This window comes from Lupinus angustifolius, chromosome LG06 (assembly GCF_001865875.1).
Source record: "Lupinus angustifolius cultivar Tanjil chromosome LG06, LupAngTanjil_v1.0, whole genome shotgun sequence".
NCBI classification, from domain to species: domain Eukaryota; kingdom Viridiplantae; phylum Streptophyta; class Magnoliopsida; order Fabales; family Fabaceae; genus Lupinus; species Lupinus angustifolius.
Genome location: NC_032014.1, coordinates 14204794 through 14312546, shown reverse-complemented (window position 1 = coordinate 14312546; position 107753 = coordinate 14204794). Strand labels below are relative to the sequence as shown.

Genomic DNA, 107753 nt, shown 5'->3' with positions numbered 1-107753 from the left:
TGTCTAAGTGTTGTAATTGGATGATGTGCTTGTAATAACATTGATTCAATTATAGTGAAGAAAATCTCCCAAATCAGCCGGGAGGCTTGGATGTAGTTTGCGGTGGACAAGCAAACGAACCAGGATAAAAATCGTGTTGCAGGATTTTTCTTCCTCTTTCTCTCTTTATTGCATTTAATCGGTTAATTTGTAAAGTAGAATTAATTGCTATATTCTGTATATTTGCTATACTGTTAATACTGTGATAATATTGTAAGCTCTGTGTATTCATTTCATTATCGGTTAATTGTTGTGCAAGTAATCGAATCTGCCTAAGCTTACTGTTTCTGTTTTAATCGATTAAATCAAGTTCGTTAATCGATTATCCACATTCTTTTAATCGATCAAATAAGGGTGATTCAGCATTAAGTGTTGAGTTCTGAAAAGTGGATATTCTAACCGCTACACCTATTCAACCCCCCCCCCTTCTAGGTGTATTGTAACCACTGATACCTAACAAATTCTACACAATTAAGCACACAACCGAGAATAACCTGAATACATATAGAAATTGAACAAAACAACAAACTGAATGCATACAGAAGTATCAAATCACAACTATATGAACACAACTGAATTTCAACTGAATTTATATATGGAACACTAATTACATTGTAATGTTACATAAACATATATCACATACACCAAATCATATACATTACATTGAACATTAATTGAATTCCATAAGCTACAATATATGCAAAAATCTACTATACCTATGATTTGCCAAGAAAACTAAGTACAAACTTTGGCCAATGTTCTCTAACCTGGTTGACTTGGTCATCTGTATATGATTTGGCAACAAACTTGATTTCATTAGTTCGCTATTGCTGAATGACCTCCTTCATGAATTTCAGAACGTAATAGTCGCAATCTACCTCATTTGTTTGGCAAGAGGTCTACATTTAAAATGAAGTAAACATATAAGTATATCCTTAGTTTAAATATGAATACACTACACATATAATTGTTTTAGATGATTTGTGCCAATACCTTTATATGAGTCCACTTGATTTTGTGTTGTGGTATCGTTTTTTCTAGAACGATTACAGCCTCTGTAAACTCTCATCGCACTAAACAATTGAAAATGTACTTAATTACGAAATAACTAGGAAATTGAAAGTGTAACTAACAGTTTAAATGACTAGTCCACTTACTTAGAAAACAGTTCTTTCATAGCAGGGTACTTGTCCGGATCACCATGTCCCAACTAGCCCAAGTAGTATATTTCTTTATTGACCCGATTGATGGCAACCAAAAGTCAATATTACCTAACAAAACATATGTACATGGTTAGGAAATGTTAAGCACAACAAACATACTAAAGACATGAATATAAAAGACAATTAAAAAATGGTCACCCGGTATTAAAAGGTGCAAGAAATAAATCTGCAACTTCTTTACGAATGAGGAGAGTATCTGCAATTCATTTTGTCTGTTTCCCAATCTTATTTTTGTCACTCGACACCAAAGCGGTAATGTATGGGGATATGAACATCACATTTTTCTTATTTATAAAAAAAAATCATACAAGTACCTAATATATATAACACAAATATTAGTTAATTATAACACACCACCATATGTTGAAAGAGTTTTCTTGCTTGGTGAAGCAAGTTTCTGATTGATTTATTTAATGACAGGTTGATTCTTTGCTCTTCATCTCGGCTTTGTTGGAATATATTCCAATGCCGGTATAATGGTTTCAAGAATGTTCCTTTAATCAAAAACTTGGCTTTATTGAATTATTAACAATTTCATACCATCTCGGCTTTTTTGGAATAAATTTTAACGCCAGTATAATGGTATGAATTTAGAAAATTAACACAAGTGATAATCAATGATATTTATTTTCGTTTTTGTTTATTAACCGAACTACTTCCTTATGGAAGGTTGGTAAAGAATAAATAAATAAAGCAATAAATAAATGTTAGTTGGGGAAATGTAAAGGACAGAAAATAAATGTTAGTTACAGAAAGTAAATGATAGAAAGTAAAAGTTAGTAGTTAGATCACTCATTATAACTGTGTATTTTTCCTTTTCACAAAGATACAATTTATGAATTAAATTGCACTTTGATTCAGGGTTTCTTTCTTTGTCAAAAAATCAAATTTATAAGTTAACACGTTACTATTTTACATTTGCATCTCTTTCAAGATTCAATTGTAGTATAGTATAGGGTTATGTCGAACCACAAGGAATTGCCTAATAGAAATGTACTCATACTTTGTATATTTTATCAAGAGTAAGAAAGTAACACTTAAAGTTGTTTTTTGTGATTTTTATGAACTAAGAAACATGAAAAAGTACAGAACTAACTATTTACAAATTCAAGAAGAGAAGATTGGTTTGAAATATGGAATTATTTCGAAACTCAAATTATTTTTGAAAAACATTAACAAGTTATATGTTATACTTTCGGTTAATTCCAAACATCAGTTCATAAAATTTCCCCCAGTCCCCCGACGTCAAAAAGTGATTTTCAAACCTTGCACAATTCATTAATCAATAGAAAACTACCACTCGACGAAATAAGTTGTCACACCTTATTTCAGGCTCTGTAAACATTGATTAGTCTTGATCACATGTTGCTTAAAATGGATGCTTTGATTTGGCAAATGAACTAAGGTGAATTCCTACTTTTTAGTTCATTTGTAAAGACTTTAAGAAGAAGCATTTTGGATCTTGAAATCAAGTTTTAGGTGATCAAGCTAAAACTGCATTAAGAACTTCTTAAAGAATTGAAACTTAACCAAAAGTAATAGCTTGAATGTATTGAAACTAAAATATGATACAAGTGAAGAAAAGAAATAACCTTACACCATAATCCAAATCAATATGTAGGAGCATGAGCCATCTATCCAAGGATGAGATGCTTTTGATTCCAAATGAGGTTACAAACTCGTGTTTTTGCACTTCATTTGTCAACTCCATTCTCCTCTTGAATTCTAAGAACAAAACTCCTAAAAAAGCCTAAGAACACTCTCAAGTGAGAGAGGACGGAAAATGAAAGAAAAAGAAGAAAATACAAAGAATTTACAATGCATGTACAATGTGTTAAAGTGAGGAGATGGGTGTGCCTTTTATAGGCAAAGTAATGGGAGTTAGCTGCCCTGTTTGGCCGCCCAGCGCCTGACCAGGCTCACCCAAGCTGGTGAATCAGCAGCTTGTCCCATCTTGGGCAGCTAGCTTGGATAGCCTATTGTGGGCTAGGCTAAATGCATGGTGACACCTCCTACTTGCTTGTTCAGAATATATGTCATGCATGAGGTCATGTGTTTGGCCTTCAAGTAAATAATAGGCAAGTTGCTTGATGAGTTAGACAAGCTTTCTTCATGGCTAGGTTTCTGACCTATTTAGCCACCCAACTCAAGTCTGGCCCATGCCCAGCTGCTTGGTTCCTTCATGGTGAAGGAACCAACCTTTCTTCATGGTTGGGTTTGGTCCTGGCCGCCCAGCTCAAGCTTGGTCCACGCCTGGCTGGTTGGTTTCTTCACGGTGAAGGAACCAACCTTTCTTCATGCCGAAGCAACCTTTGTTCCATTATTTCTTGAGTTGGTTTTAGTTGGTTACTTGGCAATTTTTGGCACGATTTCTTCAAGTTTAAGTAAGTTTTTGAGTTTATGCTTTGCTTTGCTTTGCTTTGCATACCTAGCTTGGGTTTCTTCATGGTGAAGAAAGGTACATTTATTCAAGCCTAAGTCATATTTTTGGTGACTAGCTTAAGCACACAAAGATGGCTTTCATCTCACATAACAATTAAATGGATTCGAGCTCACATCTCCGAGAATATATATATATATAATATGAGTGAGCATAAGGTGAAAAATGATAGCTTAGATGGAATTATTTGTACAAGGTCTACTGGCCAAGCCACAAAAGTGCATATAGCCCTTCCAATTGTGAAGATATCCTTATCGATAGGAATTGTCAGCAACGTTTCATCATCGATTGCACATCAATCGAGACCTTCATATAATGGCGTGGGATACGTGCATTATGCAACATAGTATCGGCCGACTTGTGCACATTCCCAACACCCACCACTAGACTAGATGGGGTATCCAGGAAAAGTTTGCAAGAACTGATTCCCTATACGTTAGTTAAAACATATAATTAGTTTACGACTATAAACTAAATGAAAAATAAATTAAAATAAGTTAACCAAATTACTTCCAGAATGGGAATCAGAATGAGAATGTTGGAAGGAGCAGGTGTGCAACTCTCATTGATGGTTGAAGGAACAATGCCAACAGTACTAGCTAGTTATTACCACTCAGATTCATTCACCTTCATTGATTGCTAAAATTCGTTGAACCATTGCATGAGGTCATCCAATTGATTTTGAACCTGACTCATTTGGGCTTTGGTTGCAAGCTTCGGATGGGGTACAAATATTCATTAGCTAACCCCAAATCCTGCACTCTGGATATGGTCAGGGTAGATATGCAATCTTAGTGCCTTGTCAAGTATTATGCGACTATCCGACTATGCCTCCTTTTCTTTTAAGGCAACCTGAAAAATCAAGATAAAACATAATGTTAATTAATCACATTTTGATAAATAAAGTATGGAAATTAAGTATAATTAAAAAATGAGCACTTACAACACATTTTGCCACTTCTTGAACTTGCTCATTGTCAATGACACCATCCTTGTTCCTACGAGCATCAACCCATAGAACATCGAGTTCTACTCTATGTGGAGTCAAATGTGTATTACCTTTTTTGTTCAGTTGACAAAACATAACCAATAATAATGTAATTAGATATATATGCATACAAATCATAACCAATAATGTACTTACAAATTAACAATACTTACAATTTTTTCTTCGATTCCTCTATTCACCGCTTGAGAAGCTCGGTATGGATACAAAGGATTAGATGCCCTCTTGCGGTTTTCATTACTTACTTTCTGCAAAAACAAACAACATTAACATCAAATCATATATATGTATATACAAAAACATATATAAGAATAAAGTCAATACAAAGAATATGATTTTACCAAGAAAGACTTGTTTTGTGTGTGTAGGGTGACAAAAATCTTCCAATCCTCTTCTTCAACGACATTTGCATCTTTATTTGGAGGTTTTAGGTTGACATTGTCATCAGCATTTCTGATACGTTTTTCGGCATCGGTTCTGAATTATCAGAGAGCCTTACTAGCCGATTTAAGGATATAATCCTTATGCTCCTCACCAACATAAAAAATTGACTGAAATTAAAACACATATACATTATATTGCATGCAAACACATACATATCATACATTGCGTGCAAACACATATACGTACATTACATGAAAACACAAAAACACACACACTGAAAAATAAACTTATTGTTATTTCATTCCAAATACGCTCATTCACGGCATTCAATCTAACATCAGTCCATTTGCTGATTGTTAGTGGCACATTTTGCCTAACCACGACCTCAATGTAGCTTACAATGAGTTGCCATCTTTCGAGTTTACTGGTTGCCCTTTTGAGTTCAATTAAACTTCTATCTTCACATCATTACTTCTTGCCCAAATGACATTCTTCATGGAAGTCATTCCATGTGGAGTTCATTTTTGAGCAATGATTTTCTTGTCTTGTGGATTCGGTGTACCTTCGTCACCACTGTGAGAACCATATCACCACTTTGAGAAGCCATTGATAAAGTTTTTTGAGGGTTTATGAGAGTATGAGAGTTTTCTGAGAGTATGAGGTTTCTTTTCGATTAAGTTTGAGTGTGTAGGAAACTGATTTATCTTTTAGATATTTAAATTGTAGTAACAATTCAACAGCGCTTTCTGTAGATAGCATTGTTGATAAGACATCTTCAATAGCGTATATTAACGGTAGCGTTATTATATTGACATCTTCAACAGCGCTTTTTAAGGGTTGTGTTGTTGTTATGTATCCAGTTGTTTACTACTCATTTTCATGAACACATCAACATTGTTTCCTGGATGATGCGCTGTTGAATAGAATCTAATTGACAACACTATATTAACTTTATGTTGTTGAATAAAATCTAATTGACAGCGCAATCTTAATTATGCACTGTTAAATTGAACTCATTTTCCAAATTAACAGCGTATTCCTAATTATGCGCTGTTAAATTAACATACAGGTCAAAATACAACATGAATATAAGTTAATTTACATGAAGTTGCCATGAAGTAAATTACCATATTATTGTGTACATTAAACTTTGTTTATTGTGTTTATTAAGTTTTGTTATTTTTCTTATTGTGTTTATTAATATGGAACTGGAAAAATATTAAACATTAATAATCATTCAAATAAATAACAAAAAAATAGAAATTAACATCTAAAATAATTGTTCATTCTTTATTCAAATAAAGTGCAAAAATAAATTATAATGAACTAAATGATTTGGTAGATGACAATATAATGAACTAAATGATTTGGTAGATTAAAGTGAATGAAATTAATGAACTGAATGATTTGGTAGATGAATGAATTCAATGATTTGCAGATTAATTCTTCATCTCACACAAATCTTGTATAACACTCACTTTCCTTTTAAAATCTAGGTCATTTTGCTAAATCAAAAGTTGTTAAAGACATCCTTGACATGATTCTAATATAGGATTCCAGAGAGTACAACTTTAACACTTTTAATACTTTAAGGTGTTGAGATCTATTGTCTGCCATTTTTCTATTCATTTTAACAAAATTTCCCTTTTTATTTTTGCCTTTGTTATGACATGATTTGTTGAGACCTCCTTGACCTCCTTGACATGATTCTTTTTGAATTGCTCTTTTTTTGGTTACTTTGTGTTTTCTTCCTCCTATCTTCATCTCTTTGGGTCCCATGAAAAATTATAAATGGAGACAATATGAAGGAGACAAAAGAAAATATACAAAGCAGAACATGAATATACTCCTATAGAAATACATACTCTTACTGATGAAATAGAACATGGAGTGAACCACAATATTTATAGATGGACAACCATTAATATTTCAAGAGATAAAGAGACGCATAATCATTCAACCATTAATATTTCAAGAGACGAAGAGACACATAACCACTCAACCATTAATATCTCTGATACTTAAAAAGTCGTATACAATTAATAGCGCATAATTAAGATAGCATTGTTACTATGTCATCTTTAACAACGCTTATTCAAAGTTGCGTGTCGAATTGATGAACATTAACAACGCTTCCTATCACATATGTTGTTAAATATAACTCATTCAAGTCAGCGTTAACGTTACTGATGTTCAACGGTGTTGTTTCAAGAATGCGTTGTTGATGTTACCCACATTGACAGCGCTTGCTTTAGTATGCGCTGTTAATGTTCTTCCGCCTCATTTTCAACAGTGTCGTTCAAAATTGCGTTGTTGAATGACCATTGTTAATTACGATATCTGGCGTAGTGCAACTTTGAGCAAATGTGTTCAACAAATTAAAATGAATAGATTTAGACGACGATGTTTTTATAGGAATGTAATATTTATATATTGTTATTATAAAGATTTATACACAGTCATTATATCATCTATTATTCATTTATATTACTATTGTTGGATAGTCGATGATAATTAAATATAAATGATGGAGTATAAAACGTTTACACTTTTAATGCATGCATTTTATTTTTCTCTTTTTATAAACTATCTAACTAGGTGTAGAAAAATCATGATCAAATATAATGAGAAAGGTTCTTATTAATCATGTTATCATTATTTAATAGAGAACATCATTAAAAATTGTCTACTAGAGTAGTACTAATGGTGTTCATAGGTTAGCAATGATGATGAATAAGCCAATTGGGTTAGTTAATAAGAACTGAGTGGTTAGAAAAGTTCAATGCTAAGAGTGGCTATGTTGATTCCCTCAACAAATTTCAATGCTTATGAGTACTACAGGAAAACCAAGTTAACAACAGCACAGGTTGCCAGACAGAGATTCTCATTCATGTCTCGGTCTAATAAAAATATGACACTTAATTAAAAAGAAATTAAAAAAAAAACAAATTAATATTTTTATATTACATAGAGAATGTGGACTAGATAGAGATATGAGAACATAGTAATTTTAGGACTGAGGATCTCATTCCTAAGTTACCATCACTATACTTTCTAACTCATTGACATATCATCAAAAAGACAACAACTGAACATCAACCTTGGTGAACAACAATAGCACCAGCAAGGTCATTTTCTCCTGGAACATTAAACAATTGTCTCAGGAACTATAGCAAAACAAAAGGGAGAGGGAGATAGTGAAGGATAATATTTTATTTGTATGTTCAGTGAAAATGACTTGAAATTTTATATATATATATACTTATCTATATTTCTTATCTTTAAATGTGGGTTTCCTAAAATACGTTTAAAAAAACATTGGGCACTTATAAATTTTGGTGTAACAATATTATTTTCCATTGTCTAATATATACTTCGCATAATCTTGGCTAGTTTTTTAAGGTAATCTCAATCGTTAAAAAAATTTATGTGTCATGTGTGTTGAGAAATTCAGAATCAATTTCTATTCTCTGTGTGATGTAAAATAGGCACTTGCAGAGGCGGCAAGTGAATAAAGAAATTAGAGAATAGTAGAAGAATAACACCAACAATTTTTAACGTGGAAAAACCTCCTCAGTATGAGAAGGAAACAACCACGAAACCTAGCCCAGAAAATATTTCAACTATAGAAAGTAGGATTACAATATTTGACTTTGTCTTACTAAAAGAATAACACCTAATATCATCCATAAGGATGGAAATACAAACTCTCTAGTATCTCACTATGAATATAAGTCTCACACTAAGTGGACATAAGATCTCTCACTTTCTCATTATGTTGCTTTCTCACTTGCTTGTTCATCTCTTCCTCACAAGTCTCCTTTATATAGTAAATGGGATGAAGGCTTCATCATAAATACATAGTGGAGAATTAAATTGTTGTCATACTTTCAAGACACCTTGAAAAGTGCTACTCCAACTTTTTAAGTTAGACTTCAAAGTTTTCAAGAGTCAAGGAATAATTCCAAGACCTTGGAATATCCATCTTTGAATGTACTCAATGGTTCATCTACCAAGATTCATTGGTCTTGCTTCCATATCAATTAGGACGAATTTCCCACAAATCTCCCCCTTCCTGAATTAATTGATGGGCATCACTAGTCCTGCACCTCTGCAACAATCTTTAGCTTCTTGAGTGAAACTGTCTTGGTCATCATGCCGGACCAGTTGTCATCTATATGAATTTTATCTATATGCAACTCACCATCCTCCAAAGAATTTCATATCCAATGTTAACAATAATCAATGTGTTTTGTCCCAGAATGAAATGTAGGATTCTTAGCTAGGTGAATTGCACTTTGGTTATCACAATGCAAAACATATCTATCTTGAACATGATCCAACTCATGCAAGATATTTTTCATATATTTTATCTCCTAGCCAACTTCGGATGTTGTAATAAACTATGCTTCAGTTGTTGATAATGCAACACATCTTTGTAACCTAGATTATCAAGATACAGCTCCCCCTACAAAGGTAGTTAGATAATTTGATGTAGATTTTATGGAATCTATATCTCTAGTCATATCAGCATCTGTGTATCCTACTAACATAGGATTTTCGTTACCAAAACATAAACATATTTTGGTAGTTCTACTCAGATATCTTAATATCCATTTTACTGCATTTCAATGCTCTTTATTGGGATTGGACAAGAATCTACTCACAAATCCAACTGCATGGGCAATATCTGGTCTTGTACAAATCATAGCATATATCAGGCTTCCTACCATATAGGAATAAGACATTCTGCTCATTTCTTTCCTTTCTTCATCACTAGTTGGACATTTCATTGTTGTTAACTTGAAATGTCCAGCAAGTGGAACACTAAGAGGCTTTGTCTTATCCATGTTAAATCTCTTGAGAACTTTCTCAATATACTTCTCTTGTGATAGCCATAACAACTTCTTGGAATGATCTCTGATTATCCTTATTCCAAGGATCTGTTTTGCAGGACTCAAGTCTTTCATAGCAAAAGACTTGCTTAAAGCATTCTTCAAACTACAAATTTGGTCTTGTCATGCCCAATGATTAACATATCATCAACATATAATAGCATGATAATAAAGTTTCCATATTCATACCTTTTGATGAATACACAATGATAACTATTTGTCTTCTTGAAACTGTATTTGGTCATGAAGGATTCAAACTAATTGTACCACGATCTAGGGGCTTGCTTCAGACCATATAAACTCTTATTCATATGACACACTAAGTGTTCCTTGCATGGTTCTGCATAAACTTATGGTTTCTCCATATAGATTTCTTATTTGATGTCTCCATGTAAGAAAGTTGTTTTAACATCAAGTTGTTCAACTTCTAAGTCTAGGCTAGCTGCTAGACCCAATATTACTATTGTGGAGAAATACTTCACCACTTGTGAGAATATCTCATCAAAATCAATTCCTTTCTTCTGATTGTATCCTCTCACAACAATCCGAGTTTTGTACCATGGTCTTGAGCTTCCTTCTTCAACTTTAAGCCTATAAACGCATTTGTTTTTCAAGGCTTTTATTCCTTTGGGCAACTCCTCTAGATCATAAGTGTGGTTCTCATGTACCGAGTTCATCTCATCTTCCATGGCTTTAATCCACTCTTCTTTATCAATTGTTTGCATAGCTTCTAAGAAGTCATGAGGTTCGCCATTATTTGTCAATGTCATATAATCTTCTTCAGGGTACTTTGAAGAAGGTATCCTGCCTCTTCCAGAGCACCTCAATTTAACTTGCATCTGATGCTCTACTGGCTCGGGTTCTTGATGCATTTATGTGTCTACCACCACTTCATCATGATCTGACTCTTTATTAATCTGGTCAAATTTTGTGTGACCAGGCTCTACATGTTGGTCTATCTATTCTAGATCTATCTGATGATCAGGATCTATCTGTTGAGGAATCTCTAACCGTGAATCAATGTGAACTTTGGACTTGCACTGGTTTTTCTTCAAAACATCTTTGATCGTCTGATCCTCAAAGAACACAACATCTCTACTTCTCACTAATTTCTTGCTTATCGGATCCTATAGTTTGTACCCAAATTCATCCTTTTGGGACCCAAGGTAAATGCAATTTTGGTCTTAGCATCCAGCTTCTATATCTCATCTTTTGGAATGTGATTGAAGGCTCTGCATCTGAATACTCTCAAGTGGTTGAAGGATGACTTCTTCTTATACCATAATTCCTTAGGAATTTCCCCATTCAGGAGTCTTGAAGGTGTCTGATTTATAAGATCCACTGTAGTCTTCATTGCTTCACCCTAGAAAGACTTGCAGAGATTATCATCTGGTAACATGCATCTAATCTTCTCTTCAATTGTGTGGTTCATCCCTCAACTACTCCATTTAACTAAGGAGTCTTTGGTGGTGTCTTCTCTAGTCTGATACCATAAACCTTGCAATAGGCTTCAAATGGACCATGATACTCTCCACCATTATCTGCTATTAGACATGTCAACTTCTTCCCAGTCTCACATTCTACTAGTGCATAGAACTCTTTGAATGCTGATAGTACTTGATCTTTGCTTTTCAACAAGTACACCCATACTTTCCTCTATTGATCATATATGAATGTGACAAAGTAGTAGGTTCCTCCAAGAGATCTTTCAAATGGTTCACAAACATCTGAATGCACCAATTCAAGTACTTCATCTCTTCGTGAGGGATTGTCTATTCTCTGAAAATTGACTCTATCTTGTATACCATAAAGACAATCAATACATGAATCTAAAATTTGACTTTTTATACCTAGAAGATGGCCTTTGGCGAGCATTTGAAGTGCCTTCTCACTCATGTGCCCCAATTGCCTATGCCAAAGATATTTGGAGTCGATAGCAACATTTGCTTCTCTAGAACAAATTTCTCATTGCATAATGTACAAATATCTTTCTCTTGAGCCTATAGCAATAACTAGGTTGGCTTTTGCTAGTTTCCACTTTACATTGTGAATAAGATCTTGCTCCTTACCTTGGCACGGTTTTAATGAAGACAACAACATTACATAAAGAGGAAATGGAATAATACTTATGAAGGTAATGAAGATAAAGCTTCAAGGAATTAGAATCTAAGTCTATAGGCACTTTTATCCTTATACTCTATAATATACAAATAGTAGTAATGCTCAAAAGTATTTTAAAAAGAAAATTGAAAACCACAAGTATAAATGTAAACGATTTTCCAAATATTATGTAACAAGTTACTGGATCTAAGTAATACGTTAACGTGACTAAGTAATAGGTTACCAAAAAAAGTAACAGGTTACATGAGTGAGAAACAAATTTACCCAACAAAAACTGAACAAAATAATCGATTACATCATTTTGAGTAACCGATTACACAATGTGATAATCAGTTATTCAATTGGATAATCGATTACATCCCTTGTGTAACCGATTACACGGTATCGTAATTGTTGAAAGAGTTTTCTTGTGCTTGTTAGACAAGTTTCCGATTGATTTATTTAGTTACAAGTTTATTCTTTGCTCGCCATCTCGGTTTTGTAGGGAATAATTCCTAACGCTGGCATAATGATTTCAAGAATTTTCCATTTGATCAAAAACTTAGCTTTATTGAATTATTAACAACTTCATATCATCTCAGTTTTGTGGAATAAATTTCAACACCGGTTTACTGGTATGAAATTAGAAAATTAACACAAGTGATAATGAGTTCTATTTATTTTCATTTCCGTTTATTAACCGAACTACTTCCTTATGGAAGGTTGGTAAAGAATAAATGAATAAAGCAATAAATTGTTAGTTGCAGAATTCAAATGACAGAAAGTAAATGTTAGTTGCAGAAATTTAAATGACAGAAAGTAAATGTTCGTTGCGGAAATGTAAAGACTGAAAATAAAAGTTAGTAGTTAGATCACTCATTATGACTGTGTATTTTTCCTTTTCACAAAGATACAATTTATGAATTAAATTACACATTGATTCAATGTTTCTTTATTTGTCAACAACTAAAATTTATTTGATAATACTTTACTATTTTACATTTGTATCTCTTTCAAAATTCAATTGTAGTATAGTATAGGGTTATGTCGAACCACAAGGAATAGTCTAATAGAACATTATTATAAACATGTTATATTACTAATAAAGATTAAACATATTTTTGGTTTGGTTCTGTTTATGAAATTTTAACATTTAACAAGTAAACATAAACAACTAATATGCAAAAATTCTTGAGCAGAAAAATTATTTCTTAACATGTTTCTATGAAAAATGTTTATAAAAGTTATGTGTTATACTTAGGTTATTCCGAAACATCACTTCATAAAATTTCCCCCAATCCTCCAGCAAGAAAAAGTAATTTTCAAACCTTGCAAAATATACTAATCAATAGAAAACTACCACTCGACGAAATAAGTTGTCACGCCTTATTTCAGGCTCCATAAACATTGATAAGCCTTGATTACAAGTTGCTTAAAATGAATGCTTTGATTTGGAAAATGAACTAAGGTGTATTCCTACTTTTTAGTTCATTTGTCAAGACTTTAAAAAGAAACATTTTGGATCTTGAAATCAGTTCTAGGTGATCAAGCTAAAACTGCATTAAGCACTTTCTAAAGAATTGAAATTGCAAAAGTAATAACTTAAACATAATGAAACATAATGAAACAAGAAATTACAATAAATATTAGTGAGCCAAAATTCAACTAAGATTTAGGAGCATTATCCATATTAATCCAAGGATTTAAGACACTTTATCATGAACAAATGAGATTGCAAAATGAATTTTGGCATCTCATTTGATTACTCCTTCTCCTCTTGAATTAAAGAGAACTTACAAATAAAAATTACCTAAGTTGCTTTGGAGTAGAAATTCTCCAAGAAATTACAAAGAAGAAAATGTAGAAGAAGAGAGAAATTTTGATGTGGACGAGTGATTGTGTGAAGTTGATGAAGTGATAAATGAATTTTAGCCTTAAAGTGCCTCTTATTTATAGGATTTCCAGGACACCGCTAAGCTGCTCCCATCCACCGCTAAGCTTCTGACCAAACCCTTCAGCATAGGCTTGGTCACTTGGCCAAGCAGCTTAGTCACCTGCTTGGGGCTGAGTCATCCAAGCTATGGTGAGATACTTGGCCCAGCTATTGTGAGCTACTTCTGAAAAGCCTAAGGAGGCTACTTAGGGTGAGGTCATGCACGAGGTAAGTAAGCTTGGGTGCTAATTTAACTTTGGCCAACTTGGTGAGTGCAAACCGCCAAGCGGCTATGTGGCACCGCTTAGCTACCTGCTTGAGCAGCTTGACCGTGCTTAATGTTGATGTGGCTTGGTGATTGGTTCCACGTTGGGTGTTCCAAGTGCCACGCTAAGCTGCTCAATGAGCACTTAGCGCGTGGTGGCTCGTGTTAGACTTGTGTTCTGACCGTGCCAAGTTGGTGTCCAGGTCACGCTGAGCATGCACTTGGTCCAAGCTAAGCTGCTTAGTGAGCAGCTTCATGTTGACTTCATGCTTTCCACATATACCAAGTTTTGGTGATTCATGCTTAAGGCTAAGCACACAGCTTGTCACGCTAAGATTAAGCATGTCATGCATGGATCATTTTGGCCTATTTTGAGCACTTTGCTTGCACTTGAATATTCCATCTCTTTTCTACCTAAATCCTAAAGAATAAAGTAGAAAATAAATACACAAAGCATATATACAAGATTGTGATATTTTGTCCAAAAAGTGTTGAATTATGTTGGTTTTCTCAATTTTTCCAAGGATAAGTGTCATAAAAAGTATATGAAATTTAGGCATTTTTGGCACTTATCAGTAATCAAAATACTCAGTTGGACATAATGTTTCGGTAATCGATTATATCCTTTGAGTATTCGATTACACAATGTGATAATCAATTACTCAGTAGAACAGAATGTTTCGGTAATCGATTACGTCAATACTGTAATCGATTACTAAGAGTTGTTTACCCAGTTTTCATATTCAAACTACACAGCTTTCACCATAAACGAAATGGTTTTATTTCAATCGAATCCTACCTTTTTATAGAGGTGTTATGGCTGATTAGAAAGCCTATTTAAAGGCATTGAAACTCACAACTCATAAGAACAACTCACATACACAATCAAAAGTTTTCTAAAATACCTGTTCTGCACTTTCTGTGACTTGTTCTTAATTTTCATATTAAATTCTCTGAAGTTTCCTTAATTTTTGTTTCAAATATATTCAAAACTTCTGAGCATTATTACTCAGTGTATAAAGAGTTATCGGATTGCAAGAGTTCATAGTTTCAAATTTTGTAAACGCAATCCTTGCCATAGTTAAAGTTTTCTTTATTCAAGTTGTTGTATTACGTTCTTTCACAATGGTGTGATAAGAAAGGGGATAGATTAACTTGGAAAGAGTGTTTCAAAAGAGTGAAATAGGTATTAGAGAGTGAGTAAGGTACAAGGATGTCTTGGGGTGAGAATTTGTAACTACTACTCTTAATATCTAGTGAAGAAATCTTTTGTGTTGCAAGAGTACTCGATTTAACCTTCGATGGACAAGAAGGTGAACCAGTATAAAAATCTTTGAGTACTCTCTTCTCCCTTATCTCCTTAAATTTATTGGATATTTTTCTGCATAACATTTCTGCAGCTATTAACTCTGAAATTTGCAGAAAAATCTATCACCGATTTAACACAACTAATTCACCCCCTAGTTGCCATCTCAGTCTTACAATTGGTATCAGAGCTTTTTTTGAATAATTTTTTCTTAAAACTGATCTTGTATCTAAGATGGCCGCAAGATCATTTCTGGGAGAAGGTTCCAACATCAATCGCCCACCAAGTTTTGTTGGAGAATGCTATGACTTCTGGAAAATCAGAATGAGAATCTTTATAGAATCTCAAGATCTACATATATGGAATGTGATTGAGGAAGGACCTTATGAACCTTTCACTGTTGTCAATAGTGTAAGGAAAGTAAATCCAAAATCTTCATGGAATGATGAAGACAAAAAGAAGGTACAATACGATCTCAAAACAAATAACATCCTCACTTCAGCACTTGGCATTGACGAATTATTTAAAGTCTCAAATTGCAAATCTGCTAAAGAAATATGGGATACGCTAGAGACTACACACGAAGGAACTGAGGAAGTCAAAAGTGCGAGACTCAACACGCTCTCCAAGGAATACAAAATGTTACGTATGAAGCCTGGAGAGAAAATACTAGATCTCCAAAAGAGATTTAATCACCTTAACAATCATCTTATGGCACTTGGAAAAATATTATCAAATAGTAACTTGAACTTAAAAGTTCTGAGATCACTTACCAAAACATGGCAACCAAAGGATACAGCCATTTCTGAAAAGAAATTTTTTTATCAAAAATGTATTTGGCTGCTTTATTTGGTAAATTGCAAGAATACAAATTCGAACTCAGTCAACTTGACCAACATGAAGAGCAAGAAAAGAAGAAGAAAAATATCTCTCTCAAAGCAAAGGAAGATAGATATGACTCATCAAGAGATGAATCAGAAAAGGAAGAGATGGAAGACATTAGTCTTTTTGTAAAGAAGTTTAGCAAGTTCCTTAAAGGGAACAAAGGCGCTAAAACTGGACAAATGAAGAAATTCACCAAGAATAATAACGCCTCCACTTCAAACCAAAACTTCACATATTTTGAATGTGGTAAGTCTGGTCACATGAAGATGGATTGTCCAAACCTGAAAAAGAATTCCTTCAAAGGGAAAAATGAAATGAGGAATGGATGAAGAGACTATATAACTTGAGAAGACAATGATACCAGTTCTGCCTCTGAACCAGAAAATGATGAACAAGCACATATCTCACTAATGGCATCTCATTATTCTAATAATGAAGAGTTAAATGAAACTACACTATTTTCTTCTTCTGAATGGCAACTTGCATTTAATGACTTGCATGATGAATATGTCTAACTCACTAAATTGTTTTTAAAACAAAAAACTGAGTTAGAATTACTTAGAAATCAATCATTATCTTCTTCATGTCAAAACTGCATTACTCTTGAAAAGAAAGTTTCAACATTAAGTCTTGCACTTGATAAATTAAACAAGAGAAGCAAAAATCTGGACATAATAATTAAGGATCAGAGACATTCTACAGATCGGAGAGGTCTTGGCTATTCTAACAGCCAAGTTTCCAAGAAACAAAATGTCTCAACAAAAATAAATTTTCATAAACAAAGTATTCATGCATTTAATTATAATAACAATAAATCTAGGATACATAAGCATCATCCCATATGTACTTATTGTAAGAACAATGGGCATACACGAAATACTTGCATAATAAGAAAATATAGTGTGCGCTTAGGTCACTATAGATGGGTTGAGAAAGGTGCTAACCATGTACAACCCAAAGAAAATTGGGTACCTAATCCTACTTAACCTGTTTTGCAGGATAATTTGAGAGTCGCCTGCAACCTATGGTACTTGGACAGCTGCTGCTCAAAGCACATGACATGTGACAAAGATAAGTTCTATGTCCTTATTCCAAGGGATAAAGGCTATGTCACATATGGTGACAACAACAAAGGAAAAATACTTGGAGTTGGTAGAATCGGAAAGCCACCTTCAACAACTATAGATGGAGTATTGTATGTTGAGGAACTCAAGCACAACTTGTTGAGCATAAGTCAACTATGTGACAAGGGATTCAATTGACATTCTATCCTGATAAGTGCATCATCGAAAGTAAGGATTCTAAAAACTCTAAACTAATTGGTAAGAAGATAAATAATATATATATATAATTAACATAGATTCTTATTTACCAATAAAATGTTTAGTTGCTAATAATAATAATAATAATAATTATGCATAGCTTTGGCATATGAGAATTGCTCATATTCATATGATTCATTTGAATAAACTAATTAAGAAAGATTTAGTTGTTGGTTTACCCAAAATGAAGTTTGTTAAAGATAAACTATGTAGTGTTTGCCAAATGGGTAAACAAACAAAACTCTCTTTCAAACCTAAGCATATGGTTTCTTCAGATAGACCATTGCAGTTACTATACATGGACTTATTTGGTCCCTCATGGACCAAAAGTTATGGTGGTAACTTCTATGCTCTTGTTATAGTATACGATTATTCAAGATATACTTATACTCTATTCTTAGTTCATAAGAAATAGGCATTTAATGCCTTTAGAAAATATGGTAAAAGAGTTCAAAATAAAAAATCACTACTATGAGAAGTGATCATGGGGGAGAATTTCAAAATGCTTCTTATGAAGAATTTTGTGATGATCTTGGTATCAATCACAATTTTTCTGCTCCTAGAACACCGCAACAAAATTGTGTTATAGAGAGAAAGAATTGGTCCTTAGAAGAACTTGCTCGTACAATGTTGAATAAAACTAATCTCTAAAAATACTTTTGGGCTAATGCAGTTAGTACAACATGTTATGTTTCAAACAGAGTTCTTATAAGACTAATTCTCAAGAAACCCCCCCCCTATGAACTCTTTAAAGGTAGAAAACCAAACATTTCTCATTTGCATGTATTTGGTTGAAAATGTTTTGATTTAAATAATGGTAAAGACAACTTAGGCAAGTTTGATACAAAAGTCGATGAATGACTCTTCCTAGGCTACTCTCTTATGAGCAAAGCTTACAGAATTTTCAATAAAAGAACTGTAGCCATGGAAGAATCTATTCATGTATCTTTTGATCAAACCAATCCTATAATAAAGGATGACTTAACTCTTGATGAATAGGACTTGCCAAGTTCCTCTTTGACAGAATAGTCTTTTACCAATGCAACAATCAATACTGAGCATTTGAAAATAAATGATACTCTATCTTCTCAAGAAGAGCATATTTAGTCTGATTTACCCAAAGAATGGAGAACTCATCGAGATCATCCTATTGACAATATTATTGGCGACATAAGTAAGGGTGTCACTACCCGTTTAAAGCTGAATGATGCTTGTTTAAACATGGCCTTCAATTCTCAAATAGAACCTTCCAAGATTGATGATGCAATCGAGGATGAACACCATATTCTTTCTATGCAATAAGAGTTAAACCAGTTTCAGAGAAATGAAGTTTGAGAACTTGTTCCTAGACCGAATAATAGGTATGTTATATGAACTCGTTGAGTATTCCACAATAAATCAGATGAAAATGGAATTATTGTTAGAAATAAAGCTAGATTGGTAGCACAAGGATACAATCAGGAAGAATTAATAGATTTTGATGAAACCTTCGCTCATGTTGCTAAACTTGAAGCTATTCGGTTATTACTTGCATATGCTTGCTCTCTAAATTTTCAGTTATATCAAATGGACGTAAAGAGTACATTTATTAATGGTTATATACAAGAAGTGTTTGTAGAACAACCTCCAGGTTTTGAAGACTACAAACATCCTTCTCATGTATATAAACTAAATAAAGCTCTTTATGGCTTAAAGCAAGCTCCTTGTGCTTGGTACGATCGTCTAACAAACTTTCCACTTGAAAAAGGCTTTACCAAAGGAAAGGTCGACACTACACTTTTTATTAAGAAAATAAATCATCATACTCTTCTTGTTCAAATATATGTAGATGATATTACTTTTAGTTCTACTAATGAGATTTTGTATAGTGATTTTAGCAAAATGATGCAAGGGGAGCTTGAAATGTCCATGATGGGGAAGTTAAATTACTTTCTTGGCTTACAAATCAAACAACTCGAGGATGGTATTTTTTAAGTCAATCCAAATATTGCATAGATTTGTTGAAAAGATTTGAAATGGATGACTGCAAGCCAATAGTCACTCTTATTGGTTCTGGTACATACATCGATATAGATGAACCTGGAAAATGCATTGACATATCAAAGTATCAAGGTATGATTGGTTCCCTACTTTATTTAACTGGCAGTAGACCTAATATAATGTTTTGTATCTGTTTGTGTGCACGTTATCAATCAAAACCAAAAGAATCACATTTAGTTGTTATCAAAAGAATCATGAAATATCTAAAAGGCACAACTAACGTTGGACTATGGTATCCAAAAGGAAGTATATGTGATTTGGTAGGATATTCAGATTCAAATTTTGTAGGATGCAAAACTGAGAGAAAAAGTACAATTGGTACTTGTCATATATTAGGAAATGCACTGGTCTCATGGTCATGCAAGAAACAAGCTTGTGTTGTCTTAAGTAATGCTGAAGCAGAATACATAGCGGCAGGTAGTTGTTGTTCCCAAGTGTTGTGGTTTAAACAACAATTATGAGATTATGGCTTAGACTTAGGCTGCATTCCCCTAAAATGTGACAATACTAGTGCTATAAATCTCACAAAGAACCCAGTAATGCATTCTAGAACCAATCACATAGATATAAGACATCACTTCCTTAGGGACCATGTCCAAAAGAAGGATGTGTCTGTAGAATTTGTTGATACTCATGACCAACTAGCATATATTTTTACTAAACCTTTGGCAAAATAACCTTCCTATAAAATTAGACGAGAATTAGACATACTTTATGAAGCTTACTTGTCTTAAAATGCTCATACATGATTATATGTTTGCTTCATTATGTTAATCGTATGCCTACTTGTACTTAAAATTGCTTAGTTTTATTTAAAATTTTCAAGTTTTTGGGTATGTAATCGATTACATATGGTCAGTAACCGATTACCAAGCATTAATATGCCTAAAAATTCGAAATTCTGGGGGTCAGTAACCGATTACTCTCGAGAGTAACCGATTACTACATTTGGCAGAAACTTTCACTAACCGATTACCCATCTGTGTAATCGATTACCTAAGGCTGTTGTTTGAAATCTGAGAATTTTTTATGTTGAGTAATCGATTACTCACTATAAGTAACAGATTACTCAAACCAATATTTAAATTTCCCTCCTCATTTTTCAGACACTTCTTCTTCTTCTTCCTCAAACCCCTCTTTTCGTGTCTACCCTAGCTTTCCTCTAAAAGCTTCAGTTTCGATCCGATTTGTGTGATTTTTGAGTCATTTCATATCACATTTTCAATTCTAAACATTTCCATCCCATAAATTTCATGTTTAGTGGCCTAAATCAAAAATCCTCAAATCTCTCAAACCTCAAAACCTAATTTTTCAAAAACTTCAATCCATGGCTTCATCATCAAGGGCTAAGAAGCAATGTACCAGTGTGTCTCAAAAGAAGCAATGTACTTCATCTTTTGAAGCTAACCCTCTGGATTTGGCACGTCTTCTCGCCAATGATGAACAATGTAAAGTCTTCTTAGAGCATTTTCTTGGATGCTTAATCTTTGATCCTAAGTATGGTAATATCAGTAACTTTGAGTTTGAAGATTTCCATTTCCCTATTCTACTTAGGCAATAAGATATTTTTTATTTCTGTGAGGAATCAAATGCCTACTATCCTAAACTTGTTAAAGTATTTTAATGCAATTTGAACTTTAGGAAAAATCGTTTAACATCCTCTGTGAAAGGAAAAGAAATTGTTTTAGATGTTAAAACCTTCAGTTCAATATGTTGTAATATACACTCTCAAGGTAGCATAAAAGATTTCGGTCTTGCTTGTGAATGGGATAATTATGATAGAAAATAGTTCTACTACTCTATGTGTAGATTCTCTAAACGGGAAATCGGAATGCATAAGCAACTGGCTTTAGGTGAAACTGTAAAGAGTAGAGATATCATTGTTGTAGGAAATCTCAATCTCGAAGATCGTTTGCTTCATTACTTTCTGAGCTATGTCATTCTTCCAAAATTTTCAAATCATTCTCAAATTAATGACATAGAACTACAATTGATGTATTCTCTTAAGGATAACCTTCAAATCAATTGGGCTTTGACAGTAATGAAACAAATGTGGTTTGTACGAGAGACTCACAACCTTTTGCCTTATGCAATCTTTATAACCAACATACTTGAGCATTTTGGTGTATCCACTACTGGTGAATCCAAAGTCACACTTGATGCATATGATTGTAAGATCAATGTGGATGTGATCCACAAAATGGGTTTCTTTCAAGATCCCATTGATAGAATCTATAAGCATCAAAGTGATAGACAAGCTACACCTACTGATCCAAATGCAAATGTCTTTGTTAACCCTCTTGAACATCAACCTTCTGACTTTCATGTTGAGTCTTCTTCATCTGCTGTCATGCCTACCAATCAGATGATTATGGATGAGTTATTCTCTCTTTGAGGCTACATCTCTAATCGGATGAATGCTCTTTATGCTCAAAATCAATAAGTCTAATTCGAACTTCAACGTCTTTCCTATAAGATCAATAGCATAGACCTTGATGACGATAGCACTGAGCGTGAGTCTTAGAATATTTATTGTCTAGAATTTCTATTTGTAAAGTTGTGTGATTGTGGACAATATTTTTTTGTTTTTCTGGTTGTTTTTTAATAATGTATGACATCATTTTAAGTTTTATATTATGCTATGTTACCTTTGTATTTTCCATATACATATTGTATATGTGATGGAATCTTGGCTTTTCTTCTTTTTGATGATGTCAAAAGGGGGAGAAAAGTTGGGAAAATGTATCTTCTGTTCAAAATTCTTTCAGGCACATAACTCCAAATCAAAAGGGGAGCGTACAAATAAGGGGAGCATATTCAAGTCAAGTCAAAATATCACAAAGTATGCTACTCTCAGAAAACTACATTGTCAAGAAGATATTAGTTTGTCATCATAAAAAAGGGGGAGATTGTGAATAAGATCTTGCTCCTGACCTTGGCACGGTTTTGATGAATACACCACATAACATAAAGAAGAAAAGAAAGAATACTTATGAAGACAATGAATATAAAGCTTCAAGGAATTAGAATCTAAGTCTATAGGCACCTCAAGGAATTAGAATCTAAGTCTATAGGCACTTCAATCCTTATATTATATGATATACAAATAGTAGTAATGATCAAAAGTATTTTAAAAAGAAAATTAAACACTACAAGTATAAATGAAAACAGGTTATTGTGACTAAGTAACAGGTTACCAGAACTAAGTAATAGGTTACACGAGTGAGAAACAAGTTACCCAACAAAAGTTGAACAGGGAATCGATTACATCAATTTGAGTAACTGATTATACAATATGATAATCAATTATTCAATTGGACATAATACTTGGATAATCGATTACATCCCTTGCATAACTGATTACACCGTATGGTAATCAAAATACTCAGTTGAACAGAATGTTTGGGTAATCGATTATATCCTTTGAGTAATCGATTACACAGTTTGACAGAAATTTGGGTAATCGATTATGTTAATACTATAATCGATTACTAAGAGTTGTTGCACCAGTTTTCAGATTCAAACTGCACATCTTTCACCCCAAACGAAATGGTTTCATTCCAATCGAATCTGACCTTTTCATAGAGGTGTTATGGCTGATTGGAAAGCCTATTTAAAGGCATTGAAACTCACAACTCATAAGAACAACTCACATACACAATCAAAACTTTTCTAAAATACTTGTTATGCACTTTCAGCAACTTGTTCTTAACTTTCAGATTAAATTCTATGAAGTTGCCTTAAGTGTTGTTTCAAATATATTCAAACATTCTAAGCATTATTACTAAGTGTATAAAGAGCTATCGGATTTCAAGAGTTCAAAGTTTTAAATCTTGTAAAGGTAATCATTGCCATAGTTAAAGTGTTCTTCGTTCAATTTTTTGAATTACTTTCTTTCACAAGGGTGTGATAAGAAATGGGATAGAGTCAATTGGAAAGAGTGTTTCCAAAGAGTGACATAGGTATTAGAGAGTGAGTAAGGTACAAATAAGTCTCGGAGTGAGAATTTGTAATTACTACTCTTAATATTTAGTGAAGATCTTTTGTGTTGCAAGAGTACTGGATGTAACCTTTGGTAGACAAGAAGGTGGATCAATATAAAAATCTCTAAGTGCTTTTTTCTCCCTTATCTCCTTAAATTTAATTGATATTTTTATGAATAACATTTCCGTTGCTATTAACTCTGAAATTTGCAAAAAACTTTGTCACTGATTTAAGACAACTAATTCCCCCCCCCCCTCTTATTTTCCATCTTAGTCTTACATCTAGCACCAAAGTGGCATACAAAATTAGCATCATCCAATTTCCCCATTGAGATAATGTTGAGACGCATATCTGGGACATGTCTCACCTCCTTCAGTACAAGTTTTCCTATGTGTCTATTAGCAGCACAATATCACCAATTCCCATAATCTTACTAGTAACATGGTTTCCCATTTTCACAGTACCATAACCACATTTCTTGTAGTTTGAGAAGAAACCTTCATGTGGACTTACATGGAAAGAAGCACTAGAATCAACGATCCAAGCTCAATCACCACATGCAATGTTTAGGTAATTATCTTCTCCAATGAGGAGAACATCATCGTCTACGGTGACGGTTGTAGTAGACTTATGACTATTTTTCCTTGGATCAACTAAATCTTCATGAACATTTCCAACGTTCTAGTCTCTCTTCAGGAACCTGCATTTAGATCTCTTGTGCCCTTCTTTACTACAATAATAGCATGTTACTGACCTCATGCGAGATTGAGAATGACCTTTAAATTTGTTTTTGCTTCTTCCACGAGATTCATTTCTCCCATGATTTTCACTTCTTCCATGTCTCTCCACAAAATTTGCTTCAGAATGGAAGGATGTACTCTGTTCTTTCCTTATGGATACTTCATTCCATAGACTGTCTGAAACAATGTCCATTGAGACCTTCCCATCAGGGACTGAGTTGCTGAGTGTGACCACCTATGTATCCCAGCTTTCAGTCAACAAACTCAGTAGTAGAAGTCTTGAAACTCATCATCTATCTTCATATCTATCTTTTTCAATTGGTTGACAAGACCCTTGAATGAATTCAAGTGTTCGATCATGCTCTGGCCATCTTTATAGTCAAGTTTCACCAGTCTTTTGACAAGAGATGCTTTATTTTTGGGAGTTTTCTTTTGAATCATATATTAAAGTTTCAATCACAACTCATAAGCATTTGTGTATGTGGACACATGCTCAAATAAACTTCTATCAATATATTTCTGAGTCATTGCAATAACTTTTTAATTCGAAAGCTCCCAATCATTATCACCCTTATCTTCTAGCTTGTCTTTGCAAGAAATAGGCTCATGCATATCCTTACAATATAAATGATCATCCACCATGGGCTTCCAATAGGAATAGTTGTCAAGTGTCAACTTGAACATGTCTTCATCAAATGAGATGTTAGCGGCTCCTTCCATCTTGGACTACACAGGCTAAGCCCCCAGAATGAACTTGGGAGCTCTGATACCATTGTTGGGAAATTCATAATCAATTTCTCTCCTCTGTGTGATGCAAAATGAGCAATTGTAGAAGCAATAAGTGGATAAAGAAATTAGAGAATAGTAGAAGAATAATACAAGAATTTTTAACGTGGAAAAACCTCCTCAATGTGAGAAGGAAACAACCACGGGACCTAGTCCAAAAAATATCTCTACTATAGAAAGTAGGATTATAATATTTGACTCTCTCTTACTAAGAGAATAATACTCAATCTCACCCAAAAGGATGGAAGTACAAACTCTCTCTAGTATCTCACTAAGAATGCAAGTCTTATACTAAGTGAATATAAATTCTCTCACTTTCTCTCTATGTTGATTTGTCATTTGTTTGTTCATCTCTTCCTCACAAGTCTTCTTTATATAGTAAAGGGGGAATAGTTCATCATAAAGACATAATGGAGAATTAAATTGTTGTCATACCTTCAAGACACCTTGAAAAGTGCTACTTCAACTTTCTAAGTTAGACTTCAAAGTTCTCAAAAGTCAAGGAATAATTCTAAGACCTTGGAATAGTCATCATTGAATGTACTCAATGGTTCATCTATCAAGATTCATCGGTCTTGCTTCTACATCAATTAAGAAGGATTCCCAACAACATGTAATCATCTGCACCCAGTAATGGACTCTTTAATACTAGAGAAGATCTCTATTCTGACTCTTTGTAATTTATGCCTTCTTCATCAAAGGATACAACTTCAATACAATCAATCAAATTAAATGAACAAGAATCTAGGATATATGAAAGCTTAACTAAAAATATCAAGTGATGTCATTTTGTTGTTCAAGTGTCGGATGTGGTTTACAAATATTATAATATTGCTCTCTTCGTCTCTCATTTGAACTTATCATCACTATCACAATTGTTAGTCATTGTTGTTCTGACAATACTAAAAAACTCTCACATGGTGCACCCAACCCCGCATTCATATGTGGATTTCTTTATGTTTGCACCTTTCGTTATTGGGATCTGTATTAATTTGATTTGGTTGTTATAACACTGTATTTTTATATGTGCTCTAGAGCCATGGTTTCTAATGCAAGAAAATTTGTCCTTCTTAGGGTCTAAAATGTTTGTAGTATGCTTGATTTCTGAGTTTGCAAGAACAGTACTTATATGTCTAGAATTTGGTGAATATAGGAATGTTTCAAAGAACAAAAAAATCTCACTTTTCTCAAACAATTACATTTACCTATAGTAAGATTTGGCATGCATTATTATTAAATATTAACAATGGTGGAATTTTTTTGGGTAATAAACAAGTATTTATGATTTTCTACTGTCGCCTACATAATTTTACAAATATTTTTTTTTCTTTTCACTTTTTACACAACCAAACAATAAGAGATAAAAAATATAACTTTATTTCCTTCATTTTTTTTTAAAGTAAACAATGTAACTAATTTTTCATCTAAATTTCTACTTCTTTTCATTCTTGAACTTTTTCCATTCTTTTCTTCTCTCCTTATAATCCTAGTAATCTAGTATATTATAAATTTGTTTAATATGGGTAATGTATGCTAATTTAATAACCAAAACAAATGTATGTCAATTTAATTATTTGTTATAAATAGAAATGGATAATAGCTATTGCGCGGCAGACACCAATGTTTATGTCTTATTTTCTTGAAATTCAAATTTTCTATACCAAAGATTTTATATGCATCTATAACAACCCAATGATATCTTACCAAATATCTAAATTGTTAGTATGACAATTAATAAGAAATTAAATAAATTATATTGATTAACAAGAAATTAAATGAGGTGTATTGATTAACAAGAATTAGCTACTAAGTATATGTATAGATAAATTACAAATATATAAAGGGTTTGTTTTTGTCCTAAGGCCAATTTCCCCCCTCCAAAATGAGGATTGTTTTAGTAACTTTATTCTATTACTAATATTCAAATTTTATTTTTATATAAGTTAGTTTATTTGATAACTACATTTATAAAAAATGTATAAGGACCTTTTTTTATTCCTATTTTAAGAAACTTCTCTTCATCTTTTTATATATTTTGATTAATAAGCGAAAGATGGATCTCTCACACAATAGGAACATATGTTGGAAGCCCTTGTAATACTTTTTTCTTTTATTTTTTCATAAATATAACTCTATAATTGAATCTAATACTACATGTTTTCAGACTTGAGCCTCTTTGACTTGGACAAACACACACTAGCTTGTGTGACGTGGTCTTATTGATTGTGTTAATACATTGTAGTCCTAATTACCACTTGTTTTATGGATTTAGTTATCTTAATCTCAAACTTTGAAAATACGAACCAAATATGCTTTATTGAAAATTATGTATTTAATAAATTAAACATTTATTCACTCAGTTTTTAAAAAAAGAAATATCATCTTCTAGTTCTAAAATGAATTAGATCCCAAATCCCAAGTTAATTTTTATTAGATTCAATGAGTGGACATGTCAGTTCAAATACAACCCAACATGAGCCTAACGTGTCTTAATATCCTAAGCACTTCCACTACATCTAAATCTTAAACTGAATCATGATAAATCCTAACAAAATAACTCAAGATTGAGATAAAAATTTATCTTAGCCACCAAAGATTCTTGGTTGTACTAGAATACCTCAACAACAAAAATATCAATGTTCATGTGCACTTTTCTAACACTAACCTCACATATGGAAATACATTATTCCTAATTGTTGTTGGATGGCTAGAGTTTTGTTCAATTTTCTTTGTGTTTCACCACAGTTCAGACTTCACACCATATAGAAAGTGTGAGATATCACATATTATTGTATTATATTTTATTTTTTGCTATAGAACTACTCGTAATAACAAACTTGAAAATTGAGTTTGTTTATTATAAAGGAATTAATTGTTCCTTACTCTACTTTATATTAATTGTCATTTGGACAAGTAAAAATGTGTCTTAGTTTGATTGAGAATATAATTTTTTTCAAATAGGTAGAGATAGGAATTTATGGAACGAACAAAACTCCTCATATATGTTAAAAGTCCATTAATGAGAAAGGTTGAGAAAGCTTAAACTCAATTCCTATAGTAATGAATATAAGTAAAACTAAAATTCCCAATAAAATCGTACATTTGTCTATTGATAAGTGTTTTGGTCAAGACATTATTCCCTAACCCACATAAACGGTTTCTATAATATAAGAGTTTCTATATCTTCAATTTTAAGGGATGAGGATTAAAAATATTTTAAACACATAGATGATGTAATCGTGACGTGATAATCATGTCATATCATTAATAGTGAAATGTGTTTATTTACATTTAAGAGTGAGGTAAACCTAGTCAATTAATGTTATCTAAATTGGAAATTACTTGAGTCATATACCATACAAATTCACTCAATCTCATTGTAAAAACTTCGTTAGTTGGTAATATATAAGTACTTTTGTAAGCATTCTCTGAGTTGTGATCATATACCTACTAAACCACCAAGATTTAATTTACCAAAAAATTATTTTATGAAAATTGATATAATCTTATACTCATCAAAGATTTAAAATAATCATAAAAATTAATAAAAACAAAATACATGTCTAAATATTACTGTCTTTTCTAATTTTTGGTATTTTATTTTTATTTTCAATTTCGATATAATTGGAACCAGTTCAAAAATCACAAATTCTATCTTTGAGTTGTTTAAAGAATTGAAGCATGTAATTATAATTCAAAATCTAATTTGCTAAAGTTTGTGACGCTTGTGATAGTGGAGATGATGTCAACGGAGGCTATAGGATAATGGGCAACGAACATGGTTGTAGTGGTGGAACAATATGGGGTGTTGGTTGTGCTAGATGTGTTCAGGTGGTAATAATGGTAATAGTGAAGGCGGTGACAATGTTGGCATGGTGTTGGTAGAAATTCTGATGACAAGTAGCGGTGGAGGGACGGTCGCGGCTGATACGGCCAATGATAATGGTGGCGTCTAATATGGCCAATAATAATAGTGATGGTGATAATGGTAAAGAGTACAATTATGAGGTGGTGGTTTGGTTATGAGATTGATGGGGATCACTTGTCTCATTTGATGTGGCTTGGTATATTGGGACAAGATTTTCTTAGGACAGAGGATCCTTATCCGAGATTGATGGGAATGGTTATTCTATTTATTTATGATATATCATGATGCACATTAAACATTATTAGTTGTTGAGGCTATAAATTGAAAATGATTTATGTTATGCATATTGTAACTTAATGGAATTTCAAAGAAAATGGCACAACTTCTTAAAGTAAATAAAAGAAAAGTAAAAGAAAATACCATAAAACCACAAGAACACTTTAATATGAAATAATACTTGGTGTTCCTTTTATTAATAGATTGAATGCTTGATTACAAGAGAGGAATCAAGGCCATATATAATCAAGGAAATACACCATATGGCAAAACCATAAAACAAACCTAAACTAACTAACAAACTTAACTAATTAATTATCATGACTAACACATTTAACACATGTATAAATTGCCTAAACTATCACAAAATCTGAGTTGCTTGCACTACACGTAACAGATTTGTTGTTGTTCTTGGGCTTAGCCAACTTGAGTTAAGGCGGAGGGAACCCGAATGCTTGGAACAGATTGGGCTCATAAGTTTGTAATGGAGACTGCATTTGTTTGGGCCAGTGAGGTTGCAATTGTCTGGAATATACTTGCTGAAGTTGGCATTCTTGTGAGCATGCTTGTTGTTCTGGTCCAAGGTACTTGAATTGTGAATATCCTTCCTCTGATCCAGGCTGCATATCCTGCTCTTGATCATTACCTGCATACAAGCACGATCAAAGTGAGATATATTAATATTATGGTCATGCCTTGGCCTAGCCTGATCACCATCATCATTTGGTGGTGCTGCTTTGTCTAGCATAGAACTAGCTTGCTTGGGTAGCAAGCTAGTTTGTTCAGGCATATAAGTTCTGTGGTATTTTGATAGAATTTGCCCTTACAATGATTTCATTTTCAAATGAACTTTCGTGATTATTAAAATTTTAAACCATGATTTCTATTCCAAGTTCAACTTTCATTCCCAATTTCACGCACCAACCAAAAAACTAAAAGGGGCATGTCTTATGTTGTAGAGAAAAGAAATATTTGCCATTCTTTTGATCAAAAATCATGTTAAGCTTCTTGAAAGACAATTTTATCTTTTAAACATATTAAGCTGAATGAGACAACGAAAGAAGCTATTTTTTTATATAATAAGATTCATTATGAAAACTAATCATTTCCCTCACCAACTCAACAATCTTTTACTATTTTTACTTCAACATTTTCCTTTTACTTTTCATTCTCTCTTTTTCTTCACAAAGGAAACAAGCCAGGGAAACCATTCCATATGGAGGAATTGCGCAAGTTTAATATGTTTCTACATATTATTAAGTATTAACCCATATTAATGTGTTTCTCCATATTAAAATCTAAACCCATTGCCTTAATTCAACATTAAATTATAGTTTAAGCTCCAATTAATGACTATTTCTTTCAGTTTTTTTGCATTGTGAAGGTATGTCTCACCCTATAATAAAGAACAAATCTCTTTTAAGTATGTGTGGATATCTCTCCCAATAAGTATCTTTTCTATGAATCGAACTTTTAACTTTTGATCATCATATGGATATAGTAGAACCTTATACCATTAGACCAACATTTTATTAGTCTATTCCTTTCAATTTGCAACAATATATAGTTTTTTTATATAAATAAATAGAGAATGAAATCATAATTTTTATAAATAGTCATCATAAACACAAACTCATCTAAGAAAAAACTTGAAATAGTGCCCACGTTTTCTTTTGAATGAACAATGCCCGCTGTATAATACTATGATATAATTTTTCAAGTAAACCTAAAATCACATTTAGACTTTACAATTCAATTAGAGACAGTTAAAGAATTAAAGTAAATATTAAAGAATCGAGTCAACCACTTAAATTAATAACAGTAATATGTACACACATTTTAGTTCTGTATGAATCCAATTTGATCTGCTTCTACCTAAACTTCTCTTTATCACCAAGAATCCAATCCTATATTCAATATTTCACAACCTTCCCCACCAAAGTGCAATAACCTCTTCTATATTCCCAATATCTCCTTAATGCAAATCTTTCTCTCCTTCACGCAAAGCATTTAAAATTTGTGGAGTGGGTCCAATCCCACCAGCTATATAATATACTGATATGTTTTCACCAACCAAATCCAATGCAACAACAACTACTTTCAACAAATTCCACCTTTACTTTTTATGTACACAAAGCCCAAACCATAAGCAAAGAATATTGCCCTATAAAACGGATTACATATCTTATGTCATAAAAAATATATCACTTTTGACCAATCGCAAGTGATAACATATGAAGTGACACACTTTATCGGACCTAAAATATCATTGCATAAAAAGGTGGACATTTCTCTACCCATCTTTTTCTGCTTTTAAGAACAAGATTTGATTAATCCCAAATTGTATAAATTCCTTCTCACTAAGCTACCAAGAGACAATAGCACTGCCCCACCAACACCAACTGATTGATCTTCTCTATCTGATTTTTCATGACATACCAATGGCAACTCTTTTACTTTTAAATTATTTAAACCAATTTTGTGCCTAACGTATTCTATAATTTTTGGATCAACTGGGTACCCAATAGCATCAGTTACATAGAAAATATTTGCAGCCATGTCCTCTATAGTTGATATCTCAGCCCTTGTTACATTCAACCCATTTTCTCTAAATGTTCTCATCACCTCTGCTAGAAGACCCTGCTTGTTTTCTGTGTATAATTCTAGCCTAACACCCTGTATTCAAAGAATTAGCAATTCATTAATAAATAGTTACATATTAGTAACATGAGTATAATATCTATGTACTGTCACTCGGTGTATATATCATCTAACATTCATTTATATTTTTTTTTAAATCAATAATGATTAAATATGAATGGTGTATAATACAGTAATAATGTACAAAACTCATAAATTGTCATGCATATATTTTTTTCTGTAGTAACAAAATGTCATGAAATAAATTAAGAAATAAATGTGACAAGGGATGTTATACCTCAGATGCCCTTCTTTCAACTGCAGCTTGCAAGCATTGAATTACTCGTTGGCGCTCCGGTTCAGAACTAATTGGTGTGCCATCCTTGTGTCTTATATAAAACTCCTGGTGTAACAATGTAAATAGTAAATACTGCTATTAGTTATGTGCATAAACCAAGCTGTATAACCAAAGAACAACATATTTGATGTAGAATAATAATTACCAAATATGCTTGATCACTTGTTGTGTTAATAGTTGCGTGAAACACGACATATTCCATGTGTGTCAAATTGCATACAACATCAAACAAAAGCTTAGTTCGATCCTTGCACTGAACATTCACGACCGAATAACCCCTTTCTGCCCAATTTTGCACTGTAACTAATGGGGTATCAGAAGTGAATTTAAAGATGGGATTCCTCTGGAAATCACGGTCGGCAAACATCATTTGGTGGAGCCTTCTTTCAGGGTGCATAACAGCCATGGAGATGGAAGCTTTTGCACTCCTAATGTCATCGTCTCCCTTCAAAACATTTCTTAAACGTGCCTCAAGCCTCTCAATTTTCTTAGAGTCCTCAATAGCAGACCCTGAAATAGAGTCTTTTACATAAATTAGAGAGGCAATGAGGCCATTGTGAGTCCAAAATTTAGACTCAACAACATCACATTGCAGCTCAGCCATTACAGCAAACACCTCAGAAAGAAGACCAATCCGGTCGGTTCCGGATAATTCTAGGACAGTTAGACCATTTGAGCCATTTGTTCCCCCATAGTGAATGCTGCCAAGTGACTGTTATATAAAAACATACAAGAATTGAGTTTGCCATTAATTTTCATATGATAATAAAAACGCCAAACATATATGGATCAATCTAGTAACAACAAACAATTAATACCTGTTCGATGTATTTTAAAACGCTATCATCTGTTAGTTTGTTTCCATTTTGATCTGTAACATGGAAAACTGCATTGAATTGTCAAATATTAGTTCAATCAGGATCAAAATTATTATCAATTGAAAAATAAATGAAAAAGGGAAATGGGAAAATTATTTTACCATCCATGAACCATCTTCCATCAGAGGAAATGTAAGCTTTTTTTATTGAAAGGTTCAGATCAGTAAGAACCTGCACTGCATCCAAAAGAATCCCATGCTTTCTTGCACTATCAACCTGTGAATTTCATCAAATCAGAAGAAGCATTGGTTTAATTATCCATGTTATTATGATTCAATTTACATGAAATTTAGAAAAAGTAAACCTTTTTGAAACAAAATGAAACATTTTTGTACCTTGACTATAGTTGCTGTGGAGCAAACAGCATTGTCTATAACAACCCTGTTACACAATAAAAGATTAAAATCAGTGAAATTGCAAAACAAATGACTATAGACTTTTGATACAATTCCAGAATATTAAGAAATTGAATTGATATATAAAAACTTATGATAAAAAAACACTAACACATAAAAATAATAAAACTTTATGATAGATTTCAAGTTAAGAGATTTAGAACATTCAGAAAGAGAAAACAGAGACACAAACCTAGGAGTACTCATCCGAATCACAAGCTTCTCATATTCATCCGTACAACCTGACCACTCCATATTTTTCTCAGAATGTTTTTTTCCAACAAAAGAGGAAACTTTTGTTCAGAGAATGAGAGAATAACTAAGCTACCCGGTTATAACAAAACAACCGGTGCTTGAAACGTTTGTTTGAGATTTTGAAATGGTGGTTATGAGTTATGAGATAGATTTTAGTGTTCACCCAAACATATATAGTGGGAGAATAATAAAGATGAATTTAATATACCAAACGGTGGCTTTTATTGCAAAAGCTTTTGACACAATCACCATATAACCACTTTTACCAAACTCTCACCTTCTTCATCCCCTTTATGAGAGTCTGAGTTACTAATCTCTTATTCTTTTCATTTGCTCTCTTTTATCTTAATTGCCTCTTCTTTGTACAGCAAATACCTATTTATATTTATTTATTTATCAAATAATTTTTGTCAACATTCATTTTTTGTTCGTTCCAAAAAAAAATCCAACTTTTTTTTAAATAAATAATTCCTACAAAAATAAGTACACAAGTTTCAAAAAAAAAGTTATTAAATAAATAACAGCAAAACAATTTTCTCCAAAATAAGCAAAAAATAATTGATTATGTGATTTTTATTTTTTAAAATTATATTGTAAAATAAATAAAAGGTAATTAAAATTATTATCTTTAATTTATAATTGAATTCGAAATTATAAAATAAATAATAAGATTGGAAAATTTACAGATGTGGTGCACCTTGACCGAAAATTTACGGTTTTGGTGCACCTTTTAGAAAAATTGTAACTTTATTTCTGTATTTTTTTTCTCTATCGGCACTGGGAGGGAGTTTTATTACAATATAATTTTTTTTTTAAACTCCCCCTAAATCGTCAATGGGGGAGTTTAATACTTTTTATTTTTTTTTATTTTTTTTCTATTCCCTAAATCGGCAACCAGAGAGTTTTTTATTTTTTTTAACTTGTGGGAGTTATATTATTAGTTTTAGAGTTTAATTTTTCAAACACAAATCCTAACAACACACATAATATTTTATAAAACACACAAATCCTAACGACCCTAACCCTAATAATAGAACACAATAATGAAAAACACACATAATATTTTATAAAATATTATGTGAATATTTCGTGTGTTTTTCATTATTATGTTCTGTTATTAGGGTTAGGGTTGACAAAATTTATTATGTTGTGTGTTGTTAGGATTTGTGTTTAAAAAATTAAACCCTAAAACTAATAATATAACTCCCACAAGTTTAAAAAAATCAAAATCTCTCTGGTTGCCGATTGAGGGGATAGAAAAAAATAAAAAAAAAATAAAAAGCATAAAACTCCCCCATTGACGATTTAGGGGGGAGTTTAAAAAAAATTATATTGTAATAAAACTCCCTCCCCAATGCCGAATTTGGGGAGGAGAGAGAAAAAAATACAGAAATCGGCAATTTAAAGTTACACTAGTTTTGTAATTTTTCTAAAAGGTGCACCAAAACCGTAAATTTTCGGTCAAGGTGCACCACATCTGTAAATTTTCCTAATAAGATTCCATAAAATATTATTTGGATTGTGCCTTTTATTTATTCGTGTTCAGAAAATAAAAAATAAAAAAGGGGGAATCAAATCTAATTTGAATCCCTAAAATAAGGTAATTTGGTTTATCCAAAATTGATTTTCACCTAGCTTGATTTTTTAGGGATTTGGGTTGAGGCTTATTGCATAAATAGAAGAGTTTAGGTTTAATGGAGAAAAATGGTGCAGAAAAATTCTCAAGAAGTTGTGTAACCCAAAGAGAGACAAATAGCATAAGATTCAATTGGAGAGGTCGGTTTCAACATTGAAACCATGTGATCATCGGTAGGCCACTCACAGCGCTCTATGTGGTGCTATAGTAAGTTTTTCCACAATCAACTAATCAAGTGAGTCACACCGTGACATGTAAGTGTAAACCTCCATGCGTAGACGTGTCTCCACTGAATCAGAGTTTTCCCAGTTTGAAATCCCTCTAGTTATGGTTATCATAAGCATTGTGCTCCAACTAACGCAACCAACCAGGGCGTGCCACCAAGGCGGGGGTAACCTCCATCGTGTAGACGTGTCCGCAACAGATAAGCATCTCCTTCCCATCACTCTATCTTGTGCAGTCAGGTACATGGTAAGCCCAATATACAGCCAACCGGGAATGCCATGTGGCATCTTCCCTGCTGTGGTTTATTCCAGCCAGTGTTTGGACGAAACATATTTTCCACCGTTACTCCCGTTCGTGCGCAATTAAAGCCCATTCAGGTATAAATTCTATTATTTATTCCTTTTTCTAATGCAATTTATTTTTGTTGAAATAATAGTAATCATATTTTACAACAACAAAATTATTTTTTGGGACAGTACGCAGAAAAGTATTTAACTAAGTTTTTTGGAAATAAATTTTATTAATAAATAAATAACAAATAATAAAGTGATAAGAAAATCTCTTTAATATAGCTAAAATTCACAAAATTTTCTATGATTTTTAGCAATTAATTATTTTCTCTTTTTGTAATTAAATAAAACAATTGTTATTAACAAAAAGTAAGAATCTTTTTCTAAAAATAAAATAAAATCACTATAGATAAAAATTATTTGATTCAAAATGCTTTCACACAATGTTACTATCCATGTTTATGAAAAATCTATAACCTTTTTTGGATTAATCAAATGATAAAGGCAGGTCTTGATAACACTTTTTTCTCATATCATCTTTGAACGTTCGTGTTACGATACTTCTTTTTACTCGATTAATTCCTAAATTAATAATAAAAAATCCAAAAAAAATATTATAATTATTTTAAAATATCTCCTTAAGATAGTATGCGATGTGTACATTAGCTTCTGTAGCTTCAACGTTCTTGAAGTTGATAAGAATTTATTAATATCTTCAAAAATTCTTTAAGATGAGATGTGGCGCGAACATTAGTTTCTGCTTATTCACTCATCTTAGGAGAAGTAAATATAATCAATCAACATCACTTTCTAAAAACCTCGAACTACGTAGTTTTGATTCCCTAAAGCATTTAGGGATACGTATGAGCAATATTAATATTTCATCTTGTCAGACACAAAAAAAAAGAGAATAAATATTTTGTTTTAAAATTTTTATTTTGAAAAATCAATGATATTTAATTCATGCAATTAGCTAGGTACCATTTTATTATAGGTGGACGGGATGCTAATATCTTTTCCAATCCACAATCGAATCTCGAACCCGTAACTCTAATTCGAAAGACCATTTATCCTAATTTGAGTTAAATTGAGTTCCCAACATTTTAACTGCAAAAGATGTAATGACGACTCCAAAAGAGATCACGTAGTCAAAAATTAGGTCGCGACAATCTTCTAACTATTATACTATTAGTATTGTTGATAGGAGAAAGGTCCATAAATACCTTAATAATTTATCTATGTTTTAGTAATAGTAATATAATTAAGTGAGTGTAATATTTATCTCTACATGTGTATAGATTTATACATATTCATTATATCATACACAATTCATGAGCATTAATTTTTTTGAAGAGTCGATAATAATTAAATAAGAATGATAGATCATGTAATGATGGTATATAAAACTCATAACTGATATAATTAAAAGTTATGTACTAACTGTACAAGAGTTTTATGTATTGTCACTTCATCATTCACTATTAATTTTTAATCATCATTGATTTTTCAAATAAGAATGCTTTTGACAATAGAAAAGCGGATTGACAGATACGATTATTAAGAAAAAGTCATACACCACTATATTTACTATTTAAGAGATACGGGCATAATAAAACACATGAATCTAGATTATCCCATAATAAAATACTACTTATAAAGCAAAAACATAAAATAATTAATTGTTCATGGTGTAATTTATAGTTCCTTATTTTACCATCACTATTTTCTATTTTCTACCAAAAAACTATATACACAATTTTCCCTTCATTCACATTATTAATTAGTTTTCAAAAACTATCATCTTTATTACTTTTTAACCATATTTTTTTAGAACTGTTTAAAATCTCTCATTTGAATTAATTTAAAAAAAAACTGCACGTTAGTTACTTTTGTCAAAAACTACCATATTCAAAGAAATTGTTGCCTAAATTATATAATTTGAAAGTATAACATATCTTTAGTTATTGTTCTTTCCACTATATTATTTTAGGATGATATTTCTAAAAAAGACAAAGCAATGTGCAAAAATATAATGTTACCCACTACTATCATTTCCCATTTTCATTCTTCATTATCTTCCTCTTCCAATTTTCAGGTATTTCTTTTTTCTTTCCAAGAAGAGACTTAATAATAACTACATTTCATGATAATACATATTCCATGAATGAATACAATAAATAAATGTTCGTCGTTCTCTTTTATTCTGTACTTTATGTTAATGAAGTTGTGTTGTTACATTGGTTAATTGTTAAAATGTGTTGTTCATCCAGGAAGTGGAGTTGTTGGAATAATACTCTTTGAATCAAAAGAGAAGGATATTTCAATCAACACGGATGATGCATTGGCATTCCACTTTGGTGTTGTAATTGGTGGTAAAACAAAGAAAATATTGAATTAGTTTTTGTTGTTGTTGGGGGCCACTTCAAAAGCTCACAAGTCCTATGAGTCAACTGACTTTTTTATAATTTTTTTCCAATGAAATCTTTACTGGCCCACATTGTTGCTAATTAGAACTTTGCAATCTTTACTAACTTAATTGCTAATTAATTTATCTGTGGTAAATTTTATAATTTCATCTTATCGAATCATATTTATTATTTTAGTTTTTAATATAACTCTTACGTGTTTAGTATTTATCTTTGCTTCTTCAATGCAAAGTAAATAACATATGTGATTTGGAAAGATAATTGGTAATTTAACTTATTTGGAATAATTTTTGGGTACATAACTTATTTGGAATATGAGTTATCACCAAAAGATCATGTTATAAAAAATGTGATAAAAGTATACAAATCACTTCTAATTTACTCGATAATGTTTTTATAGATGGTTGTTTCCACATAAAACCATCCCATAATTTTGGGTAGAAGGTGTGGTCTTATTTATTCATATGTTCTACTACATTTTATGGATGTAAAAAATATACATAATCAATTGAAAGATAAATACCATCATGAAGTATATATAATTCTATATAGTAAGTTATAAAGTCAAAATATGTATATATTTGTTGGTATGGAAACAACCATTATTTGTAAGAGAAATAATATGAGCTCATTTTAAATCTCATGTTTTCATTACTAATTTATGTTCCAATGAAAATTAAATTATAAATAATTGTTAATTATTATATATATATATATATATATATATATGGGTGGAAAACTAAAAGACTATGAGTTACTATTATATGCTATCAACTCTTTCTTTTTATATGTACCATTGATATGGGGTAAAGAAGAAATTGATTAAATATTTCATCAATGAGTGAGGATCAGTTAGATCCACTAATTTTGTTTTATATAATAACTTTTCTAAGTGAAATGAGATTGAAACTTTTAATTTGTTTTTATGTTTATTTTTAATTGATATATTTTAATTTATCTACACAATACTTAATTGATTAGGACCACAAAAAACATATAATTCTATACTAAATTATAAAACAGATTCAATAAGATCATTTTTTTAATAGAGATTAATACTTCTATTAAACACATTCAATAAACCACATATCCGGTATAACCACTCAGGTACAAATATAAATATATAATTCCACTACTGTTTAATAGAGATTATTGCATTGATTGAATATAGATATTTAAGGTACATGTATAATTTCATAAAGGAAAATGACCTATAAATATAATTGTAAGTTATTCAATTATTTGAATGTTCAATTTTTAAATAATGGAATTGAATAATTACCTCAATCAAACATGTTCAACTCCAAATTATAATATCTAACATAAATTATTATATTTGATATTTATAGCATAATTGTATGTAGTTTATTAAAAATTATAATGTATTGATTGAATATAGATATCTAAGGTACATGTATAATTTCATAAAGGAAAATGACCTATAAAGATAATTGTAAGTGATTCAATTATTTGAATGTTCAATTTAAAAAAAATAAGAATTGAATAATTAACTTAATCAAACATGTTCAATTCCAAATTATAATATCTAACATAAATTATTATATTTGACAATAGCATAATTGTATGTAGTTTATTAAAAATTTCAATTCTTAATGAAATCAAATTATTTATGTTTTCATCAAATTATTTAATTAAATATAGATCTTTTAGTAATAAATTCATTTATTGTGTATATAACTTTAAAATGATAAACAAATGTAAAAAATAATTAGTAAAATTATACAAATTGTTCATTCTTTTTTTACACCTATCCAAAAAATTAGTAAATTTATACAAATTAGCTCTTTTTTTTAAAGCAACAACTGGTTGGTTCAGTGACAACTTAGCTGGTTCACCAGTTTTGAGGAATACTAGCTGATACGGTACGGTTTTATCAATACTGGATTATATATTAGCTAAGATAAATTGATCATTTGTAAACTTGCATATAGAATTTGATTATGAAATTACTCTCCTCTTTTATGTATTTAAGCAATATCTCCTTAAAATTATTGATGATTTTATAATAAACTAATGTGAGGATTTTACAATTTATTATGTTTTTGCTTCCATTTGTGTTGTGTGTCACTCATTATCTAGAGAATGATGGTTAGATAAGTTAATACATATTACGTTGTTAAGTATGACAATAATAATTTCTTAAAACTTAATAGAGAAACTGAAATCCAACTTTCCTTGGACCAAACAATAAGTTCTCTTTCCCCTTACTATTATTCCCTTAAACATTTTCAAAACATACTAATTTTACCACATAACAAATATTTGAATTATAAGATAATTTAAAATATTTTTTTTGTTTCTTACTAGTGACATTTTAATATAAAAATGATATTATTACAATATTATCATTTTTCTATATAAAAATGATTTTTTTATTTGATCTCCAGTTGTGTATCATATCTTTAGTCATTTCCAATATGTCTTAAAATAATGATAATAAAATGATTATCCATACACTATTATTTCATTTAAATCATTTCTTAGTTCTAGCCTTATATTGATAACACCAACCAATTTAAGTATTTGAGATAAAAAAATATATTGAGATTTTGACTTTGGGTTTTAGTTTGTCCATAATTATGAACCATAATTTATTTTTCAAATAAATATATGTTATTGACAATGACTATAGAGGAGAAATGATATAACTTTATTTAATCTCATACAAGATTTCCATAATATATGGTATAATGTGGAACCAATTCAAAATAGTAGAAGAATTAATGTATATTTATTATTTTTGGTTCGTTACGAAATGATTCAATAATTCTAAGTATATGTTGTTTAAAGACAAAGAAGATAAGAGTTTATTCATAATTAAATTCTATGTAAATTTAAAAATATTCAATCTACCTTATGGGTAAAAAACAGATTTATTTCAGGATTTGTAGTTATCTCTCAATAAATGTTGTTTTTATGAATCAATTTTTTTTATATTTTTATCATCATGTGAATCTAGCATACTTTGTATTAGTGGACCATAGATAATATTTTTCTTTCTTGGTTTGAGTAGTTTGAACTCAACAACTATGAGTGGTGAATAATCGAGTTATCTTAGTAATTAAGGTGTGATATGCCGACACCAATTATTATCTTTTACGTAGCAGCAACAACACGTGACAGCACCGCTCGTTTCGGCTTTTTCAACGTCCCTTGTTTTACCTTGGTTTTCTTGTAATTTTATTCAGATATAAATGAAAAATATAATAAAATGAATAGTAGATAGTATATTCACAGTAATAGATCTTTATATTATGTAATAGTTTATGTATGTATGTTCTAATTTCAATATTGCCTTTGCTTATATATAGGTGTAACTCATTCTTTGTTTTCATCCATATACTTTGCTACATGTCATATTTCGTTAATTGTGGATAATTTTTATGGAATTAGTTAAACAACAATAGATTAGGAATAATTGAATATGCTTCGAATGTAAGATTAATAACTGCTCGTTACATCAAGTTTGTCCCTATATGTAGGCACTCTTGTCTACTAATTACTACTTGAGTGATCACACGTACTGTGAGTGAAATAGATGCCGCTAGAAGATGAAGATCATTTATTTTTAATGGTGTTTTATTTTTTGTTTTAGGTCAATGTTATTTTGTGTTTATAAATAATTTCTTTTATTCATATGATGATATGTAATTAACTTAAGATATGAAATGATACATCGTTAAGATATGTGATATCCACTAGATGGTATAAACCATAAAAACATTTGTAGACATTGACAACAAATAGGATATCAAGTTATCAACCACTAATTATATATTGAGGATATTTCTACATATAAATTTCCTTATTTAGCTTGTGTCACTTATTTGACAATTGAGATTTTCGTTAGGTATGATTATACCATAATAATTAATTTAGACGGTCCGTATTGAAAATGCATAATTTGATTGGTTGGGAGCAAATAATACATACACGCACGCATGACTCGTAAGGTTAGTCATGCCTACCTCTAACATCGTTTTGAACCATTATTCTTCCAAAACATGTGTTGAACAAAGGAGTGTGGAGGAGGATGACCTCCAACTCCATAACATGTCCATAAAATTTGTAAATATGTAAGTATGGTCAATATAAAAATTTGTATACAGTTAGTATATAATTTATTATTCATTTATATTACTTTTAAATATGTAAGTAAATGATACAATAATAATATATAAAACTATTACGTTGTTGATGTATACATTTGACTTTAAAATGCAACCATAAAAATATATGACTTATAGATTTATGAGAGATTGATTTGTGTTCCTTTTGTGTATGGTTAAAAGCGAGTTGAACCAAAATTCAACTCGGTTTAGTTCAATATGAATTATTTTTTAGTTCAAGTTTGACTTGGTTAAAATTTACGAACTGTTCAGCTCAGTTTGAATTGGTTCATTAACTCAAATAATTAATTCTTAATACAGAAATATTGTTTATATATAATGGGCATGATAATAATCATAAAAATTAGTTTATATATATATCGAGCCAATTTATGAATTTAACGAGTCGAACTGTATCCAAGTCAAGTTCAACCGTTTATTTAACGAACTAAATTTCTAGCTCAAATTTGACTCATTTGGTTCATGAACCAAGTTTCTTGAGCTAAATAACGAATCGAGTTTCAAACGAATATCGAGTTGGTTCGATTCATTGTTAGCCCTACTTTTGTGTAATATTTTACAAATTTCTAAAATATTAATTGGTTTTGTTCATTTTGTATAATCTTTAGAAAGTTCAAAAATATTAACTGATATTTGTATCAAAACACTCTTAATTATTAAGATATAACTGAAAGTCAAAAATAGTAAAATATAATAATGAAATATAATTTTATGAAAATTCTGAACCTATATATTAATTTACCTAGTTTCGCAAAAGTACTTCAAAGTTTGTGTAAAGTTTAAGATTATATATACCATTTAAGAAGTTGATAAATAAGGAAAAACTTCATTATAATTTGATTAAAATATCATATTAATTTTTTTTATATATTTTCACAATTAATCTCACACTATAGATTTTATCCAGATTCCAATAAGTGAAAGAATTTTTTAGAATATAAATTATTAAGTGAACAAATACTAGGAGATAGTATTACATTGAAGAGTGGGGAGAAAGTACTTCCTTTTCAAATCAGCACATGCATTTAAAAAAAATCTAAGAGAATATTGCATCCTAAAAGTGGAGAAAATTTGGAATAGAATTAAGGTTTTTTTGGTTGACATGAGAAGAGAGATATAGACGAGAAAGAAAAAAGTGAGAAAGAGAAAGAGGATATATTCCTAACCAAAAAATATTTATGATTTTTTTCTTATTATGATTGATAAATATGCATTTGTTATTTCTTTTGATATTGAACATTATGCACATGTTTTAAAATCATAAAATGGTATAAAATTTGATACAATTAAATAAAATAATCTCATTTAATATATATTAAAAACTAAACTAAAAATAAATAAATAAGAATGAATAAGAAATAGTTGTATTATTTAGAAATTGAATATAAATGTATATTTAGTGTAGGAGTAAAAGTATTTATGTGTGTCACATGCAACGGAAGCATGTCATAAACACAGGTCCTCTTTGTTTGTCCAAAGTAGCACACTCCGCCCTTAAGGCTGCAGGCTTAGACGGCTCGAAGAGACAAACGACCGTTAGTTTTGAAGATGTGGCGGGAAGAAACGGAGTTAGCGCCAAATGAGGCGGTGGTGGGGCCTGTTTTTATCCACATAGATGTTGTGGGGCCAGAAAGATACTTGGAGGCCTAGTTGATTTGAAGAGAGATTGAGAATTAGAGAAAATCAAATGAATGATTCCAATAGAAGTGTAGGAACATCGTGAGGCACGTCTTTTGGTACAGCGCAAGGGCAATGTGCGTGAGAACATTGAGTGGTGCCACCTTGTCTCCAACTCGATAATGGTTGTTTGATGAATTACTGTGTGGTCTTATATTCTTTATGAGTGGAGTCATAAGGTGATAAAGTGGAAGATTTTAAAGAAGAGAGTGAATGGGGTTATTGTTTTAGTTTCACGCCTAACAAATTTAAAAAAAAAAAAAGTTATAAGGTGATTTAATGGTTAAATACGAAGTGAATGAAATTATGAATTTGAGTCTCGCCTACAATAAATAAAAACATACGAAGTTACAAATGTTTGCTGATAAAAAATATTCATATGAGTATAATATTTATACTATTATGAAAAAGATTTATGCAGAGTCAATATAATATTTATCATTTATTTATATTATTTTTTGAATACCCAATAATGATAAAAATAAATAATAGATGATATAGTATATAAAAGTTGAGAAATATATGTAAACTTAATGGAATGATATATCTATACTATTAATCTATACTATTAATAAAGGGAAAACACAAAATAACCACCCATCATGGTGTAATTTGTGTTTTCCTATTTTGCATTCAATATCTTTTTATTTATACCAAAAAAACCATATAATATTATTTTCTTATTTTATCTTTATTATCTTCTTATTTTATAAGTTTATTTAAAAAATTGAATATTAGACTAATTTAATAAAATCAACCGTAAATTTAGCGCAAAAAATTATATTTGAATTTATAATATACAAACTATACATTATAAACAATAGGAAAACGGATTGACAGGCACAACAATGCATGTCAACACGTTAGTAATTAATAATGTGAATGGGTCTATAGAATATTAGTATTGGAGTACACACTAATTTTTATTGTTAGGGCCAATTTTTCTTTTGTTGTCGCATCTTTCAATTTGGATTTTGTATATTTCTTGTAAGTCCCGCCATTATCTTGGGTGCTTTTTGACCGTTAAGACTGTCTATGGCGCTAAATTCGAAAACGGGATTCAAAAGAATGAAAACTGTGGGCTGAGAATGTTTTGATAGAACGGTGCCGTGCTTTTCGGTGGGACAATATAGATGCATGTTTTGTTGGATGGTCAATGTGCATGAGTGGAACATATTTTGATTAATTTGATTTGGATGAATTTTGGTTTCGTTTTTCTCAACTGTTACATTCCCTAATTCGACCGCCAGTGTTAAAATATTCCTCACCGATTTCTCGTGTCTCCGAGCAAGTATCATTGTGCTTGATTAAAAGGTCTCATTTTTCTGGCTGCATTTTTTTACTATAAAATTTCCTTACATTTAAAAAAGCACCGAGTAAAAAATGGGTGGACATCTGCTGTCCCAAAATAGTGTACCACTCTAAGTGCCACGACTTGTGATTGGTCAGAAAAATAATTAATTATTAAAATTTTAATTTAAATATATTTTTTCAACCAATCATAAGCCGTGGCACAGGGAGTGGCACACTTTGTGGTACAACAGATGTGCTCCCGTAAAAAATATATAAATGTACTATTGTTGTATAAATTTAAGAACATTGGGAACTTTCTCTAATCATGACGAATGTGAAGAAATGACTTTTTAGAAAAAAATTATAATAATCCGATGTAGGAAGAATAACTTTAAATCCTACTACCTTATTCTCCTAACTATTATACAGTGAAAGTTTGAAATGTTTTTCACATTTTCAAGATATTTCAAAATATTTGAAGATATTAGTATATACTTCTTCATTTTTATACATGTATTTACGTTTCATCACAATATTTTTAATGAGTAAATTATATTTAAACTTGTGAGAATTAATGAAATGATCATTCATCCATTTTTTATATAATAAATCAACCCTAATTTATATATATACATCACATTAACTACATATGTATAAGAGGTAGATGTAATCTTTTAAACAAGGGGAATAATTAAGTTAAATTTCACGAAGCGTCAATGTAATTTAATCTAATAAAAAATAATGAATAGACATTAACTCTTACGCTATTGGTACTTAACTCCATATTAAATCATATTTGTGGAAATCATATGTGATATTCAATAAAGTTGTATCATTTCTTCTCTATGATTATTGTCTTTAGCAAATATATTTATTCTTAAAATAAATGATTGTTTATCACTACTAAGAAACTCAAATTCAAAATCTATCTCAATATACTTGGTTTTATCTCTAACATTTAAGTTTGGCGTTGCTAGCAATATAAGGTCGAGGACCAAGAAATAACTTACAAAAAATAATGCATGAATTGTTGTTGCTAACAGTATAAGGTCGGGGACCAAGAAATAACTTAAACAAAAAGTAATACATGAATTATCATTTTGTTATAATTATTTTAAGACTTATTAAAGATTCATATATAGAGTAGACATTTTGAGATGAAATAAAAACAATATTTTATATAAAGACAAATGATAACATTGAAAATAATGCAGAGTGATATGCTTTTTACATTATAATGTCATTAATACTAAGAAACAATGAAATATGTAAGCATATCTTATTACTAAAATATTTTTTTTGTTTTGTAGGATTAGTACTGAAATAACAATTCATTTTTCCCTATTTTTTTTGTAGGATATGATCGAGTGAGTTCATCTAAGTAATAATAGCGGGAGAGAGAAATTATTGATTAGTCCAATGAAAATTGGATTTAAATTTTATCATTAAGTTGTTAGAAATAATCATTAACATACTTAACAATGTAGTACATGTTAAAATTTATCTCATCAACACTCATTAATAATGAGTGACACAAGGTATAAAGAGAAGAAAAAATATATTAAATTGTAAAAAAATTATTTTGGTTCGTTACAAAATGCACAATAATTCTAAGAAAACATTGTTTAAATACAAAAAAGGAAAGAGTGAATTCATAGTCAAATTCTATATGCCAATATACAAATTATAAATTTATACTAGTTAGTATATAACCATGAACAATTAATGTAATATATAAAACCATATTAACATACATTGGGATCTATAACACCAAGGTGCAATCGCTATGCCAAATAAGTACATACGGCACCTCCTATTTATTTTTATCCTCAATAGACTATTTATTACAAAGTCAAAATATAATTTGCAAGACACCCTAAAATATTAATTCAAACGCATCATTTGTAATAAATAATCATGTAAATAAGCTACATATATTGTAAATTTAGGGTAAAGTAATCATCAATGCAATTTCATTTAGTCACAACTTGCACATTAACAAGACCAAATTACTTGAGAATTCTTTAGTAGTGAACAAAATTAAGAAATTATTTCTGAATACTATAAGCCACAAGTGTATAACTATTTCCAATGATAACTCTATAGTGTAAATTATTTGTATCGACGAATGCAAATCACGTTTCCCCTTTGTTATCTTATATAATTGTTACTTTGTATACCTCTAACCTTGTTGTTAAGGACGACATTCAACATTTCTCGCATCTCTTGAATATGTACTGAAAGAAATTTTAATAGTGTTCATAACAAGCAGAATAAACATGGATCTATTTGTGTCTAAAATTATATATAACTAACAAAAATGAAAATGAAGAAGGAAAGAACTCAAGCTACAATGAGCTTGATGCAGAAAAATATAGAAAGAAGATATAATGCCTCTTATTATTGATAAAGCATAAAATGGCTTTTCTTGATTATCAATGAAAGGAATTAGATCCTATTTATACTAAACTAACAAAGCTTGATTAAGGCTAAAAGGAATTGGTAACAGAATATAACTAACTTAACAAGAAAAACAGAATAGATAAGGCTTGTTCTGATGGTTAGATTAAGTGACTTGTTCTTCAAGTAACATGGCCTTTGGTGTATGTTGAGTAATTCCTGCTGAACTTGTGTGAGTAATGTTGGTGTATTTTTGGCTTGGTGAAGTGGTTGGATGATTTACTGGTGCAAGGGAAGCTTGGTGGTTGGAATCGAGGTGTTTGGCTAATACCCCCCACAAGCTGGGGCACATATGTTGATGAGGCCTAGCTTGAGATAAATGATAGAAAAGTCCTTAGTGCCTAGAGGTTTGGTGAGGGCATCTGCAAGTTGGAGATGAGAGGAGATAGGAAGAAGTTTAATAAGTCCTCTGGAATGTTGTTCCCTAATAGTGTGGCAATCCAATTCGATATGCTTGGTCCTTTCGTGAAAAATTGGATTATATGCAATGTGTATGGCGGATTGGTTGTCACAGTAGAGAGTTACAGGGCTTGTAGGTTGAATGTGTAAGTCTTGAAGAATGTAGGAAATCCATTTGAGTTCACATGTTGTGAGGGCCATTGCCCTGTATTCAGCTTCGCAAGAACTTCTGGAAACTGTTTTCTGCTTTTTGGATTTCCAAGAGATGAGAGAATTGCTAAGAAAGATGTAATATGCAGAAACTGATCTTCTTGTATCAGGGCATGATGCCCAATCACTATCACTGTAGGCCTTTATGTGAATAGAAGAATGAGAAGAGAAGAAGAGGCATATGGATGTAGTGCCTTTGAGGTACTTCAGAACTCTGAGAGCAGCAAGGTGATGAGAGGTGGTTGGTTTAGCCATGAATTGAGCCAATTGATGGACCACGAAGGCAATGTCTAGTCTGGTATTGGTGAGGTAGATTAATCTGCCTATCAATCTTCTGTAAGCATGAACATCATGAAATGGTGCGCTTGAGTCCTGAAATAGATGAGTACCATGAATCATAGGAGTTGGGGCAAGTTTGCATCCTAGAAGACCTGCATCAGAAACAATCTCAAGGGCATACTTCCTTTGATTCATGGAAATACTTTTGTTAGTTCTAGCAATTTCTAAACCAAGAAAATATCTAAGATTTCCTAGGTCTTTAATTTAAAAAGTGTGATGAAAAAGGTTCTGTATGTGTAGTAATTCTGTTGAGTTATTACCAGTTAATATGATATCATCAACATAAACTAAAACAATTGCCAAAGTATGATCATGAAGATGTTTAATGAATAAAGAATGATCACTATTGGATTGTAGATAACCATCATTAATAAGAACAGAAGAGAGTTTTGAAAACCATTGCTTACTGGCTTGTTTAAGCCCATATAAAGACTTTTGTAATTTGCATACTTTGTTTGGGGAAGGGGATGATAAGCCAGGGGGTAAGTTCATATAGACATTTTCATGTAAATCTCCATGTAAGAAAGCATTGTTTACATCTTTCCAATTATAAATAGAAGCTAGGGAAAGAAGCAATCTTACAGTGGTTATTTTCACAACAGGTGAAAAGGTATCGAGGTAGTCTATACCTTCTTGTTGAGTGTATCCCTTTGCAACCAAACGTGCTTTAAATCGTTCTATGGAGCCATCAACTGTGTATTTGGTTTTAAAAACCCATTTGCAGCCTATTGGTATGGTGTCATCTGGTAAATCAGTGATGATCCAAGTTTGGTTGTCCTCTAAGGCAGAAGTTCCTTGTTGATGGCTTCTTGCCAATGAGGATGTTGGATAGCTTCTTTATAAGTTTTTGGTTCAGAGGAGGAAGAGATAGATAGGAGGTGATGTTTGTAAGAGGAGGATAAGTTGGTATAAGAAATGTATGAGGATAAATGGTATGGGGTAGAGGAAGGGGGAATTGTGTCATGAAGGAGGGCACAGTGATAATCTTGTAGGTATCTAGGAGGATTGGACACTCTACTGCTTTTCCTAGTTTGTGTTGGTAAGGGTGTAATAAGACAAGGAGGTAAGGGGCTAGTGTGGGTTGAGGGGGTAGCAGTGCTAGGGGGTTGGTGGCTACCTAAGGTGGGAAGGTTGAGGTTTTGGTGGGGAAAAATGTCTTCATATAGGAGAGGAATAGGTATGGAATTTGTGGGCAGGGGAGGTTGGTAGATGGTAGAGGTGTCTATGGTTGTTTTGTAAGGGAAAATGTGTTCATGAAAGATCACGTTTCTGCTAATTTCTATGGATCGTGATTTAAGGTTAAGGACAACAAAGCCCTTAGTGCCTTCCTTGTAGCCTAAGAAGGCGCATTTAGTGGCTCTAGGATCAAGTTTGGTCCTAGTGTGAGTGAGGGTGCTTGTAAAGCAGAGCGATCCAAAAACTTTTAGATTATCTATGTTAGACTGCTTTGGTGCACTAATTCATAAGGGGATGCATACTTCAGAATAGGGGTGGGTAAAATGTTTATGACATAGGCAGCATGAGTTATGGCATAAGGCCAATAAAGTTTTGGAACTTGACTCTGAATTAGGAGAGCCCTAGCCACATTCAACATGTGTTGATGTTTTCTTTCTACCACACTATTCTGTTGTGGAGTATATCTACAAGAGGTTTGATGTGTCATCCCTCTACTAGAATAGAAGTCTGTCATGGAGAATTCTCTGCCATTATCAGATCTAATGGTCTTGACTTTGATGGAAAATTGAGTATCTATCATTATGACGAAATTTTGGAGAAGTTTTGAAGCTTCTCCTTTTGATTTTAAGGGAAAAACCCAAGTATATCTAGAGTAATCATCAACTATGGTCAAGAAATATCTATCATTATGAATAGAAAAGGTGGAGATAGGTCCACATATATCTACATGTAGGAAGTCAAAAATGTGCAAAAAATGGATTTCACTTGTAGGAAAGCTAAGTTTCTTTTGTTTAGCAAAGTGGCATACATCACAAGTTTCATTCTTATTGTAAGTAACATAGGGAAACAGATTCTTAATTGTTTGCATACATGAATTTGAGGCATGAGCCAACCTAAAATGCCAAAGTCTAGCAGGGTCAATTTGCACAGTATTAATAACATGTAAAGAATTCCTATGTTCTGGTATCCTAGTCTTAAAGACATATAGGCCATGATTCATGCTAGCTATACCAATCATCTTCAAAGTTTTCTTCTCCTGGATCTTGCAAAGAGATTCATTAAAAGTTAAGATGCAGGATAATTGAGATGTTAGTTTTGGTATAGAGAGTAAATTGTAGGAAGAAGTAGGTAGGTATATGACATCATGTAAGAACATGTTATGATAGAGATGCACAGATCCTGAAATATGTGTGATAACTTGAGATCCATTAGGTAATTTGACCCTAATGGGTTTGATGCTTTTAAAAGAGGAGAAAAAAGATAGAGATGAACTGATGTGATCAGTTGCACCACTATATATGATCCATGAAACAAATTGAATTTCAGGAGTACCTTTATCAGTATCAGTGTGCAATCTTGCATTGTCTGTCCTGGCAGATAGTGCACTTGACTCATCTTTGGTAGGAATGGTTCCAGATTGTTGCAGCATATGAACTAAGCCTTTGAATTGTTCCTGACTCAATCCAAAGACTGCTCCATCATCACGCTCTTTGCCTTGTTCAATGTTGGTCACATATACACAGTTGGCTTGCTCATTCCTTGGAGAAGGAAAATTCACAGGGAAGCTATAGATCTTGTAACATGTATCAGTGGTGTGTCCATTCTTTCTGCAGTGTGTGCAGAATTTGCTTGAGTTGGTTCCTCTGCCCCATGTACCTCTGCCATTGGAACCATAATTGTTTCTTCCATAGTTGTTTGAGTTAGGTGTGCCTCTCCCTGGATTAAAATTGTTTGAGTTAGGTGTTCCTCTACCTATATTTGTTGGTCTTCCAGGCAAGTTGGTTTTTTCTCGAATTTGTTCCTACTGTCATTGCCTTTGATTCAGATTCCTGCTCTTGCATCTGACTCTCTTGTTGAGTAACTAGGGATAGGACTTTGGTCATGTTGGGGAGAGGCTCAAGCAACATAATTTGTAATCTAACAGAGCTATAGTTCTCATTAATTCCCTTTAGAAACCTAATGATCCTATCCTCTGTCCCATAGTTTCTTAAATTTCCTAAAGAATTACAATTACACTGTCTCTCACATGGGCAACTAGGGAATGGTCTAAAGTTGTCTAATTCATCCCATAGAGTCTTTATATCAGTAAAGAAATCTGATACATTTTTCTCACCTTGCTTGATGTTTATGATTGATTCTTGTATTTGAGCTATGTGAAACAGGTTCCCTTGGGATAATCTTTCCCTTAATTCTTCCCATATGTCATTTGCTTTATCAATCCAGAGGATGCTCTGGCTAATTGATGGTGAAACTGATCAGATTATCCAAGAAACCACCAAATTATTGGATCTCTCCCATGCTCTATATAGGTGATCTGTCTTTGGTGGCATTTGTACTGTTCCATCGACGAATCCTAGCTTTTGCTTTGAGATTAAACTCATCTTCATAGACCTACACCATTGATGATAGTTTTCTCCATTTAGAGGGGGTGTAACCAATGCTACTGCAGGACTTTCAGAAGGATGAATGTAAAAGGATGATTCTTGATCTTGAGGATTCTCCATGCGAATTGCGGTGCTTGATGGATTATTGGGTGATTGTGAGGCACTCATGGTTGAATGCAGCAGAGCTCTCTCTAAGAGAGCTCTAATACCATAACATAAGTGAAAATGAAGAAGGAAAGAACTCAAGCTACAATGAGCTTGATGCAGAAAAATACAGAGAGAAGATATAATGCCTCTTATTATTGATAAAGCATAAAATGGCTTTTCTTGATTATCAATGAAAGGAATTAGATCCTATTTATACTAAACTAACAAAGCTTGACTAAGGCTAAAAGGAATTGGTAACAGAATATAACTAACTTAACAAGAACAACAGAATAGGTAAGGCTTGTTCTCATGGTTAGATTAAGTGTGGTGTAGGTTGAGTAATTCATGCTGAACTTGTGTGAGTAATGTTGGTTTATTTTTGGCTTGGTGAAGTGGTTGGATGCTTTACTGGTGCAAGAGAAGCTTGGTGGTTGGAATCGAGGTGTTTGGCTAATAATAACTAAAAACTGCATATAAAATGCATATCCGGTTGTAGTTCCTGAATTTTTAAAGTTGTTCTTCATAAATTATGAAGACTCTACGCATGTATCCACACCAAGACCAACCTTTACTATCAACTCTTTGAATCAATGGAGCAGAAAAACATAACACTCTAAAACTAAGAATATCTTATGCACAAAACTTTTGTATAAGTGTAGCAAATAAAGAAGAGAAAAGATTGCATAAAAGTACATCACAAATTTTCTTTTGTTATTGCCCAATACAGTGAAAGAAAACCTATTTTCTCTCTTTGTTACGTTGCTGTATCGTTCACTAAGCCACCCCACAAAACAAACATATACATAAAATAATATTCCATAAAATTATTTATTTGATCAAATTAAATTCTCCAATTTAATTATCAAATAACATAATTATTTAGCAAAGATTAGAACGCTCGTTAGTGCGTGACCCCGTAGGCTCAATACTAAGCTGGTAGTAAATTAACTAAATTAATTTACTAATCAAGGTTGGCGTCTAGAAACATTCCTTAACGACCAGATAACATGAAGTAATATATTTTACTTTCAAGAAAGAAGATTAATTAAATTACTTCCTTCCATCTTTACAGCTCTGTGCTAACTTTAAAGTATGATACAATTGTCAAACTTTAGTAAATTGCCATAATGACTCAAAGAAACTCATTTCTTTATTCATTATAATACCTTGGCCAAGGTCATTTTATTATAGAGCTCAAACTCAGTACCAAGAGTTGATGAATTCCTTCTTGAATAATCATTAATTCTACAAGCATTTAATCACACACAATATTCATTCAAATAACGTCCTGAGACATTATGTGTCCGGAATCGAAGTATGATAAATAACATGTTAATTACTATGTTATTCTTAGGTTAAAGGAAACTATTTCATTTCTTCTTGAGAATTTCCTATTAACAATTTAAGGTAATCTTAACCATTAGAATTCTCGATTGAGTCAGTTCAATGATCATATCCACATATACATCATCTATGTGTGCAATTTAATAAATGAGATCTATTAATATTTATCCAATAAATAATATCACACATATATTGGTCTACCGAAGTCATTGATGTCCTATTCTCAATGATTCTACGACCAAGAACAATTTAGAATAAAAATTATAATGGACATCTTTCTCATTATTATAATCTCTATTATAATAATAAGTCTATAATTTTTAATCAAAAACCTTATCATATAATCTATTTAATTAAATGATCAATATTGATAAAAATGAATATATACAATTACTATAATTATATTTAATGACAAATTAGGTCTTGGGCATAAATATAACATGTAATACATCAACCCTAAGATAACTAGGATAGTCAAGAAGATTTATTGTCTTACCAAGTATCTCATGCCTATCATGGTCTTCTATTTCCATTTCCGATACAGACTTATGCTTCAGTGCCATCTTTAACACATTATGAAGAATCACACTAACAAATCCCAATATATCTTACACAATGGGTTGTCACTTGAACATTTGCATTATCAAACATATTCACTTTGTTCTTACGTACATCCACTCACAAATTACCTATATCTATTGATGTAACATTTGAAGGCATCTCACCCAGATTCAGCGACAATAAAATTAATAACAAAACTAATTAAAAATCATACTTCTCATACATGTCATATTGGATGATAAAATAAAGAGGAGATCTACTTACTTCAGGAGTAAGTGGAAAAAACCTACTTCATATCTTAACCACATATTCTATAAAAATTTAATAGTTCAGATCTACTAATTAATTTAAATCATGTAAATCATTAGATTTTTATAGAATAAATAACTAAGTTGTTGATTAGTTTTCTCCACCTTACTCCTAGAGTAAGTGGATCCCCTCTAAAATAAATAACCAATCTAATTCAGTTTTACGATAAAAAACAAAATTACAATTTCTTTCCTCAACTCCTCTATACTTCATCCATGATATTTTATATGGATAGAAATAGATGATGATCTTTTGTTGTTTTCTTCACTTACTTTTTGCAAAAATAATCAATAATTACAACACAGAAAACATGCAAACCATAATGGTGATGTGGATGTAAAAACAGAAAATGCTAAAAATATATATTATTTTCGTAGTGTTTCAACCTCGTCGAATATGTATTGCCTTACTTTATGTAAATTTCCTTTTTGTTGCCACTAGCCGAAAAATCATTAATTGTATTTATAATAAAATACAATTTAAATGATTTCTTTATGTTTTATAAAACACTTTTGTATTTTCTGCAAAACATTTATTTCTCATATTTGCCCTTATTGAAAGCTTTAATTTTTTAATATTGGTTCTTTTTATTAGCAAATGTTAGTATGGTAATATTTTTTGTGGGCGAGATTCAAACTGCTCTACTCATAATCAACAAACCACCTTATAACTTTTTTTAATTTGCTACGAGTGTAATTCGAATTCACAACTTCATTCCTTAAATCTCTCCACTTTAACCATCACTCCAAGTTATGACCAGTAGTAAATAGTCTCAATTGACTTAAAGGTTTATTGTCTTTAATACTCTATTAAGAAGTACTCCAATATTAAATGAGGATAAAACTTTAATGTTTTAATAGTATTTAGAAAATCAAGAATGTTAACTACTAAATTTAACTACTTTTATTAATATTTATAATTCAATTAAATATGTTTTAGGGACTATATATTATGACGGATAATCCTATTGATATTGTAAATTGGTTACCCATAGTGTTTAATAACCCATCATTGTTTTAGATTTTTAAAAGTACTATTGGTTACCCCTAGAGTGATTGTCTTTAGAATGTGGTCAAATATTTTACGGTGTCCGTATCACAACGACCTCCATCAAAACAATCTTTATTACTTGTATTATTTCTATTTTGAATGCTGGATTCATCATTTTTTGAAGAGATTTTATTCCATCTTCACGACCCGGAGTTGGAGATACGCAATTAAAGGAAAAAAACTACATTTCTCATTGAGTCATAAGAAATGGAAAGAATCATTTAATGCTACAAGAAATTTATTACATGTATTAAAGATATCACGCAATTATGGGTATCACCCAAACCTCACATTTTTCTTTCTTATGTACTCTCTAAGTTTGGTTGTATCCGTTTTTTTATTAGTGATTTTTAGGCTTTTTTATACAACTCAATAAGATCTTATATTCTTTTTAGTTTTTAACAAAATTGTTATTGTTTTCTCTATTATACACTCCTTAATTTATCTCATCAATTTATTTTATTATTATTGCCTTTGGTCCCTATTATAAGACTCTTTCAACTAAATTGTACATCCCAATGAGAATTGTTAATTTTCTTTATTTTTTACAATGCTATAAATTTACAATATTATCCTTATTTAATATTTTTCATTAATTTATAGTCAAAGTAACAACAACAAAAGGTAGATATAGCAAAACCTTTTGATATGGACAAAATGGATAAAAAAAGAAATAAAAAAATATAAAGTGCCTAGTAAAAAGGAGAGTGGATAACTTAGAGAATTGTCTTATAATAAGGAGGAGAGTGGATATTTTTTCTGCTCTACAATAACAAGGTAAGAGTATAATTGGTAAAGAAATAATTAATATTATGTTTATGATAAACTTTTTTTTGTTGAAAAACAACACCTATAAAAGAAGTGGGAGAGTATCATGTCTCTTATAGCCAACTCACATAAATTTTCTTGTTGTTTTAGATATTTATGTATGAGCGGAGATCCACTTACTCCCAGAGTAAATTTTGTAAACTTATTTCACATTATAGTCACTAATTCTAAGGACATATAATGATTTAGACCTACTCACTAATTCAAACTATTGGATTTCCCCATAGAATTGATGACTAAGATGATGTAAGTTTAAAAAAAACTTATTCTTGGAGTAAGTGAATCTCAATTAACCATCATTAATATTACTTTACTAACTATTTCCAGAGTATTAATATTACTTTACTAACTATTTCTCTCATTTATCGTAAGTGTAAAATGAAAATTAAGCTATTAATAATATTCATTACCCTTCAAATGGACATCTAATAGAGAAGGAAATTAAAGAAACTAGCTTAAAAATAAAGTTATGGAAGAAGGTATACTAGCTACTTTGATGTCATAGAGGATGGGATGGGAAGCAAAAAATAAACAACACGTTGATATTAATGGAGCTATCCCATTAAATTCAATGTCCTACTTAGCTTTCACGTCTATAACAAATTTGGTACGATGGATTGATCATCGTGTTTTTAGTGTTTTTGGAAAGTGAACTTGGATCCAGGTTGGATAATTGATTTCTCTTCTTCATCTACAATTGGTTATATAGTATTTATACGGGTCTTCATCTACAATTGGTTATATAGTATTTATACAGGTTAGGATTCTCTCCAAACAAATAGATAGATAAGTATCTAAAAAAACATGAAAAAAATAGAATAATAAAATACTTTTATCCTTTAAATAATTGTATGACACTTTTACCTTTAGATGTAAATGCAAACAAAAAATTTGTCTATCTGTTGGTGAATATGTTTCTTTTCCTATTGATAAGAATGGGACTCCAGACGAAGGCATGAATACTTAAACATTTTCACCTCAAGAAATAGTCACTTTTTGGAACTTGTTTACGAACTGATTTTTTAGAAAGAAAGAAAAAATAAGTTAAGGACTTGAAAATCAATATGTTACTCTCGGTCCCCGGAAGTTAAAGAAACAAAAGTTAATATGTAAATATATGTTATATTAGTAAAAAAAAAATACTTAATCAGTTAATGCAACATATATTTCTGGATTCCTCAATCTCAACCATCAAACAATAAGGAGTTATAATATAAAGTGACAAATACCAATAAGTGCTTAAACAATGGAGTTTTTTAAAAATTGTGAAATGTGTGATATTGTGCTTGAACCTATGTATCTTTTCCACTCTTCACATTCTTATACCATGAAAATTCATAGAAGGATTCATGTCCATTTCGTTCACATGAGCTGAGTTTTTATTGGAAGATCAGAATTTGTATATGATTTATTAAGTAATTATTTGGCTTCTAGCTTCAGCAGGCCTTGGTTTTTTGTGTGTTAATTTGGTTGTAGCGTGTAAACTTAATGAGCTCTTGTGTCATTCCCTCAATGGAAAATATCATGCACCCACCCATTCCTTAAATTACATAAATTCAAACTAACTCGTCTTTCTAAATTTACTGCTGCAGAGTGCAAATTGTGGCCAATAATGAAAAGCATTCTTTAAATGATGATAACATTAATATCCAGCTGTATGGGTTATATTAAGTGCTGTAGGATTTTGCCACGTGAAGTTAAATGAATTAGTGTAAGTAGGTAAAGTTTAGGCTTTGAGATCTATGATAATATCATAGCTTTATGGTAATTAAAAAGTTCAAAATCAACCGAAATTGAGTAAAATAAAAAGTAATGATATATTCTCATAATAAATCCTTCTACCTACAATAAAGTGATAGGAAAGGACATACATGAAGCATATCACTAGAGAACTATGTGGATTAACCACTTTTCATTAAAAATAAATCATAGTATGTTATAACTCAGAAAATGAAGAATAGTAGAAAGGTACAAAACTTGCATACTTTGTATTCATTAGCTGGAGCTCTATATATAGTCTTATTTAAACCAGAAAACAAGACATAACCGTCCGTAATTTCAATGTCAATAAAGTGGCCACTAATCGGTTTTATTCACCATAAACACTAAAACAAAACGGCTATTAACAATCCCTACCTTAAACTAATACATCTGTGTTTTAGGCTCGCTTGAGCAAGCATGATGACTGCTTAAGCGAGACACACACAAAGATTTGGCTCCTAGATCTGCAAATTGTTGCTTGAGCGACCCTCTCTCGCTCAGGCGAGAGTCACACAACGATTTTGGTTTCTGAAACTGTAAATTGTCGCTTGAGTGACACCCTCTCGCCCAGGCGAGAGACACGTAGAGACTTTGGCTTCTACACATGTGAATTGTTGCTTGAGCGACAACCTCTCGCTCGGGCGACAACCTCTCGCTTAGGCGACAATAAAACTTGACACTTCCTTATTCTCTTTAGCAACTTCAACCATTAAGCATGCTACGAAGTTTCTCAAACTACTCCAACTTTATTGGTTTTGACATGATATCTGCAATTTCATCATGAGAGTTGTAGTAGCTCGGCTCAACAACTTCATCATTCACCAAGTCTCTTAAGAAATGGAACCTTACATCAATATGCTTGCTTTTCCCATGAAACATTGAATTTTTTGATAATTAGCGGAGCTGTTATCACACATAATTGTAGTTCCTGCCTTTTCTTCAACACTCTTCTGAGCCAGACGCACGGACATGCACACAATGATGCTGCTATATACTCTGTTTCCGTAGTGGAAAGAGCAACCACTGATTGTTTCTTTGAGGACCAATAAACAACAGTAGACCCCTCATAAATGCAAATCCAGAAGTACTTTTTCGATCGTCTAAGTCGTTGGCATAGTCACTGTCTGTAAAGGCTATGAATCTCAAGTTGTTTTCTCCTTTCTTATAAAGAATCCCAAGATCAGTTGTACCTTTTAGGTACCTTAACACCATACATCAAGTTAGTCATAGTGATAGTTAAGTACATAAGACTTCCAACTACCTGCTTAAATAGAGTTTCATCAATTCTAACTCCACCTACATCCTTGAACAACCTCGTACCTGGAGCTATCGGTTTTTTTACTGCATTGCAACCTCCCATGTCAAACCTTGCTAATACTTCTCATGCATACCTTCTTTGGCATATGAAAATTCCATCTAATCCCTGTTTAACTTCTATTCCAAGAAAATGTCTCATCCTTCCTAAGTCAGACATATCAAATTCTAGCATCATTGAATTTTTAAATTCATCACCTATGGCTCTATCATTCATAGTAAAGATCAAATTATCAACATAAAGACTTAGTATTAGTATTTACCTCCTTGCGACTTTATGAACAATGTGTGTTCATTGAGACACTTCTCAAAATCTTATCGCACAAAGTAAGCTTGAATTCTGCTATACCAAGCTCGAGGCGTTTGTTTAAGACCATACAATGATTTTCTCAGCCTATAGACTTTCTCTTCTTCTCCTTTCTTTATGCATCCATCGGGTTGCTGCACGAAGACTTCCTACTTGAGCTCCCCGTGAAGAAAAGCAATCTTCGCATCAAGTTGAAAAACCTCCCAACTGAATTGTGCAGCAATTGTGAGTATCACGTGGATGGTGTCAAGTCTTGCCACTGGAGCAAATACTTCAGTGTAATCTACTTTTGCCACCTGTCTTGCTTTGAGCTTATCTACATCCCCATATTCGTTAAGCTTAGTTTTGAATACCCATTTAACTCCAATAGGTTTGACTCCTTTAGGCAGTACAATAAGTTCCCAAGTCTTATTCCTTTCTATGGCTTCAATTTATGTTGACATTGTTTCTCTCCAATTTTTACTCTTCATTGCTTCTTCAAACGAAACCAGATCATCCTTAATAATCATCATCATCATTACATTCAGATTTTCTTCTTCAAATAATCCTTCTCCTGTTTCATAATCTACCATCCAACCTGATGGTCTTCTTCCTCGTTCACCCCTCCCTTCAGCCAATTCTCCATATGTATTTGGCCCATTGTTTGAACCTGTTTCACCATTTTCCTCTTCATCCAGGTCGTTCTCTCCATCATTTTCATCCTCATCTTCCCATTCTAATAAATCTTGCTTGATTTCTTCTTTTATTCTGCCCCAGTCCCAACATTTCTCTTCTTCAAAAGTAACCTCTTTACTGACAAAGATCTTCTTTGAAATTGGATCATATAACCTCTAAGCCTTGGATTCATCACTGACTCTTAGGAAGACACATTTTATGCTCTTGTCATCTAACTTACTCTCCTTTAGTCTGGTATATGAACATGTGCTACACATCCAAAAATTCGAAAATACTCTACCACTAGTGTCTCACCACTTCATGCCTCTGTTGGTGTTTTGTTTTCAATTGTTACTGTTGAATATCGATTTTGAATGTGTACACACCATCTCACAGCCTCGGGCTAGAACGCTTTAGGAACTTGTTTTTCGGTTAGCATAGAACGAACAACATTCATAAACGTCCCGTTTTTTCTTTTGGCAACTCCATTTTGATAAGGAGTATAAGTTGTTGTCAACTGTCTACTAATGTACTGTGATTGGCAAAATTCTCCAAACTTATTTGAGGTGAACTCACCACCTCTACCTGTCCTCAAACAAGTTATGTATGCACCTATCTCCTTTTCAAAACGAGCCTTATATTTTTTGAATGTTACAAAGGCTTCTGACCTCTCATGTAGAAAATAGACTCAAGTTTTACGAGAAAAATCATCGATAAAACTTAAGATGTACCTCTTGTCATTGTTTGAAGTAGGTTTGATAGGACCACATATATCTGAGTATACTAGCTGAAGTTGCTTTGATGCTCTCCACAAACTCTTCTTTGCCACATGATTTCTATGCTGCTTGCCGGTTAAGCATGTGGTGCATATTTCCTTCGGAGTTTTTAGAGGGGGTAAGCCAATCACCATTTTCTTGTACGTAAGTGTTCTTAGTCCCTTTTGATTCAAATGCCCAAAGTGACAATATCACACGTGAGCCTCTTTATCTGATTCAACTTCAGCTTGCAAACACAAGGAATTTTTCGTTTGCATGAAGCATTCTATTCCCACTCATGTTAGTTTGCATAATCAACAACCTCATAGGATGAAATACTTTACAAGTCCCGTCCTGAATTAGAATGGTTAACCCCTTTCTCTTGAAGTTGTCCTATGCTTAATAAATTGTTTTTAAGCTCAAGAACATAGTAGACATCAGATATTACTTGAGTTATGCCTTTTAATTTCATCATTATACTTCCTTTTGCTGCCACTACCATTCTCATATCATTTCTAAGTTTTAATGTCCCGTTGAAGTCTGCTTCTAAATTCAAAAACCATTATTTGTTCCCTGTCATATGATTATTACTGCCCGAGTTAAGATACCATATATCTTATTTATTTGTTTGCTGAGGTTCTTCATAAGACATCAACAAAATCTCTTCTTCTTCTTCTAACTTAGCATAATTTGCCTTCTTTTCCCAGCTAGGACACTCATATTGGAAATTCCCCAACCTATGACGTTTGAAATACTCAATAATTGCTCTGTTTAGAGGTTGTCTCCCTCTACCTCTGCCACGTCCTCCTCTAAACACACCTCGACTCCTTCCTCTACTTGATCTATCTTCTTGAGCCACTTCCAACACATGTTCTTTCTCTTGGTATCCCTACATTCTTTGTTCATGAACCAACAGACTACCATGCAACTCATCAATGCTCAAAGTACTTAGATAAGTTGACTCCTCTATTGAGCAAACAACATAATTGAACTTAGCCATCAATGATCTAAGTATCTTACTAACCACTATACTTTGCTCCATTCTCTCACCATTTGACTTCATCTTGTTCACCAAAGTCAAGGTTCGTCCCAAAAGTTGTCTATCTTCTCTCATCTTTCATGACCAACAACTCAAACTCCTTCTCAAGGCTTGAAGTTGTGCCCTTTTCACCTTGTGGACCCTTGATACTTCAGTTTCATTGAATTCCAAATCGCCTTCGACGTCTGTTAGTCAACAATTGTTTCCAAGATTTCTCTATCAATTACCTGAAATAAGAAATTCTTGACCTTCAGATCTTTGAGTTTGGCCTCCTCCACGGCCTTCCTTTATGTTTCACTTGTTGGTGCTGTCCCAATTGCCGTAGCAGGGATCCCTCCATCCACCAGGCTCCACATCTGCTTGGTCCTGATGAAATTCTCCATCATCATTGACCAATAATCATAATGACCATCAAATCTCAGAATGGATGGTTGCACAAACTTATCTTATATTGACATCTTACCTTTCTCTGTGTGTTTAGCTCACACTTCTTACACACACTTTATTACACACACTCTATCACTCTATATAAGACCCCTTGCGTAGTTGTACCAATTGTTATAACTCATAAAATGAAAAATAGTAGAAAGGTAGAAAACTTGCATACTTTGTATTCATCAGATAAGGCTTCATATATAACCTTATTCAAACCAGAAAACAAGACATAACCGACCATAATTTCAATGTCAATAAAATGACCATTAATCAGTTTTATTCACCGTAAACACTAAAACAAAACGGTTATCTAACATAGTATTGTGGGAATATAACCTTTTCTTTACATGGTTCTAAATTTTCAGACAAATTTTCATTTAATTTCCGTATCATAATTTGTGATTTGTAAAAAAAATATTGTTATTAAATAGTGAAATTATTTGATTGTTTTATTTTGTGTGTAACTCATGGAGTACTTACAAACTATGGTTCATGGAATGCTATTCCCTTCCATCACATGGTTACATGCAAGCTTCATATGAAAAGATCTATTTTTCTAATTATGTGCAAGAAATGTTACTTTATAGCACCTTAATCACTAGAGATTTAGGATAGCAAAAAACTATCCCATGGATATTTGCTAAAATATCCACAAAGGATATTGATAAAAATAGCTTATTGATAATAATAAATATTATAATAACCGCATTGTAGGTATTTATGTATTTATAAATTTCCTTTTTAATTAAATGTTTTATTAATATTTAGATAAAATTTATTATTTATATAATAATTATTTTATATATATTAATTATTAAATATATATACATATATTTTTAAACTTAAAAACCTGTTGGTATTCATGTATATCGGATATAAGTACTTACAAATATTACAATTATGAGTACTGGAAAATATTAGCCACATCCATTTGATCCTGTCGCCATCCCTATGAGAGACTCACATTTACTTCTTAATTAATTATCATACATCAAACAACACTAAGATCTTTTTATTTTTCCTCGTGGGAAAATAGAGGTGTTCCTTAAGCTTTAATAAGTGTACACATCTTGACATTATTCTATCACCAAACGACCAAACTAATAGAGAATTACTCCTTCTGATTATATTATTGTGTTTGAAAATTTGTTGTCTTTTTTTTTGTGTAAGATTTTTATTCAAATTGTCTATTAAGTATATTTTGTATAAAAAAGAGCACAATTTAAATGAAATCTTATAAAATACATCAGTTTTAAATACACTAGAAATTAGTCTATGTATAGCTCAAAAGTGTTTTACAATCACACTGGATGATTATTCAAGTATTAATTATCACCAACTCTTAAATAAAAATAAAGATACTAATGATAAATTGTATACTAATAATGTACAAAAATATATTGATAATAATATATATTAAAATATACTTATGCACATATATTTTATAAACCCATCAATGGCTAATATAAACTTAATTTTTTTGGGAAATTAAAATGTGTCATTGGACACATTAAAACAGAATTTAATATCTATATGTCATACTTTTACTGACTAGAGAAGATAAGTTATCTTCTAAGGAGATTATTTATTCTCTTAATATTTAATTATTTATATCCCCTTCTTCTCTTATTAACACCCCTTACTTAAATCCTTTCTGTGAATTGATTAGTTAATATATCTGGTTACTTTTCTTTTAAGTTTGGGTATTAATTTGCTTATTTCATAGTTTGATTTGTAATTAATTTTGTTATCGCTCCCATAAAAAATAAGTTCAGTTATTGCTCAATTTAAAATAAATACTACTTTATAATTGTTGTTCAGTTAACATTTTTCTCTTTTTTATAATTATGCCCCAAGGCAAATTTTATTAATTTATTTTTATAACAATAAAAACAAGGATGTCTGTGGCTATGTTTTAGAATTGTACAAGTTCACTAAAATATAGGTGAAAAGTGGCAACAAAAATAAAAGCACGTTTGGTTTATGTCTTAGGCCCAATTAAATAAACCACAATTACTTCGGAGACATACGGAAAGCCACAACAAAAATAAGGTGAACCGACATTTAAAGTCTCTTAGGCCCAATTGGTTTATCAGGCCCAATGGACATAAAGTTGCTACGTATTTGAGGCGTGTCTAATTCTTACTCACCTAATGTTGGAGACAATATGAATTTGAAGCCATACATATTTTTTCTTTTGGAATTAGGTGATTGAGATATCATAACAAACTTTTTGTGCCGTAAATTCTAAAATGTTGGTCCTACTAGATATGCGGAGTGTAATATACATTTACTTATAGTATTAATGTAAAGTTTTGAGTATATCTTCACAATTCATTTGCATTAATTTTTTTTGGTAAGAGCTAAATGATGATTAAATATAAATGATAGATGACATAATAATAATATATAAAACTCTTACACTATCAATATATATTTTTTCTATAAAAAATAGTATCATTTTTATACACCGTCAAGATTTATACACAGTATAATTCATAAGAAAACTCGTAGGCAAACACTAGGAAGGTACATCATATTTTAGGAACATATATGTCAATAAGAGTGTTGTGTACAAACCGTGGTACTCCCCTAAAGTGCGAGTACTCAATCATTTTGATAACCATTATAATATTAATTTACGTTACAATTGAATCATGAACCTCTCTTGTAGAGACTAGTGTTTGAGCCACAACAGTCTCTTCCACCCAATAAGACTCATTCTAAGTTTGAATGCAAAAACTACACTTAATGGTAGACCCAGAAAATAGTATCCACTAAGATTAGTATACGTTCTAAACTATGGCCTAACTGTCTCTCTCAAAATGCCTCCACAAACTACCACAGGAAAATCAAATACTTCAACAAGAGAAAACACCAACATTCCCTTCTTCACTCCCTTTATAATTCCCTTATCATGGCTAAACAGGTTCCCAAAATTTTCTAGCAGCCACCATTAATACGCTCTCGATGCAATCCAAGATGATAACCACTCCTAGTGACACACATGTTGATATGTAAGCATGTCTAGCTCGATTTGCACCAAGCTCGTTCGAGACACGTGTCGAAACACAAGTGGATAGAGACTAAAACACTGAAAAAAGCAAATAGTCAAAGTTTAACAAAATAACTAGAACTTCCACTACTTGTTTAGAATTTGCCAAATGACCACCAAGCAAGACTACAATCTCATCGCACCACCGCTCAAGGCAAGTATTGAGGCAACATAAACAAGAAAGCTTGACCAACCTAATCCAATTTACAATGGTATGTTCCCACCATCCACCTTCTTTCCACTTACTCTCATTTCTATTTTCAATAATTCACATAACTAACCAAAAGAATAACAAATATTAGATCAGTTATCCAAACAATCATTGAGACTCCTTTGAGGCCCATGACCTTGGAGAGTAGTATGTTAACTGGTATGTGCGATGCTAGTGTTACAATAGAACTAAACATGGTAGGAAGGGTTATGCATTGAGTGCTGAAGTAGGCTTTTAAGGATCATAGTTGTGAGATAGAAAGCATAGGTCTTGGCCACAATTGAAATATCCTCTTGTTGGCTAAAGAGAATCAAAATTTTATCAACATTCAGCCACAAGAAACACATGGGAAGTGTTACTTGTTGAAAATAGAGAAACAAGACGAAATATAAGTAATCATATCAAAATATGCAAAATATGATTTTTTATATGATAATCACTAATACTTCACTATCCTTTACCTATTTGTATCTGATACCGATAGTCTCTCATAATTTACCAATACATATCCATAGAGTATGAAAATTAGTTTTTGGAAAATAAATAAATTATAAATTCGATACTTTCCAAATACTCTTTGATACTCCTAAAATATTTTACTGATTCCTCTTAGACACCGAAACTATCATGGAAAAGTATTTCAAGTGAGAGAAAGCATAACAACAAATCAATTAAGTAGAATAGAGAAACATAACATTCAATCTAATATATTTGTGGTAAGATAAAAATGACAAAGTATTTGTATTGAATGGAGAAAGGGAGAACGGAATATAAGATATATAAGTTGTGGTTCTATTAAGTCATGTAAGATATTTGTTGTTTTCTTCTCAACCAAGCACGGTAATGGATTCAACTATTTCTCCATGCCTGTTATATTCAGTGATTTGTATTTGTCTAATATGTCTTTGTTTTCTCCTTTTATAATTAGTCATGGCACGTAGAGTGAATTTCATCAAAGATATAAATGCCTCTAAGGATACCTGGAAGCTGAAAATAAGAATTACAAGTCTTTGGCGGGTTGAAATATGTTGTTACTGTAGCTCACAACAATTCTGAATGACACATAATAATCATTACTGGTTAAGTCACGATCATATCGCTCTTTTTAAGACGATTCGTGGTACTGCTAAAATTGTGCAAACGCACTATCAACCACGTCGTCCCCAGGATAAAACAACTCAGTTTTCTGTTATACGATTTCTTACTATACTATAAGAATCGCTCTCGAATACACCCACAATATAGCTACCAGTGCCAATTCTTGAATTCCCATAGTATGGCTACCCATGCCAATTCTTTTTCCACAATACTGACTACTAGTGTCAGTTCTCAAAATTTCCACTTTGGCTGCATGTGCCAATTCTAAACGGTTACGAAAAGAAAGAGGGAGAAGGTTGCTGAAAATGCATTGGCGGAATATAAGGGGGAAGAGAAGTTGAGAAGTAAACGCCTTCAACTGTGAATTATAATGAGGGAATGAGACCTTTATTTATAGCCTCAGTCCGCCAATGACTCTTTAACAACTCTATTACCAGTAGCTTTATCGTAATGGCCGAGATCTCCTACAATGACCCTCTAATAGATCTTTCCTTGTTGCATGTGTGTGTTGACTTGGTCAACACATGGTCTAAGCCCAAAAGGCCCAAAAAAATTAAGTAAATAAATAAATAAATATTTTATTAAAAAGAATGTTGGGCCGCAACTTGAGGCTTATAAAGCCTTTCAACTTCTCTCCTCCAAGCAAAGTGGGACTAGTGAATTTTTTATTTCACTTCAAAACATCATTCTTTCAACAAATTCCAACAATCCCCCACTTCAAATTAAAAAACGATTTCCGGGAATTTCTGTGGTCTCAATAAGATTGTGCATAAACAAAGGTGTCATACGACTTGAACCTTTGCATAGTGAATAAGATCCAGATTTTACTAGAGTGACTCGTAGTCTTGAACTCTATCTCCAACATCAAACCACATACAACCTTTTCAAATGTGTATTTTGTAAAGCCCGTGCATTTAAGACCATGCACGTCTATCCTAGTATAGTGAACGCTCTAGAAACTCATGGCCCAAAATTTCATAGGAAGCGGCCCTCACTTCCACATTCACATAGGTGAGTCTATCAAGAGTACTCATGTAGCCTAGGTACTGCATTCCAATTAGAGTATAGATCTCATTAAGAGTTTAACGCATCCTTACATGTGCTGCAGGAATCATGCTTCTCATAATTTTATAGCATGTTCATTCTCATATCACTTCACGACTTGTTATTACCCGTTGAACCTCTTTCTTGGGATCTCTAGTCAGCTAGGTCGGGTTACCATCATGAGTGATCCTCGTTCTAAGGGCAATAGTCTCATAATATGAGAAATATTATGGACTTTCTCTCTAGCTAGTCCTTTCATCAAAGGACCTGCTAAGTTATTCTCAGTGCGTACATGATCCACTCTAACAACTCTTGTAGAGAGTAAGTCTCTAATAGTGTTGTGCTTACGACGAATTTCTTATCGTTATATAAGCGGTTCTCAATGTTTGCAATAGGCGTAATACTATCACAGTGGACTAACACAACTGGAATCGGTTTTTCCCATAGGGAAATCTCTGCAAGCAAGCTTCTCAACCAACTTGCTTCTTCACTAGCTGTTGCTAGTGCTATCATCTCAGCTTCCATAGTGGATTGAGCCAAATTAGTCTGTTTCTTTGACTTCCAAGAAACAGCCCAACCAGCTATGCTAAATATATAACCACTAGTGCTTTGGAATCATGTGAAAGAGTGTTGCAATCAACATCACTGAATCCTTCTAGGACAACTGGAAACCTTTGGTAATATAATCGAAGGTTCCTTGTTTTCTTAAGGTATCCCATTACCCTTTCTATAGTAGGTCAATGCTCTATGGTAGGTCTGTTGGTAAACCTGCATAATAATCCCACAACATAGGCAATATCAGGTCTTGTTCAATCAGTGGCATACCGAAGGCTACCAATGATGCTAACATACTCAGCTTGCCTTACACCTTCACTAGTGTTCTTAATTTTTTTACACTTGGATCATATGGTGAGCTAGCATGTATACAATCAAAGTATTTATATTTCTTTAAGATCTTTTCCACATAGTGAGATTGATCCAAATAAATTTCTTCTTTTGACCTAGTAATTTTTATACCAAGGATTACACTTGCCTCTCCAAGGTCTTTCATATCAAAGTTATTACACAACAATGATTTCACATTATTCACAACATAAATGTTGGAACAAAATATGAGTAGGTTGTCTACATAGAGACATATGGTAGTGCAAATGTCCTTTTATGATTTGTAATGAATGCATTTATCACTTTCATTCACCTTAAACTCATTCGAGATCATGAAGTCATTAAACTTTTCATGCCATTGTTTAGGTCCTTGCTTAAGACCATACAACAACTTATCTAACTTGCAAACCTTATTTTATTGCCCATGTATTACAAAATCTTCAGGTTGTTCCATATAGATTTCTTCTTCCAAATCACCATTTACGAAAGCAGTCTTAACATCCATTTGATGTACTAATAAATTATGTATCACAACGAGCGAAATTAGTGTTCTAATGAATGTTATTATAGTAACAGGTGAAAAAGTGTCAAAGAAATCTACATTCTCCCTTTGCTTGAAATCCTTAGCTACAAGGCAAGCCTTGTATTTATCCACTGTGCCATTAGGTTTCAGTTTCTTTTTCAATATCCATTTACAACCAATAGGTTTGCAACCAAGAGGCAAGTTAGCTAAATGCCAGGTCTTGTTAAAAACTCTAGAGAATCCATCTCATCATTTATGGCCTCTTTCCACAAATTAACATCCAAAGAGGTCAAAGCCTCTTGGAGGATTAATGGATCCTCTTCCAATGTATAGACTATATAATCAGGTCCATACTCTTTAGCAGTCCTTGTTTTCTTACTCCTTATAGGTTCTATTTCTAACCCATCGTTATTATCATTATTGTTAATCACATGTATGTTACTAGTTGTTGTGCCCCACGATTCCTCAATTTAAAAGAGAATTTCATTTCATTGAAGTCTGCATCGTTAGACTCAATGATACTTTCGTGTTATGGTCATAAAACCTATACACCTTGTTGTTTATAGCATACCCAATGAATACGCATTCATAGGCTCTACTTGTGAGTTTAACTCCCTTGGGGTCTGATATCCGAAATAGGCCAAACAACCCCAAGTTCTCAAATAAGACAAGTTTAGTTGTTTATTGTTAATAATTTCATATGGGGAAATTTTACTTTTAGTCTTGGGGACTCTATTTAGCACATAGCATACAGTTAATAAAATTTCACCCCACCAAGAGGGTGCTGCACCAAAACTTAATATAATAGCTACAACTAATTTAGTTAAAGTTCATTCTTTCTTTCAGGTTTACCATTCATTTCAGGTGAATATGGTGCAATTGTTTCATGAATAGTGCATCTATCGCTTCTGAGTTTCTTTATTTTTTTGTTGAGTTGATTTTCAATTTCAGTTACATATAACTTAAACATGTCAAGTGGTTCACTTTTATTTTATATAAGATATACATAAGTAAAATCAGAACAGTCATCAATAAAAGTGATAAAATAATGTTTACCATTTCTAGTTAACGTTCTATCTAATTCACATATATCTAAATGTATTAAATCTAAAGGTTCAGATTCTCGCATTTCTGATTTATGAGGTTTTTTTGAAATTTTCGCTTGACTGCATGATTCACAAATTTCAAAATCATTTTTAGATAGCTTTGGAATTAAACATAAGCTACTCAAATTTGAAATTGCATGTTTATTAATATGAGAAAGTCTAGAATGCCAAATATTAAATTCACACACCATATAAACAAAATCTAAAGTTTTATTAATAGAAACATCAACATTTAATTTAAACATGTCATCAATGACGTCCACTTTCCCAAAAAATACCCTATTCCTAGTAAGAGTATATTAGTCTGCTCATCTGATGTGGGTAAAACCAACCTTATTAAGAATATAACCAGAAACTAGATTCTTCCTCATATCTGGAGTGTGCATTACATTTTTGAGAATCAGAGTCTTCCTAGATATAAACTTCAAATCCATATCACCAGTTCCAGCAACAACAGTGGTGTGAGAGTCAGCCAACATCACCTTTTTGTCATTACCATCCGTGTATGTTTTGAACATAGCACAATCACAGTAGACATGGTGGGATGCGCCAATATCTATCCACCATGCATCAATTCCTCCAACCATAGTGACCTAAGATAATACAACCACAAACGGCTCATCGACCATGTTGGCCTGTGGAGGACGATCCATTGGTTTATTTCTACACTGCGTGCCATATGACCTGGTTCCCCACACTTGAAGCAGGTGAACAGGTTTCGAGAGTCATTCTTAGTAGGTGGCTTAGCATATTGGACCTTCGGAGGGTTCCAATTCTTGTTGCGACTGATGTTCTTAGCCTTATTCCCATTGCGGTTTTGATTCTTGAAATTAGTGCCAAAAGGCTTCAGAATCGCACTAGAGAATTTCTTCTTAGTGCTATTGTTGGATACAATTAACACTTCTTCTTAGCTGATGGATCCGCATTAGCACGGTATGATGTAGAACTTTTTGTAGATACGAGAGCCTCTATACCAAATTTAAGTGAAGCGTCAAGAACATTTGCTCCAAGCTCCAGAAAAGAAAGATACAGAAACATGCAGAAATTTAATTGTAAGTATAATATCTTTATTTGACACTTCTTCATTTAATTGGGTTCTATATATCCAATAATCCAAATTTTCAGTCAAGCCAACTAGGTCAATATATTTTTAATGGTCGTTCTTAGAATTTTAATACGTCTTCAATTACCCCTTCATATCACTTTTTAATAATCGCATCTGGATTTTTTAGTATACTCTAATGTTAGTTTTCTTTCAATATTTATTTTTCACTGATTATTGTTTCACTGCTGGTTACTTACAACAACAAAAAAGGTGGATGGGGTTCCTAAACTGAAGGTAAGTTCTTGTCATTAGTCACTATTTTTGTTTGCCTTGGTCTTTGCATTCATAATGATGCTACCTTACTTAAAACTCCAGGTGAAACTCTCGCCGACTCCTGAAGACAAACTATAAATGACAATCAACTGGAGAAGCTGGCTAAGGAATCTTCTACCTTTGTCGTAAGGAAGGTTGTCTTAATTGTAGTAAAATCAATTGATGTCTTAAGGAATGTTACCTCCAAGATAAATGCCACAAAAACTTCCTCAATTAGTGGAGGTTAAAAACCTCCATCAATAAACAACTGCAAATTTATCGGTTCCAGAGGTTTTCTAAAACCTCCACAGGACGCTTCTAGCGGTCATAACTATTGCAGTTCTTTACACATCTCCTAGTTATATTGTGGAGGTTAAAAACTTCCGCTAATTACATAAAAAACATCCACTAAATATAAAATATTTTGTAGTATACTCTCCAAGGCCATGGGCCTCAAAGGAGTATAAATAGTTATTTGGATAACTGATTTAATATTTGTTATTCTTCTGGCTAGTTATATTGCAATTATTGAAAGTAAAATTGAGAGTAAGTGTAAAGAGGTGAATGGTGGGAACAAACTATTATAAATTGGATTAGGTTGATTAAACTTTCTTGTTTGTGTTGCCTCAATACTTGCCTTGAGTGATGGTGGTACGTGATTCTAGTCTTGCTTGGTAGTCATTTGTCAAATGCTAAACAAGTAGTAGAAGTAACCTGAGATAGTAGCCAAGCCTAGAGACACACATGTTGATCTGTAAGCATGCCCAACTCAATTTACATTGAGCTCGTTCGAGACACAAAAGGATAGAGACTGAAACACTGAAAAAAGCAAATAGTCAAAGTTTAACAAAAAATCTAGAACTTCCACTACTTGTTTAGCATTTGCCAAATGACCATTAAGTAAGGCTAGAATCTCATAGCACCATCACTCAAGGCAAGTATTGAGGCAGCATAAACAAGAAAGCTTGATCAACCTAATCCAATCTATAATGGTTTATTCTCACCATCCACCTTCTTTCCACTTACTCTCATTTCTACTTTCAATAATTGCAACATAAATGGCCAAAAGAATAACAAATACTAGATCAGATATCCAACTAGTCATTGAAACTTCTTTGAGGCCCATGGCCTTGGAGAGTATAATCAGAAGGATTAATTCTCTATTCCTTTGGTGATATGTTATATATATATATATGTAACAGAGAACGTATTATATATATATGTATATATATATATATATGTATGTATGTAACAGAGAACGTATTATATATATATATGTAACAGTGGAAATAGCATAAATAGCATTAAGGAACATCCCACTGCAGCGAGGAAGCAATTCACTATGATTTGAATCCAGTATAATTCACAATTTAAAATTATAAAAAAAAAAATCAAACATTGCAGCGAGGAAGCAATTCACTGAATTGAAAACATGGTATGAATTCACTGAATTGAAAACATCATACCATTATCATCACTAACCTTTGTTATAATATTGACAAATAAAAGAAACAAAAAAAAAACTTTGTTCACATTTATCACAATATTTCAAGACAATTCATATATACGAATTCCCAATCTTTATCAATTCATATATTTCAAAACAATTATGCAATAATCAGATTGCATAAATTCCCAAATTAAACCCTAAATTCCCAATCTTTATAACATAATAGCGGAAACGTAATTTAATAATCCCCAAATTTTCATACAAGATTGGGGAAAACACCCTTAATGAATAATCATAAAATTCAGAACCTACGCTTTGATACCACTTGTTGGAAATTCCTTATGATCGGTGAAATATCAATCCTAGGATCTTGAATTTAATGATTCTCACACACATTTATGAATCAAAGGATGCAGTGTCATACCTGAATCCATGTTCCTGGATGTGCTCCTTTGATCCACGTTTCTGAAAGAGATGTGGTATGATGGCCTTCTTCAACCAAATCCTTGATTCCTCTTGGGACTTGCGTTTTCACTCTGACGGGGAGATGAGAAAATTAAATTTGATTTGGTGTGTTGGGGACCATAACCTAACCTTCCTGATGTGTTAACTAATAGGGTTCCCATTATCCCCTATGGGTTAACCTAGCTGATGGGTATCCACCCATTAAGCCCATATCCGTTATAACCTTTTAAAAATCTAAGGGAGTCAGTAATTAGATCACTTATAATGTAACCCCGAAAATAAATAGAAATCTAAGGGATGTGCTCCTTAGAAATAGAAATTTATAATTTCTAACACAAGAATCTGTAAACACGGTCGGCTTTCCTTGTTGGCAAGGAGTATTGACTGCATAAGCTGAAGTGTAATAGTTCAACCCTATAAAATTAAAGGACCCTTTCACCATAAAAAATTGCCTTCTTGTAAACTTAGGCAAACGCTCCCCGACTTTTGTTAACCATTACAGCAGGATATGTACCAGAGTATAGTGGTTCCATGAACCAGTCATACATAAAAGCAAGACTCCGAGATGCTGCGTCTTTGTCTTCTTTTGATTGAGATATTGGGACAACCCATGCAGAATTCAGTGTTACCCCAATTTGACCCTTCTGAGTAATCTATTAGATATACATGTAAATAAGTGAGGATATAGGAAATATAAGCTACTTGCGTCCACCCTAGTGCTTGTCATCCTGATTTGTGGTTAAATGCAATTAATTTATAGCGGCAGATGATTAATTTGGATTATATTTCATGAAAAGGTAGAGTTCTATTAATGCAGAGATAAATACTTCAAAAAATTCAATGACATATTTATCATTTTAATTATAATGAAAACTTTTGTCATTAAAAACATAGTGAAAAAATACTTGTCTCTTCATTTATAAAGAGAATACTTTATGGATGCCTAATAATTTTTTTCTAAACCCTAAATATTATTTATTTTATTTTTTACAAGGTAAGAATATTACATTTCAAATCCCAACAACGAAGAACTAACCACTCATCCTTGCCATTACAACACTCTGATCATGAGAAATACAAAGAATCATGTGAAATAAAATCGTTTCCACGATTTCTATCATATTCTCTCTATATTTCGTGCCAAAATTTTCTTCAGAAGTGTGTTGATGACCACCTCATTTTCCAGAACTGTCTATTTCAGGCCTAACTGCTACAATCTCGCTCAAGCTAGGGATTCTCGCTTGAGCGAGAGAAGATGACTTTCCATGCCTGACCACCTCGCCCGGGCGAGAGAAGATAATATTTTCCTGCTTGATATCCTCGCCTGAGCGAGGCTCTCTCGCTTGGGCGAGGCTCCCTCGCTTGGGCGAGAGAGAAACAGTGAGTTTAGCTGTTTTTGGTCTTGAATAGCGCCCGAGCGACACTACCTCGCTTGGGCGAGGGATGTCAGTGTTTTCTGCTGATTTTCCTCGGAATTGTCGTTTGAGCGATAAATCCCTCGCTTGGGCGAGGCTTATGCTGTTCAAAACCTTAATCTTATCTTTTTTTTGTCTCCTTTATTCATCATATCTTAACCTATAGTTAGGGAGACCCAACCAATTCCTAGAGCAATCATAACTTATGAAGTTTGGAAAGGAGTTCCACCAAGTGAAGCACTTGGAGGAGGTTCCAAATTTAGCTAGCTTATCGGCACAAGCATTGCCTTCCCTATAGATGTGAGAGATCTTGAAGATCATTTTGGACAATAATTTCTTACAAAGAAACCATCTGGCATCCAAATTCCACGGCACCACGACTTTACCTTAAAAAATGTCCACTGCTAATGAAGAGTCACATTCCAACCAAAGCACATGCCAACCTTTCGAATAAGCTAGATCCATAGCCAGTATAACAGAGCTTAATTCAACAAAAAGAGAATCCTTTATCCCATAATAAGCAGCAAAGCAAGCAATGCAATCCCCCGAAGCAGACCTGAAGATTCCACCACCCCCTGCATGACCAAGAGAGCCAAAAGCTGCACCATCAGTATTCACTTTTGTCCAACCCAGCCTTGGGGCTTGCCATATGACCTCCACCATTTTAGGACCTCTTCTATGATTGATTTTGGATATCCAGACTTCTGAGGATTGAGAAGTCCATGTAGAGGAGTTGGAACATGAATGGTAAAGCTTACCATATAAGGCAATGTCCAATCTGAGATTTGTGATAACTCTACTAAAAGTTACATTGTTGTCCTCAAATCTTATTTTGTTTCTTGTGTTCCAAATTTGGCTAATTGCTATAATGATACAAGATAAAAGAGTGTCTTTGAGTTGAGGATTCCAACCAAGGTTGCAATTGCCAAGAAGAGCTTGCAAGGATGACGTATTGAGGCTGCAATGGAATATGCTACCAAGCCAATTCCATACGTTAATGGCCAACTTACATGAAAGGAAGATGTGGTTGGAGGATTCCATATTACAAGTACAGATGCTACACCTGGATACTATTTGGCAGCCACGTTTATTAAGGTTTTCATCAGTTGGCACGTTGTTATGCAACCATCTCCAAGTAATAAAAGTTTTAGAAGGAGGAATGACCCTTGACCAAATGCTCTTGAACCAGTTATGTTGGAGAGCAGTAGGAATGCAATGCAAGTAAGCTTGTTTGAATGAAAGGACCCCATCTCCAGAGTTTTGCCAAATGACTCTATCATTATTTGTTGTAATTGTCGTTTGAGTAATTTGATTACAAACCTAAGGAAATGCGTGCATAAGGCTGCTTGGAATAATCCATTTATTACTCTGGATGAAATCCACCGCCTTAGCATTTAGTGAAGGATGGCAAGACTCAGATATGTTAAGGATGTCCACCAATGGATTCCCTAACCAGTTATCCTTCCAGAAATTAGTACTCTTGCCATCACCAATCAGGCATAAAGAATTGTTCTAAACCATTGACCAATTTTGCTTGATTCCATGCCAAATAGAGGACTTGAAGTATCTAAGTGAGAGTTTGAAATGAGAACCAAATCTTTCTCTATAAAAGCAGGCCGAATCCTGCTGTGAGGATAACATTAACCAAGTTAATTTTAGCAAACCAGCTTTGTTCATCATTTTGATAGATCTCAGCCCCAGACCTCCCTCCTTTGTTGATGTGCATATGCTTATCCACTTAACTGTGCAAATTTTCCTAACCTCAGTGTCTCCAGCCCAGATAAAATTTCTAATCTTCCTGTATTGATCCTTGATTAATTGGATTGGCCAGGCATAGAAGTGGAAGCTGTATGACAACATACTATGAATCACTGATCTTACCAGCTCGACCCTGCCCATGATGGATCAACAAGATTCTTTCCAATTTGCTAGCTTATGAACAATTTTATCAGCTGTGGGTTGAAGGTGCAACTTCTTGGGCTTTCCTTTGAACAAAGGAGTACCTAAATACATGAAGGGTATGGAACCAAGAGAATAGCCTAACAAATCAGTTAGCAAAGCAATTTTCCTAGCAGTAGAATTGGTAGTGTAGAACTTACACTTTGCAACATTTATAATTTGGCCAGAGTTCTGAGCATAGTCAAGAATTAACTGGTTTAAAGAGAGGATTTCCCTTTTTATACCCCTGCAAAAATTAGAATGTCATCCGCATATAAAACATGGCTTGGAGTTTTCAGATTGGCAGGACCAGAGATTATGCTGAGTCTTTCTTCATTCACCAATTTGGATATCCCCATACTAAAGACATCTTCAGCCAAACAAAACAACAAAGGTGAAAGAGGGTCACCTTGTCTAACTCCCCTCTTGCAACTGAAGTATCCCACATTTTGACCATTGATGTTGACAGAGAGCTTAGCAGAGATGAGAATTACCCTGACCTAAGCAATGAATTTTTGAGAGAAACCAAAAGCTGCATAATTTTAAGAAGAAACTCCCAATCCATTGTGTCAAAAGCTTTTCTAATATCCAACTTTAGGATCATATTATCACCAAAAGTTTTATAGTCCAAAAGGTTTGTTGCTTCAGAGGCAAGGCAAATGCAGTCAAAGATGTGCCTATCTTTCAAAAAGCCTCTTTGTTGTGGAGACATAATTTTGGTTGCAATTATGGCCAACCTATCAACAAGCACCTTTGTGATAATCTTGAATTGAAAGTTAGCCAAAGCAATAGGTCTAAAATCCTCCACTTTATTAGCCCCTGAGAATTTTGGTATGAGAACTATGTTGTTTGCATTCATGTTTGGGAGAATCCATCCCCGAGAGAAGAATTGCCAAAAAGAATTGCAAACCTCCTGGTCAACAATGTCCCAATAATTCTGATAGAAGTAGCCCCCAAAACCATCAGGGCCAGGGGCTCCATCACCTTTCATAGCAAACACAACATTTTTTATTTCCTTCGCATATGGTTTTTGGTCAGCATATCATTGTCTGCTTCTTCAACCAAAGAAGGAATGACAGACTAAATTAAAGGCGAATTGATTGTGACATTTTCAGCAGCAAATATGTCCGATAATAGCTCAAAACATGATTACCAATATCCTCAGCATCAGTGAGAATTCTTTTCCCATCATTCAACAAGAACATAGACTTTGTATTTTTCCTTATCTTTGTCACTTTATGAAAAAAAGCTATATTTCTATCCCCATTAGCATGCCAATCACATCTAGCTTTCTCTTTCCAGAAAATCTCTTCCATGTTGAGATTCCACGAACCGGTAGAACAAATCAATCTCATATCTTCAAGAGAGGAGAAAGAAAACTCATAGAATCCATTGCCTAAAGATAATATACTCCATCTTCCTACCATGTTCCACATAGTTGTCAGCTTTGCTTTTAGGTCCGTAAACTTCATGGGCGTGTCCCCCTTATATAGGATAATCTTGCCATGAAGGTGTGACTTGCATCGTTGCAAACCCGCTTGGTACTCAGATTCTGGAATTTTTATAGCCACTACATCACCCTTTATGCAAGGTTGAGGCATTTGAGAAAAGGAGATGTCACAAGTATGCCCAAGCACTTGTGCAAAAGTTTTTTTCGGTGGTGCATTTTCAGCTTGCTTTTCAACATCAGCTGGATTTGGTTCTTCAAGAAAGCTCCAAGGAATACACATAGTTGCCATTTAAAACGAAGATCCCAGAAACTTGTAAAGGAATCTCCAAGAGAGTTGGAACCCTAACAGAGCTTATTTACAGCATTCATTCAAACTTCCCAAATTTATAAGTTATGATCTAAATATTAATAATCGGATGCCTAATAATGAATCGAGTGTGCACTATTTATTGGAATTTTCATGCTCTCCCATCTTTCATATTTAAATTAGCATTTTTTATCTTACTTTGTAAGTGTGTCACAAAATTTTCAATACTCTAGTCAAAATTTTAATTTAAAGACTTAATTAAATCCCCATAAGTTTGATGATGATATTTATGATTAAGGACTCTGAAAATCTCATAATGCACTACAACATTTTTGATCTATGGCAATGACTAGAAACCGTGGTCAAAAGTCAAAAAAATGTTCCCTTTGTCAAAGACAACGATTTTCTAACTGTAGTAGTCTGAAGCGTTGCCTTTTGTTTAAGCCATGATTTTGATTTTTGACAACACTTTTTTAAAACCGTTGTCTAATATTTTACATAGGCAACGGTTTTTTTCATCATTAACACCAATGGTTAAAAACCATTGCCTATAGGAAAACATAAAAACCGTTGCCATTGATCACTAAGAACGGCTTAAAAACCGTTGCCTTTTCTCATTTCAAACAGACAACATTTTTTCTCAATCATAAACACCAACTGTTGTAAACCGTTGCACATAATGCCCATTTAAAACAATTTTTATATAAAAACAATTTTGTCATTATATCACATAGAATTCTTTTATTATATATTTTTTATGTCGAACAACACATTTAATATATAGCGAATATGACAAAAATACTTAATATATATAAATGAATGAGTCATATGATTAAGTATGTGTTTGTCAAAAGATACTACAAAACACTTTGTTTCAAATACTGTTTAGCAAACATAATTACAATCTAACACAGGAAATCTTGATGTCTCAATTTTCAAGACCAATATAATTCGTCACTATCTTCCATATGTAGCAAGTTGTCTTCCAAATAATTTTGCTTTAAAGTACATCCCTTAGCTTGAGTGTTGGAAGTTGAAGTGTCTTGTTTCTTCATAGGGTTATTATTTTTCACTTGAGTTTCATACATCTTTGTTAATTCAACATTGGACCAACTTGAAATTTAAGCTCAAAAAAGCTCCTTCACAACATAAAGTAAAATACTAAACTATGGTCCAATCCTAAAGATATAAAAAATTCTAAAATAGAAACATATTTTATGAAATGGATTTTATAAAAAATTCTAAGAATATAAATAATTCTAAATTTACTTCCTGCCAATTTATCATATACTACAACAACAACAATTACATAAGGTGTAAATCCAATACATTAACACACATGTTGGAAAATGCATTACATTGTGTATATGTATATATAATATAAAAAAATCAATAATATAAAGTTGTATAGTAATCGTAGAATCCACTCAGTTGTATAGTAATGAATTAGAAATGAAAATGAAAGTTATACACATTTGTTTTGTGTTCCAACTACAAGTCTTCTTTCTTCCTAGTTCCTTTGTTTGAATTTATCAACCTTTAGATATCAACCTTATTATCTTAGTGGCATTGTTATTTGAAATCACACACACATACAAGTTAACAAGAATTTCAACCAAAAACTAGACCAACATATCATTTTGCAAAAGCAATCCTAAAAAGGAACCATATTATCTCAATGGCATTGTTATTCCACATCCTGCAATACTGATGATAGCAGCAGCAGTTATGCATTAAGCATAAACAAGTCACAAGGTCTCTTCATGAAAGGAATGTAACTGTGTAACTAAATAATTGAAGAATAAGTCAGGACAAAGAGCATATACCTCTTCAAAATTTTGGCATTCCACCAATCTTCGTAGAACTCACGATCACCAAATGGAAGAAGATCTGCAAGTATATTTAACCTACATTGCAACAATGGCTCTAAGAATAAATTGCCTCAAATATAACTAAAAAATAAAAAAATGATAATTCAATGTTTACTATTAATACATATAGATCAACAAGTGAAATGTAAGCACTTATGTATGCACAAAAGAACTAACTATCTAAATTGTTTTCATAAAGGAAGAATTTTATCAAAGAGAAGAATAGGATATGAGTAAAGAAGGAGATATATCTACATAAATTGTAGCTCTCGTATTCACCCCAATGGTTCTGCAAACATAAACAAAAAAGGGTTATGTGATTCATAATAACAAAAAACTAGACTATCATATCTAAAGAAACCAACTATAAATCATCATAATGTCTACTATACCAGAAAAGGACCTTTGGTGGAATAAAAAAAGAGTATTACATATTCCATTTAAAATGCAAACAATTCCAACACTAATTTCAATTAACAATTACATATTAAGAATATTAAAGTGACAAGGAAGCCAAATGATGGAACCCCTCATCAAATATAACCTCAAATCAAATAGAACCCTAAATCTCACTCAAATTCAAACACAACCCCCAAATCAAACCCTAAATAGAGTTCCTATAATATATTATAATGGAGCTAACATAATGAAGTGTAATATCAAACTCACCATGGAAAGTGAAACTGAAAGAGAGTGTGAGCGTGAGTGGCTGGAGAATGAACGGGATAAGGAAATGAGAGGGAACCCGTTAGCGTGAGTGGTGATTGGACAGTGAATGAAAGTTTGCGATAAGAAAGTGAACAAGTTAATGAAAGAGTAAGTTTGGGAGAAGAGGAAGGGGCGGTGAATGGGACAAGGGGAAGTATGAGTTCTGTTTTTCTAGGAAAGTAAAAGAGAATAGTTTTATAAAATAATAAATTAATTATTGGATGTAATAGAGAACGTTTTTTGTAATATTGATAAGACAATGCTTACAAAACCGTGGTCAATACAGTAAGTGTAATAGGCCAATGTTTTGAGAACTACTATAGTAACAATATCAAAAATCATGGTCTATACAATGAATAGGTAATCGTTTTAAAACCATTGTCTAATTTACGAATTATAGTTTTAAAACTGTTGAAAGTAAAAACGTTGTCACAGGCTAAAAATGTAGTAGCGATGATATATTTTTAGGAGTCCATATCATGAATTTTGAGTAGATATAAATCTTCTATCAGACTCAACAATAGATAAGATCTAGGAATTCCTCTAGATGGATTGGTTGAAGGTAAAATGTGACATTTATGCTTTGATGATATCTTTTGTAAGTAGTACCATAAATTGAAAATGACGAGTTTGTTTCCAAACTTTTATATAGACAAGAGGGATAACCTAGACGAGGATTTAATACAAGAGATTATATATAATTATCAATTCCAAGGAATTGAGTTAGCTTGATTTGGAATTCTCACGGACAATAGGCTTAATATGGGACCTTAAGCTTTGATGCACAAAAAGTAGATTTAATAGGCTTTCCCTAACGGGAATCATTGGAAAAGAGTTAATGAAATTTTATCTATGATCATTTTAATCATGCATGTTATCCTTGTAAACACAACAACCCAATGACGAAAACATAGGGTATGATATGATGTAAACATGAAAATTCTATAAAACTTGCACATAATAAAAACTGTCCACTAATCTCATACAAAATTGGTTTGAATGGAAAAACTTATCTAGGCTAAGATTTATGCCTTGGTCATTGACTGATGTTTAGTACTGATCACAACTTCATGGCAGAAAATACTATTTAACGGCTCAATGAAAGAAAGTGATCTTCATCAATTTAGAAAGCTAACTAAAGAACAACTTTTGCAATGAGGGATTTTAGATTTAGTGCTAGAGAATATATACATTTTTGAATGCATCTTAATTTACATATGCGATAAAAATGGAATTGAGAGGTCTTTATTTAGAAATATTATTTTATAAGGAATATACTTTCAATTTCTAAGATTATGAATAAAAAACACATTTTCTCCCTTTATTTGTAACTTCTTACATCTTCACTACTTGACCAAGGTGCAACATGTTTTGCTCGAAAATGAAAAAACCATAATGTAAAATGGGGAGTTTCCATCAGAGACATTTAGGAAAGAGTATTAATGTTACTGTTAAAAATAAAAGTGCATATATAAAATATAATTTTACTAGTCCCATATTGGACAGTTTAAACACTTCCAATTTTTTTTTTCCAAGTTACTCGTGCATCAGCACAATACTTCTTTGATGCAAGATTAATAACACATATTACATATACATTTATATGGTTAAGAAACACATGTCACTCGTGCATTCGTATTGTTAAGAACACACGTGACCCGTACATTCGCATGGTTAAAAACACATATATTATCTGTACATTCGCATTACTAAGAAAACACATGTTACTCATGCATTCGCATAGTTAAAACACACATATTACTCATACATTTACATTATTAAGAATACACGTCTTACCTGTATATTTGCATGTTCAAACACATAAAGAAAATAAATGACAATTTTTAATTTGAATTTTCTAATGGAAATAGCAAACTGAAAGTCTGAAACACGATATCCTATTACTTTTATTAAAATAAATATTTTAAAATTTATAGAAAATGAAATGATTTTTTCAATATTAAATACGATTTTTTAATGAAAAAATGGAAATCAAATCGTTATACTATATGAGTTTTTTTATTATGAATATATTTAAAAGTTATAAAAAACTTCAATTTGGAATTTGATTTTTGTTAATTATACTAAAGAAAAATTAAAATTCAAAGAATCTGAAATATTAAAATTCAGTGGGAAAAGTGTCACAAAACTTTGATGAGGTGAAAAATACAATTATTCTTAGATTAATGGTAAATATTAAATAATATACATAGATTAATGTAAAGCAATAGTTTGGATGTGAAAAATAATTTCAATCTCATCTAATGTTCAGTGTCTATTGCATTTTAACATAACAAAAACCAAATATTAATTAGTATTAAATTATTAACATATAAAATATATAAAAAGTAAGGATAATGTGGGAAGGTGCATAGTAATAACATAGAATATTTTAGGAGAGAAGGGGAAAATGTGAGGAGGAAGTGACATGTGACATGAATGAGTTTTGTTTTATTTTTTAATTAATAACATAGAACATTTTAGGTGGGGAAAATGTGAGGAATATGTGACATGTGGCATGAAGGGAAAAAATGTGAGGAGAATGTGACATGTGACATGAATGAGTTTTTTATATTATATTACTCATACATTTACATTATTAAGAATACACATCTTACCTGTATATTTGCATGTTCGAGCACATAAAGAAAATAAATGACAATTTTTAATTTGAATTTTCTAATGGAAATAGCAAACTGAAAGTCTGAAACACGATACCCTATTACTTTTATTAAAATAAATATTTTAAAATTTATAGAAAATGAAATGATTTTTTCAATATTAAATACGATTTTTTAATGAAAAAATGGAAATCAAATCGTTATACTATATGAGTTTTTTTATTATGAATATATTTAAAAGTTATAAAAAACTTCAATTTGGAATTTGATTTTTGTTAATTATACTAAAGAAAAATTAAAATTCAAAGAATCTGAAATATTAAAATTCAGTGGGAAAAGTGTCACAAAACTTTGATGAGGTGAAAAATACAATTATTCTTAGATTAATGGTAAATATTAAATAATATACATAGATTAATGTAAAGCAATAGTTTGGATGTGAAAAATAATTTCAATCTCATCTAATGTTCAGTGTCTATTGCATTTTAACATAACAAAAACCAAATATTAATTAGTATTAAATTATTAACATATAAAATATATAAAAAGTAAGGATAATGTGGGAAGGTGCATAGTAATAACATAGAATATTTTAGGAGAGAAAGAATGTGAGAAAAGAGGAAGTGACATGTGACATGAATGAGTTTTTTTTTATTTTTTAATTAATAACATAGAATTTTAGGAGGGGAAAATGTGAGGAGGATGTGACATGTGGCATGAAGGAAAAAAATGTGAGGAGAATGTGACATGTGGCATGAATGAGTTTTTTTATTATATTATTAATAGATAGATAGATAGAAGTGTTCACCACTTTAGCTTATAACATTAGAATGGGCCTAAGTTGCTTTGTTATATTTTATTTATTTATTTATTTATTCTATTTTTTTTGTTGTTCTTATAGGCAGGTTTATGAGGAGTGAATGGACAAAATATAATTTTGTCTGTATAGATAAAATTTAATTTCTTTATGCTTTGTTCTATTCCTATGATATAGTATGTCTAATAATTTCATAGATTTGAATCTACTGAAAAAGGTTTGAAACATGTACGATGTTGTTATGTAGATGTGTGTTTTATACTTTTTTTCATATCAGTAGCACATAGCACATAGTATAATTCAAGCTTTCCCTATTATGTTTTTTCCATTGAAATTAACTTATTTTTAAGGTAATTGAATTTAACTTTATGATAGTTTCTTAGTCACTTATTATAGCTTATTTATTCATTCTTTCAATTTGTGGTTTAGTCACTACTTGGGAGCTATGAAATACACTTGTGAGATGAGTCTCAAGCCTTCCATTTCCATTCCTTCCCCTCCAAAATTCAACTCCCAAACTAACCCTAAGTAATCTTTAAAGTAGATAGTATACATAGTGGAGAATGCCTTAAGATCTTGTTTGATGTTACATAAGCAAATTCATCATAACATAATTAATAAAGGTACATTATTGGAGAGCTAATGTAAGACTCAAAAACATATAATTGTAGTAACTAAATTCTACCCAAATAAGGGACATCACGATTTTAATGTGGAAAATATTTATAATGAGAGAAGTAAAAATTAGAGGTACATGCCATTCAATCAAGCTCCACTATATTCAAAGTATGATTAAGTATCTCAAATCACAACACAAAAAAGTAAGTCATCGCCCTTGTGCTTTTGTGGATCTACTAACAATTAATATTTTTCACTATGATGTCTCACACACGCCATTACGATATTCTCTTTCTCATCTCCAATGAGAACATTCTCTCAACATCTAGAGAGATATTGTCAGCATCTAACTCAACACATCTGTCTCTATCTCCACCTTGATCCTAATCCAGTACATGAACTTTTAGGATTCTGGATCAACACATACATTGCCCCACCATAATTTCACCTTGTTTTCTTCTCATTCAACTCATCTTTTATCCTTGCACAATACATTTGATGCACCTTGTCTAGTCATCACGTTTTCACCCTCTCTAGCCATTATCTAGCATCTGGGTTAAGAGCCATCTACCAATTGGCCCTGATACCAATTGTTGGTGCAGGGGAAGCGATCGTTGTGCAACATTGGCCACAAGCAATCAAATAAAGTGCATAGAATAAATAGAAGAGAAGAAACAAGAGAATTTGTTAATGGGGTTTGACCAATCGTGCCTACGTCGCCTAGAGCGCTGAGCGGCTACCAATATATTATTAGAGAATAATGATTACAAACCCTAGCGCACCCATGGGTCCACCTACCCATGATGTGTTTTCTATTTGCTGCTTATATCTGGTGCACATTATAACAAGGGACTTGAGTATGATATATAACATTGATAACTCTACTCTTTTCCAATACTAGACAATGTGTGACTAACACAATAACATATTTCAAACATCCCAATGCTAACAAATTGCCAATAGATAAAAACTAAGTAACAATTAACAGATGAAGAGCATCAACAATTCCAAAAACCTTATACTGGTAAAGTTTTAAATATGGGAGAAGAGAAATTATATAGCGGTTAAGTTTCAACTTAGTTACTCACATTTTATAACTCACAACTCTAATAACTGAGTTACCACTTTAAAAGAGGAATTCCAAATATCTTCTTTGGGTCACTCGAAGCTCCTTAGTTAGCTAAAAAATTTGGTTATGCCATTAACTACCCTTCTTTGATGATTAAAGCGAACCTCCTTAATAATGGATTCTCACTCATAAATGTATAAAATAATATAAATTATGCATAACACTTCCATCAATAATATATGGAAGTATTAATTTATACTGGAAAGTGGGGTTGTTGACTAGAGCTCGATGTACAAGTCTTCATGTGTTTAATTAAGCAATCTCGTGAGATAAGAATATAATATACCTTCATTATTTATGTCACTTGAATTTGCTTTTGGAGCATACTAGACAAGATCTTAAGGCATTCTCCACTATATGTTTTGTTTATAGTTCACATATAGTGTTTAGTTAGATCTTTGTTTATTCTTCGGAGTTACAATGTAAACTCAACATGATTCCAAAATGAAATGACTTCAATTTTACAAAACCGATGATAATTTCACCAATTTATGAGAATCTATGAGCAATAATAATAAAAATGATTGCACCAACTAAAAATCACACAAACAAGGTACATTAAGATTTTAATGTTGATGACTTTCTCAATATAAGAAGTAAAAACCACAACATAAAGTAAGGGTCCATTAGCTCCTCAAATCACAGCACAATTGTTCAGAATGAAGGAATAATTGTTGTGAACTCGCAATCCAAGTAGCTCCCAATTCCAACGATGAACGAAGACACATTCACAAATCAACCACAATTGCCTTGAGTTCCAACGAGACTGGTTTCTCTTCTCTCTCACTTTTCTCTTATCATTTGCCAAACTGAACACCTTCAAACCTACTAATCTGATTCCTCTTGACTAGTTGAAGTGAGATAAGTGGACTTGCACAAAATGTGTATTTATCAACATAGGACAGAAGTTCAAACTGAATAAATCTCCCCCTCAGTCATCTCCATATAATTGTGAGGGAGAAAATTGTCGAGCTTTGAGCTTCCTTCATAGGTTGATAAATTGTCAATTTGTAAAAGTTCACTTATCTCACTTAAAGTAGTAGAGAGGGTCAAATTTTTATCAACTTAGGAAGAAAACTCAAAATCAATAAAATCTCACCCTTAGTCATCTCCACATAATTGTAAGAGGGGTGATTTGTTCAGTCTTGAGCTTCCTTCATATGTTGATAAATGGCCATTTTGTGGGGTAAGGATGTTCAACTTGGTAAGAGGTGCAAGAGAAAATAGAGAGAAAACAATCCCACTGGAATTCAGACAATTGTGCTAAATTTGCCAATTAGTTTGAGTAGTGACTTTGTTATGAGGGCAATGAATAAATTGTATTGTGCTGTTGGTTCTGTTCCATTTAATTTCTTGGGAATTCCGATTGGTGCAAATCCTAAAAGGCTCTCTATTTGATCTCATATCATTGATTCTATCGAAAGGAAACTCTCTATTTGGAAGCACAAGGTCATCTCCTTTGGTGGTAGAGTAACTTCGCTAAAATCTGTATTATGTTCCTTACCTATCTACTTGTTTTCTTTCTATAAATCCCCAATTTCTATTATAATGTGATTTCTAAAATTCAAAGGCGTTTTCTTCGGGGAAAGGGGAAAGAAATAAAAGGGATTCATTGGGTAAGGTGGGTGAAAGTGTGTAGGCCTAAAGAGGAAGGTGGTTTGGGGATTAAAAATCTTTTCATGTTCAACTTAGCTTTGTTAGGTAAATGGAGATGAAGATTGTTAAGTGAATGAGATTCTTTGTGGGTTAAAGTCTTAAAATCAAGGTATGGAGATGAGTTTTTGAGGTGTGGAGGGGATATTGACTTAGAGTGTTTTAGGAGGGGTTCTTCTTGATGGAGAGAACTAGGTAGTCTTAGTCACTCTAGGGAAGGTATAGGTTATGGGTGGTTCAATGGTGGTATACGTAGGTCTCTAGGGAGTGGCTCTTTTTTCTTTTCATGAATATGCCTTAAGGTTGGATAACAAGAATCACAATTGGTGGGTGGCTCTTTGGTTTGTCACTATTTGGATCATTTGGCACATTAGGAATAAAGTTATTTTTGATAGTATGAGGTTCACCCTAGATGATGTGATGAAGCGTATCTTTCTAAATTCTTGGAGTCTTCTCAATGCTCGACTTCCTTGTTTCTCTTATTCTTTTGTTGACTGGGTGAGACATCCTTCAAATTGTCTTTCTCTTTGTTAATTTAGAGATTATGTGGATATGAGTACCACTTGTTCTCCTAATTTTGTTTTCTCTTCATTAATAAAGTTGTTCATTGCTGATAAAAAAATATTACATCGAGGAAAATTTGAACAACAGGTTCACAACAACTAGTCATTTATTCTAAACAGTTGGAACAATGATAAGTAATTAGGGATGGGAAAATTTGGGTCATGACAACAACGTATTTTTTTTTGCTTTTCTAATATTCTTAATTCTCTATTTTAACTTTGTTCCTCTATTATTTGCCTAAATGTTAAACACAATTTGTAATGTGATTTAAGATATTCATGTACCTTTATTTTGATTATAATGAAACTTGATTGACTAGCTTGTGCCAATAATGTTTTATTCTCACTTTGATAAGATTTTCCACATTAAAATTCCAAAATATTTTGTTTGTATGATGTTTAGTTTCTACACTTATTTATTATTGCTCCTCACACCAACAGTCCAATAATGTACCTTCATTAATTATGTTTCACGAATTTGCTTTTATAGCATACCAAACACAATCTTAAACCATTCTCCACAATACGACTAGTATCTAGTCCCATATATATAGTTTACTTAGATGTTTAGTATATTGTTCAAAATGTAAACTCAACATAATGCCCAAATGATATGGCTTCATTATATGTGTTTAGGAAAATCTTGATGAAAAATTCAACACAATAATAATGTCAACTAAAACGGAATAATATAAAATGGATAATAATTTTTCCAACTTACGAGAATTTGTTAGGAGTAGTAATAAGTAATTGCAACTAGTGAAGATCACACGAATAAGGGACACAAAGATTTTCACATAGAAAATCTTCTCAATGTGATAAGTGAAAATCATACGCATAAGTCAGTCAATCAAACTCTATCATAATCAAAATAAGGGTGCATGCGTGTCTGCAATAACATCACAAGTCATGCTTTAACAATTAGGCAAATAACATAACAACGAGCTTAAAATAGAGAAATAAAAATATTAGAAAAAACCAAAAATATATGTTGTCATGACACGATTTCTCCCACCTTAGATAACTTCCTGCTAATATAGATATTCAGAATAAAGAACCACTTATTGTGAACTTATTATCAAAGTTTCTCCTCAACCCAATAGTGAACATATACGTAATGATGAACCCACCACAAATGCCTTGAGTTCCATTGTGATTGGTTTCTCTTCTCTCTATATTTTTTTATTATCTCTTGCCAAATTGATCTTCACCCTTTCTAATCTGACCTATCTTTACCAAATTGAAGTGAGATAAATGGGTTTGAAAAAAGTATTTATTCATATAGGAATGCAGCTTAAAACCGAACAAATCTCCTACTCAATCACCGCCATATAATTGTAAGGAGAAGAATTGTTGGGTTTTAAGCTCCTTTCCTATGTGGATAAAAGTCAATTTTGTGGAAGTCCATTTATCTCACTGAAGTGAGTAAAGTTGAATAAGATTAGGAGTAGTGAGGGTATTCAATTTTCAAGAGAAAAGTAAGGGAAGATAAAAAAATCAATTATGTTGGAACTCAGGGCAACTATGGTACATTCGTCATTACATCTTCGTCAATGTTGTGTTAAGGTAAAAATTGGAAAGCAAGCTCATAGAAATCAGCCATTCATTATGAATGATGGTATAAATGATAAGTAATCTGAGGTGGGAGAATCGATCACGACAAAAGCAAATTGTTTCGGGTTTTGAATTTTTTTCATCGGCTTATTCATGTGTTAATTATTATTGAATCTTAAATAAAAATATAATACATATAAATGATTTATTAACCATGTAAAAACTTTAAATAGATATAGATATTAAACTCTAATTTTTATTAATTATTTTGTATATTAATTTTCTCAACGAATATTTGAAGAGAATGTTGAGATATATACATGATAAGATATTCTTTCTAGAGAGTGGCAGATCTTGGACATGAGCTGAAGAGGTGCAGATTTCAAAAATGAAGTGTTATTAAATTTGATTGGATAAGCTAATCTAACATGCCGATGTGGTGTTTTCTATTTGCTGCTTATATCTGGCGCACATTATAATAAGAGACTTGAGTCCAATATATAACATTGGTAACTCTACTCTATTCCAATACTAGACAATGTGGGACTAACACAATAACATATTTCAAGCATCCCAACAATCACCACCTTGATTGAAATAGATGAATATATCGTTCCTTAGGAAATCTACACAAGAATCTCCACCTTAGCGAATATATGACTCCACCTTGTTCAATGTCTAATTCTCTTTAACTGCTTCCCTACAACATAGACCATTTGAGTATCCTTGACGATGTTACCAAGAGCCTAGCTCTCCAAATTTGCAGTGCAGCTTCCCATACCACCATCAAATGGAACACACCGCTTAGCCACCTATTGCTAGGAAGTCTTTCGATATATTGGAACCTCTACACAAAAGTTCACCAACAATCACCCTCTTCAATACTCAGTCAAACTACACTTTACATTACAATTCTCTAATTTAGAATTTGGTATTCTCTTCTCCATTATGAGTGAGTAATTCCCTTTGTGTCTAGGATTGGGGTTATGCCCCTTTACATTCAATAAACTCTTGTTCTTACTTCTATTTCATTGAGTGTTGAGATTTGAATCATTAAACTGAGTTTTATTCGTATGAGTTGTTTGACCAATAAATTACACCTCTTAGACATATTGGGGAAGGACCGAGAGGTGAACCCAACTATCTGATCATTCTGTTATTCAAACTAGAATCCTAATTCATGAGAGTAGTCTTAGAATTCTTGGGGGTTTCTAGAATTCACCTTGGGTTGCTACGAAGCGATTGAGTACACATGTCAGAGCTCGAGAGAGGATGACACATATCAAAGAGAAATTGACCCTCGCAACTTAAAGTTCATGAAAAGGAGCAAAACAAAGATTTGCGAGTGTAAAGGTGATAACCCTTATCCTGGGAACTCTCCCTAAATTAGATTTCTATCTTTTTTAATACTTTCATAATTATTCTTGTTAATTTCTCAATCGTTCTAAATTCAATTTTATTTCCTTATTTGAGTTAAGTATAAATTAATTGCTATAATTAAAGGAATTTTTCAGTCCTCGTGGGATCAATGTTTTATTACTTGACGATATAATCGTACACTTGCGATTTGCCCTATCAAGTTTTTGGCGCCGCTGTCGGGGACTGTGTCAAAATTTCTTTAATTCTCAATTAATTCATTACTTTACTCTAGTGTATTACACATTTTTATTTTTCTTGGTACCTCTACAGGTTGCCCATTTGGTTTATGCAAAATTCAAATTACTACCCAGAGTTAGAAAGGACTTTTCGTAGAAGAAGAAGACAACAAAGAGAAAGAGCAAGAGAAAGACGTGTGCATGTACAAACAATGACTGAACAAAATGAAAAATCACTTCGCGACTACACAACCCCTAATGCTTGTAGTTCACGTCTTGGAATAATCCGTCCAACTATTGAGGCATAAAACTTTTCTTTGCCATCTGTTTTGATCTAATGGTGATGCATAACCAATTTGGAGGATGAGCCCATGAAGATCCAAATGCTCATATTGATAAGTTCTTGGAATTATGTGAGATAGTAAGGATTCATGAGGCTTCTGAAGATGTCATTCGTCTCCACATGTTTCCATACTCCCTTAGAGACAGAGCTAAGACATGGCTAAGAAATCAAAATTCTTGAATTCAAGCAACATGGCGAACATTGGAGGAGACTTTTCTCAACAAATACTTTCCTCCTTCCAAAACTGTGCACTATAGGCACCTCATCTAAAACTTCAGCGAAAAGGATGGGGAGTCAATTGCTGAGGCCTAAGAAAGATTAATGAGCTAACTGAAGCTTGTCCTCATCATGGTATTCCACCTTGGATGCTGGTTCAGAACTTCTATAGTGGGCTAGACTTTCTATCACAACAACTATTGGACTCTTCAGCAGGTGGTTCCTTTATGTGCAAAGGAATTGATGTTGCTTCAAAGATCATAGAGAATGTAGTTTCCAATCATCATAAATGGGTGAATGAGAGGAGACACCATCTAAGAAGAGACTCTAGTGCACAATATTCAGGCAATCAGATGGAGAAGGTAATTTCCATGCTGGAGAACCTTTCTCAAAGGTTTGGAAAGCTGAAAAAGTACCATGCTAATGCTATTGGGTCTACTGCAACAAGTGAGGGGCATGGAACAAAAGGGCATGGGTGGTAAATGCAAACAATTCACTGAACCTATACATGGAGCTTGGACCAATGAACAACCTGAATCATGCAATTACTATGACAACAAGGAAAGGAGTGGACAACAATTCAACCCACCATACAGGTAGAGCAATCCCAACCTTTCATGGAGAAGCAACAACACTTTAAATCTTCAACATCAGGATGAGCAAGGTAATAGGAAACCTACAACACGGTTTCACAGGTACAATCTTCTCCTATTGATCCCGCTCTTATAACAATAATGGAAGGTTAGGAAAAATTTCTTGCTAACCTTAATAAATTTCAAGAGAACCAAATCATGATTAATAAAAATGTTTCAAATATTAAATGATTTGAATTCTAAGATAGAAAACCTAACCATCAATGGAAAAATGTTAGAAACACAAATTGCGCAACAAGCTAGCAACTTTAATAGGCAAATAGAGATGTTTTCAAGATAATCAGAGAAAAATCCAAATAATGAACATTGTAAGGCTATCCAATTAAGGATTAGGAAGGAACTCAATATGTTCCACGAAGAGGAACAAAATTCTGAAAATGTGTCTAAGTATGTAGCTCCACCACCATATGTATAGGAATCTTGGAGGATGTTCCTATCAAAGTTGAGAAATTTTACATTCCAACAGATTTTGTAATACTAGGTATGGAAGAATATGCACAAATTTCAATCATACTAGGTAGACCATTTTTGGCTACCTCTAGTGCTATAATTGATGTTAAAAATGGAAAATATTCTTTACGTATAGGGGATGAAAATGTTGAATATGATATTGCTAAATCTATTAAACAACCTTCCATGTTGCAGGATTGATATGCTAAACCAAGTAGTGAAGGAGGAAGTGCCTAAAGTGAAATATGAGAATCTCTTAGAGAGAAACACGATGGAAGGTGACACTTCAAATTTTAATGAGGAAGTGGTTGAGGGTAATGAATCTATAAATGCAAGTTCAACACTCCCCTACAACCCACATGAGGATAGCTTGAGGGTCATACATAAATATGATAATTGGGAGAAAGGGAAAACACCTAAAATGGAAGTAAAAACACTCTCTCCAGCCTTAGGTATGAGTTCATGGGATCCTGCATGATGCGCAAGGACCAACCTTCAAGCTAATGACGTTAAACGAGCGCTTCGTGGAAGGCAACCCACATTGTAGGTACATTTTTCTTTAATTCATTAATTTTAGTGTTTTAGTGTCGGATTTATTGCATCCCTGAGTTTGGAGCCTTTGTAGGGGGATGTATATAGTGTTGGCCACAAAACAATCATAAACTAAAAAAATGGATATTTGCACCTCGTCCATATAGGACACATAGGCCATTTGGGTTATTTTTTTCCTTCTTTTGTAGGTACTTCCATTATACCTAGTAAAGCCAACCACTTATAATTGGTACATGAGTTAAAGATACTTCTTGCCCAACTCGTGTGTTTTCTTTTTCTTTCCCTTATTGTTTATATTTTTACAATGGGGATACTGTAAATTTCTAAGCTTGAGAGAATTTTGCATTTAGATAGTTCATTCATGTCATGCATATCATATAGATTTTAATTTTTTTAGGTTGAATATTCATATTATCATGCATTTCACATATGTTTCATATCTCATCTATTCTCGGCTTTTTTCTATGTGTTGTCTATCTGTTCTTTAAATGAAAAAATATGCATGAATAATGATTTTTGATCTATGACCCCCATTGAAGAAAAAACTTTTGATAAAATAATAACATGAAAGACATTAGATTTGACAATTGTGAAATAAATTTGGTTAAATTAAGGTCTTTGTTTCATAACTTCTGTTGAATGTACCAAATGTGAGAAACTTGGGCCAAACACAATAAGACTTCTGATTTGAATTGACAATTGCATAATTTTCTATAATTGTACATTCTAAAATTTGATTTGTGACCGTTTCAAGATTGAAGTCTGTGTGTATGCATTAAAATGATAGAGGCAAGTAATACTTTTTATTTTGACCTTGAACCGCTTGCTATAAACATTGAAAACTCATTAGTTGCTCACTTTTGAGCATAGACTTTAATGATTTTTCATAGCTACTCAAATGAGGGTTTGGGGTAATTTATGATGCTTGGTTGAAGCAAAGAGAAAGGTAAAACGGTCATGTGTGATGAAAGAATCAATAAAAATGTGAAGAAGAAAATAAATAAATTAATTTCATCCCTTCTCTTTTAGAAAATCTCAAAAAAAGAAAGATAAAAAATAAATAAAAAGAGAAGAAATACAAAGTGTACTAAAAGAGAAGAGACTGGAAAAAAAGTGTGTTGTAAGGAGAAAGGTTGATTGAAAAATGATCATATGATAAAGTAAAGCCTATTAAGAGAATCTCAATGTTTCAGATGTCTAAAATGTTTAAGTATTTTGGGAAATATTTGTAAGCGTTTTGAATTACCCTTTCATTGACTATCTCACCGTAAATCATTCACATTGTCCACATTACAACAATTAAAAGACCTCTTGATTATTGCATGCATTCAAATACAGTCAGTGGTGATTCTGTCTGTAATCAAGCCTATGATAATTTACTTTCATGAATTTTTTTGAGGGAAACATTATGACATTTAAACACATGAGAGTGATGAGAGAAGAGTGACCCTAATTCATTCAGTTGTTATGACTTAAAGATTTATCTTGATTTAAATTTGTTTATGATTGTCTTATCTTGATGTCTGAATTATTTCAAAACTAACATGAGATTGTTTGTTATTTTGGGTCATGGTTTCTATATCATCATTCATACATGATTGTGAAAGTTAGACATAATACTTGCTTGAGGACAAGCAAGAGATAAGCTTGAGGGGATTTGATGAGTGTGAAATTATGCTACATTTGCATTGCATTTAACTTGCATTTTAAAACATAATTAGGACTTTAGAATTGCTTTTAGCTTTTATTTCTCTTTGTTCGGGTTGAGCTGGTGTTTTTGGCTATGTTGTGTAGTTTGGATGGATTAAAGCAAAAAAGAATAGAGATTGGGTGCAAGAAGATGAAATTCAGTGTTGAGACTATGCGAAGACCAATATAAGGGCCAAAAAATGTCATAGATGTTATATTATATTCCTATTTTTTAGATTTGTTTTATTGGGCTTAACCCAATATTCTGTAATTAGGATAAATGAGGGTTCTCCCTCAAGGATGAAAAGACTTTACACTTTACATTACAATTCTCTAATTTAGAATTTGGTATTCTCTTCTTCATTATGAGTGAGTAATTCCCTTTGTGTCTAGGATTGGGGCTATGCCTCTTTACATTCAATAAACACTTGTTCTTACTTATATTTCATTGAGTATTGTGATTTGAATCATTAAATTGAGTTTTATTCGTATGAGTTGTCTGACAACAAATTACACCTCTTAGATACATTGGGGAAGGACCGAGAGGTGAACCCAACTATCTGACCATTTAGTTATTCAAACTAGAATCCTAATTCACGAGAGTAGTCATAGGATTATCGGGGGTTTCTGGAATTCACATTGGGTTGCTACGAAGCGATTGGATAGAAAGATCCAAGTAAATGATTTGATTGATAACCGTACCATGAGAGTTGGTGCGATTTCAATTGAGTATGCGTGTCAGAGCTCAAGAGAGAATAACACATATCAAAGAGCAATTCACCCTCACAACTTAAAGTTCATGAAAAAGAGCAAAACAAAGATTTGCGAGTGTAAAGGCGGCAACCCTTATCTTGGGAACTCTCCCTAAATTAGATTTCAATCCCTTTTAATAATTTCATAATTTTTCTTGTTAATTTCTCAATCGTTCTAAATTCAATTTATTTCCTTATTTGAGTTAAGTATAAATTAATTGCTATAATTAAAGGAACTTTCCAGTCCTCGTGGGATCGATATTTTATTACTTAACGATATAATCGCGCACTTGCGATTTGCCCTATGAAGTTTTTGGCGTTGAGTACTTTTTGATGCTGATTTGCCCTACCAATCATCATAGTTCAAAAAACTATCATATTTTACCTTAAGGAGTACACCCACCACACTCTTGCACTAGTGCTCGTGTCACACCCAACATCTCTACCACTACTCTATTACACCATAATTCCAACTCAATGCATGTGTTATAGTTTGCATCGAAGTCACCTATTTCCCACGTTACACACTCTACATCTAAGTTAATGTACCCTTGTTACACCTACATCTAAGCCAATATACTTGTGTTACACTTGCAACTATTCCAATACATATGTTATACTTGCATCCATTTCAATATGCTTGTGTCACACATGCATTCATTTCAATGTGTCACACTTATTAGTTCAAATGTGTCGATGTCACACATGCATATTTTCCAATGCACCCATGTCATACATGCATATATTTCAATTCCCACATGTCACACCTGCATCTACTCCAATTTACCTGTGTCACGACTACATCTATGCCATTGTCACATGTCATACACACGATTAATGCACATGTGTTATTGCGAATCTTCTAGCAATAATTTATCCTTCTCCACGACGTCATGGAAACATAATGAATATATTGACTTCTCATCCTCTATAAGAATATCCCCTCTCACAATGAGAAAGATATAGTCAACACATCCCTTAGAGTCTAATGTTCCACCTAGGTCCTTGTCTCCATATGGATTCCAATCCAATACATGGACTTTTGGGGCTATGGATCCATCATGGACTTTTGGGGCTATGGATCCAATACATTGTCTTTCAACTCATCCCAATATAGTTAATCCATATCACCTGGTTTATTATCGAGCAATGTCTTTGACAAACCTTATATATCTAGCAGCCACATGATTCACCCTCTTTTACCACAATTCAAAGTTTTTTTTATCAGCAATGAAAAATTTATTAATCAAGAGATAAAATATTAGGAGACCACAATTCAAAGTTACCGATTTTTATTGAACTTCTCCATCATGAATCTGAAATCGGGGTTACGAGTCATCTACCAATTGACTCTAATGTCAATTTTTGGTATTATGAAAACAATCATTGTATAGTGTTAGTAACAACTAATCAAATAAAAGGCATAAAATAATGAGAAGAACGCGATAAATGTGTTAACAAAGTTCAACCAATTGTTCTTATATTTCTGAGAGCTTTGAGATGCAATCAATATTGCTAGAGATTATGATTAGCACCTACAACCACACATAGGGTTTATAGAAAACATATATCTAGTCCTAGTGACGGATCTAGGACCCAAGGATAACGTGTGCAATATATGTTAAAATTTAAAATGATAAATGTCATCAATTATTCAAGATAAAAATATTAATGTCATTGTTATTGAATACGTCTCACTAAATATTGTGCACTGTCTTTGAAAAATCTCATATTTTGAAATCTTTGAATGACCAAATCTTGTCAATGTTACTGAATATGTCTCACTAAATATAAGTCAATAAACTATCATTCATCAATGTATCTCATTTGATTATACAACCTATTTTTCACAATTTTCATGGTTAAAAATTCTTTGTATTGTTAAATTCAAAAGAAGATAAACTAATAGGTAAACAATATTTCTTCCATTTTCAACTAACTTATCTTAAAGATTATTGATTCCTTTCAATTAAACAAATTCGACATTGTTATACATATCAATAATGTAAGTCACAAATTGATTATCAAATATAACCAAATCAGTTGAACAAAAATCAAGTAGATAATTTTTTATAATTCAATCAGTTTTGACATATCAAAACTAGAGAAGAAGTTGGTTAGACTTAAACAAAACATAGAAAGAAGAAAATTTGTATTTGTCTTGGAGAAATGATCTTTAAATTCCTTAAGATACATATCTATAATATTATAAAATAATTTAGCACAATAATGGTTTTTTCTTTTTCATGAAACATATCATATCATTTACAAAAAAAAAAAAGAATTGGTTTAAAGAGTTACAAGTAATATACATACTTTTTTCAAAAAAATCAAGGCTAACGTTTGCACACCTTAAAGATACACAACACCGTCATTGTCTAGTCCTCTACCTATACTCAATACATAACCCTAAAAGATCATAAACATTTTCTAGAGTTTATTTGTGGAATGTTGATATCTATAATGGCGGTGAAGGTCCACGGTTGTGGGTCCATACATGACCTAATTGTTTTTCGTTTCTTATTATTAAATATATTTCTCACATGGCCACGTGTCGGTCAAGCTATTAGTAAATTGGCGTGTGCTAACCGATAAATAGGAGTATAAAATTACATCATTGTCACAAATAAGTATAGAGTAAGGGATTCTCGTATCCACAAAGACTTGCTAGATACTAGCTTTTCAACTAAAAATTATTATTGTAAGTTATGATTCAAGGGGTTGTTTGTTTGAGGACACAATAAATCAAAATTGTAATACAACGATAATAAGAGCTAGGATTAAACTTCATACTTACTATTTCTATACACCTGAATCTTAAAGCAAAATCATTCAGTAATATGATTATTCAATACAATGACCTCAAAATTACTAAAAGTTAATGTCGTAGTCAATTTAGCAACTTATGCACCAAAGCCTTATGTCTAGCCACTTTAATTCGTAAGATTAAGAAATATGAGTTGCAAAATCATGTCTCTATGTCTAGTAATTCATGCATTCAAGTTGAGTTAAAATGCAACACCTCAATTGTTCTAGTCACCAATGTCTTGGTCTACACTATCACTTTATCAAAAATAGCTTTAGGTCTAACAACTACAATGATAAAATTAAGTTTTATGAACCTTCAAGCATACTTCAATGTCTAGTAGTCTATGTCATTCAATTTTGAGAGTTATAAAATTACAAGGTTAGCACTATCTCTAGATACTAATAAGTAAATTGTATGAGATGGTAAATAATGTAAATATATATCTAGTAAATGTACTACTTGTTAATTTATGCAAGTTCATAATAATGTAAGTAAGAAACTAAACAAATCATTCAATAATCATGCAAAAAGTTGATCACATTACAAATCAATATCATTGTAACACTGATGTATTAATATATTTTTGTTAGCTCTCACCCAAACTAAAACAACAAACTGTTGTAGTATACTACTAGCCTCATCTCTTCATTTTTCTCTTTATCCTCCTTTGTGTTCATTCCCAATAAGATTATCTAGTAGCCTGTGATACATCTAAGCAAATGCACCCAATATTATATATTATTCTCTTCAACAGAATCAAATTCACCAAAGATAATAAGATATTCATCAATTTAATTACAATCTAGAATACAGGAAAACATATACCATGCACCTAATTATCAATATGAAACAAATTCTGAAGAAGCATAAACCCTCAGATTCATACGTTCAACATCTGTATAAGATAACTATGGAGTGGAGGTCTGAAGAACATATCATTCTCATCAAAAAGGGGGCTGAGTATTTGCCCAGAATCCCTCTGATGATGGCATCTGAATAGAATTGAGAAGATTAGAAGGCAAACCATGATAAATTGGAGCAGTTGTTCCATCTCCAAAACCCTGTGACTGTAACTGTTGTTGTTGCTGATGATGGTACTGACCAACTTGACTAGCTCCAGGTGAACCAATAATTGAACCTCCTCCTCCTTGCAGTGGTAATGAACTATCCTCATCTTCCAAAGGAAGTCTCTCATAAGCGGCGTTGCTAAACGAAGCAGCCATAATCACCACTGACCCAGAAGCAAGAAGTGTTCCAACAACACTTCCACCAACAACTTGACCTTGCCCTCCAGCCAAATATATTGTCAAACCCGAAGACGCACTCGGCGGAGCCGGTGGTGGCAAAAAGGATCCAGAAACTGATAGGATCTCGAAACTTCCATGAAGAGTAACAACACCACCGGAAGAACCTGGTTGCCTTAGAGTTACATTGGTGACACTTCCAGTGCCACTCATAATACATACACCTCTTTGACGAATTCTTGCAAAGTTAGACACACTTTCAATGATGTTACACCCATCTGCTACCTCCATAACATGTGTCCTTAGAGCATTTGCGCTATCGCGTGTGATGATAATAGGTGGTTTGGGTTTGTTCTTGGATCCAGAAGGTCTTCCTCTTGCTCTTCTTGATAGTTCAGCTTCACCAGAACCACCGGTGGCTTCCTTCCCTTCATCGCTATTGTTGTTGTTGTTGTTATTATTTTCTTCTCGGTCTCGTTTTAGGACATTGCTGCTGCTGCCACTTTGTTCATCTTCTTTGTTTTGAGGGAACGGGTGGAATTGGTGCTGTGGGAAATTTCTTGTTGTGTGGAAAGGAGGAGGAAGAGAATGGCCTCGATCCATTATATTTTTTATCAATCAAAATCTCTCTATATAGTAATAATATCTAGTTGAGGAGTTCTTCAACTGAAACTTACATTTGCATATAATGAATATATATGTAGGTATGTGTATATGAAATTGAACAATTCTAAGATAAATCGTGGATTGGATATTGGAAGAAACTTAAGGTATATTAGAAAACACTAATTTCTAACAACTTGCTTCTCACATGAAGATCTTGTTATAAGTTGATGTGAATAAAAATGGCAATATCAGCTTCCAAGTTAAAATTGTTGACATCCTTCAACGTAACCTGCGTCAACACATATTCGTGAGGCTTTCAATGGTGAAGGTTGTGCAAATCAGAGATTTGTTTGACGAGAGGGAAAAGGGTGAAGAAAGAAAAAGGAGAATAGAAGAGGTAGGAAGTTTATTTTAGGAAGGTTGCGTTGGGTTAGGGTTAGATTGAGGAAACAGATAGGAAATTGAATTGATTGCATACAGACGGCTAATAAGTACATAGGTCGTCCTAAATCTAGTCTTGTAGGTTAATATAAATAATAGAGTAAATTACATTTACACTTCTTGAGTTTTAGCAAAATTATATAATCTACCTTTCACTTTTCTTTATCTTCATAAACCCCTAATTTTTATACTTTCATTACACTAATCACCTCAGAAATAATAAGTGTAATTTCATAAACAAAAATTTGTGCTAAATGCAATCAAGTTAAACAAAACATGGTATAGTATGGAGACAAGTCCAAATAATATATTTATTAATTTTGGTTCTTTACGATATAATATACGAGCAATTTAAGCAATATATCTTTAGAATTTTTGATGCATTTTGTAACCAAAATAATAAAGATACATTGATTTATATATTATTTGGATTTTTCCTCACAATATACCATGTTTTGTTTAACTTAATTGCATTTATTATATTTTTGTTTAAAATATTACACTTATTTCTCATGTTGGGGTGGTTAGTGTAATGAAAGTATAAAACATAGGAGAGATTTATATAGGCGTAGAAAAGTAAGGGATAATTTATGTAATTTCACTAAAAATATGTTACGTCTATTATACTTGTTTTTGCTTCATTTTCATTTATACATATTATTTATCAATAAATATTAATATTTTGTTTGTTGGTGAGATGAAAAATCACAAACCAACTCATTTCCTTGAATATTTATGGGCTGCTGAGACAACAATAACAGACTGTTTATGGGTGGCTGATGGGTCCCTTACGTCTCTCTTTGTATAGCATAGATATATTTAAATTTAGTCTTTAATAATGTACAGTAACGTTAACTTAGGATTAGATTAATGTCAAAATAAATGAAACGAATCAAACTGATATCTAAAGTCTGTCTTTCAAGAACTAATTTAAATATTTAGGGCTCCTTTGGTGGTGGAATGGATAGGATAATTTATCATATCCTATTGTACTTCTAACTTTGATGAACTCAAAATTATTCTGTTGATTTAGCATATCATGTTATCAGAACAGGATAGTACTTCTTTTTCATCTCATACCCATACACTTTCTTTTTCGTCTCATACCCACACACTTTCTAAAATCATGATGATTAACTACAAGCTATAAGCTTATCAATGTATAAGATTTTCCAATGGAAAAACTCAGATGGACCTATCTTAATTAATGTTTGACTGTTGTGTATATTATTTTATTCCAAACTACAGGTAGCCTCCAACCATGGGGGAGTTTCATTGTTAACGAGATATGAAAATAGTGGAAAGCTACAAGTAAGATAATAAGTCTTAAACCAAAACTTTAAAGTATTAATTTTATTTACATTTTTTAATTATAAATTTTTTCACTTCTCTCCAATCCGCATATCCAATGTGAGACTATTCAAATGACATGTAAAATTCTAATATTGTAAGAAGGTAGCTATTTGATAGAGTAATTTTTTCAAAAAGTCTATGTTAATATTAAAACCTTGCTACAAGTTTTGTGGCTTGGTGGAACACGGGGTTGACCGCATAATCCAGAGTGTTGCGGTTAGAGAGAAAGAGACTAGTGGGTGGCAGTGAGCCAGTGACAGGTAAATGAGGTAATGGGCACAGATATACAAACACAATGGATAGAATCACATAACTGCACGAGGGCCTGAGAGCATGCTGAAACTGAAACTAAGAAAATAAAAAAAGGTTAAACACGACAACAAAGCTAGTTGCTCTCACAACTCACAAAGACACAAAACTAACAAGTACCATGAGCTTAAATTAAAAGCCCCATGCATCGAAAGATGCTCTTTGTCGGCCTCTCTTTCATCACTTATATGACCTATGCTTTATCCAAAGTACTCTTTAACAACGAAATTCAAGGTGGACCTCAACTTCTTCTCTTTGTGTGTGTCACATTGTCAGATTCATTAGATACTAAAGTACTCATGCTCTCCTAAACTCCAAGTCTTACCCTGAACCCCGGTTGAGACAATGATCATGTGAACCGAGAAGCTACCGTGCATAAATTAGACTTTCTCTTCATAAAATAATAGCCCATTTGGTTGAGAACTTGAAATGATAGTATGTGGATGGTGTTCTATATTCCGGTTCCAGAATACGCTCATGATCATGCAAAGACAATGACCGAGTAAGATAAGTATAATCCTGGCATTCTCACGCCTTAGTCGGGCAACTGAGCCAACAAGTAACAATCAGAGAGAAGCAATAAGATAGTACAAAGTCATTTATAATATTCCACTCCTGCGCTGCTAGTATGACACATACCTTTGCTACATGCCAGATGCTACCTACGTCCTACTGTACCTCTCATCAACAACAGACATAATGAACCAATAATGTAACGAAACATGCCAATATAGCGAAAGTCAATTATCCACCGAGTACGGATATGCCAAAACCACCTAATATGGGAAAAACAACCTTCGCTTGTGTGGGATAGACCTGACAAACCATTTGGTCGACCAGACCAATAGCATCTACTGATGAATATTTCCCTCACTTTTTTTATCAACAACAATATTCATTAATGATAAAAAGAGGAAAATTAGAAGAACAAGTGGTACTCCTATCCACATATAGTTTAGACATTACATCTAGAGGACAAGTAGAAGGGTTTGACAACCATTCCACAAAGGAGAATTTGAAGCTAGGGAAACATGCATTGAGAAAGTTCCAAGAATGTACATAAATTAAATTCATTACCTCATCTATGTGGATCATAATATTTTCAAGTAATATTTTGTTCCTAACCAACCAAATATTTCATATAGTGATGAATCATAGGGACATTCATTGTTTCGAGCACTTTTTGCCCATACTCAACATATTAGCATGTAAAGATAAGTTGCTCTTGACATCATTATGGATAACTGAGAGTAGAAGTTCTGCCAAACAGAATAGGATTTAGGATAGGATAAAAACAAGTGATTTGTTGATTCATCCACCATACAACAAAAAACACAAAATGGTAGGTCTTGAGTTCCTAAGACTCCTCGGATAACAAGGTTCAATTTTGTTGGGACACCCTCCAAAGCAATTCTCCACGCTAGACATCTCATATTTGATGGTACATTACATGACCATAAAAGGATAAAGAAGTCCTTGTCAAAATAAACGTTCTCCTAAAGAAGCACCTGATAAGCATTACTCACCGAGTATAGGCCTCATTTGGCATGCATCCAATTCCAGCCATTTGTAGTGTCTTGACCAAGTCTTGCAGCTTCAATAACTTTTCAAAGTTTGACAACTTCCCCTTGTTCCCAATTAAACAAGCTCATTCTCCATTTAAGATTCCAAAACCATACACCATTTCTCTATTTGTCGAAAGAGCTAATAGTTGTATCTTTGTCCAAAGTCATCTGAAACAATCTCACAAAAGAGTTTCTAAGTAAGTTCCCCCACCCAAAGATCTGACCAAAATTTAGTGGAATGTCCAGAACCCACACTCCTTCTAATACCCTCCCCCAACCAACCAATGTTAACCTCGTGCTTTCTACTATCAAGCTTACCTAAATCCCTCCACCATGAGCCCCTCTTGAAGAAATCATGGTATCCAAACTCACCATTACAAAAGATATCGTCCACATATCTAGACCTTAGCACTTTCACCCGAAGAGAAAAAGTGAGGGAAATTTCCAACCCCTCCCTCTTTAGACCTACACACTTTCTTCTAACTCACCTGGTGTATGCATTTACACTCTTTCCCTCCTTCCCCAAAGGAAACGTCTTTGGATTTTTTTCAAGTTCATTTATCACAGAAATAGGTTCTTTAAAGAAAGAAAAGAAAAAATAGGTAAAGAGCATAGTACCAACTTAAGGAGAGTTACCCTTCCACTAAAGAAAGTAAGTTTATGATGCCAAAGAGAGAGTTTGTTCTTGAAAGAAGTAATAATAGGAGATCAAGTGAAAGCCTTTTCGGGTTAGCACCATCAAGGATGCCTGGAAACTTAAATAGAATAGTTCTCGTTTCACAACATAATTTTTCAATCGCCATCTGGACGAAGCCTCTCTTACATTTCACACCAATAAAATTGTTTTTGTGGAAGTTGATTTTCAACCCAGACACCAACTCAAAGCATTTTAAAATGCTTTTAAGAGCCATGACATTATCAGCAGAGATCTTCCCGATAAGCGAAGTATCATATGCATATTGAAAATGTGAGATAACAACATCATCTTTGTCCACCAGATAACCTTTAAAAATGTTGTTATACACAACTAATCTCATAATACCGCCATGACCTTCAGCCACAATAAGGAAAAAAATAAGGTGCAATTGGATCACCTTGCCTTAATCCTTTATTCATGCAAAATTCCTTCGTTGGGCTACCATTAACATGGATATATATTGAGCTAGATTGTAAGCAGCTTTTGATCCAATTCCTCGACTTAGGACAGAAACCCATCCTATCCATCATATTGAGCAGGAAACCCCAATTTACTGAGTCATAAGCCTTTTCGAAATCCACTTTGAAGATAAAACAATCCCTATTTTTATTTTTCCTAGTCTGGTCAATAATCTAATTGGCAATCACCACCCATCCATAATATATATACCCTTGATAAATGCAGTTTGACTTTCAGAGATCACCACATGTATAACCTTTTTGAGACGGCCTGCTAGAAGTTTAGAAATGATCTTGTAGATGCATCCAGTAAGAGAGATGGGTCTACACTCCCCTAGACCCTGTGAGCCATTGTTCTTTGGGATCAAAACAATAAAAGAAGCATTACACTCTCTAAACAAATTCCTATAATAGTAGAAATCTCCACCATCGAGATACTATCATACTTCAACACATCCCAAACATGTCTTATTAACTTGAAGTTATAACCACTAAGATAAGGATTCTCTCCCTTAAGGAAGTTTACTTACTGATCGAGGCCGTACCCGATACAAATAATATAACAATTAAAACTGCAGTACTAGGAAGTGACTCCTAGGTCATTTCCCAAGGATTATCTTTCAGGCAAAGCTTCAAACACCTTATACTCACACACACACAAGGGGGTTTTTGTTGTTGGATTGTATGAACATAAATCAAATTCAGAAACAGTAGTTAAACAATGTAATAAAATGGCTAAATCCCTTTGGTTCGTGTGTTCACAACTCAATCCTCGGTTTCAAAAGATTATTTTCATATTCCAACCATTAACTTCTGAATTTGTTGAGAATCAATTAACTAAGCAATAATCAATTCAAAGTTCCAGAACCTAAACATCAAACTAAGCGAAATCAGTAAAAGCATGAAACGATTAACAAATTCACACGAACTAAGCATTCACGCACTAGAGAGAGTAAATCAACTAAGTGAAGACAAACTCAACCAACCAGTTTCTA

At 32.5% G+C, this 107753-nt stretch overlaps 3 protein-coding genes, 1 long non-coding RNA gene and 1 pseudogene across 4 annotated transcripts; all 5 read right to left on the bottom strand.

Annotated features, from left to right (window-relative positions):
* On the bottom strand, positions 31279–34336 carry LOC109350007 (ACT domain-containing protein ACR8-like). Its single transcript, XM_019591105.1, has 8 exons — positions 33957–34336; positions 33704–33749; positions 33470–33584; positions 33309–33376; positions 32636–33202; positions 32431–32535; positions 31771–32168; positions 31279–31664 (listed from the first exon to the last, which is right to left on the bottom strand). The coding sequence occupies exons 1-7, from the start codon at positions 34016–34018 to the stop codon at positions 31806–31808; spliced, it is 1326 nt and encodes a 441-aa protein (XP_019446650.1). The 5' UTR covers positions 34019–34336; the 3' UTR covers positions 31279–31664; positions 31771–31805.
* LOC109350488 (uncharacterized mitochondrial protein AtMg00810-like) lies at positions 48441–49259 on the bottom strand. The gene has a single exon (XM_019591718.1). It carries the CDS (start codon positions 49257–49259, stop codon positions 48441–48443), a length of 819 nt encoding a protein of 272 aa, XP_019447263.1.
* Positions 65866–66819, bottom strand: LOC109350487 (annotated as a pseudogene).
* Positions 80335–82210, bottom strand: LOC109350926. Its single transcript, XR_002108150.1, has 3 exons — positions 82033–82210; positions 81619–81652; positions 80335–81399 (listed from the first exon to the last, which is right to left on the bottom strand). It is a non-coding gene; the product is annotated as an uncharacterized LOC109350926 (long non-coding RNA).
* Positions 101030–101932, bottom strand: LOC109351017 (AT-hook motif nuclear-localized protein 24-like). The gene has a single exon (XM_019592330.1). It carries the CDS (start codon positions 101930–101932, stop codon positions 101030–101032), a length of 903 nt encoding a protein of 300 aa, XP_019447875.1.

Coding starts and splice junctions, on each gene's coding strand:
- LOC109350007 (XM_019591105.1), bottom strand. CDS start 34,018: ATGGAGTGGTCAGGTTGTACGGATGAATATGAGAAGCTTGTGATTCGG. Junction 33,585..33,703: donor CCACAGCAACTATAGTCAAG/GTACAAAAATGT, acceptor TGAAATTCACAG/GTTGATAGTGCAAGAAAGCA. Junction 32,169..32,430: donor TTGAAAGAAGGGCATCTGAG/GTATAACATCCC, acceptor CTTTGAATACAG/GGTGTTAGGCTAGAATTATA.
- LOC109350488 (XM_019591718.1), bottom strand. CDS start 49,259: ATGAATCAAAGGAAGTATGCCCTTGAGATTGTTTCTGATGCAGGTCTT.
- LOC109351017 (XM_019592330.1), bottom strand. CDS start 101,932: ATGGATCGAGGCCATTCTCTTCCTCCTCCTTTCCACACAACAAGAAAT.